The sequence below is a fragment of the Electrona antarctica genome (genome assembly GCF_951216825.1).
Source record: "Electrona antarctica genome assembly, chromosome: 14".
Classification (NCBI taxonomy): Eukaryota; Metazoa; Chordata; class Actinopteri; order Myctophiformes; family Myctophidae; genus Electrona; species Electrona antarctica.
In genome coordinates this window covers 33,515,001-33,626,815 of record NC_136795.1, presented here as the reverse complement: position 1 = coordinate 33,626,815, position 111,815 = coordinate 33,515,001, and the positions used below count along the sequence as shown (strand labels likewise).

Here is a 111,815-nt window from a genome sequence, read left to right as displayed (position 1 = left end):
TTAGAGTGAAGTATTGACCACGAAAGATGTCATTCAATGCAGGGCAATTTTTTCATCTCAGAAATGAAGAGGTCAAATGTAAAAAAAGGGTGGGGTCGTTCAGCACTGCTTTGAAAAGAATAAGGTTGTGTAAGCAGATTGCTGCGCAGGTTGCAAGTGTGTGCCACGTTAACGCGCCCCTTGACCTCTCCATCCCCTGAGAAGGAATGTGTTCCTGCTAGGCTAGGTAACAAAAGCCTGCTACTATACATCCTGCAGCCTGACTCCGCTGTACCATCTGGACTCAGGCTGGAATGAAAGCTTCTCTATGGACTCATCCTGACAAAGCTGATCAATCAATACTCCACTGGAGAACTGGGGTAGTTCTGTGCCCCCTCTAGAGGGCTCTGAACACGACACCGGGGGCTGTAAACCAGCGGCCCACCCGATAATTACAACCTCAACCCTAATTGAACGGCTGCCGGAGTGATGATTCAATGTACACTCAAGTCTCTTCCACAGCAGGGTGGTATGTATGGCTTTGTCCATGCGATTAAAATAAAGCTATTTATAGAGAGGGGTTCACTGTCATTGACATTAGAAGTGCCTATCAAAGCCATGTACAGTAAGTGGGCTTTGTGACACAGAAAATAAATAAATAATAATAAAGAAAACAGTCACCTTGCATAAACAGAGATGAAGAAAACAGGTGAATGAAGACCACCGTGAATGCTTGAAGGAGTCTGTTTTCGTTACACTCACAGAGAGCAATAGGGTCAAACCCCAGCAAGCAATAAGATATGAGAAAATAGTATACAAAGATATGAGTAACTGTAATTTCTTTGAAAATAAAACTACACAGATACATTAGGGCAAACTGTATAACTTGTAAAATCTGCTCTCGAATCAATGTTCAGCTGCTGACAGTCAGGCACAATGGAATCTAATTCAGATACAATTGTTCTTTCGGGCCCATCTGTCGCCAATAACCACATATTCAAGACATTACCAGGGTGTGATTTTCAGAGAGGTTGGTAATCTTAATCCATGCCTTTGGTGATGTATTTTCTTCCCCTAGCAGGGTTTTGGAACGCCATTCTAAAAACATTCACCCTTTTTGAGGGGCGCTAGCCCCATATATACAGGTTTAATGTTTGTGTTTTGTTTGTTTTAAAAACACCATTGACAATGAAGGGGAAATGTACGTCATCTTGTCCCTAATTAAATCCCATTAACAATAAAGAGAATTTAATGTTTGTTTTGACACCGTTTGTTTTACATCATCATTACATCACCCAATCACCTCCTCGATGTTGTAAGATGATAAGAGCGCCCCTCACTTCACATGGGTGTGATTTTCTTGTTCTCAATCCCACCCTGGATGGATATTATAGTGTCATAAATTATATATTTTTTTAATGGCATCTACGACTACGACACAAAACCTCAAATGGGCAATTGTGCAGCCAGGAATTCAACATTTCACACTCAGTGTAACAAGAATATCACATTACAGAAATGTTTTGATGTCTTGGAAAACAATCAAAATCTTATCACATACTGTATGATTTTATCTACATGTATGAGTTGCAAACTAACAAATCTCTAACCTGAGAGATGGGGTCTTAACCAGTATATTATCTAAGTCAAGGTCAGAACCACCAGCTGTGGGGATATGTTTTCTCCCCTGTCTGTCCGTGTGTTTGTCTGACTGTGATCAGCTAATCTTGGGCACCTTGAAACTGTGAAGGCATAAGACCTGGGGCCCGTTTATGACATTCTACCACAACACACAAACTGCATAGTGTGAAATATCCCTTTAAGAGCGGTCGGACCTGATGTTTCTTATATCTGAATTGAATACACTACTGAAGGTTATACTCTTATTTGATTCTCCTGTTAATTTTCCCCATAATTTATGTCTGACTTTACACATTTATGGCTGCCCCTGGGCTTCTGTTTAAAAATGTAAAAAAGATTAAATTTAAAAAAAAAAGACCCTCTATATCACCCCACCATTTCACGGTGATAACAGGACAGTTCAAGTTTTGATCTATATAACTCTTGAAACATATGCACAATCAAAATCACAGCGGGGGGGGGGGGGGGGGGGGGGGGGATACGGATGTTTCTACTCTGCCACAATGTTATGCTGCCCACATGGGCAGATGCAAAAGATACAAAGATGCTAAGCTACACAGAGCCACACACAGACACTGCATTTGTGGTGGTTAAGCAGCAGGAGGACGGGGATACGGATGTTTCTACACACTATTGCTATTACTCAGATTTTGTCCAAAACGCACACACATACTGTATCAGTAGTACACATTTAATCCGTCCTGAAGGAGAACACTTTTCTAGTTCATATAGCAGGACGAAATCATATTTGATAAAAGCTTATTAAAAGATCCCACTGGGACTGATGAAAAGCGATCATATTCAGCCTTTGCATGAATAGTATTGAATGTGAAAAAATGATAATACAGAATACACATTGAAATGTAAAATAATGGAATAATGGCACCATTGTCAGGATAGCCACAACTCTTACTCATCCTTTTTGTTAGTTGCTTTGCTAATACAGCTCATTCCATTTTTATGAAGCAACGAAGTTACTACTAGAATATAGAGAGAGTATCAGTGAAATGCATATTCTTTTCCATTACTTTTTACTTACTATTAAACATTTTAGTCCTTATCCTTGCACATTTACTTAGAGAGGATATATTATACACACTAAGTTTGATAGCCAGGAGAAGGAGATGAAAGGCTAACTTCACACAAATGAGTCATTTAAAAGCCTACCAGGGGTGGCGGTGGCTCAGGGGTAGAGTGGCTGGATGGTAACCGTAAGGTTGCCAGTTCGAACCCGGGCTCCCCCAGGGTTACTGTCGAAGTGTCCTTGAGCAAGACACTGAACCCCTAATTGCTCCCAATGTGGTGGTTGGTGCCTTGCATTGTTTCCGCTGCCATCGGTGTATGAATGTGTGTGTGAATGGGTGAATGTAATGCACAATCTCTGTAAAGCGCCTTGGATAAAGGCGCTATATAAATGCACCATTTACCATTTACCTATAAACTGCACAAACCCAGCACATGGCATTTCAAGGAATTACTTGAAAGCCATGCAGTCTAAATAAACCATATAAATGTCTTACCTGTCGTACAAAGCTATTGGAGGTTGTGTCGGAGGAGGTGCTTCCATCAGAACGCTTGAAGCGACTCTTCCTCTTGGCGTATTTTCCCTGAAAAGAGGAGAATTGTCAAGAGGAGAGGTAAGGTTCTGAACATGTGGCAACATCTAATGAGTTAACAATGGGCTCTATGCACACAGAATAACTCTTCCTACTTCCAGGCCGCTTCCCTACTTCCTACACAGGCCGCATTACCGATGATACTAATAAGGCTCTGTTCCATTTAGTATACAGTGGCAAATTTCAACGACCCGCATAATTCTGAGAGTGTACAAATGGAACCAAATGGACCCTTACAGTGGTAAGTGTCCTTAACAGGACACTTTGAGACCCACAATAGCAGCACCCTGACTCTGTTTGACCAGAATGGAAAAGAGCCTTCATCAGTATCATCGGTATATAACCACTAGGAAGGAAGTAGGGAAGAGTTCTTTCCAAAATGGCGTGTGTGCATAGAGCCCATTGACCAAGATATGGCTACTATGCATGCTAACATAACGTTGAACATACGCTGAGACCCACCCATGGGTGTGCGCCTGTGCGGTAAACGCTTTTGAGATTTTTAAGTGTGCCCTGATCCAGAGAAGGTTAAGACAGATGCCAGGTTCACTTGGTATTCTCTCTGTTTTCTTTCTTTATCGACTAGAAAGAATTCATGCTGATTGCTAACTCTGCTATTCGCTATTGATAAGAGCATCTGCTGAATACCTAAATTGTACATTGTAAATTGCAATGATGAATAGTACAGATACTAGAATACCTTTAGTTAAAACATGAGTGCTTCAAGTGTTTGGGAATAAAATCATAAAAGCCCTTAGAATTTGGTATAATTAAGCAATAACTCATGACAGGCTATGATACATTGCGATTATATCACAGCTAAGGGGCATTTTCCTTCCGGCCTCTTAGCTGTAATATAATCACAATATATCATGGCCTAGAGAGTCAGTGATTTCCTTTATTAAACAATTACCAAATATGGCAATATAAAGATTATAGACATATTACAGTTTGTTTTCATAACTATTACAATAATCAATTCTACAGGAACATGGGCCCTCCCGACTGCCTGCATAAAACGCAGTAATAGATTAAATTGAATCATTCCGCAGGTTTGTCTAGTATCCTTTTTTAGGTAAATATTCTCTCTACTTCCTTTCGCTCTATCCACTCCTCCACAGTTAATCAGATTGACACTGATTATGGTTTCTACTATGTGATGTTTGTGATGTTTGTGCGGTTTATACTGTAGCCTTACTTTTGTTCTTCTGTGGCCATGGAGTGATATAAAACTATAAAAAGGCATTAGGCTTTACAGCTGTGGTATATGGTTATGTTATCGTGGCTGTCAACCAATCAGGTTGCATAATTTGAGCTACTCATTTTTATAATATTTGTTAAAGCTTAAACATGATCAGAAGGATGCAACGATGAATAACACTGAGCTCCAACCAGAGATCATATTGGGTCCAGGACCAGGTCTTATTCTAGCAGTCTCATGCAAAGCCTTCATTACTTGTCATTATTCATGTCCTGATGTAGGTTGGGATCCTATAATCTGATTGGCAGACCCCTGGCAATTGGCCTATCCGGGTTGAGCAGGGGCCGACATTACATTATGAGCCCACCCTATCCACATCACCATGGCTACGCAATGCAGACTAATCACATTTGTTGGCAATCAAGAGCCCCAGTGGTAAAGGATGGCTGTGTCCCTGTATAGGAAAGGGATGGCGGCTTAAGATAATGGTACTGTAAGAAGTAAAATACACAGAAGCATAGCAAATATGTGACCACATTTTACACTGTAAAATCCCAGGTGTCAATTGAATTGAAACTGACACTAGATATTGCAGTGTTCATAGAGAGTAGCAAAGTGTACAGTTTCCCACGCGTGGGGGTGGCCCGGGTGGGTGTTCTGGATACTCAACCTTCTCCACTTAAGCCCAATATATACTTTGCCGAATGACAAAGATTGAAAATAGATCTGCTATTTTCTGTATTCAAAAATAAAAATAAATAAAAAAGGAAAATTGGGTACTGGTACGGTTTGGAGAATATGTACCAATAACGACATGCCCAAAATAAGAACGCATACGTAAATAATGAATGGCTTGATTGGGCCTCAAATCCAGGTGACATCAACTTTTTTTTAAGATTCATGATGGAAGAGATTTATTTGACAGAGATGCCTGGAGATCGCTTGTTGACGGCCTATGCCCCAGAAGGGGTAGTAGGCGTAACTATACAGTAAGTAAGTAACATTAAAATGGGGTAAGATTTTGTTCTGCTACGAAAGTTAGCTCACTAATATTTTTTGAGGGGCGCATTCAGCTATTAGTGTAGATTTTCGTCTACACAAACATTAAATTCCCATTGACAATGAATGGAGAATTTTACGTCATAGTGTCTGAGCAATCATTAAATTCTCATTGACAATGAATAGAGAATTGTATGTCATAGTGTCTGAGCAAATAGGCATAGTGTGTATTTTACGTCATGATGATGTACGATGATAAGACCGCCCCTCACTTCACACAGGTGTGATTTTTGAGGGGCTCCTATATACCGCTTTTTGTCCTCGTGTCCTCGTGTCACATTTGCCATTGACAATGAAAGGAGAATTTATGTCATATGTGTCTGAGCAAATCGGCTTTTTGTGCTAACACAAACATTAAACGCCATTGACAATGAAAGGAGATACGTCATGTGTCTGAGCAAATCGACATGTTACGTCATGATGATGTACGATGATACATGCCCCTCACTTCACACGGGTGTGTATTACTTTGATAGGTACAGTAGAGAGCGACAGGAAACAGAGTATGGGAGGAGTGAGAAGATGCAGCAAATGGTCCGGTCGGCCGGAAATCTAGCCCTGGACTCGCTGTCAGGCATTTGCTCCCATTCGTACCCAGCTATCAAAAGATATTATATTTGTTATTTCCTTCACACCAAGGAGAACTGGTGTGGAACCATTCACAAGGGTATTAAAGTAAGTGATGTAAAACCAAAAGTGTTAAAAGATTAAAGGTGAGAGAATGACGCAGGTAAGGTTCTACTCATGAGGGGCACGGCAAAAAGCAAAAGCTCACAATCCAGGTCTAGTCACCCTCGGGCGCGTGCACGAAACAAGCACTCACGCGACAATTTTGCGGGACCGCGCCCGTGAAAATACGCTTGTGTAATCGCCCCACAACTTCTCTGTGTGTCCAAAATAAATGCACACCTATCATTGAAAATGAATTACTAGACGTGTCAGTCGCTCATCTGAAAAGGCCTTAAAGCTGTATATTCCGATAAGCATTGAGTGTTTGTTCACTAACAGGGGTCTCCCCATATCTCCAGTTCTTTAGTAAACAGAATATTTTGTCAGGCAGGGATACGATAACCAAACAAAGCTTAAATGTTGGTGTTCCAGTTGCAGTTGTGTCTGCTCGTTTTTTCATGTTCATGTTATCACTTCCAATTTCACTTATTTATTCTGTATTCTGTCCATACCTCAGCACATGTGCTATAGATGGGGGTATAGCTCAGTGGTAGTAGAGCATTTGACTGCAGATCAAGAGGTCTCTGGTTCAAATCCAGATGCCCCCTGTTATGTTAATGTATACTGTACAGTCAAATCTATGTGCATGTCATCATCTCACCAAATGACACTATGCACTTCGTCGTTTTTCCTCCTGTGCTCATATAGTTCAGATTTGGAACAGGTGTACAAATGTTCTCCCACAGTGACACAACTGCTTTCAGCAACTGATGGATTAGCAACCCCCTAATTTACATGCATGCACAACTATTCAGACATACTGTGAATGTACACCTTTGTCAATAATTAATTTGATCAGTCAGCTTCATATTACTAACTCTTGAAAAACATCACACATGTATAAACATCTGTGAGTCTGTACTTAATGTTTTGAGCTTTGCTCAGTGGAGGAAATCCAGATGGTATATATACCGGTATATTGAGAGGACAGGAGCTTTAGTTTGATTAGCTTCTACACAGCAAAATCCAGAGTGTTGATTTGGAAGCTGCATGCTTGCTGCATGCTAACTTTCATGATGTCCTACACGAGATTTGCGTCCGGCAAGAGCTTAAGTTTCAACCAGTGAGCTACAATATAGCTAGACTAGACTAGAACATGCCTGCTAACTCATTGGAGAAATTGAAATTTGAAATTCACGCAGAACCACTTGTCAACCTGGTCCTACCCGACCAGGCGACCACAGGATCTAAATGTCTCAATAGAAGAGTAGACACAAATACAACTACCACAGCTGTGTTAGTTATAGTACTCTACAATATAGATTTCAGCCTAGAGGGCCACTTTGCCCCTTTTGCAACCAGATCTTATTTTAATTATGTTTAAGACACAAGAAACACTTTTCTGGGGGTTTTAACTTTGAAAATGTGCAATATGTGTTTTAGATTTTAGTCGTGGTGCCATGTTCATGAACAAAATTTGTCATGAAAATGTGGTCTCACACCTTCCTGGACTACAAGTCACACCTCCACGCACCCTCCCCCCTCTCCACAAGCAGGACCAAATGCACCAAAGCATTATTGTCATTGTAGGAATTCAACAATCCGGTCAAACCCTAGTCAACACTGACCTCATTATTTTTCTGGCCATAGGGTGCACATTTCAAATTTTGCTACTGATATCTACTACAAATACTACTAATATTGAGTGACTGCAGTTTCTTCCAGCTGTGAAATGTGTCAAATGTCCCTTTAACCTTGAGAGTGTGAAAATGTACCTGTAAGGGATAACATTTAGGATTTGACAGTGTGCTCACCCTGAAGAGTATCTTATATCACAGCCATTAACAAGTGACATAGGGGGGCAGAGGAAATAAGATGTATGACTCTGCGCTGCCAATTTTGCAACAAATGTGACATATAACAGTGACAAATGGAGCAACCCATGGACTCAGTTCCCACGGCTAGAATATAGCTTTGAGCGTTAACAGAGAACACACACATATAGATCACACTTTTTCCTACAGTATGTTCGAATTAAATTGTCCTTCATAACCAGAAGCAATCTGACTTCAGTTAATGAATGGAGGTCTAAAATAAAATAATGTTCTGTATAAGAAGTGTGGCACCCTCGATTTAATGTTCATGTTATGATAAGAGAGCATCTGCCAAAAGAAAGGTCCAATAAAATCAAACTGACAAATCTTTTTATCGTTTTATTTTATGGCCATACTAGTATACAGCAGGTTGCAAACCCAATGTTCATGGTAAATATGGATTAACGGGGACAAATTGTTTTTATGATGCTGGTTTCTAGTATAAAAGATTAACAAAAGGTTGTGGAATCCAATGGAAGCAATTTCCGTGGCAGCTGGGATAAAATAAAACTAATTCTAAAGCTCAGATGGGGAATCAACATGTATTGTATGACCATTGACCACTGATCAAACCAAACAAACAAAACAAAAAACTACAAGGACAACAACAAAAACTCAAGTGCTCAACAGTGGCCTGTTAGCCGAGAAACCAGGCAAACCTCCCAGAGCTAAATCACTGTGCTTTAGGGCCTGTCTAGACGATGACGTATTTTGCGTTATCCGCACAAGTATTTAGCCGATCTGCCCTTTCTGCCACACGGAGACAGCGTTTTGGAGAACCGGGCGGTTATACTAGTATGACCAGGCCACAGCAGTGGCCTGTATGGAATAAAGGTGCAATCAAAAACACTGTTGGTAGAATACAAAATGTCTACCATCTAACAAGGATTTTGTGTGTAATAATGCTACCTTCTGATAAGTTCCTGCCTCAGAAAATAGCAAATTACTCCCAGTCCCAGCAGCTGACTGCAAAGGTGATTCTGCAGACATGCCAATGAAGAGGAGAGAGGAATTACAATATTGCACCAAATTTCCCAGCATTTCACTTTTACTTCATGAGTCTTGAAAACATCACCATCACCATCTGTAAAACGTTGTTTTCATCTTGTTTGGATGTGTTTGCTTGCACAGATAGCTATGTTCAGGGGGTCTCTTATTATCTCAGAGCACTGGAAGGAACATGCCACAGGATGTGGGGCTGGGGAGGGCTTCCTATTGGTAAACAACCTTGTTGACTAAGTGGATAATTAAAGAGGCGCTACGTGAGCATGACTTATCAATGCTATGTAAGTACGTATAAAATTCAACTCGGTAGTGAGCAAACACAATCTTTAAATCTGACTTGACGGCCTGGACTGGACTGCACACGATTCTGATCAGTTCAGCATTCTGTGCACCACAATTCATTTATTATGCTCTGTGTAGCCTGGGATTGTTTTGGCTGGGGTCTCTCGTCCAGGATATTAGAAATGCTACTTCGCAGCTTGTCTCCCGACAGCAGAGTTATAAATACATACTGTATGCCAGTGTGACCTGCTGCAAGTCTGCATGAACTTTATATCTAATTGATCAGAGCACCGTACAAACCCAATCCCTGCTGCATAGCACACGGAGGGGGTCCATCTGTCTCTAAACACAGAACACAAGAGGGATAAAGATCTATTCACAAAAGAACTGAGAAGAGATGTAAGATGCAGAGAGGATGATCACAGAGGAGACAGACAGACAGACAGACAGACAGACAGACAGACAGACAGACAGACAGACAGACAGACAGACAGACAGACAGACAGACAGACAGACAGACAGACAGACAGACAGACAGACAGACAGACAGACAGACAGACAGACAGACGAGAAGAGAAGAGAAGAGAAGAGAAGAGAAGAGAAGAGAAGAGAAGAGACACACAGTCAAATCCTGTGTTAATGTATCATTTGTAATTACATTTTGGTTACATGTCTTGTGTACACTCAGAGTTAAATAAACACTGAGGATTTTACAGTGCAGAAAGAGGAAAGAAGAGACAGATTCATAGGAATATGATGGAGTTGGCAGGGCCAAATAACAGAGAAAGAGAGAGATAAGTAGAGTGGGAGTATAAAAGCAGGATGCATACTTGGCATGGCTTTGGGCATTGGTTTTCATGTGTTGTTTTCTGCAGAGACATTGATGGTGCACTGCGTGGGTGTGTTTCTTCTGGACATTCTCTTATTACCCCATTTAAATTATTATGACTAATCTTGCCCACACAACTAAATGACATCATATAGCTTCCTATAGGCTATTTGTGACCATGAAAAGTTACGGTGTCCTAAGTTTCATGATAGCATTTTGAGTAAGCATCCATCATCCATCCATTTTCAAAATCCACTTGGTCCAATTTCAGGGTTAGAGTGCACAGTGGCCACTGGGTTGGGTTATACAGTATACCAGAATTATAAGCAAGCAACACCACAGTAGCCTAAAATCCATAGAAGTGTAAAAATCCCATGTTTTACACTCTGACTTAAATTAACACAAAGGATTTTACTGTATAGAAATAAGGAATAGGCCTGTACCGGTAATACAATTGAGAATGTGAGGTGTAAACTAAAATGTCAATAAAACTATTGATCAAAATGAATAATACATTTGAAACATTGCCTATAGTCAATGAGTGAGACTGACTGAAGTGTGTCCATTTTGAAAATGTGTCAGGAAGAAAATTGTGTCTGTGTATATTTCTAAACTAACAGAAAAGAAACGAATGTAATGACTATTTTGTTGTCTGTATTATTAGACTGATTATAATAAATAAACATGACAAATGAATTACTTAATCAGCTATAGGTGTTCCTCAGTACCTACCTAGTAACAAGCACTATATCTATGTCAGCTGTGAAAACTTGAGAGAAAATCTCACGTTATTTCAAGGTAGGAAATTATGTTAAATGCTCCAGATGGTCAACAAGACACAATTCAATAAGAACTCATCCAATTTGGTTACCTATTAGAGTCTAATAATTAGACCAAGGCGTGGTTTTTCCATGGAAATGCATCTATCAGTACTAGACTACTATATATTAGCTCTACCTACGGATTCTATCTCAACGATGTTGACGCACCGTGTAAAGAAACCTAATTTTGATTTAATGCAAAGAAAATATTGACTTAATTTAGTCGCAACCAAATTAAAGGAACAGGGAAGAAAACGCAAAAAGGCAACCAACCCAAATCAGACATGAGCGCGCACAGTAGCCTATACATAGCCACTCTGAAGAAATTATTAAATACATGCTCAATTCTCTCTGAATTGTTATATTAAATGAAGTCCATCGCTGCTCGCACGTAGCCTACCGAGGACGGCGAATCACAGTAATTGTTGAACAACCTGTTAGCTTTGGGAAGTCAACTAGCGCTATTATCAAAATGAATTGGCAGAATAAAGTCAGTCGGCTATTTTACTGTCAAGTGGGTTTTTTTCTCCCCTCAATTCGTCGTATGCAGTTGCGTTACCTGTGGATGTGGATGATGGTCGAACATGTCCATTTGGATCTCCTGGGTTGAGGTCGAAGGCGTCCTGGACATACTACTTTTCTGTACCATTGAATTTACTTTTTAAATGCTCTTTTTCTATGTCGTATATTTATGATATCAACATAGTCATTTTGAACGAAGACAAAGTGACCGTTTCCTCGATGTAGGCTCCTAGGACCTAGAATACCAACCGTCCACCGCAACAGATGCGTCCCTTCTTCAGCGCCAGTGTCTTCCTATGGACAATACGCGCCGCTTGCTGCGCTCCACAGGATTCCAGCTGCGAGTCGAGGTGTCCGCCCCACTGAACAGGCAGCACCACCCTCTCTTATCGATTGATAGAAGAGCAGGGATGGGCCTTATCTGGTTGGTAGGATAGTATTGGGGAATAAGATGTATTTTACTATCAAAGTTAAAAACAAGATTATCCCTAATATAGAATTGATTATCTCGTCGTGACGTGCACTCTGGATCAATTAAATTAGACCAAATGCAAAAACAAGATTTAGCAGTTAGATATCAATGAATAGCATCCGCAGTTCGATTCCGCTTTAGTTCAAATTTCTGAACGATTCTGCATTGATCTTATCGATATGGCATCCGGTAATCACGCCGGTTTTGCGTTCCTGGAGATGACTTTTTGATGAATTGAACATGGTGGACCCTCTTGTAAACAAGTGTAATGCTTAATTGGGTCGTCCACACAGTTAAGTCTTTGTATCGAGTTTGCGCTTGAAATCTACTGTAATTCTGCAAACTATTAATAAATATTTCAATCAATCAAAACGGGAACATAGTTGGGGCAATGACGAGGTACCTACTATGCATAGCAGATAGTTCTAAACAGCTGTTTGACGTATGTAGCCTACCCAACTTGATGTAAAATGTCCCACATGCCAACAAATGCATTGATCAAGTTGGGCAACTTTTGTTTTAAGACGCTCCACCACAAGCTGTACACAAAAAGCTGTAGGCCAAAAGTCCCGTTTACCAAACCAGATTGATGAAATGCACCTGACATCACTGATATGTGAAAAGTACCTTTTAATCGGAGGACTGATAGCAAAGGCAATCAATGATTTGTGGGCAGGTTCAAGATACTTTGGGAGTGCCCATAGGATATCTGTCAAAATAGTGAGAAACCCATATGAATTCCACTGATCTCATTCCCCAGCTTTGGCACATAATGGGCAAATCTAGTACCATTATACCAAATCAAAAAAGTGCAACTCACTGGCCACTAATAGCCAAATGATAATTAGTGTCCAGTCTCAATTATATCTAACATCTAATGTTTGCAGATTTCAACAATTGCACATCACATCGATTAGGTTTAAATCTAAAGGATGCATTATTCAGTTCAGAGTTAAGAGGAGGAGACTGTCTTTAAACACTTTTATTAACGCAATTGAAGCAACACTGTAAATTGTAAAGTGTAAATTAAATTTAACAGGTGCAATGGCGTGCTCATTTCTTGGTCTCCTCCTCCTTTGAGAGAGTCTTGATGATCTCCTCTTTCTTGGCTTGGAGACGCTCCTCTCTGCGCTTGCGGGCCTCCTTAGTCTTGGTACGGCGAGCCTCGGCCTGGTCACTATAAGAAAGGGAGATGAGATTGCTCAGATTTAAATACATTATGTATACCAGCACAAATTACACAGGTTTCATTCATTAAATCCTTACGCATAGATAGTATAAAATGTATCTTGACTGTAAAATAGTCTCTCTGCTAGGGCCAAATCTAACCGAATAGAAGTTGCAATTCAAATGATAGTTCTACAAGTTTTAGTCAAAGAGCAAAATACCATAGGGTGGTCCTAAGTGCAACCCATTACATTTTAAACAATGCAATTCAATTAAGAAATGTAGCCTTAACTTCCATTCTGACAAGCAAATACTCCATAATGTGCAAGTTCTAATCTGAACTTCAGATTTCAAGATGTGGGGATGTTTTACAAACATTTTGAGCATACAACTTCAGGGGCATTTGGTTTGGTAAAGCATTAAATATGGTTTAGACTTACGACAGGAGCTTCTTGCGAGCCTTGTCGGCCTTCAGCTTATGAATATGCTCCATCAGGATACGCTTGTTCTTGAAGACGTTACCCTTGGCCTTCAGGTACAGGCTATGGTACCTGTAAGAGCAAAGAATTATTGGCAACCCCATCAAGACACACTGAACAGTTAACACCTTCAAGAGTCTTAACATGAAGCAGTAAAAGAGTAAACGTAATTCTGTCCATAACCGTGTCAAGAACTTACATGTGCCTGTCAATCTTCTTGGACTCCCTGTAGCGACGCAGAAGGCGACGGAGGATCCTCATGCGGCGCATCCAGCACAACTTCTCTGGCATACGGGCATTGGCCGTACCCTTTCGCTTACCTAGGAAACAAGTATTCATAGCCATACATCATACAATAACTTGAACAGTGCCACTAGTTGAAGACTTCTTTGCAAAAACAGCAAATAGTCTAAAAATGCTGTTTTTTCAGCTTGAATACAGGAATATCACATTAAGTTCTTGTTATGTTTATGCCATTGAGACATCAGATTTAACCTACCGACACCCATGTGCCTTCCCTTGCGACGTGCCAGTGTATTTTTGCGGCATCGAGCACGGGAGTGAACCGTGACTGGCTTGCGGATGATGAGGCCATCCTTCACCAGCTTGCGGATCTGCTGGCCTAAAGATCGAGAGATATTTGTTTTGTCACTTACTGATTGAAATATTTATTAACAGTTTGCAGAATTACAGTACATTTCAAGCACAAACTCAATACAAAGACTGTTAACTGTGAGTGGACAACCCAATTAAGCATTACACTTGTTTACAAGAGGGTCCACCTTGTTCAATTCATCAAAACATTTAGAGACGTACAAATAGACACTTCTATATATATAGTCAAAGAACAGAACAGGAATTCATCATAAATTCATTCATACAGAAAACCTGCTAAATGTTGGGACATGTTCCCCAGAGACTGCTAACATAGCAAGATTAAAAATACAAACATCTTTAAATAATGAATAAAGTTTAAGTACAGGAAGAACAGAATATATATACATTTTAACAGTATAAGCTTTTAGCAGCAGTGTCAAATGGTGAAAAGCATAATGCAAACGCTTCAATTCCACATGTGGAGGCAATCATGTCCTGGTCAGGCGGAGGTGGATAAGCGGAAGACTGCTCTTCATTTTGTAATAATGATCATTGTATCTCTGCATCTTATGTTGCGAATGATAGCTAACTGTAATCACATTTGAACCTGAGAATGATAGCAAAATGATAGCAACATTTGAAGCTGGTTTATGTACAATTCCAAATTAGAAAAGAGATTCTCTAAACAGGCATATTCTTCAAAAACACTATTGACGCTACTACAGTAGCGTACACATTAACATTAACAAACTAACAAGACCGCTAACTCTTAACTTACGGGAATTGGCATTGGCGATTTCGTTGGTCTCGTTGGGGTCCAACCATACCTTCTTCTTACCGCAGCGCAGAACGCTAGAGGCGAGCCTCTTCTGGAGCCTGAGCATGCTGGGCGAGAGACAGCACACAGATCGGTTAGCCTGGCCTGACAGTCACTATACTTACATTGCACTCTACTTTAAACGATATCTTGCATCAAATCGCAGATATCTGCATATGTTCTGAAATGTTGTGTAGCTGACTTCAATCCGTCTAACGTTAGAATGGCTAAAACCACTGCGCTAGCATAGCAGCTAACATGCTAGTACCGACTGACAACATGGCCTCTTTAGTTTGTTCCATCGTGTCAGCTGGGACCGGGTGTCTGATAAATAAAATGCGTTTTTCTGCATTTTTCTGATATAAAACTTATCACAGAGCTTGGATGCGAATACATAACTAGCCTAAAACATGGAAGTAGCCACTTCAACGACAAAAAACACTTTTATTTTATTAGAAATATACAACTTTGAATCTCACAACGCCAACTCTCCTACCTCATGGCTGCGACTTCTATAGGAAAAGGAAGTATTCGGCCACAGAACGGAAATTATAAAGGCCAGACCATTACAAAGGAGAATCCACTTCGAATCGTGAAATGGCTCAACGTTAGCTACATTTTGAGTTGAAAGATAACTTTTATATTCAATTTGTATAATCAATCTACATTAAAGTTATGGGTCATTAAAATTGAGATTTATTGGAAATGTCTGCATTTGTGTTTAAACGTTCGGATCAAGAATAACCTCATTTGAAAGGTAATGGTAGAGGCCAAACATGTAGCGTTGCATTGTGGGTGGATGAGTTAAACTGCACTTTACTATTGTACCACACGGCGGCAGTAAATGATAAGACAACACATTGATTGATTCATGCATTAGGCAAGCTAGAGCTAGAAGACTTGTATAGGTTCAATTGCAACAACAGGTGCTTTTTTATGGCGGTTTTAAGACTAATTGAAATGAAAGAAATGTATATTTGAAGTGAGAAAATGCATTATACTTTGTTTGAAAGCTTAAAAAGCTTCCATATTTAAGTTTGTAATTGTGGATGTTATACATAGTCATGTCAAATTTCAAGAATGTCTTACTAATTACTGCATGTAATTAAGAATTAGACTAGAGAAATAGGAAGCTAGCTTTTTTTTCCCAGAGGAAGGCAGATTCTGTCATAGAAAATAATTTATATTTCAACTTTTATATTGCACCTTTCATAGAAAGTGCTAAATAATGATCTATGCTTGTTCACCTTTCCAAGTCCTTGTAGCTCGAACCAGTGCTGGTTGTCTCGTTAGAGTCCGCTGCAGTGGTGCCCGATCCGAACTTAACCGAGATGCCGAAACTTCTAATACAATGCTATCTGGTGCACAGCCAAATATTCTGCCTCGTGAATCGTGATCAGTACTCGTGTCAAGAGTAGGAGTTGCTTTAAGTGCTCCATAAAAACCTTCTGAGTTCTGATCCTTCTTTTATATGATTCACTAGATGCGTGTCATGATGTCGTCATATGCCAGCCATCTGACTGATCTGAGTACAGGCGTGTATACCCATGAGGTTTCTACTAGGTCTGGTCCAGACTCCATAGCTCTAATGCCTTCATTATATGCAACGGCAGCAAAGAGAATTAGGGCTATGGACCAGCAGAGCTAGGTTTCTACATTAGTCTGATAGCAGCACTGAATATCGCTGTTGTTGTCTCCTCCATACCAATCCCCATATATGGAGGAGCTCTAGGTGAAAGCCTTCGTTACACCTTGGTTGAAATGTCTACTCTTCAGTGTGCTGTTTGAAAATGTAGGTTTGCTGCCACCTAGTGTTAGAATGTTTCTCCAACAGTCTATGACTGGTTACTACACCATTTTACTACTGATAGTATTCTGACAATATATATATATATAATATATATATAATACAATCATATTGCAGTCCATCTCTGCATTAGGGCACAGCCATCAATCCCATTGGCTAATGTTACGGTCATTGTGATTTTATTTTACAGTATATATAACAGTTGCAATTCTGCTCACTCAAGTGAGAACACTCAAGTGGTGTCTTTGCATCCCAAAATATTAAACTTTTGTCTATGCAAACAATATCGAATACTCTCAGATATATCATACTTTGTGAAGGGGTGTGTCTGGTGCTCATAGTGGTCACAACCATAGATATGGTCACAACAGGGTGCTTGCATTATACATGAGTGTTAAGTGTGTCCAAGTGTGATTGAATGTGTCTACATGTGTGCATTTATCTCTGTGTGGTCTACCTTCCCTGTTGTGTGCATGATGTGTGCTTGTCTGTTGATGTCATGCATCATTGATGTTCATGTGGTTGTGTGAGTGCTTATGCAAAAGATAGAGTAGTAGTAGTTCAATTGGACACAGGGGCGCCAGGCCCCATGCTAAGCACCCTTGGAATGCACCACAGGGTCAGCTGTTCCAAGGGCCACGTGATGACAGTGCTGCATGCACTCCCAACCAGGTGACACGTGTAGTACTGCAATACCTCTCGATCTCCGTAGACTAGAGGTTTTAATCCAGTCAGTCAGTATACCTGTAGATGTTTCACTTCCAGCATCAGCCTGGTGTGAAAATGAGAGTCCATGTCAATGTTCTGAGGAACTTTTTCACTCTGCAGCCTACTTCCAGATGCAGAACAGACAGAATCACATCTCCCAACACACTTGAGTTTGTTTTAGTCCATTTACTTATTCAGGCACACAAAATCTCACGTGCTGAGAGAGAGAGAGACAGAGACAGAGAGAGAGAGCGTTGGAGGGGTAAATCAAACAAACAACACTGCCTCAAACAATAAGTTGATCATGCTGACTTGGCTGACACACTGCATCTGTCAGTGGGAGAGATAAGATCTCTGGTGGGTTCAACATAGTGTGTGGTGGTTGACAGGTTGGCTTCTTTCAGCTCAAGTGAGATCACTCAAGTGGTGTCTGCATCCCAAAATATGGTACATCAAAATATGATCCATCAGACTGCACAACCTGCAGACAGACATACATCTTCTTATCAGGTGCCGCAGCCAAGCATGGGTCTCATATCTGCAAATAAGCATTATCGTTTGTTTTAACTGGCAGGAAGTGTTACGTATACTAAACAAGACAAAACAATGAATTAATTTATTTAAAGTTTTGGGCATGTCATTATAGGAGCAGACTTTCCAGTATTATGCAATGTACAAGCTCATAATGTATTGCACGGAAATGTGATGTGTTGTGAGTTTGTAGATGGCTTGATTGCTTGAATTCTTAATTAACATGATTGTTAAAAGTACAGGTAAATTAGTACAGTCAAAGGTTGTGCTAAAAGGATAACACAAAAAGCCCCAGGGCTTGTTTCCATTGTGGTCCATTGTACTCAAATCATCAGTAATACAATACAACAATTTTCGCTATTTGTCTTAGGACAAAGTACAGTATATAGGTCTTCACCCGTCACAAATACTTATTTGAAAACCTGCATTTCATGTCAGTCAGTCACGCCTTGTGTCAGTCAGTCCGTCATGCCTTGTGACACACTCCATATATGGCCGTCTTCATACATGAAGATCACGACACTGACCTCATCAAACCCTGGATAGTGGATACCCAGACTGGATCATCACCTAGATCTGCATATATGGAGCCGGCCAGCAAGTCTACACCTGACCTCATGGACACCATGTTGATCTGACCTCATCAAACCCTTAGATCTCCATATATGGAGCTGACCTGTTCTGAAATTGTTGATCCTACCCCACCCGTCCTTCCGCTTCGATGTCTCCCTTTTTGTTGATACCTGTCCATTCAAACTCTAGACAAGCCCACCCCAAAGTCATTAGCGCAGCTGCGCCCGGCAGCCGGCGAAAACTAGAGTTCTCAACAGGCCCGAAAATTAAGGCCTGGCCCTACCTGGGCCCTAACTGGGCTGGCCAGAGGCCCTGTCTGGCCTTACTAATTAGCACACATTTTACGCCCCACCCGGCCCAAAAACTTTTTAAAAAGTCCATATATGGTTTGCGTTGTTTCAACGCGAATCATGCCCTTTTAGGGCCCTTAGGGGTGAGGTCGCTTCTCGCCCTCAGGGCGTCTTACTGGTTTACAATGCACAGTAATTGAGATGTGATTGCAAGACTGGGTCAAATTGTGCATCTTACATGATGCTCCCCAGTTCAAGACGAGGTCAAGCAGCAGCAGGTCAGTCATAAAGAAGGGATGGATGAAGGGGGAAGCAGGGGAGTAGAACGGTTTATGGGGTGGTGTTGTGGGACAATGAGTGCTTTTGTTTCCATCTATTTGCCCTGTGTGTCCAGGGGCTGCCTTGCCCTGCCTTGTGATGATGTCACATGGGCTCTGTAAGGAAATGGCCCTCCCCCTTGTCACCCCCACTCCCCTTTCCTCCCCTAGTCTCTCCTCCACAAGGCTAAAAGCCCCACTGCGAGGCATATTCTGACTCCGGACTACCCGCCAAGTGCATCTGGGCTGGGTCAGCCTATTCAAACAAGTTTGGCAACACTTACTCACACCTACACAAATATGCAAATCAAAATAGTCTGACCCCTTTACACAACACTCTCTAGGACCACTTTACAATGGGACACATAGGTCCAAAACTGCTGATTTGTTTTTTTCTGGCAGAATACCAGATAAATTATACAATGTTTGTCTAATAATTCCATGTGTCATGTAAGCTCAGTAGGCTACAGATGGTTGGTGGCTTGCTAGTGGACAATACAATACCAAAACCCAATTTTATTTTTATATGATATGATTGAGAATGTACTCTTGAAAAATGACTTCTTGGCTTTAACATTGTTACACAGCTTATGAGCTCTTCAGAACATGCCATCTTTGTAATAAGCTAATGATCTTGTTGTTGTGTTGTTGGGCTGTAGAGTAGCATAATAACAAGAGGAAATTATGAGATGTCTCTGGATTCTCCGTTTAGCAGACTGCGTCTGAGGTCTCTGTGCACTTGTGTCTCTTCATTGATACACTACTATTGTTGTGGTGGTGTTGATTGCGTTGCCAACGCCCCATTGATTGTTGCTGTGACTCCAAGCTGCTGTAGAGGTCTTTCCACATTCCTTCTGGTATCTCATGATTCCTTGCAGGTCATGCATGAGTGTATTCCCACCCCAGCCTCAGAGCTAATGTTCGAGGGGTGAGTTCTTATGTGTCCTCTCACCAAAATGCACATACACAGCATAATACTATGCCTTCTCTACCCCCCTCTCCACTCATAAAGGACTATCCAAGATCAGAGATAAAGCTTGATAGACCGTTAAATATCCTTTACTCACAGAAAACACGGGATTGACATGGGATAAGTGCAGGTACGGTAGTACCAGTTCATCGCCACTCACACCAGTGTGCATGTTTACTTCTGTGTATAAGTCATAGCTGAATGGAATTGTCATGATTCAATGTCATTTAAAGTGGGTGTATCAAAGTTTGTTTACATTGCAGAAGTGCACAAAGTTTATTACACAGACAGGAAATAAATATAGTGCTTGAAATAAATTGAGTTGTATGTTCATAAACCAATGTTCAAACCATGCCAGATAACATGCTGATAATAACGTCTCCCTTATCCTCTCCGCTCTTAGGTATATTATACCTAAGAACGCCTCAGTGATGGCTGCGACCGGGCCGAGGCGCCCCTCCGTGGACTTGTCTATAGCTGGAAGCCTGGAGGAGAGGGGCAGTGACATGGCCAATCACTGCTGACCCGCCAACTGGAGAGTGTAGTGGTTGAGGGTTGAAACACTCTAAGAAGGTTGGAGACCACCTGATGACCTCTCTTCCAGGCCAAGGCATCCATTAGAAATGGATTATATTCGCATCTTTGATGTATTTACAAACATACCCTGCCATGTCTGCCAGCCAGCGTGCTCTGTATCTCATAGCTCCGCACCATTCCATTCTGCCCCTTTCTTCAGTGTCCTTCACTGGAATCCCACACACATCCATTAAGCCTTTGGGTCCTAAACTCGTGCCCTCGGAGTGGACTCACATTCCCCCTTCATCCCATCACCTCATCCCTTAATTCTTCCCCTCATCCATTTTTCCTATCATCCCTTCATATATATATATTTTTCCAACTATATATATTCGCATCTGATGTATTTATAAACTGAACTCTCTGGGCAACCAGTGACCTCCAGGAAAGTCTGGATGGCAACCGAGGAAGGTCTGTGACACTGGAGAGACAGCTGACCTCCAGGAAAGACTGGCAGGGCAACAGGGGTTAGCAACCTCTGTTGCAGCACTCGCAAGAGGGCACCAAGCAAGCTACAGAACGTACACATGAGCAACACCCCCAGAGTCTCCCGAGAGGAGGGGAAGAGAGACTCGATAGGACAGATTCAATGACAACAACTATGACAGTGACACAGACGCAGAGAAGGCTCCCTTGACTCACATATACCAGAGTAATTAGGCCAAGTGTGGACAAGGACGGACACATGCACACCGCACAGATGAACAGTCTGGTGAGACGTAGGCAGACACTAGGCAGGAGGCAAACCATAGTCCTAGAGACCTCTCAGTGCCTGCTATCCCCCAAGAACACACAAGGCAGAGAGAGCTTCCTGTTAGTTCTGGCAGGAGAGAAAGGACAGTGGGCGGGTCCGCGGGTGATGGCTGCGCCCGGGGCGCCCCTTCGTGGACTTGTCTATAGCTGGAAGCCTGGAGGAGAGGGGCAGTGACTTGGCCAATCACTGCTGACCCGCCAACTGGAGAGTGTAGTGGTTGAGGGTTGAAACACTCTAAGAAGGTTGGAGACCACCTGATGACCTCTCTTCCAGGCCAAGGCATCCATTAGAAATGGATTATATTCGCATCTTTGATGTATTTACAAACATACCCTGCCATGTCTGCCAGCCAGTGTGCTCTGTATCTCATAGCTCTGCACCATTCCATTCTGCCCCTTTCTTCAGTGTCCTTCACTGGAATCCCACACACATCCATTAAGCCTTTGGGTCCTAAACCCGTGCCCCTGGAGTGGACTCACATTCCCCCTTCATCCCACCTCATCCCACCATCCCACCTCGTCCCTTCTTCCCCTCATCCATTCCTATCATCCCTTCATCTCTTCATCCATTCTCCACTATTCATTCTCCTCCAATGCATAGCAATGTGTGTCCACCTATATGTGTCTGTCTGTTTAGGGTACCAACAGGTGACCAAGTGGCACTGTTGAGCTTTTTCAGATGGTATACCATAATTATTCCCTGCGTGACATGTGCACGTATAGGCTATACGCTCGCGCGTGGTCAATGGATGAATGATTAGCAGACCGTATACGTTTTTGAGCGGTGAGTGGTGACTAACCTTAGCCTTTACTTTGTATGACTAGTTGTCTTCCATCATTTGTTGATTGTATGTGAGGTTATGATTTTTAAGGTGTGAAACCTGGAAGTAGGCAAAACCCTAGATGGTACAGTACCCTTGGTCAACAAAACCACACATTAGAGTAGCATACATTCCACATGAGAAGTCCGGCTACGACACTGCAGTCGCCAGAACCATGGACACATCAATCAGGGAACCATTACCTAACTCACCAATTCAAGTAAATAATCTGAGGCGTCCGAATGCTTTTTCATTTCCTTAATAAACTGTCTCTAGCAGCGCTATTAGCTTAATGTTATTAGCAGCATGCCCACCATTATTATCTGTCCTACACAAAGATTAAATTAAATTCCCATTGACAATGAATGGAGAATTTACGTCATACAGTATGTGTCTGAGCAAATAGACATGTTACGTCATGATGGTGTACGATGATAAGAGCGCCCCTCACTTCACACGGTGTGATTTTTCATAAAATAGAGGGGGGATGGAGATGGCCATGCACAAACCTGAATGGCAGAAAGGTATACTTGAGTGCGGAGTTAGGAATAAGTTGGTTGATGATAGTGACTCACAAACCTTTCAGCATGCAAACCATCATATAATTGTTTGTTACCCAATTGTATATGGTCATAATAACTAACTTTGATACATGCCATTCCAAGGGGTTTCATTATTTCGAGGTTAGGGTTGGGTTGGGTGTTTAACACAGTTGGTGGTCAAATCATCGGTAAACATAGCTCCAGTCATATTATGTTGGGACTTTCCATTAAAAACAGAACACGTCAAACCATGCTTTATATTTGTAGTGCAGCAGAGAGAAACCAAAATTGGGTGTGGCATCCATCGTTTACTGTATATCAGCTGAATTCCAGGGTATGTTTTATGTTCCATGTTCAAACATGATTGAAACATGTTTGAACATAACCTCAAAGACATTAGTACTCCTCTCATCACATAGTCAGTAGAACTAGGACTAGGGCATAAAAGCAACCAAACCAAAGCCTTATGTCTCCCCTGGCTTTATATTTGTAGTGCAGCACAGACAAATACAATTTGGGTGTGGGCGTGTGGCATCAATTAGTGAGCATTCAGAGCTCCAGTCATATTAATTTGGGACTTTCCATTCAAAACAGAACACGGCAAATCATGCTTTATATTTGTAGTGCAGCAAAGAGATACCGAAATTGGGTGTGGCCGATATATTAGTGGGCATTTATCGTTCACTGTGAACTCCAAGATATCTTTTTTTTTCATGTTCAAACATTATTAACTCTCTCATCAGTCATCACACAGTCAGTAGGGGATAAAAGCAACCAAACAAAAGCTATTCCATAGATGACTTATGTCTCCCCTGGGTATCACTTCTCCTCTCATGTCTGACTCTCTCTCTCTCTCTCTCTCTCTCTCTCTCTCTCTCTCTCTCTTCCTCACATTTCCACTAAGTGTTGGCTTTGTTTCCCTGGTGATCTGGACGACAGAGCTGCCATGACATGAACATGTCTCTATCTCAGTGGAGCCCAGACTTCCCCTCCTGGGGCCCCACTTGGTCAGCTTTAAGCCTGAAAGAAACAACTCCTTTATTATTAGCTGATACTGCTGGCACAGGTTTGTTTGAAAGCCTCATTCCAAGAAACATTGTAAAACTCTGTGCATAGTGTGTGTGTGTGTGTGTGTGTGTGTGAGTGTGTGAGTGTGTGTGTGTGTGTGTGTGTGTGTGTGTGTGTGTGTGTGTAGGTGAGCACTGAGCAGGTTGGGGAGACACATAGGAAGCTGCCTTGGTGGATAGTCCACGCCCCTCCCCTTCTCTCACACAGGCCTACGCACGCACGCACGCACACGCACACACACACACGCACGCACACACGCACGCACGCACGCACGCACGCACAAACACACGCACACACACACACACACACACACACACACACACACACACACACACACACACACACACACACACACACACACACACGCACGCACACACACACACACTAAAGTCAAGAGACAGACCATGGGCTAATTTAGTACTGGCCACCACTCATGTTACTGGCTCCTTTTTGTGTAAAGGGGAGAGGGGCTTGGGCTGTGGGCGGAGGATAGATGAAAGAGGGTGGGGTGAGTGGGTAGAGGCTGAGCTAGGGGGAGGAGAATGAAGAAGGGAGCAACAGCTTTAGCTTTGGGACAACGGGGCAAAGTAGGACTGTACTTAGTCTGACTCTGAATGAACAACTGAGAGAGAGACAGAGCGAGAGGGAAAGGATATAGAGAGACAGAGCAAAGAAGATGGGAGGACAGGAGACACATCGATTGGATTAAATGAAGATGTAAGAGAAAGAAGGACAGACTCCAAACTCTGCTGGCCGGGACGGACAAACATACATAGGGGAGGAAAAAGAAAACTAGTGGTCTACAGTGCAGAAGAAAAAGGACTTGCTTGCTTAAGCAACACCAACGATATGATAGCCTGATAACAGAGAGGAGGCTGTTCTTATTTGTGCAAGAGAGATTGAGAAAGAGAGAGCCAGTGAGAGGAAGAGAAAATCAAAACAAAGGGAGCGTGTTGAGGCAAAAAAAGATTAACACACTGTGAAAGTGTGAAGTCTGACCCAGGAGAAAGCCACAGAGGGGAGGCGGTGAAAGCTACAAAGGAAGGAAAGAACAGTAGGGAACAGTATAGCAGAGACATAAACAAAGGTAAAACACCAAGTGCTGAGGAGCCTTAGGTAGGTATAAAGTGCTGAAAAGGGAGAGGGGGCAGAGGAAGTAGACTGAGAGGTATGAGGGCACTGCTCTTGAAGCTGCTGTTCTCCTTGATGCTTACCCTCCTCATCTTGGGGACCGTGTTGACCGCTCTCGTCTGGTACGTGTTCAACGACAGGTGAGTTACACTGTACTAGTAGCCACCCCCTACTGCTCTCCAATTTCCAAGTAACCTGGTGTTGCAGGTATGGCAGGATTCTATATCCCTGGGGCAACAGGGTGGGAAAACTCCTGGTAAAGGGGAAGGGACATCACATGCATGCAGGGACTTCTTGGACTTGTCTCAGACAGCATAGAGGTTTTCTAACTTCAAGTTGTTCTTCCATATTACAAACTCCCAAAGTCTAATAAATGATGTTGTCGATGACCTAGTTTACAGTTTGTAGCATACTGTCTGGAGGGGCCAAGCTGTGTGTGTGTGTGTGTGTGTGTGTGTGTGTGTGTGTGTGTGTGCGCGCGTCAGTGTGTGTGTGTGTGCGTGCGGCAGTGTGTGTGTGTGTGTGTGCGTAGGCCCAGGAAATCCCTAAAAACATTGTACATGTTTTATATATTTTAGGCTATTTTGATGTGATGCCTCAACGTGAAATCCACGTGGAAGCCATGACTGTAACATCCTGTTTACAACTTTAACTCACGCCTAGATCTTAGATTCATAGAAGCAGTGATATGATTAGTTTACCTCATGTTGGTCTGTTATCTAGGTAAAAAAAAGGAGACAAAAGTGTTCATCCACATCAGTAACGACCCACGAAGAATAAAAGTGACATTTAATCTATTGTGTAGTACACAATAGTTAATTGACCACGAAATTATACTGGTTTGCAAAAGTGAATTTAACTATACAATATATTTTAGGATATACGGTTTAGGCCTATAGTTAACAGCGAAATTCGTCAGAGACATTCGGTTATAGGTCAGGCTATTCAAATTATTCAAATTGGGTTAAAGCAACAACGGTTAATTATAAATTGGAATTTGAGCGGTCACTTAAACTCGCGCCCAGGCTATGACACTCCACCTCACACTTGATATCCGTCTTCACCTGTCTCACAGTCTTCTTGTCGTCATCTTCGTCGACATCTTTGCGTGCAATCTATCAATCTGATAATATCCTGTTGACGGCAACAACGGGGACGGCATGTATCTCAAGAGGAACAGGATGTTAGTTGAAAAAGGGCGATACTACTGTTGGGTGTAGGCTGCGACTCCTCCTAACCACTGTCTGCTCTGCACAGTCTGCAGGCTGCAGCAGAGAATTGTAGACCGTTTTGGACAATCATGTGTGTATATTAACTTATATGTTGCTTGCTGTGTTTCCTGTCTGTCAACTAGAACACGCCGGTTTAAATGTCTTTGGACAGATCTTTAGACTCTGGTTACCATTATGCTAGTAGTACATTCACAAACTCTTAAACATTCACAAATCTCTAGGCTTACATAGGACTGTCACTATATGGTTGTATGCTTTATTTTGACTTAGGCAATAGGCAATATAGGCCTACGGCTACATAATAAATCATAGGTAGGCCTACAAGAAAGGCCAATTAATGGTTTCATGGGTTGGTTTTCATTAAAATAAAGTAAAATGATTACCAGTAAAAATTGACCATGGTAGGATATACTGTTCTGTTGGAATATGGCATCCATGTGAGGTGAGGTATCACCCTAAAACTGTAGATTAAGGATGTGAAACTCCAACATGGATGGGGAAAAGGTCTCTGTCAAATCCAATGTAAACAGATGCAGCCTGAGAAAATATGGGAAATGAAAACTGAGAATCTGCCTGGGCTGAGTCAGAGCCAATTAGGTTATAGCTAATCGTTTGCCTTTCCTTTCTGTTTTCCATATTTTGCTCAGAGAATTGCCCCTTTCATATTTTCTGTTTCCCTTCACAGCAATGTGGGACCTCATGGCCCTTTTAATCATGCCCAGAGACACAACGGGGTCAAACCCTCTGAACCATGTAAAGACTGCAAGTGAGAGCAAACATTATCATTGGAATTCTCTTAAAGAAAAAAGTTATCCTTTCAATATAATTTGATATATGATACCAATTTAAAGCACTGACTGTGAATTTGTATGGGTGTGTGTGTGTGTGTGTGTGTGTGTGTGTGTGTGTGTGTGTGTGTGTGTGTGTGTGTGTGTGTGTGTGTGTGTGTGTGTGTGTGTGTGTGTGTGTGTGTGCGTGTGCGCTCGTGTGTGTGTCACAGGGGAGACATCATTGAAAAAGTACTAGAGCGTTACTCTCAGATCTGGAGGAAGCAGGAGGACAATGTCCAAAAGTTCAGGTGACAAATAACAACATTTAAACTGTTTGTTGAGCATAAAGAAATGTTTCAGAGCATAAAGAAATAGCATCTTAGGTTTGTAAAAAAGAAAAAGAAAAAAGAGGAACATCTACAGACAGAGTAGGAAGTAAGAACTGAAAACACACACACACACACACACACACACACACACACACACACACACACACACACACACACACACACACACACACACACACACACACACACACACACTTGCAAGTAGCTCATGCAGTAAATCACCCAGCCTCAAATTCCATCTGGCATGTTCCGTTTCTTGACACTGTGTACACACTCACGCACGCTCACCACACACACACACACACACACACACACACACACACACACACACACACACACACACACACACACACACACACACACACACACACACACACAACCGATTCATGCATGTTAACTGTCTCACAGTTCTTCTTGTTTGGTTCCTCTATTTAATGGTTTTAAATACCCAATAGCGCCCTATTCTGGGCATGTCAGAATAGGTGAACATTCTGTGAAAGTAGGCAAACATTCAGGAACACATGCTCACAATGTGCCTTGTTGCCGCCCTGTTGAAGACCCTTGACAATGATATAGGTTTTAAGTTAACCAAGGGGTTGTCTCTCTCTAGATCTCTGCTGAACAGCAGGTGCCACGGACTCACCAAGGCCATCGTCACCAAGTCCAACACTCCGTTGGGATCAAAGCTTGTGTATGATGGTGAGAAGAGAAGATCCCTCCAGGTGACTCCAGAGATCTTCAACACATTCACAAAGGTGGGTGCAGCTGTGGGTTCGTTTTTCACTTGACTGCACAGCTGAAATCTGGAGGGTTCTTTTAGCTCAAAGTAAAAATAAAATAATTAATGGACCTGTAAGGGTACAATCTTATATTCTCAGAGTTAAGAGGTGAACACTCTTAGCATTGTTTCAAGTTATAAACATTTTCAGTGCAGTGTAGTGTCCTATTGTAGTGTGAACAGGCCAGATAGGAACCTTTTACGATGGAGCGTAATCTTTTCCCATGCACTATACACGCCTACTGTTTAGCCCCTGCTTTGTATAAAAGAGTAACCACTTTAAAGTTTGACTTAAATACTTAATACATAATATCTAAACAAGTTTTGTGTGTAATAAACCACCGATGACATGTGGGAAGCCTACGAAGTACGAATGAGCTATGCTTGATGTGGAGGACAGTGCATACATGTTACTTGTAGTTTTTGCATTAACTATACAACATACAGTGGAACAGGATATCTAAAAAATGTTATGTGTAAACACAGGATTTAAAGTAGGGACTACTTCATCTGCAGTCAAGTGCTCTACCACTGAGCTATTCTCCCTCTCACTGGGACACATGCAGAGTTATTTTTGCTTTACTTTTTCCTGAAAGGCAGCCATGGGGACCTCAGCTGTTTACCAAAGACATTATTCCCAGGTTGACGTGCTGTGTGTGTGTGTGTGTGTGTGTGTGTTAGTGTGTGTGTGTGTGTGTGTGTGTGTGTGTGTGTGTGTGTGTGTGTGTGTGTGTGTGTGTGTGCGCGCGTGTGTCCTTGAACTTTGAAGTCCTTGTTGAACATGTCTAGTCCCTAATATCTGTGCACATTACATTTGTAACAAATCTATAAGCTTACTTTTACAATGAATAACACCAGTTTATTCTTCCCGGGAGGCACCAGTTGCTTAGTGAAAGGGTTGAACACGAGACCCTTTGAGCTGCAGTCAGTGCTCTACCACTGAACTTCTCTTGTTTTGTTTTGAGGAAATTGTGACATAAGAAAGCATTAGAACTTAGAGTTAATTTACCACTGCTGTTCTTACTGTATGTGAATTGAATATGGGTGGTGTTAGTTCACTACACAGTACACACATACTGTACCATTAGTTATCTATTGAGAATAACGGATAAGAATCAGAATAATAACAATGAATAAGAATGAATTAAGAAGAAATTATTAGACAATATGAATTTAGCTCTGTAACCCTTACAATAACAAATTATTACAATAACAACAAATAAGCAAATAAAAAGTAACTCTTTTACCTGGGTGTGTGGGCTCTACCTCTTTTCATATTAGTTTCATTGGCCCAGCACCCTTATTTACATGCACATTTACATGTGCATGTAAATAAGTAGGCTTTTGAATAACAAAATACAACATAATATCACAGTATCAGAGCCACAGTGTCAAATACAGTGATTAAGATAGTAGAATATTGTATACTGTGTATTGTTGTACTTTATTTTACTGTTGTAGCCTACTGCATATTGTATACGTATATTGTATACTTTATTTTAAGAACACCTGAGAGTTATAGCAGTACTGTCTCGTGTAACCTGAATCCAAAACTTCCTGACATGGAGACGCAGCTAGGTCACGGATAGATGCCATTTTCAGACCAGGCTCTACGCTCTGATATCACAAACACTCTTAACAACTTCCTCTTAGAATACACTTTACAATAACGTTTGGTATCTATCTAGTAGTAAAGTGTGCATAAATACTTCCAAAGATATACCATCCACTTCCAGTTAGTTTCCTAATAAATAATAATAATAGCCTAATGATAATAATAGGTAATTTAATTTTCATTTAATGAAAAATCCAACAGTATTATAACAAGACCTAAGTTGCAGGAAAAAACACAAATGCTTATCCGAGGTAGAACGGATAAAGCTTTAGAAGTTACTGTATGCTCAGCAATATATTGCTCAACAATCCAAATTGAAATACGGGTAGCTGTTTCTACTATTTATAGTATAGTATAGTTATTATACTACTTGCAAAACAGAATCATAATAAATAATAAAGAAATAACAAAATAATGGCTGCTTCCGTTACACTTGTCAACTCAATATTATATTGAAATATTTTGACTGAAGACTAGAATTATTATAATTGCTTATTAGGTTCATGTTCAAAGCCATGAAGCTGTAAAGACGACACAAAAATAATTTGGTACATACAGTGGTGTAAACTAAAGTATTTCCAACATTCAATACTTCTACTACACACCAGAGGCAAATATTGTACTTTTACTCCACTACAATTATTTGAAAACTTTAGTTACTAGTAACTTTGTAGATTTGAATTATTAATTGTTATTATTGTTATTATTATCATCATTATTATTAACACATTTTGTGCTTTATTCCTGTCTTAGTTGGAAGAAAGCGCTTTTGGCAACACCATTCATTTGTTTGTCAAATTTAATTAAGGGCACAGTCTAGGAACATGTCAGCGGGCCGAGGGAGGTGGTGCCAATAAAATACTAAAAAACAAGAGTTGAAATCAAAGTCAACTCCTGGAAAGGCAATTCTGAACATTTGGGTTCTCAGGGCGGTTTTGAAGGTAGGAAGGTAGGGGGCATCTCTGATATGTTTGGAGAGTGCATTCCAGAGGGAGGGGGCAGATACAGAGAAAGCACTGTCACCCCAGGTTCGGAGCCCGGTCTTGGGGACCTCCAGGAGGTCGGCATCACTGGACCTGAGGGAATGGGACGGAACATGAGGTTTGAGGAGGTCAGAGAGGTAGGGGGGAGCCAGGTTGTGGAGTGCTTTATAGGTAGTGAGCAGCATTTTAAAGTGGATTCTTTGTTTGACAGTTAGCCAGTGGAGGTCATGGAGGACTGTGTGATATGGTCTCTGGAATGGGTACTGGTGAGCAGGCGGGCAGCTGAGTTTTGGTGGTGTTTTGGTGATGTGGTTGACGTGGGGGAGGAATGAAAGCGTAGGGATTTGATTTGGGTGCCAACTGCTCGTTCCAGCTCATCCCTGGCTACAAGTGGTGGGCGGCAGAGCATCAAGGGCAACTACCAGAGGAGACTGCAGTGTACCATTTCGTAAAACAGTCTTTTCTAGAGCCTCCCATCACTGGAATAATAGTCTCTCTACCGAAGTAAGAGAGACCACCAACTATTTGACCCAATTGTTTTTCATGTTTAGCAGCCTTTCCTTGTTACTGGAGCAAACAAAACTGGTCGCGGCGTGAGGAGAGCTGAGAGCAGCACTTTGGGGTGCTACTAGTGGGCATATATATAGTGTTGCATGTTTAGAGGGTGAACGTGGGAGGTCAACGACGCCGATAGTAAAACATGTAAGCGTTAACACTCTAGAAACAGACATGGCTGTTAATCTGCCATTCACTGATAGCAGCCATGTTGTGCACGGGGCAAGAGATTATTGTGTGTGTGTGTGTGTGTGTGTGTGTGTGTGTGTGTGTGTGTGTGTGTGTGTGTGTGTGTGTGTGTGTGTGTGTGTGTGTGTGTGTCCATGCAGTTTGTTTTCTTGACTTTTCCACTGGAAAGATAAGATGAGTAATAGGTGAAAGCACAGTTGGTATCGATAGTGTGGCAACATTAAAACCTGTGTCCAGTGACGTATACAGGAATTACTGGCTAGGCCTGGCACGGTGGGCACACGTACATGCCCCCCCCCCCCCCCCCCCCGCCCCCACCCCCCTGTGCAATTTAGTAAAATTAATTCTTGATTAATTAATACTTATTTATTTTTCTCTTCAATTTCCTCAAAATATGAAGTCAGGTGTCGTTCCCAGAAGTTCTCGCCAGCTCTGGCATACAAACGGGAGGGGCGAGAAACAGCTGCTACAAGACACTTCATCCCAACACATTCCCAAATATAAACTATAATTCAAACGACCATAAAACAACAGTAAGCTAAGTTACAACTCTCCCAGGCAGCCTACTAACACCATAATACTGTATTGAAGACAAGTGAGCACAGCGCGCGCGCACGCACGCGCGCACGCGCGCACGCACGCACACGCACACGCACGCACGCACACACACACACACACACACACACACACACACACACACACACACACACACACACACACACACACACACACACACACACTTCTCACAGTATGTTCATATGTTGCAGAGTGTACAACGACAGCTAGTTTCAACTCGCTTAAGATAGCACCCCGGACGCTGTTGTGGAATTTGCCGGCCCAGTAAAGGTGAAATCCTCAGGATATATAACTGTTGTAGCTCGTCCAGGGACTGCTAACTTCCTCCCGAAACCTTTGCATTGTGAGGCTAAGGCTACTCAGAAAGGCTTCTCGTTTGTTTAATCATAAACAAAGGCGCGAGTTTCTGGGGTGAAGAAAAACAAATCTGCCGCATTCTAGAAACAGCAAATATACAACACAAGCACATGATTGTGTCAGGCATCAGGCATGCCCAATCAATCTACGCAGGCACAGAGGGACTAGTCTCTCGAGATAGGAAAAGAGGGTGCTGTTTTTCCTTTTTTTTGCCGATGGGTTCTCAGATTGCAGAGGGACAAACTAGGCAGTGCCAGTGGCTATGGAAAGGCGAATCATACACACAATACACCCACTGCCAAATGTAATGCAGTGATTGCATCCACATTATGTAATGTGAAGACGCTACTGTTATCAAAATCAGTTAATATGATATAAAATAAAATAAAGTAGCCTATATGGATACGCCCCTGAGCGTGTCTATGTTCCTTCCGCCCTATGTTAACCCGAACCCTAAGGTTGAGGCAACACATATGGAAGACATAGGGCTGAGGCTTCACACCCTAGAAGTGAATATATGCAATGCCCACTGAAACATAAGTGGATATATGGTCCATACCATGGGAGTTTGTTGTCACACAATCTACCCTCCCAGATCCCTACCTTGACCACCACACCAAACCATGCCTAAACTAAAAAATCTCTTACAATGCCTAAACACTACCAATCAATCAACCATGTATAATGTAAACTTAAAGCCTAAACAAATTAACATTATAGCTAAAGTTAGATCTATTCACCACTGGCTAATCGTGCAATGCGTAATGAATGAATAATAGAATAATATTCAAGCCTTTTAAATCGTCAAGGGAGCACCAAGATTTGACCTCTTTGACGTCTGCAGTCTAAATGCTCTAGGTGGAGCTGCACCTTAGAATATCCTATTCTCTCCGTAACCTACTCAACCATTGTTTACACTAGAACACGATATGACTATTGGGACTAGGGTGCTCTGAATTGTTATCATAGACATCATTCCCAGGCCTTCCTCCTCCATCACACATAAGAGGCCATATATCTGTTCTGCTGTGTGTGTGTGTGTGTGTGTGTGTGTGTGTGTGTGTGTGTGTGTGTGTGTGTGTGTGTGTGTGTGTGTGTGTGTGTGTGTGTGTGTGTGTGTGTGTGTGTGTGTGTGTGTGTGTGTGTGTGTGTGTGTGTGCGTGCGTGCGTGCGTGCGTGCGTGCGTGCGTGCGTGCGTGCGTGCGTGCGTGCGTGCGTGCGTGCGTGCGTGCGTGCGTGCGTGCGTGCGTGCGTGCGTGCGTGCGTGCGTGCGTGCGTGCGTGCGTGCGTGCGTGCGTGTACGTGCATATGTGAGTAACATATAACAATGGCTGTTGGCCTTGATTTCAGGATCACCCCTTTACAAATAAAACATGGGACACATGCGCTGTTGTTGGGAATGGAGGAATCCTGGCCAACAGCAGTTGTGGAGAGAGGATCGATTCTGCTCAGTTTGTTATCAGGTGAGGAAATATTTCCATACATGATTTCACAGCTCACTGTCAATACAGCAAAAGAGTAGCAGTCATTTGACCCTAAATGTAAATAATTATGGTGATATTACATTATGGTAATTGTCTTTGCTCCTTTCTCATAGGTGCAACCTTCCTCCTTTGGAAAATGGCTATGAGAAACATGTGGGCAACAAGACTAACCTTGTGACAGCAAACCCAAGCATCCTCCTAGAGAAGTGAGTGTATCAATGTGTGGGACCAGATGCAAACGCAGCAGCCTTGAGCTACGTCTAACATCTCACTTTCCTGCACATTTGTCAGGTTCGGTGGTCTGCTGGAGCGTCGTCGTCCATTTGTGGAGAGTCTGCATAGGTATGGTGACTCGCTGATGGTTCTGCCTGCCTTCTCTTATGGCCATAACACACCTGTGTCGTTACGGGCCTTGTATACAATCCAAGACTTTGAAAGCCCCACCCGCCCCGTCTTCTTCAACCCAGAGTACCTCCAGAACTTGGCACGCTTCTGGCGCTCCCAAGGTCTGAGGACAATACGGCTGAGCACTGGCATAATCGTGGCTAGTTTGGCACTAGAGGTCTGTGCCAATGTACATTTGTATGGATTTTGGCCATTCAATGAGCACCCACATGGACACCATCCCCTCACCAATCACTACTATGATGACAGGCAGAGTAAGAAGACAGTACATGCCATGCCTGCTGAATTTGACCACTTGTTGAGGCTGCACAGCCAGGGCGTGCTCAGGATACACCTGGGAGAATGCCTACCAGCCCCCAGGTAGGCTCTGTTACCTGGAGACAAGCCTGCAGCCATGGCGCACGCAAAGGGAACATAGTGCCTTCTCTCACGTCACCCAGAAGTCTTAATCGGTCACCCACAACGCCTGTCACACATCCAAGTGCTAGATCTGATGCATCTGTGACACAGATGTGGATCTCGGCGGAATGCAGTAATAGTTCCTATTTGGGCTTATTCCTCAGATCATATTAAAGGTTGTGGGGACCTAATGCTGCTGAGCAGGCCTTTCAGCAGCCAACATTATTTGCACTGAGACCGAAATGCTACAATCATTAATGACACAAACTGAAAATACGGTATGACATACTATGCATAGTATCATGATTGTGTATCTGCAGTTGTATTTATTATCATGATCATTCCAGCTGGTATCTGGAGGCAGATTTGTTTTGTTCAAGCTGGAAAGCAATTCGTACATCAGAGACATTTGGTGTGGGCCTTTTTGCAGGGCTGCATTGTAGTGCCTTATGTGAATGATATTAATGACAATAATCAAATGAACCATGAAGGTGATGTTTAGCTCAAAATTATTGTATTTTATGTGGGTGATTCGACACTTGGCACTTCTGTGAATGCATTCCACCACAAATTCTGTACAGTATACTCTGTCTGAACAACGTGTTGCAGAATGTTGAAGAGAAAAGTGTTTTTGAATGTTGTTGCCTAGGCAGGGTAGGCTGTGCTGGCTCACACGTTAATGTTACGCAAGCAGGCTGGTTTTGAGAGATCACGTGTGTTCTCTCTCGCCCCTTGTCATTTGCCAGTGGATATAATAGCACAGAGATGAAGTGGACCTCATCCCCTGGTCTCAGTCTCTCTCAAGGGGCTGTGTTCTCCACGCTGCACAACAGAACCTCAAAGGGGTCTCTGGCCGCACTGGGCTGTTCAGTCTCACTGGGCTGTTCAGTCGCACTAGTGCTGTGGGCTACTTAGGACCCTAAGCTTTGGCTCTGAGCCAAATCTAAACAGAGAGGCCGCAGAAAAGAAACACAAGTGGTGACACTCGTAACCATTTCCTGGAAGTGCCTCATCGTGAATGTTGCCATGGTGAGCGGTTTACACACAGGAACATACTGTAACTGTGACGTGCACAAATGCTATTGCAATACGATAGATCAGCGACTCCCAACCTGTGGGCCGCGGGGTCCATTGCTGGGCCGTGAGGATATTGCAAGTAGGCCCCCAAATAATAGGCAAAACACTGAGATTTTATTGATAATAAATATAACATTAATATAAGTGCGTTAATGTAAAAATAATGTCATGGCATTTTTCAGATGATACAGATAAATAGGGACTTAAAACATACAAGCCAGAACACAATCGATTTGATTGAGCATTCAAATAAACGTGCTCTGGAAATGCACCTGGCCCACCCACCTGACCACTTCAAGTGGTAAGAGCTGCTGCTGACCGTACTGCCTTTTGAACGAGTTCCCTCTGGTAATGTGGGGACAGAGAGGATCTCAAATCAATGCAACTGACAATATTGCAATAAACTGTCTTACAAACGTTTTTGCAAATGTTTTGCCATATTGTAATAATGTAGGTATGGATTTCTTGGTCATGGATTTCCATAAAAGCTTTGTTGAGCCAACATGTGAATGTCTGTAAATTATATGTCAATAAAATGGTGCCAATAATAATGGGAATTAAGTGAATACATATTTATCATCACTCTGATAATTGTTTCTTGAGACTGGTCATGCGAGAATAAAAGCATCTAACTAGCCAATGGTAAGTGTGATATTTCTTACCAATATTTTCAGTGCCTGTTTGCCTGTTTCTGGCCTGACAGTGTTTTATCTTAATATCGTCACATAGCAGACTGTTACAATTTATGAGTACTACAGTATAAATCCCTTCATAGGCTGGGGTGAACACCATATGGTATGATGTAGTAATTTAAGTGAGACATGATGTCATTATGTTTTATTGCTTTTCTCTTTCTTCTGGGTTACAAGGCAGTCTCTACGGCATCTGATCGACTACATTCATACGTTGGTCTGATGCTTAAAGCATGGCCAGTCACCTTGAGATATCTATAGTGCATCTTCCACTCAAGAAGTCTTGTTCAAATTCTTGTGTCCTACACTTTTTGGATTCTCCAGGCCAACAATGTTAGTGTGTTAGCACAATAAGCACATCACGTAAATATCACCTGTAGACGTCCGAACACATGCTTGCTGCAGCTACTGTATGAGTGAGTGAATTATCCTGGTAATTAGTGCATTAGCGTCCCTATTCTGGGGACTTTTAGTGGCAGATCTACAAGCTCACAACAACGCATTGCAATGCGAAGCGTTTTGAGATCTGCAATTTTTGGAGAAGACATATTTGGAGGATCTAGTATAGACCCTTGTGAGACTGGTCAATTAAGTATAACAGGGTTTAGGTAGTTACAAGGGTGGAATGTTTAGTTTCTTTTCACAGAGGATCAAAGGTTGCTATTTAACAAGTACTTGAGATTCCACTTGATACAGCTGCATAACCCAGTTTTACCCCCACTAGAAATCTCCAGGGAGCTTTTTTTCCCTTCTTATTTCAGGGTCAGGGAATCACAAAAGCACACTGAAATCTTTCCATTTTCATTTTTACACTCTAGTCTAGTCTCTCTGGGCAGTTCAGCTGTTCAAACTCTAATGAAGTGGGAAAACCCACTGAGAGAATATCAGAAGATTATTTTCTATTTCCACACATTTTTAAAATGCTTTAAAATTCCTTACTTCTAACTTCTGGGAAGAAAAAGATAAAACATTTAAGTAATTTAGTTCATTTAAAAGTGAACAAACTCAGTAGGGGTCATTGTCCAGGGAGCATGAAGGTGCACAGCAAATGCTGTGGCAATCCAGCCAGTAGTTTTCAAGATATGTTGTTTGTTTTGGGACCAAAGTGATGGAAAGACAGATGGACCAACATATTGCTGTCGCTAGATTCCTGCAACTTCCGGGGCTAAAAATAAAAGTAATTTCTTGTCATGGAGAGTGGGCACTGCGCTCACGCCTCAGAGGCTCACATGTTCTCTCATCACAATCTGAAGTTCAGCTGTCACCAAATGAACTGCCAAAGTGCCAACCAAGATGACATGAGCAGGAGTGACATGTCTCTCCGGTCTGCTGTATTGTTCCTGCTGGTGGCACAACATCAACTTATGTGAGTCTAATTTCCCTGAAAGGACTCCAAACATTCCTGCTCCCCACCAATCAAAATCAAAGAGAAGTTTCTCCCTCACATGCAAACATGCACACACGCACGCAAGCATATAATGCCATGGCAGGACATCAATACCACAACATTTCAGGATACAGAAGTGTTTTTGTTCCTTTTCTTTGTGCCATGGATGCCCACATAGAAATTACAGACACAAATAAGACTTTTCTTTTGGAATATGTATTTCCAATTTATTTTATAGGAAAATAGGTCTTTTAACATGCATCTCAATGTATTCAACTTGGAAAAAAAGAAAAATGTTTCCAAAAAATGGAAACACAATTGTACATTGCTGGAGATACCAGAATGGCACTCAAAGAATCACCCCCTTTTTTTTCTTTACAAAAGGCATAGAAAAACACAAATACAGTACATGGAACAGAGTAGCCACTAGCCACACGGCAGAGTAGCCACACGGCAGCCAACTTTGCTCTAAAAAAATGGCCGCTGTGTGGATATGGTCTATAGAACCACTATGTGTATTATTCAATGCCCAACTGGGTGACTTTAAGAAACATGTACAGTAGGGGAAAACAACACCCAAAGTATCTTTTTTTAAACAGTTACAGACTTTTACATTTCAACAGACACATGCTGAGGGTGGACATTGTGGGATTCCTGATGAACAGACCCAATTAATAAGACTTCATCTGATAAAAGTCTGAATTGAGAAAAGTGTTCTTTTCATAGTGTTACCAGTAGTCATTCTCTGACTGCTATCTGTAATGAAATACTAACGATTATGTCTCATTTTTGAAGAATTGCTTCCACACTGAAGGTTAATAGAGCCTATGAGACCATATTGCCATTAAAGCTGTAATCTGGATTTTTTTTCTTACTGAATAAAACATAGTTTTGACCAAATTGAATGGTAGGTTATGTAACTTGAATAATATCCCGAAATCCAATACTTCTCCCAAAACACGCAAATCTAAACCACACCACGTAATTGAGACGCAGAGGTAGGCTAAGGTAAGGACCATGGTAAGGACCATGCTGCCAGGCAGTCAGATGTTGAACAGATGGTGTTTTTGACTTCCCTAAGTTCCCTTCCTCCTCCACATTCTCCTCTTCCTCATCCACCAAATACTCCTTCAACTCGAAGGTCATCTCTGTATGGTTTGGCTAGAGATCCACATAACCAGCTGTCCAGCCAGGGGTGGACCTCGCTTTCTGTAGGGCTCCATCAGGGAACCCACGCGGATGTCTCGACCCCATGACAACATGACATACTGGGACCCAAGACTAGTTGAACAAAAACACCCAGAAACCATGCTATTGTTGAGGAAACCTAGCTGCCCCAAAGCCCTTCAAATCTTATTCACTTTTCACACCAATTTGGCACCAGAGGGCAATGCAGTCAGTTGTAAGTACTGCCCCATACTTTATGGCTCAAAATAGTAGTAATTCATCAAAAAAAAAGAGAGCGAGAGACTGACACTGGCAAGCTTTAAGTATAAATCACCTGTGGCATCTGGGATATGAGTCAATGTCGGTCATGGCTTGGGGAGAAGCAGACAGGAGTACGTCTGGAGATTTATGTCTGACTGCTATTGACTGTCCTATCCTGCTGGCACGTGGTGCCGGGTCAGTAGATAAAACCCTGAGAAAGACTCTGTCTAATTTATACTCCATCATACTTCATTCTTCAATCAGTAGATGAGTATTTTGTACTATTAGATGAGACAGAAAGTTCAGACCTGTCTGATTCTCTTTGCCCTAATCACTTGACTTAAAATCGATGGGTAATCAGAATTTGATTAGAAGGCTGTGTTGGGTACAGTTGGGAAAAGTTTGAATAATGTGCTGAAATTGTATATCTTTCCAATTCAAGGCAAATTTATACTTAATTACGCATTGGTGACCCACAATGAAAATAGCAGCTATTCTACAAGCTCACATCTCGTAAATAATGCGATGTGTGGGCTTGTAGATCGGCTATCTTTGCACAACCAAATCAGGCATGATTACGCTAATAGCCAGTTATTCTGTCCACACAGATGTTCAGCACATCTCAGAATATAATGTTGGAAATGGATTCACACAGTTTATTAGAAACTCAGGCCAGACATATGTTACATTAAATACATTAAATACCAACATACATGTAGTGTCTGGCAACTTTTTTCATTCCATGATGAATTCAAAGTAGTCGACTACTCTACATTTAATAAAAAAATAGACTTTATATTTAGCATTTTTACAATTGGAAGGCAAATAAAAAACATTTATAAATCATCATCCAACTATATAAACAAATGTTATTATTATTTTTTCTTTTTTGTACAAAAAACATATTAGGGAAAACATGAATAAAAAATGGTTTTGGTTTAAACATAAAGATTTAACCTAATTCAAAGGCTTCACTCCCCCAAAAATCAAAATACATAATAAAAAAAAAACATGTCTCTTACAAAAAGGATTGGTCTCACTATAGGCATTTCCTTTTTCTTCTTCACAACAGGACTAGTATGGCCACAGTATTCCAAAGCTACAAAACACCAGGCTTCATAATAGCCTAGCAAAATACCTTGGCACTGACCTTATATCACAACAAACAGTGTTTGGTCTCACTACACTGTAAAGTCATGCGTGTTAACTCTGAGAGTGTACAAAAGTAACCAAATAGACCTGTATGTACAGTTGTACACTCTCAACATTACAAATGGATAAAGTAATCCAGCATAGTATTAAGTAATGTTATTAATGGCTTTAAAAAATCCCATTACAGCATTTGACACAGGTTTAGAAATGAGAGTGTGCCACTTCCATTACGGCCTTGTGCAATATTAGGTTTTGTTGGGAAGACTTAAAGACACAAGGCCTATCACCGGAAAAGTAATACTATAGCTAGTAGATGTTTCTGAATGCCATTAGTAGCATTGGCTTCTGATCACTACTCCTCAACAAGCCTCATAATGAAGTTGCCACCAGGGGGCAGTCAACTACAAGGTAGATGTAACACAGTTGAACGGTGAGGAGAGAGTGAGTTGGAGTGGAAAAAGTTCTGTAAAACAACCAATGCACCCGATTAACTGGTAAGAGTGAGTGCTTCTATAAGGAAAAACTGGTTTTGATTGCCAACCGGTTCTTTGATGCATCTGCCCTACTCATTAGTTCCTTCCTGAGTAGCAGCATATTGACATAATCCACAATAAACATGAACAGACACAAAAAACAGCATTGACCTTGGAGAGTAAAGAGACATAGAGCAAGGGGATTAGATAGATAGTAGATAGGAACCTTCAGGGAAGGTAATAGAAGTTGCCATTGCATTACATAAAGTCATTGCTTTAGGAGCTGTCATAGCATTATTTACGATGTGGCAATTTTATTGCCTTTGCATGGTTGAAGTCATATGAAGTCATTGTTTTAGCCTGCCGGACAATTGTGATGTCAGCATTGCATTTTGAGTGAGTGTGTGTGTGTGTGTGTGTGTGTGTGTGTGAGAGAGAGAGAGTGTGTGTGTGTGTGTGTGTGTGTGTGTGTTTGTGTGTGTGTGTGTGTGTGTGTGTGTGTGTGTGTGTGTGTGTGTGTGTGTGTGTGTGTGTGCACGCGCCTACACGTGTGCGCATTGTTACAACATGCCATTGTGATTTTGTTGCATTATGATAATCCTGTAACTATGATTCCAATGGATCTTTAATTCAGCATCATTGCAGAGAGACAGGAGGGAGAATTCGCTAAGTCACAGCTGGGAACCTTCTGATGCTCTGAGCAGAACTCATTTATCATTCTTTCTTTTTTTTCCCCCAACAAGATCTACAACCTAAGTGTAGATCTATGGGAAGACAACAGAGGTGACTAGTCTACTTCAGGACTCAAGGGACACCAGGCAAAATACAGACTCTTCCCTAATATAGTTTGTTGCTGACTGTGGTGTTTCAAGTTAGAAAGTGATAGCCGACAAAACCAATTGTCAACTGCTGTATCACAAAGTTTAGCCAGCGACGCATTTTGAGCTTGTAGAGCTGCTATTTTCAGTGTGCAACACCTGCGTGCAACTAAGTAAAACTCAGGCATTACACACCGTAGTGCACAAACATCTTCTCCAGCTTGCAGGATTCTTAAGGCACTGTCGTGTTTAAAATAGCCACAATAGAAAAGACTGCTCTCCTGTAATGTTCAGGGGTTGTCCCGATATCAGCGATAGCCTACAAGTTATGAAGTAGGGTTTAAATCCATACAGAGAGCTTGCCCTCGCCTGACCTGCTGCTGCTGTTGCTACTGCTGCCCCCACCACTGCTGCCTCCTTTCCCGTGTTTGTGGCGATGCTTGCGCTCCTTGTGAGTCTGGTTCTCTGTGTGAGTCTGGTTCTCCTTGTGAGTCTGGTTCTCTGTGTGAGGCTGGTTCTCTGTGTGAGGCTGTTCCTCCATGTGCTGCGACTCCGGTTGGGCCTGAATGATGTTGCTCTGGGGCTTGTCGTCCTGGTTGTCCCCTAGCTGCTCTTCCTCGCAGTGCTGTTGACTGTAGGCCTGGATGGCAGCTTCCAGTTGTTCGTGAGCTTGTTGGATCATGTCTTTGTTCAGGGCCACGCGGGCCTCCCCTCCGGTGGGGAAATTATCTTCATTGCTGCCGAACTGCTGCTGCTCTTCTTGGGCAATGTTCGCTCGGTTCTGCTTGCATGCCATCTTCGCGTTGCTTAGATCTGTGTAGGGGATCTGCTCCGGCTTCACTGCGATGTTGTAGCCGGGCGGGGCTGACGGGGTGTTCCAGAACGGGTAGCCAACATAATCGGCACCACCATCTCCCACCACCCCTCCTCCTGGACTCACCTCGGTGCCCGGCACCCCAACAGACCCCTCTACACCACCGTTGGTGCCCAGCAAGCCTAACTGATACTCTTCCTCCTGTGGTGGACATCGGCGGCGACGCAGTATGTCGCAGATGGAGCCGATCCCCAGGTGGAGCATCTCCCACACGTTGAGGGTGAGGCAGAGGATAGTGACACCGTACATGATGCGCAGGAAGATGGTCTTCTCTGTGGGGCGTGACACAAAGCAGTCCACGCTATGTGGGCAGGGATTCCTCGAGCATACGAATATGGGTGCGACGCTGAACCCGTAAAGCAAGTATTGGCCTGCCAGGAACCCGGCCTCCAGCACCGTACGCGTCACTAGCTGCAGAACATAGATACGCATCAGTCCCTCGTCTCGAATTCGCTTGCGCCCATCATGGCGGATTCTGGGCCGGGTTGCGGGTTGCAGTGGATCTCGTGGCCTTCGCGGAGGTTCTATCTCAGGCACCTCGTAGATCATGGGGTCGTCCTCCTGGTCGCCCTCCGTTTCCTCGATGCCCCTGTGCTGGCTTGCTCCAAAGCACATCTTCCTGGGTTTCCTGTGCGTGTAGCCACCTCCTCCTGTTCGGACCGGAGCAGTGTTGCCTCCCCCTGCTTTGGTCTCGTCCAGCCGAGCGATCTTGTTGATAGCGTACCCCATGTACATGAGAGAAGGCATGGCCACCAAGATGATCTGGAAGACCCAGAAGCGGACGTGGGAGAGAGGGGCGAAGCCGTCGTAGCACACATTCTCGCAGCCCGGCTGGCCAGAGTTACAAACGAACTTGCTCTGCTCATCGTAGTAGATGGACTCCCCCCCAACGGCAGTGAGGACGATACGGAAGACGATGAGCACAGTGAGCCACAGCTTCCCCACGAAGGTGGAGTGGTTGTGGATCTCCTCCAGCAGCCGCGTGAGGAAGCTCCAGCTCATGGTGTCGCTGGACAGTGGGGCAGACAGGGTCCCTCTCTCGCCTGTTCACAGACTCTACACACAGAGAGAGAAAGAGGGACAGAGATAGAGAGAGTAGGAAAGAGAGAGTTGGAGAGGGGAGAAATATATTGGATGAGTAAGGTCACAATAATAAAGATAATAATAATAATAGAACAACCTTTTTATATTCGTTATCAAAACAACGTTGCAAAGTGGAGGAAAGAAATAACATTAAAAAACATAAACATGATGAAAAACAAGGTCTGGCAGCAGCGTTCTGTAACTTCTGTACTGTACAATTCGTTTTTCTGAAGACTAAAACTGAGAAGAAGGGGTTACTAAAACTATTACAATCGTCAAGGCACAAAGAAATAAAACCATGGATAACTATTTTGGTATCTTTAAACAATGAATGCTTTTTTCCTGTGAAAATCTTTTTGGTGTTGAAAGAGATCAAAGCAAACTGGCATGAACTCCCAACTTTCTCTTATCAGAAACCTGATGAGCAAGGGACTTTCACCCCCGAAGTTGGAAACATTAGATAAGAGTCTTAACTTTTTAAACTGCAGTCACAAATGAATTTAATTTGAATATGTTAAGTATTCATTCTGAATATTTTGGCATATATTTGCCTGAGGAAGGTCTCAAGACCAAAACGTTTTATTTTTTATTTTTTATCCCACGATTTTGTAACCCATGTTTCACCCCTGTGTCAATCATCTAATGTGATCCTGGGCTCTATACACACCCTCCGCCAACCTAGTCCCCATATATGGGGGACATGGGGAGAGCAACGGACTTGAACTCATGCTTCCTTCATGCCTGAGTGTCCAAGTTGCTCCTTTACACCTGACAGGGGGGAGTTTCCTTGGTTGGACGTAGCGCATGGGAGGAACACGTTATTCCAACCAGTTCCTTTCCCCTCCATCAGGCGCCCCCGGCTGGCCAGGGGGAGGCAGTTTAGAGACGTACCTACCCTAGGGGACACGGGGAGAACATGCAAACTCCACACAGAAAGGCCCTTTCGCCAACCCCACCTCAGGTATGGGCACTGATGACGCGGAGGAGGAAACACGCTGCCAGCACCCACAGCGTCCCGGGCGGGAATCGAACCCAGGACCTTCTAGCTGTGAGGCGACAGCACTACCAACTGTGCCACCGTGCCCCTGAAACCTTGCTTCTTAATAATAAATGCTCTAAACCTAGCAAGTGGCGGTGTGCGGGTGTCCCTCCTTTCTACATGGCATATATTTGCTTGAAACGTTGATTTCAGTCAGAAAGATCACGGAAAAATCTATTTGTATACATTCAGCATTAAATGAACTCTGTTGAGGCACAGAGTTGAGGCAGCATTGAGGAGATGAATTGATCCCAATAGGGACAGCGCTATCACCAAAAACACATTACATTTAACCATTTATTTTAAACCCTCTATACTTAGTAAACCTCACCAGGGATGACTCTGTACTTGGACTACTATTTTTTCCCTCTAGTCTACACCAAATCACCGAAAATAGCTGATCCACAAGCGTTTTTTGAGCTTGTTCATCTGCTATTTTTGGCGAATGTTCACCCAGAATAGGGATGCTATAGGGTTCAAGTGGTTAACACCCTCTCTCGTTTTGAGGAAATAAATCCTCTTATAGTGAGCCTTCCTCTGTGTGAGGTGCAGTTCTATTGTATTAACTTGGCTTGGTTTGTTGTTCTGAGTGGGAGAAATGTTTGTTTACTTGTATGTGTGTGCATATAAGGACACTTTAGGAGAGGGACATGTTGCCTCAACTATGTAGGTTATCTCTAGGCTCCAGGCGGTCCAAGCTCAACCAGCAAAACCAGCAGGTGGCCTAGGCACAAACCATTTGACCAGGGACACAAGACGTGTCGAGACCCAAATTAGCCCGGGCAGTGTAGCAGAACCCAAGCATTATAGAGCCTCGGGCAGGCTTTTGGGGGTATGAACCTGGCACCTCCACCCCCTGGCAGAAAGGGTACATGGCTTATTGTAAACTGAAAGGAGAGGACAATCCAGTCATAAACACAGGCTTAGGATTTGAGATTTATAGGAACGCAAGGCACTGTACCCTTCCCAAGCAGGTTGAGAGAATATTCTCGAGCGAGTTGGAACTTCTAGGGGCAGAAGGGGAGTGAGAGACTGCCGCTGAAGGTGGGGGGTGGGGGTGGACTGCATGGGGGGAGAGGAGCAGGAACAGAGATCCTCAGCCTCCTGGTTTGTGTCTCCAGTAGGACGAGAGCAGGAAGAAACGGCTGGGAATGTTTGGAACTGGGTTTGCTATAAAACATTGTGTAGTATTGATAACTCTGACCATATAAGGACAAGCCTGTGGCAGAGGAGGTATGGAGTCCCAAGTGTGTGTGTGTGTGTGTGTGTGTGTGTGTGTGTGTGTGTGTGTGTGTGTGTGTGTGTGTGTGTGTGTGTGTGTGTGTGTGTGCGTGCGTGCGTGCGTGCATGTGTGCGTGCGTGCGTGCATGTGTGAATACGCGCGTGCGTGTGTGTGTGGCGTACACTTGTGTATACAACGGTATGTTTCTCATAGACAAATGAGAGCATGAATACCTAAACTGTGTGTGCAGAACTGAAGTCTCACTAAACAGTGAAGGTCTTCGTGAGCTCTCTCTCTCTCTGTCTGTGTCCGACATGTATGAGTAAGCAGCAACCACATGGCCAAAGCGAATCGAGTCGCCGCCACAAGCGCATGAAGTCATACCACAGTGTCCTTCAGTCGCCTGAGTTCCATCCGACTGACTTCTTCTGCATTACATCATTACATAACAGTCACTGCTTGCGCTCCACACATTGATTATTTATTATTTATCAGCAAACACCGTGAAAGCAATCAACAACTGCATAGATTTTTATGTTACAACCATAGCATAAATAGTCAAAACAAATTAAAGGCACATGGTGATGTAATAGAGTGTTGAGTTTCAGGGCTTGATGTCAAACAGAGACCCTGCAGTGAGTCCTCTGGGTACGTCACTGGCTACACTCAACCCTGGCCAAAATGCTCCCCAGACAGATAGCTGCACACTGCGCCTAATAGTTTAAGTCCCAAAATAGTTTAAGTTTAAGTGGTTATGGTTTCAATCCTTGAAAAATCATCTCTGTCCAATAAATGTACAAGCATTTTCAAGTTGTGTAGCCTGTGTCAAACTTGGATTCGGCAGAACACTATAGAACGTATAGACGTGCAGATCACAAGAATCCTGTGCAGAGCACAACATACAAATTATACTAAGATCTCCAGACCAGGAAAAATGTATTTTCATGGGTAAGCTTCAGAAAGACATTAAGCACATTTTGGAGGAGAGCAGGTCATTAGGGTGGCTTAAATGCAGCACACAAAAAACAGGTATGTGCAGATGTACTTGGTGAATAAAACTTTTCCAAAGAGAGAGGATGACTAGAAAGAGTGCTACTGTAGCACGCTAGCATGCTGTCACTCACACCACAACTTCAAGTGCACCTGAATAGGTGTGACTTTGAGAGAGAGGCTTTGAGAGTGAGTGATGTTTCTTGTTATTGTCGAGAGTGCTATGCATGCAAGTGAAGCAGTTTTTCTACCCTATATTTCAGTGTTTTGATATCTACAGTTCTTCTACTCCTTTATCTAGTCCAGGGGTGCCCACAGTTTTTTGACTTGAGAGCTACTTTCAAAATGACTGGCTCAACAAGATCTACCTACCGAAAAGAATAATATTATACCATTGCTGAAAATAGTTTAAATATGGAATAGCAGTGTTACATATAAGACAAATGCACTTGGAGTTGGAATGGAGAAATGGAATAGGTAGGTAGTTTTTTGTATTTAATCTGTAATGTGAGGTTTGTGCACAGCAACACTCTTGAAAACAAAATATTGCATTGTGTGTTTGAGCTGACAGGCCCTTTTTTATATCAATCAATGAATCAAGTCACATTAATTCAAGTGGCAGATGCCAAAAATATGTTTTTTATACTTTATTTAGGGGCATGTCATGTGATCTACCTGTACAGCCCTTGTGATCTACTGGTAGATCACAATCTACCTTTTAGGCACCCCTGATCTAGTCCCACTAGTGGATCGAGCTACAAAGTAGATTCCAAGGGATGTCAGGCTGGGACAGAACCTCACCAAACCTCACCACAAAAATATAACTTTTTTTGTCATTTGTTTCTGTTGGAGCTGGGGAGGCATGTTGATGATACAATGCTGATATTTGGCTGAGTCAGCCTCCCAAAAAAAACACCACACAGCAGATGTCAAATCAGTGGAATCAAGTATAAACAAGACATTTGCACCCAAAGTCTGACCTGGGGCTGCTTGTTTGTTTGTTGTTCGTTGGCCTGTATTGTACTGTTGGCCTCATGGTTTTTGCAATATCAGACTCCGCAGAGCTTTGAACTGGAGTCACTTTCAGCGTTGATGGTTCCATAGCCATAAGCCTTGGAGGTCATGACCCCATCATGCCATCTGATACATGTGTCCCATAATGCAGCTTACAGTCCAACCAGAGAGGAAGACCCAGGGACAAAGGATAAAGTTCAACATAGCCAGGTCCCAAGGCGCAGAATCTCCACATCACTATCATACACGCTGACATAAACTGACACTTCCAATAACATTCAGCATCACCGGAGGAATCACCTCACAGTCACTGGCATTCATCCTTAATTCTGGACATGGCATGCACGCTCACACATGTTGTGCATGCACAAACACACAAGATAGCCACACACACATGCATTCTCCAAAAACATGCCCTGCAACCTTACAAGAATCCATTGCACAAGTAGAGTGGATTGTGACAGTAAGGAACGGCCATTGCATTAGTGTTAACTGGTTATTCGTTGTGAGGACTCACAGTCAGCAGACTCAGCACCATTAAGCCTGATTAATGCATAGTCGTATAGGACGTGTGCAGCCGCCGTACAGTGGCAAAAATAGCCAATCTACACATCTTGCGATGTGTTTAGTGATCTGCTATTTCCGTTGTGGGACACTGCTGTACAACAGAAAACAATTTGACATTGTTTGGGGACAGTGAGGGCCAGCTGGAGGCCCACAGCTTGGAAGGGACACCAGGGGAAGAATCCTTCAAGGAAAACCTGTAGTCAAGACTCAAGACGTGTTCTGTCTTCTGTGGAACAGCAGCAGACATACATCAGTTTGTTTTGTTATGATGGAGTGATTTTGGTCTGCAACTGTCCTCTCCTTTGTCTTTGTGCACACACAGTAAAATTCTGTTAATAGAACTTGAGTGTACAAATGTAACCATAATAGTTACTTTTTAGTTAATTTTACAGTGCACGTTTGTCTAAGCAGCAAGAAGGTCGAGGTGATTTAGGACTGAGGCCGACCTATTACAGTTTTCTGAAAGGGGTTCCTGTCTTGAAGGGTAAAAACACCAAAAGGGGTTCCTGTCTTGAAGGGTAAAAACACCAAAAGGGGTTCCTGTCTTGAAGGGTAAAAACACCAAAAGGGGTTCCTGTCTTGAAGGGTAAAAACACCAAAAGGGGTTCCTGTCTTGAAGGGTAAAAACACCAAAAGGGGTTCCTGTCTTGAAGGGTAAAAACACCAAAAGGGGTTCCCGCCCTAGAAAATCTCCTCTCTTTCCCTCTTTCCGGTGTCCTCTTTTCGATGATAGCTGGTTCTTTCTCTTTTATCTGATTCAAAGTCTCTCTGCCCCCCCGCCGCCCCCTTTGCCTTGTTAAAGCCAGAAGGGCTGAAACTCAATTGTTTTTGTGCAGATTTTTCTGCTTCTGCTTGCAGTTTTTTTGAGATGGTATAAATGGTATGACATGCCATTTTCTCCAGTGATTGGAAGTTGTGTGCAGTACTTGCACAGCAAATCATCCTGATGGGGCACAATAAAAGGTCAAAATTGTGAAATAGCCAACATGCAGCCACATATCTGATTAGCAATAAATGGGCGAGGCATAACACAAGCCAGAAATAAGAATGTTTACTTGTGTGTAAAATTATTTTGAAATTGCCCAATAGGGGGCACCATGAGTTAGAAACATGTGCATGGCCTGGTGCAAATTTGGCCATAAATCAATTACTAATTTAGATTAATATGTTTAATTAAGATATTTTTTTAATTGAACAGTAGGGCATGCCGACGTTGACGAAAAAGTCCATGGCTCAGCTAATCTGGCCTTAAATGAATGAGTGGCCGTCCAATCCTAATAAAACCTGTTATCTTTCAGGTGTCGGAAACTGGCAAAGGTCTAGACCCCTAAGCTCTCAGCTTTAATCAGTTTGAGACAACAGTCTGTGTTGGCTAAAACCCCTGAATCGCCACTTTACAGTTATATTTTTATTTGTTTCTCTCTCAAGGTTGAAATGACACAAACGCCCAAAGGGAACAAAAGACTTCAAAACCATTTGTCTACATTTCCCTGCTGGGCCAGAATACATCCCTCCTATGCATAAACATGCACTTTCATCAGCACACACATCACACATGTGAGCAGATACTGTACGTATGCGGCACGCACGCACGCACACACGCTCACACGCTCGCTCACACTCACACACGCTCACTCACTCACACACGCTCACACTCACACAAACACGGTCGGGCACACACATCCACACAGGCCAAGGGCTGTTTGGATTAATGAACATACTGTAAATGGAAGGGGAAAGTCTCTACTGAGTGTGCATAACGGTAATAGATGTGCCCCCCCCACCGCTCCCACCTCAACATTAACCAAATTAAATTAACATGCACAGCAAGGAACAGTAAAACCTGCTCTTTTATTTTTCTGTGTATACGGTTAGAGCAATTAATGTTCATTAGTTACATAAATACTGTGCTGTAAAAGGCGGTGTGTAAAAATAGAATAGGTCACACAGTATCAACAGGAGCCAGGCGTGCAGGGTTGGACCAAAAGTGGGGGGAACACGAAGGGGAACACAAGAGAAAGGAGCCTTTTTGCAAAGTGGAACTGCAGCACAAAGCATTGGTGTTTTGACATATCGGGTCTTCCTCATTAAGAACATGAAGAAGATGCGGTGCATCAAAGCGTTCTATCTACTTCTATTAAGAAGTAGATTTTTATTTTTGTCTGTTAATAACTCCTACCATTTCTATCAACAACTCTTTCTTTCTCTCATTTTGTCTTCCCACTCTAATTAATTAAAACCAAAGTGCAACCGCCCACAAGGACAGCCTTCCTCTCCAAGGCATACAGCTGTAAACATGTATGGTGGGAATTCAAATCACATTTCCTTTACCCTTCATTTGTCCTCCTCACTGGCTCGGCACATGATCTCATGCCCCAAATTCTGCCGAAGGCCCATTGCCATATCTGATCTTTCCTGGTAAATAAGGTCTTGCAGGGAAGCAGCAAACGCTTATCTGGATTGTACATAGCTAACATTTTCTTAGCATACTCAATACTAACAAAATAAAGCTTTTCAGTTATTCATGTCTGTGATGTGTTGATTCCGACCTTACTTTTGATCTCCCTGTTATTATAAGAGCAAATCAAGCCAAGTAAGTCTATTAGCTTAAAGAAAAAAAAGAAAGAAACAGAAGTTGACCCAAAGTGCCTTCCAATCCACAAAACCCAAATATAAAAAAAATCTACAGAGAACACAGTAGCAGAGCAAACAATTAACATGGTAAAGAACCAGTTTTGCCCGGAGGTTTTGCTTGAGCATGGTGGTCCCTGTGTAGGGTCAGTGTTAACCTGCATCCTCACGTGCCAGTGATGCCCAACGCAGTTAAGCCACTACAATCTCCTCAGTACAGAGCCATACCACAGAGATCGTACTAATCGGCTTGATTTACACTAGACAGCCAAACATCTGTCAAAGATAGCCCCCCAAACAGCCATATCTGGGTTAAATCGTGGGAAGGTTATATTTATACCAACAAACACCCTTATGGCTCCATTTCCGTAGTTAAATGAACACTCCAGATTTGACTGTGCACTCCCATTGTAAGAGCATTGTGGAGCATCAAACGTATAGAGCCTGGTGTGATTGCCTGATGAGCACGTCCAGTACAATGTGGTTGGGGATGGAGAGAAGGATTGCTGAAAGCATATGGGGGTTCCAATAATGTTGTTCCTCATCCGTGCTCTGACGGGACGGGATAAGCTCCATTGTGAAGCACTGGCAGATATTCAAACCACCCCAATCCGTAGCTAAAAATGGAAGTCTAATCGACTCTCTTTCATTGCCCGTTATTTTGTCTGAGTAACATTGTTAGAAAGTGATCCCAGGAGTGATTACAGAACAATCTGTAAGTTCCCGCGCCAAAAGTGACTTTGTGCTATTGAAGCTGAGTTCAACTAGTTGGAGGTTATCACTGTTTTTGATCACGTTTGTTTGATGGGCTTCATCCTCACAGTAACTGCCGGACTGGAAAAGTATGAATTTAAAAATACACACGAATGCAAACACAAACGCACGCATGCACGCGCATGCGCGCACACACACACACACACACACACACACACACACACACACACACACACACACACACACACACACACACACACACACACACACACACACACACACACACACACACACACACACACACATAAATAAACGGTAAATTCCAGATTCCACACAGTTGAGGAGACAGTAGAGACCCTGATTTGGGCCTCAACTTCACTTCAACCTCTAGCGGAAGACATAAAGGAATTAAAAACACCAGAAATAACAATCTCACTAAGTTGTAGTTCGGAATGGACAAGCACGGAGCCGACTTGGGGACCCAACGCAGCTCCTCCAAGGAAAACAAACAAATGAACGGAGCTGAACGTGAATCCCCCCCACCGCCCACCCCTTTTTTTCCCTCACTGTATATGTTTCTTTTCCCTTTTTACCTCCATTATGATGAATTCCTGTTCTGTTCTTTGTCTATATAGAAGTGTCTATTTGTACGTCTCTAAATGTTTTTGATGAATTGAACATGGATGGAAGTGTAATGCTTAATTGGGTCGTCCACTCACAGTTAACAGCCTTTGTATTGAGTTTGTGCTTGAAATGTACTGTAATTCTGCAAACTGTTAATAAATCAATCAATCAATCAATCAATCAATCAATCAATCAATCAATCAATCAATCAATCAATGCTGAGGCAATCTGAGGTGATATGAGGAAGAGAATTGTCTTCTGTCTCCTGGTCTCATTGTCTCCTGGTCTCATTGTCTCCTGGTCTCATTGTCTCCTGGTCTCATTGTCTCCTGGTGTCATTGTCTCCTGGTCTCATTGTCTCCTGGTCTCATTGTCTCCTGGTCTCATTGTCTCCTGGTGTCATGTCTTGTGTGTCTCCCGTCTCTTTCTCTGCTCTCCAGCTTCCCGTCTCTCTAAACTCACTACGAATAAAGCAGGAAATGCCAAAATATAATCTTAGAATAAATAAGTAGAGGAGAGTCACTGGGGTCCTTTCTCCCAGCGTTCGTGGGAATCTGAAAATGCACTCATTAACGGTGTCCGAGGGGAAGAAAAGCAAGCGTAAAGCAGTTCCATATGTTACAAGGAGAACCACCGAGGCAGCACGCTCTCCCTGCAGACATCTGGGGATCTTTCTTCAACAACACACAGAGTTAAAAGAAAGAAAGAAAGAAAAAAGCATACACGTAATTTCGTAAACAAACTTTCTAGCTTTACCTTTTGAAAGAGGGCAATGGGAGAGAAATCATTGTGGGAAGGCAATCACTCCTCCTGATGTAATATATGAGAAATCCAATTGTGATCACCCTGGCTCGTCCTGATTTAAGATTGTAAGATTGGATTGTAAGATCCATCCGGTGATGGAGCTTCCCATGTGGGAGAGCTGTGATCTGCTAAAGATGAATGATCTTTATGTTTTTTTCTTATCTTAGAGTAAACTGTACTGCACACCTACAGACAGACAGACAGACAGACAGACAGACAGATGCGCGCGCGACACACACACACACACACACACACACACACACACACACACACACACACACACACACACACAGGCAGCAAGGTGTCAGAGCAGCATGCATACTCACACATCTCCTCTCCCAGACATCCTTTGTCTTATGAGGCTGAGTCAGTCATCCTCATTGCTGTCTTTGATGCCACTGAGCCTCCGTCACATGCTGCCTAACCTCGCCTGACATCACAAAGACATGGCCTCAAACAAACTAGCAACAGTAACATCCACGCAAACACCAAAAACACTTGGCCGTGCACAGACGTTCTCTGTTCAGTGTGCATGCTTCACCAAGTGTGAGGTTGTCCTGACAGGGAGAAGAGTGAGGGAGTGAACAAGGGAGAGAGGGAGGGATGGAGAGAGCATCCTGCCTCATAATGGTCCTTTTTTACCCCTCACCCCCCAATCTGGGTCAGGGCTGGGGGTGGGGATGTGTGTATGTATAATAAGGAAAGGAGGGGTTAATACTCCCTGAAGAGACAAGGTTGTTTGGGGGATGGCAGACATACAGTGACAGTGTGTGTGTGTGTGTGTGTGTGTGTGTGTGTGTGTGTGTGTGTGTGTGTGTGTGTGTGTGTGTGTGTGTGTGTGTGTGCGCGCGCACGTGAATGTGTCGATTTGAAATTGTAAAAATGGACCAGAGTAAGAATTAAATTAATTTTGCATTGTAGTGAGACATGCAACTGCATATTGAACTAGAAACATTTGCTCCTTCTGAAAACGTTGGAGACTAACAGACAGACACATGACACACTGACACACGGACGGGTCTGTAAGTCTCCGCCAGGCAATCAATAAGTTGATACAGAGGGTTGTGGGCCATAGAGCCATAGACCTAATTAGGGAATATATATCTGCCATTCATGTCTTATTTCCACTGTAATAGTCAACGGTAATTTATAAATCTTCATGTCCACTATATGTGATATCAATGTTCATAGTGTATGTTACTAATTGATTGATTGATTGTTCATTTAAGACATTTAAAAACATTTGACAGAAGTACAATAGGCTACAGTACACAGTATTTCTGTGTAATAAATGGTTGCTATGGACTGACAGGGCCAGGGAGTGGGTACTGTATCTCATAATCATCTGTATGACTTTCATCTTCTGCCCATTGCTTCATTCTCTCCCTTTCCTCATGCCCTATCATGGACGTTATTATCATGCAAAGCTAAGAAGAATTCAAGATATTAAAGTCGTTTGATATTGTGCAAATCCACTCACCATGTGGTTATGGTTGAAATTAGGGCTAAGCGGCTATCTCCGCCTCATTTCTTATCTCTATTGAGCGGACAGATTGCTATCGCCAAATTTGACAGGATCCTGCGATGGGAAATCAGTGAATATAAATCCCATTTAAATTAAACCCATATCGTGCGAAGTCCACAACCCCCGTTAACATCTTGAAGGAGGATCTGGGCTGTGCATCATATCATTTGAATGTCAAAAGTCTTTTGATGTCCCAATCTGCACAAATGATATTTAAAATATTTCGACAGAGTGGTTTTGATTTATTGACCATTGACAGTACGGAGAGACATTTGTGTTTATAAAATGAAAACTCTAAGGTTGTAGGATTCCTGCATGATAATGGATTGAGTCTTTAGCCACACATCATTGCTTGGTGAAAAGCTTAAGGCCAATATTCCGGCTTTTTAGATCCTTGTCTGTAATTAGCATGGAGGCAATTAGTGAAGTGAAAGTGAAACTGTGCAAGTTGTCCATACTGTGTGTGTGTGTGTGTGTGTGTGTGTGTGTGTGTGTGTGTGTGTGTGCGTGCGCGTGTGTGTGTCTGTGTGTGCACGAGCGTGAGCGTGTACAGTCAAACATAGGCCGTGTCCTTGGAATGATTATATAGCAGTAATAGCACCCTGCTGTTCTCTTTGCTTGATAACTATCCTGTCTGTTTCAGAAGTGTTCCTAATTGCTGCGATCAGACTCCCTCCAACACCTCTGTCTGCCGAGACCACAACAGCAACAATCCAGGACTAGAGAGAACAAATAAGAACCAATATGAAGAGCTGACCTTAATAATAAAACACCTTTGAACACTTTGGTAAAGCATTCTCTGTATGATACAGATCACGATATTGACATGATACAGATCATGAGACTGACCATCATACTGACATGATACTGACCATGATATAGTTGCTTGGCCAGTCTCCATACAGAGAGCCTTTCTGGCTATATACTGTATACGGAAAACTGAATCACTTGTTCTACGTTGATGACCTCAAGACATTTGCCAATGATGACAACCAGCAGAAGGGTCTACTAACTATCGTCAATACTTTTAGCGATGATATCAAGATGGAATTCGGAGTGTGCCACAACTGACCACGACTGCAGACGTAGACCTTGGCACTAATACAAAAAAATGACACGTACAAATACCTAGGAGTAAATGAAGGAGACGGCATTCAAAACTCAACCATGAAGGAGAAGATTCGCAAAGAGTACTACAGGAGGGTGAGTACTGAAGAGCGAAACTTAATGCAGCCAACAGAATTGAAGCTATCAACACCCCAGCAATACCTGTTGTGACATACAGCTTCAACATCATCAACTGGATACTGAATGACATCAAAAGACTAGACACCAAGACAAGAATTGATCATGGCGAAGATGCACCACCCAAAAGCAGATATCGACAGGTTGTATGATCTACCAAGATCGTCCGGAGGACGAGGCCTAATCCAACTCAAACTGACCCTGAAGACAACCACTATTGGACTGGATGCATACGCATACCTCACAAAAACAGATGGTCTACTCCTCCAAATAGTAAAACATCAGTTCTACTCCATCACTAAAGAAGCTGCAAAATGTAATGCATGCCCCAGAAATCCCACCAACTAAAAATGAACTGACTACCCTATGCCAAACGAGTGAAACAAAAGGTAAAACACCTTGGCCAGCAACAAATGCAAAAGACCTGGAGGGAAAAAGCAATGCATGGGAAGTACCCAAAAAGAATGAAAGGTGCAGATGTTGACCAACAAAAGACACACCAGTGGCTGAGGAGCACCGGACTGAAAGCAGACGGAGAGCCTGATAATTGCTGCACAAGACCAGAGCCTCACAACCAGATCTTATCATCATCGGATCATCAAAGATGAGACAGACAAACAAGAATCTGTGGAAAATATGAAGAAACCATCGACCACATTGTCTCAGGCTGCCCAGAACTGGCAAAGACTGAGTACTTAGAGAGGCACAACAAGGCAGCAGCATACCTGCACTGGAAGATCTGCAGGAGTTACAACATCAAGACGTCTATGAAATGGTATGGACATCAACCGAAAACAGTCACTGGGAATAATGATGTCACCAATGCCATCCTCTGGGACATGCCCATCCACACTGACAGAGATAAAAGCCAACAGGCCTCACATCGTTATCAAAGACAGAAAAGAAAAGAGAAAGTCACAGAGCAGCTGTCCAAATACAAAGACTTGGAGATTGAAAGCAGCAGGATGTGGAATATGAAGACCGATGTAACACCAGTAGTCATCGGAGCCTCATGAAGAAGGGAATAGAGGCCTGGGCCATGGCTCAGTGGTCCAGGCACCTTGGCTGGTAATCCAGTCTGGCAGTGTGCCGCGGGTTCGACTCCCGATCCCGACGGCCTTTACTGCATGTCTTCCCCCCCATCTCTCTCCCCATTTCCTGTCAGCCTACTGTCTGTCCCTCCATAAGAAATATAAAATAAAAAAAAACATTAAAAAAAAGAAGGGAATAGAAAAGTACACCAATCGTATCCCAGGCAACATCAACATCTTCGCAGTCCAGAAGATCGTCCTACTAGGAACAGCCCATATACTACGGAGAGTACTGTCAATCGAGTGACAACTGCCCCATAGCGCCTTAGGTCCATAGTTTGGACGTGGCTCTGTAGGATGTAAAACAGAAAACAGAAACGAAATAATAACAACTTGAATTTATATAGAGCCTTTCAAAAAAGAACCAAGGACGCTTTACAATACAGAAAAACAGGTTAGTGAGGTTTCTATGCATAAACAAATGAATATATGCATAGAATAAAACGTAGAATTAAGTTCACGTAAATATGAAGAGCTATTCAAAACATTTACATATCAGCCTTTGCTCTACATTAAATATTTAAACATGCAGCAGCCCATTTGTCATGCAGAGCCAAACCGCCAACAATGATATGAATAGCGGGCCAACTGCTGACTGGCATGGGTTTATACCTCAGTGGCAAAGCCTTTGACTGCAAATCAGGAGGTCCCAGTTCAGATTTGGGTGCTCGCTTTTGTCTCGTGTATATCTATAGTGTACTCTATAGCAAGCCATAAAGGATGCTGGATGCTCTGCCAGGGTGTGGGCCTGTGGGGTTAGCTCAATGGCAGAGAATTTGACTGCAGATGAAGAAAAGCCCCCCCTTACTGTATTATAATGAAAAACACAATGGTAGCATAATTCCGTAATAAGGCGTCGATAAGGCTGTGATGTTCCTGTGAATGTTGAGCAGTCTTTAAGGCTGTGATGTTCCTGTGAATGTTGAGCAGTCTTAACTGTGATGTTCCTGTGAATGTTGAGCAGTCTTTCACCACCTCATTTCATGGTTGACAACGCAGAGCCTTTTTTAGATTCTGGTCCGTAATTAGAACAGGAAACAACTTAACCTGAGGTGGAAGGATGTTACGCCAGATCTGTCAGCACGGGAGTATTATTACACTTAAGCAAACATACAAACACGCACGCACGCACACCCACACCCACAACCACACACACACACACACACACACACGTAAATATCTACACACAGACAGGCATGCACATGGACACCTCCATCTCCTTGGGGCACTGACTCACCTCCATGCATCAGTAGTAATGTACAGTATAATATCAAAAAATAAATAATCTAAGGGTGGCACAGTCGGTAGTGCTGTCGCATCACAGCTAGAAGGTCCTGGGTTCGATTCCCACTGGGGACACTGTGGGTGCTGAGGGCGTGTTCTCTCCTCCGCATCATCAGTGCCCATACCCGAGGCAGGGTTCTGTGTGGGCCCTTCTGTGTGGAGTTTGCATGTTCTCCCTGTGTCTCCTAGGGTAGGTACCCTCACAAAATACATGCAGTAATCCTGGTCTCTAAACTACCTCCCCCTGGCCAGCCAGGGCGCCTGATGGAGGGGAAAGGAACTGGTCGGAATAACGTGTTCCTTCCACGTGCTACGTCCGGCTGGGGGAAACCCTCCCCTGTCAGGTGAAAAGAAGCAGCTTGGACTCGTCATGCATAGAAGGAAGCATGAGGTCAGTCCGCTGCCCCCCAGGTTGGCAGAGGAAGCATAGCGCCCAGGAGCAGCTGAGACGCCCAGGAGCAGTTGAGACGAATAACATAATAAGTCCATAATTTATTCTGACCCCTTCCCGAAAAGGCCCAGCTGCCCTGAAACATTATCCATAATTTATACATTATGGATAATTAGTATGGATTTAGACTGTTATTCGTCTCAACTGCTCAATTGACACAAAATCGTGGGATAAAAAATTAGATTAAAAAATAATACATAAAATAATAATCTGTACATTGACACTATACAAACTATATCTAGGATGCTAGGTCGACAATGAGCATGGTATCTGTCTACATAACTTGCTATCTAAATGACAGTTTAACCTTTGCATGAGCCTGCAAGGTCGTCAAGGCTAGGGCAAGTGCTATGGGCTAAAGTGGAGTCTTCAGATTATGGCGGAAGATTAGGAGTGAGTCTGCAGTTCTAAATGCAATAGGACTAGCATGGCGTAAAGATGAAGAGGCCCAGTAACCATAGGCAGATTGCCATGGGTAAACCATGCTTCTGGCATGTGTGTGTGTGTGTGTGTGTGTGTGTGTGTGTGTGTGTGTGTGTGTGTGTGCATGCGTGCACGTGTGTGTGTGTGTGTGTGCGTGTGTGTGTGTGTGTGTGTGTGTGTGTGTGTGTGTGTGTGTGTGTGTGTGTGTGTGTGTGCGTGCGCCAGACAGGCTGGTGATGACTCAGGAATAGATGTTTCTTGTGTACTGAGGCATGAAGAGAACGTATTTGACATGCGCACGTGTACAGTATGTGTTCCTGTGCATCTTTGTCGGTCCATCCCTATATACGTAGTTTAACTCAGTGTGCATATGTGTGTGATTATGTGAGTGTCTGCTTGGGTATGCATGTGTGTGTGTGTGTGTGTGTGTGTGTGTGTGTGTGTGTGTGTGCGTGCGTGTGTGAGAGATAGAGAGTGGCTATGTTTGTGCATCCACACATGCACTTTGCACATTTGCCTTTGGTGACAGGTTTGGGGCGTCAGAAAGAAAATGTGTATTGTGTGTGTGCGTGTGTGTGTGCGTGTGTGTGTGCGCGCGCACACGTGTGTGTTGTTATTTATATTCATGTTATTCATATTCTCCAGGGTAGCAGACAGTGTTTCAATGAGTGTGCAGTTCTCCGGCAGATTTCTGCCGAGGGGGACCGCTGTTGTTTGCAGCACACACCTGGATGCACAGGGAGCATCAATTTCCCTGTTTACATAGCTTCTAAAACACCATTACCTTTCTAATAATATCTAACAAATCACAAAGGGCTTTCATCTCATGGAGTCTACAGTACCTATGAGGTTGCTGCCTGGTATAGGGCTGGCTTAGCTCTGCCAGGTCGAAGGCCGTGGCCGGAGACTATTGGCGCCTGTCCGTCCGTCCGTGTGTCTGTCTATGGGCAGCTAATCTCCGGCACTGTTCAACGGATCGTTGTGAAACTGTGCACACACAGACACTCCCGAAGGCCAGAGCAGACCTCTGCCCCAAAATCTTCTCATCGCACTACACAGGGGACCATTTTTGCAACAAACAAAAAACTAAATGTTTTACCTATATATGTTGTCCAAACATTACCCGAATCGGTACACATTTTCATAGTAGTCATGTGATCAAGATGAAGCTGTCCAATCTTTCATATTCCATCCTGATTGACTAAGATTGGCTTCCAAATTGCCTCAAAATCATGAATGCAGTGTCCGATTGCCGTGAAACTTTGCATGCACATTCCCACTAGGTCAAGGAAGAAATGCCTCAATTTAAAAAAAAATCAGCCTCATGGTGGCATCAGACATCAAAGAATAATAAATACAGTATATATATATGTGTGTGTGTGTGTGTGTGTGTGTGTGTGTGTGTGTGTGTGTGTGTGTGTGTGTGTGTGTTTGTGTGTGTGTGTATACTTCCAATCCAAGTAGGGAATGAGACATTACCCCAGGTGAAGGAGTTTAAGTATCTCAGGGTCTTGTTCACGAGTGAGGGGAGGACGGAGAAGGAGATCAGCCGGAGAATCGGAGCGGCAGGGGTGGTATTGCAGTTGCTGTACCCACTGTTGTGACGAAAAGAGAACTTAAACTTAAGTTGTAATCTATCTATAAATTTACCGGTCGCTCGGTCGCTGTCTATTTCGCTCGGTCGCTGTCTTTCAGAATACTTCCTTAGCATACAGCAAGACAGCTGCTCGCTTCGTGCGTCTCCTCACAACGCCACGATGCACGGACAGCCTCACGGCACCTAGCGCCGCGCAGCCCTGTCCTCCAACCTCAATCTGCCCTGCATTTCACATGCCAAACATTCTAACAATCATCTTAATTAAATTAATTTGGGTCAAAAACAACTCATCTCCCCGCAAATCACGTGTCACCAGTGTCACCAGTGTCATGCATGTTGGGCCGGACACAGATTAATACTGGGACACAGTTTTCCGCGCAACATTCCCCTTGCATGCTCCAACGCACCCCCCCGTTTTCACACCGCCCCCAGGCAGGCAAAACAACTCGGACCCATACTACAGCTACTCTTGCGTCACTCAGTCAACATATCTTCTTCTTTGGGGAAGCATCGCGGCCAACGCGGGGGTTGCGTGGCACAGGCACCTGAAAGCCAGCTCTGACAGTTGGACGGGGGCATGTTAACGTGAACACACGTGCTGTTTCGAGACCACACTGTCCGCCCCCTCCTCAGCCACCTCCTTCGCCATGCCATACACATGGGCTACATGCACGCTGAAAGCCTGGACAACGACAGGTTACAGCCCTGCGCGCACCCAGTGTGGCTGCGTGACACACTGAACATCACGATCACAACGGAATGCTTATCTGTCTGGGACTCGGGGTGGCCAAATGGAGACGTTTTCTTAACCGCCTACCGTTAGCACGCAACAACAACAGGGTTTAAGTCCGCCCGGACGGGGAATTGCCTTGGCAACAAAAATACATACAGACAGATGCAATGACCAACGCTGGCTCAATAGCTCAGGAACGACACATTCCTAAATCACACAAAACATCTCATTCTTAAACTGATTAGAACAAACTACAACTTCCTTTGAAGCCCAAAAAGCCAACCTCCGCATTCATCGTTTCATAGCTTATATCTCCATGGGCAGCAGACGGTGAGCGGTTAGGGACCATCTACAAAGTGCAACACCGAACGTGAAAATATTCAATAACTTCCATTTAAGTTCCACATTCATATTTGGTAGACGGGTCCGTTTCGATTTTTTTTGTTTTAAAAAAATGTAACAGAAATCAAACATAAATGTGAATGCAAGAAAACAAAAATACATAACAAAAACAGAGACAATAAAAGAAATCCAAAGAAAAACAGAAAAACAGCTTGACAAACTTCAAAAATACAGCATTTACAACAGTACAAGGCAAGGCAGGGAACAGCAGCCGTTTCGATTTTAGGTTTTACTGTATTGGCTGTTGAGTTCTGTGGCCTTTCCTATGCCCGCTCAGTGCATGACTTGTTAACCCACTTATGCAGCTGTATATTCATTGAATGAACTCAGGCGAGAGATTTAAATGGATCAGACTTGCTATTAAAGCAAAGCAAAACATCAGAAAAATATAGGGAGGCGCACTGTGTGTGTGTGTGTGTGTGTGTGTGCGCGCGTGTGTGCGTGTGAGTGTGTACAGTTGGAGGCCATCGATATTGTCCTTTTCTTTTTGCTGAGGTTTGCGTGATCTGCGCAAAAGGACAGTTAACCCATTTTGGGCGGGAACCCCTTTTGGTGTTTTAAACATTATGTTATAATTTAGCTATTGAAAAATAGCAGATCTACAAGCTCATAGCGCGCCACCGAGTGGCGCGCTACGAGCTTGTAGGTCTGCTATTTTTGAAAAATCGTGAAAATATTTATTTCAGAAAACTGGAGGATTTAGAAGGATTTTTTTTAATTTTGAGGTCAGGCCTAAATGGGTCAAATAATAAGGGACAATATCGGTGGCACCCAACTGTATGTCTGTGTCTGTCTGCATGTGTGTGCGTGCATGCATTTCTGTGTGTTTGTAGAGAGGGGTTGGGCGGTTGATGACCCTTAGCCTCTGCTTGGTCTGTAGCAGCTGCAGCTTTCAGCCTCAGTCTGTACTGTATGGGCCATTCAGTTGTCTGAGTGGCACGCATACAAAAAGTATGGTGATGTGGTGCCCGTTGGGCACTGGCCTGCTTGGAACGATGTAAGTTGGAAATGAATGCCCCACCCAGATATTATGTCTGTGTCCCTTTTATGCCCATATGGAGTTCTTTGTTAGGCGTGCCCAAATATGGAGTCTATGCAGACGTCAGAATGATGTCAGAAAAGGCCAGCTCCATATATGGACACTGGGCAGGGGCCCTGTCCAGAGCCCGGGCAGAGGCCTTTTTGGGGCGGTTCTGGACAACCGTGGGTCCGACCGACTCGACACCGGGCACTGCACCCCCTGTGGTGGGGTGGAACGCGTGTGTCGAATTTGAAGTCCGTGGGGCGAACGGTTCTCAAATTACGTGGATTACACTTGGTGTATTTATAGTTAGATAGATGCAATATTAAGGACAAGATTAAAAACATTTATTCAGTCAGATAACTCCCGAGTAGATTAAAAACATTTAATTATTAAAGATGGAGTGCTGTGCCATTTTGACCAGACCGGTTTTTGTTTCAGCCCGTCACGGTCAGACACATGATAATATTAGAAGATCTATTCTACTTAATGAACTGGTGGGCTTGTGCACATAAAAACGACATTTAACAAATACTGTACACTTTTTTGAAAAACATCTTTCTCCTTATATAATAATAATACCTGATGATCATGTTTTAGGGTGGAGTTTAAAAAAATATATAATAATACCTGATGACGGCACCTCATCTTTAAATGTATACAATGTATAAAATAAGTGTGAACAAATTTTGATCTTGGCGTTCAGACTCTGCTAGATATTACTCCCTGCTCAGCACATTAGAGGACATCCATTTAAAAGCAGGAAAACAGACCTCTGCAGAGAGCCCACTGGTGGTGCTGGGAGCAAATTAGTGCATATACAACCATCCGTGATACAGACAGCAAGTGGAAGAACAATGAGTGACGTGAGCTCAAATAGGCAGCCAAACTGGGCAGCTGCTTGGCGCGTCACACGCCCACATGGTGTGCATGTGTGCAAACCTCTCAAGTATACAGAATTTGCCTGAACTAGCTTGCAGGTTAGGCTTAATCTAGGGATGTCCTGATCACGATTGAGAATCTGCCGAATGCCGATACTGATGTTTCCCGATCCGATATTTATATTATTATAGAACATGTTTATGCCATATCACAATAGTACAATTTCGAAAATGAGTAAATCACAGGTAATATCTGTGATTTAGTAGGGACTACCTACCCTAGCTTAATCTGTAAAATAATGCATTGTACAACTGAGACATTTGTCAGGATTGAAAATGGAAAATATGGGTGTGAACTGTGCAATGCACAAACCACAGAAGCCGCCGGAGAAGTCAGGTGCCGGGGTGCCGGGGGAAGCTGTTAGTGGAGCATTTATCGATTTCACACATGCCTGGAGGTGAAGAGGCTTCAATCTTGGCCTTTTCAATTCATGGAGAGCGATTTCCAATGCATGGTCCAATCCCCTCCCCACCGCCTTGCATTGCCTCTTGTCAGCTTACACAAAGGAAACGGCACAGATACGGTTTCTGCCCAGTGCACACAGACGTTAACAGAGAAAGCTCTGCTAACAAGCTGAGCAATCAATTCTTGCACATAGCAACTGTACAGAGATGAAGTGACATGTCTGCGCGCGCACGCACACACATGCACGCACACACACACACGCGCGCGTACACACGCACACACGCGCACACACACACACACACACACACACACACACACACACACACACACACACACACACACACACACACACACACACACACACACACACACACAAAGGCAGCCCAGCACGCGTTGCGCCCACACAATCTAATCACAGAAAATTAGAGAGTGGTACATGAATGAAGTTCCTTGTTTTAGCCCATGACACTATATGCTCTTAGCAAACACAACTGCTTCATGCACCACCATGTTTAGACTATGGCACTATATATGGCACTGAGCGGGAGAAAATCGGATCACAGGGGGATTCCTCTGAATCTGGCTCAAAAGAATACAGAGCCATATTATAATATCTGTAATGGCAAATCGGCTGGTAGGCTACTATGCATCCGTCTTCCATACCATCCCCCCACCGTCATCCCTAGGTCTCCACTAAGCACCTCCACAAATCCCACTCACCCTTCCTCTAGTCTAAAGAGTCCTTCCTCCTTGCCTTTCCTTCTTTTTTTCTTCTTTAATTTCCATTCTTGCTTTTCCACACCCAATCCCATCCCCCTCTCCAAAACCCTCATACAGCACAGCAGAGACCCTGAGGACACAGACACAGTCCTTACACATCCCATGCACGGTAGCACACTGGATGTGAATGTAGTGTTTATCCATGGACGTGCACGTCTCCAGTGTGTCAATACTCGACGACTGCCTTTCTGCTCTGCAGAAGCAAATTAATCACTATCAGTCTCAGTGATCAGAAACTGATATTTATTGTAGGACTCTAGATCAAACCAATCAATCTATACCATCTATCAGTCTATAAACCTTTCTAACTATCTACCGTATCCTCCTGTCCGTCCGTCCGCCCGTCCATCTATCCATTAATCCATCCATCCATCCATGTAGTTGTCATTTAAACATATGGTCAATTAAAATAAACCACAAGTAGCATATAGGGCAGGCTATATATATTTACAGAGTCTATTTGCCTAAGGCCAAAGTTTAGGTAGTTGCTGTTTTCAAAGGGATATACATTAGTTCAGGTAAAAGGAAGCATGATTTAATATCTGATTATTAACACATGCTGTCCCCCGTTCAAATCTGGGTGACCCCTAGGCAACGTTTTGTCTGTTTATTGTTTAATAATACTAGTCTAAATTGTGTTCTGGGTATGCTGTGATATCCATGTGTAGACGATGTTGCTTTACGTAACATACAATTTGTATTGCAATTCTAATTAGTAGTTCCCATGATGTCAAATCACCTCTCCCCAGTTCATTGGTCTTCATTAAACAATTATACAAATATAATTACAATTATACTAGCCTGATCTACGTTCAGAAACATACTTCTGATGTGAGCTGCAGTTCTAGCTATAGCTAATAAAAACCAGGGATGATTTAAGAGAGTTGGAAGACTTAGTCCAGGGATGAGCATTAAAAAGAGAGAGAGAGAGAGAGAGAGAGAGAGAGAGAGAGAGAGAGAGAGAGAGAGAGAGAGAGAGAGAGCATTAGGATGCTAGCCTTGGGCAAAAACAGACCTGAGATCTGACATGTCGCTCAACCCCCATGCACTGCGTAAACTGTCATAGAGATGTTTTCATAGACCTGACCATGTCAGCTGACACTGTGTCTTCTAGCTCTGCTTGCGAGATAACATCTAGTTTTGACAGAGATTGACAGATTGACAGAGATGGCTAAATGAAACATTTAGAGTTTGCAAGCCAAACAAAGGATATAGGTTCCATGGATATAAAACACTAATGGTGAACTGATCTCATCAGTTCCATTAGGACCAAGCTTTCTTAACACCTGACATTTCACTTCAAACAGGCCATCATCTTCCAACCAACCACTTTGGCTAGCGTGAAATTGGCACTTAAATGATTACGAGTCACGGGCGTCTACTTAGGACATGACAGAAATTAGTCAGTCCGTTAAAAACACGCACGAGTTCCCGCTCAAATTAATTTGCATCGTATAATGAATTATGGCTTTCCCTTTGGCAGAACACTGCGAAGCCAGACATGAATGGAGAGTTGACTTCTGGATCCTGGGTTCTGCTGCTGTTTATACAGAGCACCAAAGTGCGTGCACATAAAATGCGCACGCACGCACACACACACACACACACACACACGCTGCCAGGGGGGGAGCATTGCACAGGCCAAATGCCACAGCCAGCCACGGTTGAGTTTGAATTCTCAAGATGAGTAGAGACATCCTTGCCATCACCGTGACTGAATGCTGATAAGATGGTTTTGGCCGTGCTCGTGTCAGACAGGGAGAAGGGCTTTGCTCTAGATACCTGCGGGTGAACTCACATATCCAGGGCTCAGTTTGCCTTACATGTACCATGTGTTCATGAATATGCACATGCATATGTCATGTGGTTGTAACAGCACATTTAATAAGGGAAAATTAGCTAAAGTTATGGTAAATCTGGAAAAAAAATTGCTTACCACTAGCTTTCTTCACAGATGTGTTCATAAAGGTGTCTACTATCATAGAAAAAATTGTTCCAACCCAACTCCCTTGGGAAACTTTGTGACAGCTGCTGAAAGTTGGGGTACCATTATCAACCAATATAAGGCAAAAACAAAATCCAAATTTCATTATACTTTAAGTAGCATGTAACATGTCAAACTAGGGGGTTTTCATGATGCTGAATCCATTGCAAGCATTAGTTTTGGCAAAGAACTTTGCCTACAAATGCCCATAGCCCTCATCACAAATGTGATGAGGTCAGCACATTTGGGCACATTTGGGCAAGTGGCTATGGCCGAATTTAGCCCAAGGAGTGTTTTTCGTGCAAAACTAATGCTTGGAATGGATTCAGCATCATGAAAACCCCCTAGTTTGACATGTCACATGCTACTTAAAGTATAATGAAATTTGGAATGATTTGCCTTATATTGGTTGATAATGGTACCCCAACTTTCAGCAGCTGTCACAAAGTTTCCCAAGGGAGTTGGGTTGGAACATTATTTTCTATGATAGTAGACACCTTTATGAACACATCTGTGAAGAAAGCTAGTGGTAAGCATTTTTTTTGCAGATTTGCCACAACTTAAGCTAACTTAATACCTAACTAATTGTATACTACTAGAATTTCGCGGGCCTTCGGCCCGCTCATCCTAGCGCCATGCGATGCGTCGCAAATGGGAAGAAGGCAATGGCAACCCATGATGTTTTCATTTATGCATTTGCTTGGAAAGCGCAAAGTTGCCAAGCTGGCTGAGTGGCCCTGTTTGGTTTTGTGTATTTGCGTATGAAAGCGAGCATGGCAAGGCGCAGGAACAGTATACTGTACTGTACTGTACTGTACTGTACTGTAAGTCTTTGTACTGTACTATACTCATGTGTACTGTACTGTTCTCTGTACTGTTGTTATTAGTGTTGTGTTATTATTTTTTATTATTATTATTATTATTACATGGATTAATATTCTGATGTACTGTACTGTACTGTTCTCTGTACTGTTGATATTATAGTTGTTATTAGTGTTGTGTTCTTATTTTTTATTATTATTATTATTATTATTACATGGATTAATATTCTGATGTGAGCTTTCTTTCTGTACTGTACTCATGTGTACTGTACTGTTCTCTGTACTGTTGATATTATTGTTGTTATTAGTGTAGTGTTCTTATTTTTTATTATTATTATTATTGAAAGAGAGCATGGCATGGCAAGGCGCAGGAACAGTATACTGTACTGTACTGTACTGTAAGTCTTTGTACTGTACTGTACTCATGTGTACTGTACTGTTCTCTGTACTGTTATTAGTGTTGTGTTCTTATTTATTATTATTATGATTATTATTATTATGACATGGATTAATATTCTGATGTACTGTACTGTACTCTGTACTGTTGATATTATAGTTGTTATTAGTGTTGTGTTCTTATTTTTTATTATTATTATTATGACATGGATTAATATTCTGATGAGCTTTTTTTCTGTACTGTACTGTACTCATGTGTACTGTACTGTTCTCTGTACTGTTGTTGTTATTATTATTATTAGTGTAGTGTTCTTATTTTGTATTATTATTATCGTTTTGTGGCGTGTGTGTGTGCGTGCCATTTCAGCTACATCGCGAGGCGATCCAAAATCCCCCCCCGCGCACGCACGCACGCACACACCACACACACACACACACACACACTCACGTGTCTGCAGTGACACTGCGTTGTACACAGCTGTTTTGTGTTGCAGCGCGTTGTTGCAGCGCGCGCGTGTGCGTGTAGTGTTGGTGTTGTTGTTCTTATTAGAGTTCTCATCGGGCCTGAAATTTGAAGCCCGGCACGGCCCGGCCCTAACTGGTTCAGCCCGAAGCTCGGCCCGACCCTAAAGATTTCCATAATGTTAGGCCCGAAGCCCGATGAAGCCCGAAAAAGAAAAGAAAAAAAGAACGCCACTTTAATGCATGGCCAGCGCAGCGGCGTGCGCCGTCAGTGGTTCAGTGTGTGTCTGTGTGAGAGTGAGAAAGGAGTTCAATGGACTTATCGCCGAAATAAAGGATTTATGTAGCTCACGTCAGACTGTTAATGTACCATTTCCATATCATTCTAATGGATTCCATTTCCAGTGGTGGTGAGTAGCTCCCCTTAGTTTCCTCTGAAGTGAAGCAGCTATGTCCAAGACCCCAAGTATCGTCCCCGTTGCGTTCGGTGTCCAAAAGAACAAACATAGCCTACAAAGTTTACAAACCATCCACGCACCCGCTCATGGCGTGTCTCGACAGCTTAGAGATGTTATTTTAAATCGGGCACATATAACGAGGAGCGCCGCCGCACTGAGGGACGGCGGTTATAATACTAATCATTTTGTAAATCAAATAGCCTGTAGCCTGCAGTGGACTGTAACATTGCGTGGTCATCATACACTACAGAATTATATGGAACGGTTGGTGACTATATGACGTTGATTAGCTGGCCTAATGATTAGGTTATTCATTTCATCGCAGCCAGCTGGGTTTAACGAGATGGCTCAGTGCAACTGTGCAACTGTTTTCGTCATGTTGCAGTCACACGATAGCTGAATCAGATATCGTGTGATAATCCGATTGATTTATAAAACATTTAGCATATGAACTGAAGCTCATTTGGTGCGCCGCAAACCAGAGGCCAGCCAGCGGTATAAACAACCACCCCACCGTTCACTTCTCTCTGCTCATGCCTGCGCACTGTGCGCAGTCAGTAATCCAAGCCCCCTGCCTCCACTCCTCCGTCTTCCTCCTGTCACAATTAAGTGAAGCCCTCTTTATAATAAATACATACTTGTAGGCAGTATAGCCTACACATTACACAAATAACAGAATTGCTATTTTTATTATAATAACATTCTTGAAAAAAGGAGAAAGAGAAAGAAAAAAGAAAAAATCACGGAAAATCACAGAGCCCGAGGCTCGGCCCGGCCCGACTAATTAGCATAATGTTTTGGGCCCGGCCCGGCCCGAAAATGTCGGGCCGGGCCGGGTTCGGGCAGAAAATTAGAACTCTAGTTCTTATCCATATATGCGCCTCGGTTCGTCCCGATTGTACCACGCCAGGTGTCGACGCGGTCGTGTTTGCATTATTGTAACTGTGTATGTAATCGCGGCACTCTCCATCCAAGTTAGAATCAGTGTAGAACCTGTGTTGTTGTTCTTCTACTTTTGGTTTCCGGCAGGCTGTACACTGTGTGTGTGTGTGTGTGTGTGTGTGTGTGTGTGCGCGCGCGTGTGTGTGTGTGTGTGTACAATGTAACTTCCGGTAGTGTTTCCGGAAGTGTGAAAGGTAACACGAAAAACACGTGGGTGACGTGTTGGGGTTTTGAGCCATTGGGAAGGGGTGATGTAGTGTTGCCAGGTCCACGTATTGTAAGCGAGTGGTAGTGTGTGTAAGTATAGGCTGTAGGCTGTAGGAAGTCAGGGTTTGCGGCCTTGTTTACATAGACGTGGCAACAATGTTGGCGGCGCAGCCAATGAAAAGAGGGGAATCACGGGATGCAGTGTTGCCAGGTCCGCGAATTGTAAGCGAGTTGTAAGTAGCGTGTTGAATGGCATTTTTTCTGGGCTTGTTTTCATAGACATGGCAACATGTGAGTGTGTGCGTGCGGGGGTGTCGGTGCTTGTGGCGTGTTTGTGTTTATTATTGATATTGATGTTGTTTGTGAGTCTGGACGGGAGCCGGCTTTAGTGGCAGTGCAATGACAATTTTTACGCGGGTGGTGTTGAGTGTGGGCGTGCGGCGCGACATGAGGAGATAGCCGTGGATCGACGCGGAGGGTAAGGCGCGATTCATACTCCTATTTTAGAGACGAATAAAAGTCGGTTCGGCTCTGTAGAGCCTACAATGTGACGTCATTTGAGGTTCGGGGGGGCGGGTACCGTCCTAAAGTCGGCTCTTCGGTGCTACTGAAAATTTCTGACGAGCCGAAATCATTTCGGCACTACAGCGCCGAAACAGCGGTAAAATAGGAGTATGAATCGGCCCTAAGTCTGTGACGTCTTTAGTGTGTTGTTGCAGTGTGTGTTGCAGCGTGTTGCAGCGTGTCAGTGACGTAGTAGCTGGTGACTTTGGCTCCCTTTTCCTGGTTTGGGTACACCTTTTCAAATGTATAATAGATAGGCGCTTAGTGTAATCTCACTCACAATCTCACTCACAATCAGTTAAAGTAACAAACCCACTTCACCGCTAAACTTTTCAAGTTGCTGGAATGGATAGATGGTGCAAATCCATGTTGGCTGTGTGTACTGCCTACTGAATTTGCTTGTCTTCAGTTGCAGTCATGCCATGGGGCAAAGTGCAGAATATGAAATGCCTGCTATTGGCTACCAATAGCAAAGTGACTGTACTGTATACACACACACACACACACACACACACACACACACACACACACACACACACACACACACACACACACACACACACTCATTTCCATTTCATATCTATTTACTCTACCCTAAATATAAAAAAATTGAAAATATTTTCTAAGTTTTTATCCCACGATTTTTGTAACCCATTTTTCCCACCCAGTGTCAATTGTCTAATGTTATCCTGGGCGCTACACTCCCTCTGCCAACCTGGGGAGAGCAACGGACTGACCTCATGCTTCCTTCAATGCATGAGGAATCCAAGCCGCTTCTTTTCACCTGACGGGGGAGTTTCCCCGGTTGGACTTGCTGGGTGGAAGGAAGTTAAGGAACACGCTATTCCAACCAACCAGTTCCTTTTCCCTCCATTCCTGCCTTCTTTAAAATGTCCAGTGTCTTGAGCAAGACACTGAACCGGTGAACCCCAAATTTCTCCCAGTGGTTGCCACCATTGGTGTGTGAATGTGGGAAGTAAGGACGCTGCCGTTGACTGTTCGACGCTTCACCTCCCAATGTATGAATGAAAGGACCATTTTAAAGCGCTTTGAGTAAGCACTTTGCATAGAAAAGGGCTAATAAAACTGCAATCCATTATTATCATGCCTTTCTTGCCTTTGCCTTAGAAAGCTCCCACATTATGATGATTTGACAAGGACTTGACCGTGAGCCTATTTATATCATCAGATATATGAATCATACTATATGTCTGGCTATGACTGGTCCATAAGTGCCAGAAGGACATGGATCTATCAAACCATTCTATTCTAATACCCGTCTCAATGGCCATCATTCATCACCCATCAGACTGCACCATGCACACTATCACTAGTCATTACTATCCGTTAAGGCACAAGAGAGGCTAGGGTCCTTGACGAGGGAAGGGCAAGGTTTCTAAAAAAAATAGAACCCAGAGCCTGAGTTGAGCCGGAGTTCAGGCTGAATCCATTACAGTGACAGTGAAAAACAGCAACATACAGTTGGAGGCCATCGATATTGTCCTTTTCTTTTTGCTGAGGTTTGCGTGATCTGCGCAAAAGGACAGTTAACCCATTTTGGGCGGGAACCCCTTTTGGTGTTTTAAACATTACAATTACATTACATTACAACAATTTAGCTATTGAAAAATAGCAGATCTACAAGCTCATAGCGCGCCACCGAGTGGCGCGCTACGAGCTTGTAGGTCTGCTATTTTTTGAAAAATCGTGAAAATATTTATTTCAGAAAACTGGAGGATTTAGAAGGATTTTTTTTTAATTTTGAGGTCAGGCCTAAATGGGTCAAATGATAAGGGACAATATCGGTGGCACCCAACTGTATAGTGACAGTTAGGTCAAAATAACAGATGGGTACTGGTAGTAGTATTGGGAACGAGGAGGTACGGTACATGAGGAGAGATACTGTATATATTTAGATCTACAGTGTATTAGCACTTGGTGTGGCTGTTTAACCCAGTGGTTATCAAACCTTTCAGTTCGAGACCCAAAAGAGAGAAGACATTTTCTCTTTTGGGTGTCGCTTCATGCCATGTTGCGAGCTTGTAGATCAGCTATTTTCACTACTTTTTTTATTTAAAAACAAATCAAAAACAAAAAAGAGTCATGAACTTATCAAGTATGTTCATATGTAAAGACGTTCACTATCACTACTCTCAAAACACAGAAGAATTAAGAACATAACAAACATATACAATATATGACAAAAGGGGTAAAAATAGAAATATAATATATAATATAAAGAGTATAGGGTCGAAAGGTGAGCAGTAGTGTGAATCATTTTGGATGTGCATATGTTTTTAATACACAGCATAATCTTATATTGCTCAGACCAGTTAGAAATATACTGTAGCAGTAATATTGCATAGGTTACTGCGGGTTGTAGTCATTTCCTTGGCTCTATCTGTGGTTCAAGGCAATTCCTGTAAACACCATGGAAACAGCAGGTCTTATAGAAATCCCCTTTGAATCCATTCCAGTGTTCAGTGAACTTGCCATGGGGAAGATGATTGTATGGGTTTCTCGTTATGTGTGCCACAATTCTGTGTCTCTGTGAATAGCATCATCTGTATTCTACATGTTGATATTGTCTGTGTGTGCGTGCGTGCGTGCGTGCGTGTGTGTGTGTGTGCGCGCGCTTGAGAAAAAGTAGTAGATGATGACAAGCAACCCAACTGCAGAAACACTGACATAAAAAAAACTACAAAACCTGTAGGCTAACTCATTTGTTGCTACAGTATTCAATATGTCACTGATTCTAATTTGATATTTTCAACACTGTCATTCCCCTTTTCTATTGTTGATTGATTAAATGCCCCTTCTGTCAGTTCTCTTGTGCCGTTCGAGTTGCGACCCGATACAGAATAGTACATCCTCGTCCCCCAGAGTCCCGCAAGTATGGAAAATCGCGGGGCATCACCGTTTACACGATTCGGCAATGCTCGCGAATGTGACACATGACTAGAGGCGAAGCAGTTCCGTGTGCATCACAGAAGGGGAGGTTCGGTAGGCCAATCAGAGGCAGGTTGGAAAAAGTCTGTTGCTGTATGTATACATGCATATGTGCTTGGTTTGTTGTTCAGAGGATTATAACATGTTAGTTAAATGGAAAAACATAAGATGGACATATCATGTAATGGCGAGGCAGGATAATTCATATCTACCAAAATCAAAATTGTATTCACTTTGGTTGAAACCAAATTCAGCAGATGGTGTGTGTTATGATGAGTAGCACAGAGCAATCAAATTACCTAGAAAATACTGAAAGCATACTGTACAGTGTACACAAAGGAACGGGGGAGGGGTCATAAGAGAAGAGGGAGAACGCATGAGCGACAGAGTGAATGAATGTGGAGTAAAAAGGGCCCTTATGGATTTAACCCATTGTGTTTTTCCCGTGCCGTTGTCCCACGCTACAAGAAAAATGCACTATTTAGTTTTCACCTTGAGACATAAATCAGTCTAAGCGGTCACTATATGGAATCTAGAAATGTGTTGCTGCCTGGCTGAAGAAAAGTGCTCAGGCCAGCCGAGATGTCTCATGCATAGATGTCTCATGCATAGATGTCTCATGCATAGATGTCTCATGCATAGCGCCTGACGATCCTCACGTCAGAGACAGATGTCTCATGCATAGCGCCTGACGATCCTCACGTCAGAGACCACACAGTGATACACTGCCAAATCCAGAGTGCTATTTTTACACTCAATAGAGGGTATGCGTGTGACATCATCATCAAACCCGGAAGTTATGCAGGAATGTCTACTGACTGGCAAAAAACTACTTTCTGGCCTTGACAACCCATGCATCCAAACAGAAAAGTCCTATCTGATTGCATTAAACAACGTTAAACAATGTTAAACTCACTTTGCATGTTGCTTTGCCACTCGATGTGCCATTCACTTTAAGAATGCGCATACCCTCTATTGTGCAAAACGAATATACTATACTCAGAATGTTACTATTTATGCTCGTGTTTGCCTAACATGAGAGACAGAGTAATAACTCAAGCTTGATTTTGGCTTTATTATGTGAAACGTATGTCTCAAAGAGGATTAAATGCGTTCAGGATGGATGATATTTGCTTGGATTCACCTTGTGTTCCTGTCCCCTTTGTTTTGCTTTGTTTTCCCCTAATGGCAAAGTATATAAAACTAAAACTGTGCAAACAAACAAATGTTAATTATCCACACACACACACAGCACATGTTCGCTGACCTGCAGTGTTTCTGTGTCTTTAGAGACAAAAGTACACTGAGAGGCAGCTGATGAAGCTGAGGGCCTCTGACGGTTCCTGAACCACCATGCCAAGATTGAGATGTGAGCGGCGATGCGGGTCAGACACACTCATATTGCACCTACACAGCCTTCACGTGCACACACAGAATCATTATCATCCCCAAAACAAACATTTGTCTTTAAACGTACGTACTTTAACAAGCTGTCTTTAAGATATTTTTGTAAGAAGTAAACTCTCTCTCTCTCTCACACACACACACACACACACACACACACACACACACTGCATGTGTATGCACACACATGCGCGTGCGTAGTGTGCATACACATGCAGTATGTACACAAATGCACTGTGCTAAGGCCACAATCAAAGCAGCAGATGATGCCATACAGAAGGAGCCCAGGCCAGATCATTAATAAACATTGAGAAACACAAAACAAAATAAAGCAAAACGAAACTAATCAAAGAGCTATTTAAAGATGCAGGCCATAAGGACATCTGCCAACTGAATCTATTTTGGCTTTTCCTTTTGTTCACAGAGTCTGAAAGTGTTAGCCGATGAGGCTATCACCAGGGCTAGACTAGCAGCAGAGGAGCATCTGTGCACGCCTTTGGGCTCTTTCCTACCCATCACACCATGGTGGGCCATGGCTCCGTTAATGCTGAGGCCTTGTGGCCATGGAAACTCACTCATGTATGAATGTTGCTTTGCTTAAACATGAGTCCGGCGAGTGCCTGAGAGGACAGGACAGGACAAGGCAGGATAGGACAGGACAGGACAGGACAGGACAGGACAGGACAGGACAGGACAGGACAGGACAAGGCAGGACAGGACAGGACAGGACAGGACAGGACAGGACAAGGCAGGACAGGACAGGACAGGACAGGACAGGGCAGGACAGGACAGGGCAGGACAGGACAGGACAAGGCAGGACAGGACAGGACAGGACAGGACAGGACAGGACAGGGCAGGACAGGGCAGGACAAGGCAGGACAGGACAGGACAGGACAGGACAGGACAGGACAGGACAGGACAGGACAGGACAGGACAGGACAGGACAGGACAGGACAAGGCAGGATAGGACAGGACAGGACAGGACAGGACAAGGCAGGACAGGACAGGACAGGACAGGACAGGACAAGGCAGGACAGGACAGGACAAGGCAGGACAGGACAGGACAGGACAGGACAAGGCAGGACAGGACAGGACAGGACAGGACAGGACAGGACAGGACAGGACAGGACAGGACAGGACAGGACAGGACAGGACAGGACAGGGTAGGGCAGGGCAGGGTTAGGGCAGGGCAGCCATGTCGGTCGTGTCTGTCAAAGGAGTGACTGATGTGCCACCTTCATTAGTGTCTTTTATGCCCAATAACGACGCCAACTTGAGGGAGAAAGCTGCTCTTGTCTCCTTCAGCTGTTCATTGCATCCAGCATCTCAGCTATGGAGGCCAAGGATGTCGGAGAAGGGTCATGTCTGAGTATCTTAATCTGATCGAACGTGTCAGTGACTGACTGGACTGTACGAGACGCTTTCCTCCTATTCTTTTTTGTTCGATTTGAACGCCATTTCAAGTCACATAAACAGAGTGAAATAAAACAGAAAAGATAAGTAATACAAAAGAAAAGTTTAAGCTACTTAGCTTTACTGCACAGAAAAAGAGGCTTTTATGTTTTTTCTTTTACATTAAATACATTATCTAATTACAACACATGTGGTTTATTGGCAAGATTGCTAGAGTAGTTTCACAAGTTATATCCAAAGTTGGTCTTTTGATTCAAAAATGTAATCATCATACACTAGTGGTGTATTCAGAGATGTATTGTAGAGATGCCATTCCTACAACCAAAGTTGGATATAACTTGGTTGCTGTTGAACACCAAGTTGTGCCATGTTAACCACTTGACCCTACAGCATGCCTAATCTGGGAGGAACATTTGCAGAAAATAGCAAATCTACAAACTCAAAACGCATTCGCAACCGTTGTGAACAATTTGACTTTCTCACCCAACAAGTGCCCAACCTCAGAGCTGTCAGACAGAGGAGACCTTACGTGCTTATCTCTGGCAGCTTATATATGTTAGGTGATAAATATACCATACAGTTGCTTGATTCATTTTACATCTACTAGTTTAAAACACACACACACACACACACACACACACACACACACACACACACACACACACACACACACACACACACACACACACACACACACACACACATATATATATATGGTAGGTTCCAGAGTTATATCGACAGTATAATAATTTAAGTGCTTTTAGCTTTTACTAGCTGTGTATGATGAAAGTCACATGCTGAAATGCATTTATTTTAAACTAAGTAACTCATTAAGTCTTCCTGATTATTCCATGCACCTTGTTAGTAGATGATGTTGTGCTGGATCATCAGTTGCACATTAACCACATAAATCTTGTATAGTACTGTAATTAATTTGGCCGCGGTCCTCAGGGGTCTATACCCCGGCCCTAAATGTTGCCAAAAATAGCAGATCTACAAGCTCATGTCACAACTCACAACTATTGTAAGCTTGTTGGTCTGATATTTTCATTGAATTTTCTCAGAATGTTCACCTATTATGATATGCCCAGAATAGATGCTAGGATTCGTGTGGCTAACAATAAATCAACACCCTACTTTATTCACAGGGCTGCTGCTGTTCACTCTCACCAAGTCCACCCCTCGGCTCCTGTCTCCATCATGGTCCATCTTTTGTCACGTTCCTGCCTGTGGTTGTGTGTATGCATGTGTATAGTGTATCTTGCTTCAGTGTGGTGGAGTGTGGCTGCAAGGCAGTGACAGGGAGTCCTGTTGTAGACGCTAAACCTGGCTATTCCGTTCAGCTTCCCAAGTGACATAGAGTGAGTGGGACGTAGCGTGGCCGCCCTTTTACTCAGCTTGACCAGTCAGGCGTGAGTGCACATCAGCGTTGCCTTCTGCCAGGTTGAGAGTCTCGGCACAGCTAGATCCCTTATGGATTTTATTACATTCACTATAGTGTTATCAGCTCCCCTGAGATAACGTGTGAGTGAGACTGTGACTGTGTGTGTGTCCTCATAAGTGTCTAACTATGGAACACACCTTTCACAACGTGTCTTTTCACAATGCTGACAACATTGTGATGCTCACTTGCTTGCCTTACTTACAGTCACAAACAATGCTGATAGCAACTTACCAGCATGCGTGTTGTTGAATGGTGGAATCTTTCACTTTACTGGTAGTTTTTGAGGACATAGTGTAGGATGAGTTACATGTACACAGTTGTAGCTTATCGTATGTGGGATTTGGGGAATTTACGTCTAATGTCTTTTTTGTGAGAAAGTATAGTATAATAGTCCCTGAGACATACTGTCTGGGGGGTGTACTTGTACGTTATGGCTGGGGGATGTACTTGTACAACAAGCCGCCAACAAGGATAATTATATTATGCTTCTGTTCTGACCTATGGGCCACATGGTTCTCAAAGGCTACTTACTAATATGCAGATGAAATGCTATCCGTGGCTCAGTGGTAAATCATTCCAGGGAAGTTTTAAAAGCTCTTGGAGAAAACGTATAAGGTGTTGCAGCATCTCAGTTGCTCAGTATAATCTTGTCTGATGACACTGAGTTCAAGCTCTGTGACTTAAATGTGACCTTCTTTCACACAGAACCAATTCATCCAGCAAAACTTTATGTAAAATGTAATGCAATGAAAGAAAACCCCAAAAAACATGACAAACAAACAAACAAACAAACAAATAAAAGCCATAGAATTATAACCTACTTTATCATCAATTTAAAAATGAATGAGACCATAATTCACAAAAACACATATAAATGAAAGAAGACTTTAAACTGAGCGACTGAAAGCTCAATATTTATGAAAATGATTACTTAGGTAATAAAAGTGTAAGGTCTGGTCATGATTGCCAATCAATGGTGTGGTAATTGTTCTGCAGCTAGCGGGGGGGGGGGGGGGGGGGTAGACACCTAGGCCATTAACAGGTTCCGTCCATCCGACGTGTCCACACGTCCTAGGGAATCCACTTGGCGGATCCATAGGACGTCCTAGCGCATCTTCAATGATATCAGGCGAGAATTTTTTACTTTTTTTATTTTTGAGTGGGACTCTAAGGCCACCGTACGCTTCGCTCTTTGTTCATATTAGCGTCCCGGTCACTTCCCTGTTAGCGCGGCAGAAAGAATGCCTCGTCTCTGCTAATCTAGGGCGCTCTCCGTGGTTTTGATCTGATGGATATACTAAGCGCTTCATTTCTGACTTCTCATCCGCCTCTCATTCAAAATATGAACGCTTTGGACTATTTAGCGCGGGGGGGGGGGGGGGGGGGGGGTTCAGAGTAAAAGCGGCCATGTCTTCCCTGGCACCCCAGAGCTCCTATTTTGAAGGAATCCCAGGAATGATTGTGTTAATGAGAACTGCAGGGAATTTGTCACTTTGTTATTGGCTCCATTTAAAGAAACGGGCGGTTGCCGCCTGCTTTGAGCAAGGCGAAGTCAACTCTTCAGTATTAGAAATATTTGGTAGGTTAAACATTTTGTCGTGACCCAAGCCATACAGCCTGCGTCAGAGCATCCATGCTTGTATATAATTAATATGTCAACATATACTAATACAGAGAGATGATCAGTTTGGACGTAGATGTTCACTAGTGAATGGTACATATAAGCATATCTGCGTATGGGTTCAGTAAATGTGCGTGTGTGTGTGTATTATCAGGCACGTGTGTCTGATCCCGGTATTCAACAGTGACATTCCCTGTGGGAAGGAGCCTGATGACTGTTTGCATTTGCTACAATGCCCTCATGTCTTCATGACATGAGCACAGACAAGGTGAAAGTGACATCTGATTTATACACATTTACAAGGAATCTGTCTGTTTCACTCTCTGGAGTATAGCCTATACTGTACATGTACGCAATATACAGTAAACAGTACAGTTTCTGTTTGTGCCACATACATACACGTGCACATACACACATTAAAAAACACAGTCAGACATTAACATCTAAATTTGTCAGGAATGTCACAGCTAATCCACAGGGATGTTGCTTGCCGAAAATAGCATGTTCAGTCATTTATTTCTATGAGCGACACAGTGACATACAAAGTGCCTTCATTCTATTTAGACCTATGTACTGTAGTATACACTATGCACTATTCCAGAAATGAAGGCATTTAGAAATAATATTCAACTAAGTACTGACACACATGCAACAAATGGCATGTTTACAGATCCATGACTGTATATTATAATTGTCAAGTAAAATATATTATGTGCTGCAACTTGAACCAAGGGATTAGAGTTCCCCTTGTAGTCTGCACTATGAACCTGTATGCTGTGCACTGCCACTGTTTGTTTGCTGCACATTTGGGTGACATGAATCATGGTTGCAAGGATTCCCTTTGTTTATGTACATTTTCTCTTTTTTGGAGGGAAAAAAAAGTCATCTATAATTTCATCAGTGCTGCACGTGGATGGCCAAACGGGGACATCCCTGTTGTAAAAAGGGGTCAGGGGAGACTGCAGGGCTACATTTCATTAGACTGACATTGTAGTCATCCTGAGTCAGAGTCAAGAACACAATCCTCTGCTCCTCATCGGCTCCTCGTTCCATCCCACATCAGACATCAGGACATTTTGGTGACATAAAGCATCCATAACTGAATTATACTCTGTTGGATGACGGTGTCACACAGCGAAAATAGACGATCAGGATTTATTTTCACTGAATTTTCACTTATTTAGCCTAAATGACATGCCCAAAATAAGGACCACAGGGTTAATGTGGTTAAAGGAACTCTACACACTGCATCTAGTATTAATTAGGTTTTCCATAATATAATAATTATTATATTATATATTATAAGACATCAGGGAAAGATGTGAAGGACAGTTGAGGTAACATGAATAGCATAGTTTTTAGCTGAGACCAAGCAGGGTTGCTTTAGTGTAAGTAAATATTTATTTACTTACACTGAAAAAGATGACTGATACTTTTTAATATCATCATTATGTATTTTCATTAATGTTTTAATTTTATTATAACTAGCTTAAGCTCCCTTGGCAGCTTTAAGGAAGGCCATTCGATAAGCCCTTCTGGGTTTTTTTGGTCCTTCCGGCACATTTTCTTTTCTGATGTTTTTATTTTTTATTTTCATACAAATGTATTTCATTCCATTTGAAATTTCCTTTGTTTTTCTTTTAATGTACATCACGTGCAAATACAACTAAACTAAACTAAACTAGGGTTCTTCTGTCAATTGTTCTGCTGTTCAAAAACCTAGTGCTGCCACAAAACAATACCACTGATGTAAATTCCTGTGTCCTGACTCCTGATTGGCTGTACGTCCAACATTCTAACTCAAACATGCACAACCTCTAACAAAACCTATAGTAGCCTATCACAAATGATATGCTTGTTCTCATCATAAGACCCATGCTAAATAAATAAATGTACTGCTAGTAAACATGGATATTATAGTCCTAAATACAACCTCACCACCACATAATTCTTTACATTATAATTACATCACTTTAGGAGACATAATAGCTGTTTTCTAAGAAAACTGCAATTTCTTCAATTCAGACTTGGTTGTATGGCCAGCTAAATCCATACTGCATATTGGCCATATCAGTATAGTTTCATTTATATGTTTATAACACAGACAATACAAAAAAAAACAGTGTATCAGGTTATAAAACATGACACAGTTGCATTTCAAGTAGGATTTCTAGCCAAGGCTAATTTGTGACCCCTGTCCCTGTTTAGGCCTTTCTACAACGACCAGATCGCTTTCATATAAAAAAAAATATATACTACAGTTAAGATAAACACACGAGAAAAGCTATGATTAGGGCAAAAGCAATAACATTCCCAAAATGATCAAAAGAAGGGCATAAAAGCAATGACATTCTTAACATAAAATAATTCCATTTACACACTCACGAGTCACGAACACAGGCATATGGCCGAGCATGTGCGCAAAGTGCACAATAAATCAGTGTTGGCACGGCAGCTTTGGTTTCGTTTCAACCTGAATTTTACTTTTGCATTTGAATATTTTGCGTTTTATTTCAGTTGGTGGGGCATATTCTCCTTACACTGAAAAAGATGATCAAAGGACAAAGTTCAGTCATCAACTGACTATACAATCTGCAAAAATGACAAATTATTTTCTTTAAGAACTGGGTGCATGCATTTCTCTAAAGACCACAACAACTTGGCACTTACATACATAGAACAAGCTGAACAATTACAGCCACCCTGTAATTATTAGCAACAGCAAACATCCAGCTCAGAGTACACAGTCAGGATGAGATAATCCAAGGTAGTTTGGCAGTTTTCCCTTTCTGTACTGTGCTCTAAGGATTAAGCCTTATATATGCTCGTGTTGATGAATACAAAATAGCCATATTGTCACATAAAGACAACTACGAAGTAGGGATGTGTGAGAATAACCGATTCAATATTCATGGGGAAAAAAAGGAAAATGTATACTTTTAAAAAAAAATCCTTTTGAACAGCTATACTGCCATCCATTTTAACTTATGTCTAGTATGGGTGTAATTGTTTTTTTTGTTCTGCATTAGAATTGTTTCTTTTTTTAACTGTTAGCTTCCCTAATGGTTTAGTTACAAATTATTATTTTTTGGTTTATTTATGAAATTGAAAATCCAATCCATGGTTGTCTGGAAAAAAGAAAAGAAAGGCCAAGCCATCATATCATATCTGACATATTATATCATTTTCTAAAAGATCATTCCACACAGATAAGTCATATGGTTTTAGTTTTAGTCAGCTACGACCATACTATATGTTGAAGATCCTGGCACAAAATATTATTGAGGAATATTGTTTTATTTGTTGTATAAAAGCACACCAATTATTGCACATCATGCTTATGAACTGAACAGGCATTTTCAATGACAGATTATTATTATTTAAATTATTAAATGATTGAAATTGGTTAAATAAAGGAAATATGTTATTATCTTCTAGAATAATAGCTGTTAAGCCTGGGAATAGAAACCACAGCATAATATTCTGATGTGTTGACACAAGTACAAGAATTTTCAGTTTACACTTTAGGATTGTCTTGACAATGTAAAAGATCCCTGGAATATAATGTATATTGCACCTATAATTTCAATGGTAATTTAAAATTATAGGTGCATAATACATTTTTTTTAATGAGTTATTAATTATTGTTAAATGAAACACTTTTGATTTTGTGTAACAATCATTCGTGGACTTTTGGACAACTATATGGAAATGACATGCAATACTGCATGCGTCATATATATACACGTTAAAAAAATCCTGTGTTCATTTTACTCTGCATTGTATTGTGTACTTTTATGACACTTGGTGGATATAGCTGCTGTTGAATGTAAAGCACGTCGCAATGCAACAGGTTTTGAGCTTGTAGATCTGCGGGTATGATCAAGCAGGGCATTGATTTAGAAAAAAACTGCCCAACAGCGACGATATATCAGTGGGCTGAACAGAGTGGCAGATGTGAAGGTGGTGGTGCATGGCGGCAGACTGGCAGCATCATCACAAACTAAATTACTTCTGTAGTTGGAAGAAGTCACCTCTAGATAACATTATGTTGCAATATTTTCATGTCTGTATTTTTTTTTTACATGAAAATCATAATTCCTAAATACCCTGGTATACCCTAATACCTTGATAGCCTATAGGGCCTAAATGGAAACAAGACCACAAGGACTATTTTTTGTGCTATGAACATTTATGTTCAATAAAATATTCAATCAATCAATCAATCAAAGCCTCTGAACACAGTGTGTCCTTTAAATAAGGATAGCAGCACATTGGTCATGGCCATTACTGAAGTGAAGGGACATTTCTATGCTGCCACACAAAATCTGCTCCTCATCTCTCTCTCTCTCTCAGCTCTGGGAGGAACAGGGGTTGACTGACTCCCCTGCTCCTCATCTCTCTCTCTCTCAGCTCTGGGAGGAACAGGGGGTTGACTGACTCCCCCGCCTCCTCTCCCCTGTAGATGTGCTCTCCCTATAGTCCCAAGACAATGGTATAATTAGATGGGAGGTGTGCTGGGTGACAAAGATGGACAGCCAACTAAGCAGAGATATAATATCATATTCATATTTAACCACTAGTAAAATTGACCTGAGTTACAACTGTACTTAGACCACTGTTTTTCCATCTACTGTACATTCTACACCAAATCTCTTCACAAAAAATAGCCGATCTACAAGCTCACAACGGCTATGTTTGGCTAATGTTTGCCCCACAATATAGATGCTGGGGTTCAAGTGGTTAAAAAGCTGAAATGATCTGCCTATCTGTGTAGGGCAGAGAAATACCCCAATACCCGAAATGATGATGAGCATAAAGAGGTAGATGTGGTTCACTATACCACACATACCAATTCATTAGAGAAACTTTACACCACACCAGCTTGTGAAGCGTGGCATGAAGCCCATTACTGTAGCACATGTTTGACTCAAACCTAGTGTGACATTGCCAAATGTTCAACACACACACACACACACACACACACACACACACACACACACAGAGAGAGAGAGAGAGAGAGAGAGAGAGAGAGCACTAGCCTATGGATAGTTTAAACACAGAGGTTTTTCCATTATTGTAGAAAATGGGGGAAAACGCCCAAAGGTAACTCATTCAATCTCAGCTCTAATGTTCAGCTGTCAGAGACCACCAATAATGGCAAAGGTGGTGACCGACATGACCACACAGAGAAAGATGTTATAGCCTGGTAGCCTAAATATAGTAATGCACGCGCGCGCACACACACACACACACACACACACACACGCACACACACACACACACACACACACACACACACACACACACACACACACACACACACACTGTTGTTATTGTTAACATTTGAGTCGTGAGTGTCTCACTCACACACACACACACACACACACACACACACACACACACACACTCTCTCTCTCTCTCTCTCTCTCTCTCTCACACGCACACACACACATGCACACGCAGAACAAAGGATCATGCTGCTACTATACTGTGATTTATAGTGGAAAATATGGAAATACGCGTCAATTGTAGCTTTTTGGGTCAGTGTAGAGTAGACTCAAATATTTACAACTGACGTTCAAGCGAATGCACACTACAAATTGATCATGATGCCAATTAGGCGCACCACGCAGTCGGCGTCGACGTAGTGGCGGGCGTGCTTCCTAATGTTCCTATGCGTGCTCACATTCAATTAATTTCATGTTTGACATACTAGTGAGCAGCATGCGTTGGAAGTTACTTTGATACAACCTAGATTCAGCTAACGTATAAAGATGAGAAAGCAACAGACTATTTAGACTATTTCAAAATTCCACAAAGGAGGAATGAACACGAGGATGCAACCTTCATGTGTGCGTTATTGTACCAATTACCGATCACCACGGCACGAGGGCGTTCACTGTCTGCTTATAAATCAGCCACACAGAGAAGAGATACAAATAAACAGACATTATATTGTTTTGAATTAGAAAACAAACCCGCCTTACCGCTATGCGAGCCTGTGAAGATACTTCAATACACAAGATGATCCTGTTGAAATGGTTCCTCTGGACTTATTGATGTCCAAACTTGAATTGCGCCGTTGAATCCGCTCCAGTTCCAGCAGGAATCGGTGTTACCGGCTTGTTAGTTATTTTCTATCTCATAGCATCACAAGTGCTACGCATTATTTGTCAATTTCATCCACGCTGTTCTTTAATTAAACGAAGGCGTCGACAATTAAACTATGTTGTTTGCTGCGTAAAACCCGTGCCAAAATTCCTATGGGCCCGTTCCGTAACAGCGATGCTAGACAAAGGTCTGGTCATTTTGGCATGCTCTGTTAAGCCTTTTCACTACAGGAACCGTGGCATCGGCTTAAAACCAAATCTTCAAAGCTAGATCATATCTCAGACTCTCGTTGACCGTATTAGGCGTTCACAAATGACAATTATCTTCTGCGTTGCCTCTTGGATCCCTCATCTTCGGACGAGTAGATAGTTGAGCGTCTGCTATAATCTGTTGATTACATCACTTGTTCTAACTAAATCCAGCTGCGTCTTCTCTTCCACTTGTATTTATCGCGACAAGCGATCGTTTCACCATGTGATGATGATGATGTGACATTGTCAGTCACCAGGCAGGTAGACTAGACTCACACAGACTCGTGGAAGGTATCTCTGGACCCCGGTGAGTGACAGCAGAATTGTCTGACTGTACGCCTGGCGGCCGCGGCAGCGTAACTAGAGCAGCGGGTAGGATGCTGTGCGTAAGCGTAAGCATGTTTGACAGTGCGCGTGTGCGAGAGGCAATACACATAGCTTGAATTATCCTATCCGGGAAACATGCTTTTTCCCCTCAGAGCTACACTGACTTAAACTAAACCATATATAATATAACAGTGTAGGGCGGTCTGGGCGGAGAATGTATAACATTTGACTGTAGGCGTTGTTAACACTTATGAGGAGGAATATGATCCCCATTCCCCACCCCAAGTATCATCATTGACATAATTGCTTATTTGCTTCTATTAATGGTTTACCCTTATTTTTGTTGGGTTCCTTGTAGGATGAGCGGAGTGGATGTGTGGCATCGATGCCCTTCTTACTTACAGAATAAGTTTCACCTGAATTAATTCTGATAATAAACCTAGGTGGTTGAAATCAGAGCTGGCCCCCCCATATAGGCATTCAGTAGTCACAATCTATGATTGCAGCAGCTTTCAAATCAAGACAAGAGTTGACAGCATTTGTGTACTAGGGTCTCTCGCTTGTCTGGTTTGTTAGGACGCCCAAAGAAGAGTCGAGACAGATTGTTTTTCACTCGCCCCCGGGAAAGATTGGATAGGCTATGCAACTTTGATGAGCTCAATCTGCTAGATGGAAAGTGAAGTGACACAACAATAGTGTCAAAATAAAGGAAAATTAAATCAGGTTTTTAAGCTCTGCTCAACACTTAGTATCCCCACGATGGCAGGCTCCCCATCAAAGTGTCACATATGACGACCCATAACACAGGATGACAGATTTCACCAGGCTGCAAACTATAGGGTAAAGATTAGGAAAGGACCACATTGTCCTTTCAATAGTGCTGTCTACCAAGTACCAAAATATAATTGAGCCTTCTGTCTGGAACATACTGTACTGGAAAGATGCTATCCACTTCCCAGGTGCTTAGCATTTGCAACCCAGCTCAGTCAGACCACTGTGTGTGAGGGCCTGTGTATGCTCTCAATCTGCTTTTAAGCTTGGAGGCGTGAGGGAACACATGGATCATTGGCAAATTGAAAAAGCTGGTCTTCTCAGTTTGAAGGTTGTTCTAACAGGATTGCTCACAAATTCCTCACTACCCTTCCCTCAAACGTAGTCTGCATTCTGCAAGCGCCCGTGCCACACGACCTCCGATGGTGAACCTCCAGTTCATTCTCTGGAATGGATTGACCTCTGAAACCTCTGATCTCATAGAATAAAGCAAAAATAAAACTGAACCATGACTGAACCACTTTTGTCCCATAATCTGTGATTTGTGAGACAGTGTGAAAGCAGCCCCTCCTCCACCCCACCCCACACAATTGTGCTCCGTTTCCTGAAAAAAAAAACAGTATGTGTAAGATGATGTTTAGATGTCATCATTCTAGAGGGTTCTCCTCAGAGGCACATGCATACTGTGGGGTGCATACTTGGTTTAGACTAGTCATTGGTTAGACATGGGTTAAGGTTAGGTTTAGGTGTGCTGTCCCGTGGGAGGTTAGGTTTAGGATGAGGGTTTGAGATAGGTTGTAGTTGTAGGACTAATGACTGGTCTAACCAATGACTAGTCTAAACCAAAAACTGTCTAAACTAAGTACTGCACCCGCATACTGTAGTAGATGCACACGTCGCATGCTGCTGTTACATGATACAGCCGACCAGTTGAAGAAATAACAGATAGAGGCTTGGAACTTGGTTTTATGAAATATCTAGACCTAGGCCATTCACATTTCATGGAAGTTGCTTCTGAGCGTGTATTCTATTATTAGTTTGACAACTTCAAACACTCATGTCATCGACGTGTTCAGTGCGCGACTGGCTTCTATGGAATCCAATGAAATCAGTTGTGAGGACTGAGAATTTTAATCCATGTGATCTCTGTGATTAAGAGCTCAGGGCTGTGTCTCTCAGGTGCCGTAAGAGGGTACAGTCACCCAGTCATGGTGTTTCGCTCACTGTACTGACCTTGCCAGACCCAAACTTGTCACTGACCTGGCAGACGGTGCTGGCATCTGTCTGAAGGACAGGCAACATATCACTGTTAAAAGAGTGGTAATGGTTGACTTAACACTTAAACCCTTAGTTGGAGGAGTCCCCCAGGACTCTATACTAGGTCACCCTACTCTTTTCACTCTACACAAGCCCATAACATCGGCACATATACATTGGCAAATATTTGTCCCAGAATAGGGACTCTAGGGTTCAAGTTGTTGAATTCCTACAATTCAATTGGTTCAATTGGGATTTTGCAGTACTAGTTTGTATGCATCAGTACTCATAGAATAAGGAGAGGTCTCATTATTGATCTCATCATTCAAGCTCAGGTCATGTACAACCTACCAGTACAAACATTGCCAGCTTCATTTCCTTCATTATTCCTACAAGATGGTTTCATGGCCACTGTTGAAGTATGACCATATATGCATCAACCCCTTTTTGGGGTTGCATATAAATCAGAAAACATGCGAGAGTTACAGATCCAGAGAGGCGTGCAGGTACATATTGACAGGCTGATACAAAAGAAGGAAGGAGGGACCATCTTAAGATGAAAAGGCAGAAAGATGGGGGGAACAAAGGTGGCAGAGGCCAGAGCACTTGATGAAGGACAAAACCTGGGTGGCAGGAGGGTGGTCCTAACATGCCTTAACTACGGCAGAGTGGCATCCTTCTCTATATTTAGCACAGGCTCCACAGATTGCCGTGACTGCTCTGGGGGACTTGTGTTCAGACTGGCGAGAACCGCTGCCAACCGCCTTGCAGCCACGCATGATCACAGCTCACCTCGCAGTGGAGGAGGGGTGACCGGGGGACCATGCTGTCTGATATTACTGAACACACAGGGGAGAATTAATCCATTGAGACCTGGAACGCATCCATGTCACGTTAGCGTTTAACCACATTAACCATTAACCCATTTTGGGGCGGGAACCCCTTTTGGTGTTTTAAACATTGTTATAATTTAGCTATTGAAAAATAGCAGATCTACAAGCTCATAGCGCGCCACCGAGTGGCGCGCTATGAACTTGTAGGTCTGCTATTTTTGAAAAATTGTTAAAATGTGCCTCAAATCTTTCCGAAAATTGTCATGATTTAGAAAACTTTTTTTTTTAAATTTCGACGTCAGGCCTGAATGGGTTAATCACAACGGGTCAGGACAGATGCCTTCATAAGGTACACAATCTACACATGGGAGACCTGAAAACAATCTCCTCGCCTCACTGTTCAGTTCATTCAGTGTTGTAAAGCTGAATGAATTCAATCAATGGTGTTGCTTGCCGGAAATAACCAATTTCCAACATAAAACATGGACTCTGTCAGAGGATAAAGTATACATTAGGCTTAAATTTCACAATCCAGTTCCCTAATTCGACATTTTATTTTATTCTAAACAGCCACCCCTCCTTTCTCTTTTAAGCGGGCTATTGTGAGTGTGACCCCAGACTTAGCTTCCTAGCTGTTGCCTCTACCCATCTCACAGGCCGTCCATCAGTCACAACCCACAGTGTACCAAGCAGATATGCCAATCACTCACACTGACAGCCAAAGCTCCAACATGGCAGCGTGCCCCACCCATGTAAATAGAATTACCTTCCAGACAGTGAATGCCGTATCCACAACTCTCTGCTGTCCATCTCCACAAGCACACCAACATCCATCTCTCAACTGTATAATGGCTTCCAATGTCATTGTCCTCGTAAAAAAGGACTAAAAACAACTTGACAAAGATGACCTTTTTTTATTCAGACACACCAGATGAGTGACATGTTCCGTTTAAAAAACAGCATTCCACATTCTCATTCTACAAAAACATTGTTTATCCTTTTATACATGTATATTAAAAAAAATGAGACGCAACCAATGATGAGACATAATAGAGAAAAGATGAGACGCTATGGACTTCAATCAAAGCTGGTAACTTTGACGGTGTGCATTCATTCTTAGCCATTAAAGTAGAGCGACCGCTCTCAATAAACTGGACTCAAGGACAGGTCAAAAATAATTGTACTGAAACAAAGGGGGATGTATACTTTTTTTTCTTCCCCTTTTTTGTATTTTCTTTTTTTTTTTACCACTGGTAGGTTTTCTAATTATCATACAAAGAGATAACAGAATATTAATTAAGTCCAAATCTGGTTCAGAATGAGAACTGTTGCAAGTAGGAAACCCAGAGGAAAGAAGACCTTCCACTATGCTATTCTGATTCTGCCAACTCTCCACAAAATAAAAAGGGATAAAATAACAGAGACATTGCTGCTCTGGAACCAAGGGGACGCCGGCACGTTTTCATCGTGGTATTAATGGGCTGTGATGAACGCTGCACCAGCGGGCGTCAGATTCAGTCTCCAAGGTGTCTTACATGGGGTAGTTGAGCACCACGTCTTGTTTGGCCAGCTCCAACAACATAGGATCATCGAAGAACTTGCTGATACTCACATCTTCGCTCAGACCCTGTGGGGTGGCAAAAAGAGGTATTCAGCCATATAAAAATCATCACATTAAAAACATTTAACTCTAAAAGAAAAATGTATGGTGCAGAGATAAAAGCCAAAAGCTAGAAGGATCACCTTGCGCCTTCGGGTTTTGATCATGAACTCTCTAGCCAGGTGGGGGGCCGGCTGGGGCTCCAGCGGCCTGATCACAATGCTTTTATCCAGGGGGTCACCAGGGACAATCTACAAGGAAAGAGGAGGAACAAGGGATTGACATATTAGAAGAAATCAATCATCCTACTCACATCTAGCCAGCAACCACTTAACCAAAAAAAGTCTGAATTATTCACGTGTTGTGCTGCGTCAAGAGCTTAAATTCGAGCCATTTCTGAACAATTATCGAATTGTTCGAAGTGTACTGTACTGTACTGTTCAATTGTTGAAATTGCTAGAATTTATTATTTTCGTCTATAATCACTATGCCAAGTTTGTAAATACATCAAAGATGCGAATATAATCTATTTCTAATGGAAGCCTTGGCCTGGAAGAGAGGTCATCAGGTGGTCTCCAACCTTCTTAGAGTGTTTCAACCCTCAACCACTACTCTCCAGTTGGTGGGTCAGCAGTGATTGGCCAAGTCACTGCCCCTCTCCTCCAGGCTTCCAGCTATAGACAAGTCCACACCCAAACCAGCGCTGGCCACACCCCAGCGACCGCCGCGCCCAGGGCACCCCCCTGCGGACCCTCCCACTGTCCTTTCTCTCCTGCCAGAACTAACAGGAAGCTCTCTCTGCCTTGTGTGTTCTTGGGGGATAGCAGGCACTGAGAGATCTCTAGGACTATGGTTTGCCTCCTGCCTAGTGTCCTCCTACGTTTCACCAGACTGTTCATCTGTGCGGTGTGCATTTGTCCGTCCTTGTCCACACTTGGCCTTACTCTGGTGTATTTGAGTCAAGGGAGCCATCTCTGTGTCTGTGCCAAACTAAGGATGCCAAGGTTGGAGTGGTTAAGGAAAATGCTGACAATACAACATCAAACCTGATTCTCAAAATGACCAAGAGGACACTTCCCGGCTTCAGATCAGATGTGTGATTCATTCGCAAGTCTGTAGTGTTGTTACCGAGTCAGGAGCATGGCCATCATCATGATGGGAAAGCAACGCAAGAAATGACCCACTCATTCAGCCATGTGACTAACACTATTTATTAATACGTCACCATATGGAGATTTAACAATGGGCTTTTTAAATCATTACTTAAATCCATCATCTTTATGACTAGTTCACACCCTGGCATCCCAACCTGTCATCCCTCATTTGTCACAGATCCAGGAAGGGAGTCAAGGGACGATTGGTTGAAATGTTGGATCTCTAACAGTGTCCTCTGAAAAGAGCATAGGGCAGGGTTCCCAATAGGCGGCCTGCGGGCCCTGCGGAGCGCCCCATTGTGGCCCCTGGAAGAATTTCAAAAATAAAGGGGGTCCCAGATATAAATGGCATTACATGGGGGTCAGTAGCCTATGCATGTCAAACTGGGCATCCTTTTCAAATGGGGTCTTGCCCTGAAAATTCATTTTCAGGGCAAGACCTCGACCTCGTGCGTGCGGACCCTTGAGGAAAATTAATTGGGGAACCCTGGCATAGGGCTTCATACACTTCCTATGGGCGACCCTCTGAGTGGCACTGGAGGACCTCAGGGAAAGATTAAATAGAGACAGATGGATCATGGCCACAAAACACTTTGAACAAAAACAGCAGTTTCACAGCAACTTCACAGCTTTTATGCCAATGCAGTATGAAACATGAAAGAGGTCCTAGATGCAGAGTTGTGACATCTTCAATAAAGACACTGAATCTGGCCAGATCCAGTATCCAAGAAGGTTTTTATGATTGGGGGTCAGAGCTTCCGTTTGCAAAACAGACAACACACTCTAGTAATCTCAGTTGAGCATAAACATCTGACTAAAAGGCTTCGTCTGCTAGGTGTCACAGTATTTTATTGTTAATGGATCTAGAGGGCTTGCAACTCAGCAATACTCCTCAATGTCACTTTTCATATACTGGCCAACTATAGTAGATGAGGTGGGAGTTTTAGGCTGGTTGACGTCATATTGCTTACAACAGCAAAAAAAGAAAAATGGAACTCAGTGCCACAAACTTGTTTTATCCGATGTCTCTGAATTCTTGTCCAGTGCTTTTTTGCTCAAGAAAGACATCTAGTGGTCACATGGCCCAATACAATACTCTGTGCCCTGTCGCTTATATGTAGAGTGGTTCCTCTGAGCACAGCTAATTCATTTCCACATACAAAGCAGATACAACCACAAAGGACATGAAACCTGCTGAGTTAACCCATTCAGGCCTGACGTCGAAATTAAAAAAAAAAGTTTTCTAAATCATGACAATTTTCGGAAAGATTTGAGGCACATTTTAACGATTTTTCAAAAATAGCAGACCTACAAGTTCATAGCGCGCCACTCGGTGGCGCGCTATGAGCTTGTAGATCTGCTATTTTTCAATAGCTAAATTATAACAATGTTTAAAACACCAAAAGGGGTTCCCGCCCCAAAATGGGTTAATGGTTAATGTGGTTAAACGCTAACGTGACATGGATGCGTTCCAGGTCTCAATGGATTAACAACAAACTCCTGTTCAGCATCTAATGGAATTGAGCCGGAGTGGCAGGCATGAGCACTTGATAGGTCACTCTGCTGCCACCACCAATTCTCCGCAAATGACAGAACAATAGGAGTATGATCGACACAAAGAGGACACACATGGCATGCCGTGTGTGTATCGTTGCTGTTGCATAAAAAGCAATATTTCCCATTCATATGTATAAATTAATCTGAACAGCGGAAGTAGCCGATCTACGGCTATTTTTTAAAGTTAAAATGATTAAACACATGGGGCTCTATTTTGCGTGTCTTACGTACCAGGTCTTAACTTTTGTTCTTTTGTTCTTGCCTAATGTAAGTCGCTCTGGGAGTCTGGATTAAGAGCGTCTGCTAAATGCCTAAATTGTAAATTGTAACTTAAGACCTGGAGGCGTGGCCAATGCTATTTGGCTGTTTTGACTGGCCAAACAGCATTGGCCACACCTCCAGGTCTTAAGTTAAGTGATAAGACCTGGTACTTAAAACACACATGGCCTCTTTTGACCATAGTACAACATATGACAACAAGTATGTCATATCTGCCCAGTTAAATGTTTAAGCCTAAAAGTCAAACAGAAATGAAATTCCTACTCGTATGCTCCAAGATTCAATGCCAAAAACACAATTACAGTACATCATAACTGTTTCGTAAATCGCAATTATTTCTGTCAATTAATCGTACAGTAAAATGTCATGATCATGACAGCCCCTTATCTTACCTGCCAGTGGTGGAAGACTGACAGGGCAAAGGCCTGTCCTTGTGTGTGTGTGCGGAGGTCAGTCTCGAAGCCAAAGGAGTCGATAGCTGGGATGAAGGCCTTGATGGTGTACAGAGGTGAGCCAGGGATGGGTGCATCCTGGGTCACATGACCTCTGTTACACAACAGAGAAATACAACATGTCAAAGTCAGGACTACAAAGACATCAGGTTTAACTTGAACATTAAGCTTCTTGCCTTAATACTTAGCCGATCTACAAGCTCACACCTTGTCACAGAACAACACGTTGGGAGCTTGTAGATCTACTCCTGGGTATTGTGGGTATCAGTGTTGACACCGGCACGCAACCAAGTATAAATCTGGCTTTACATTGTGTTGTAATCTCAATTTATAAAGAGGTTTGTCTGAGGTGGCACGTCAAATTAAGAAAATAAACGACCCTAGACGAACCTTCTTCGGGCCAGCACTGTGTAGACAGCTGACACACAATCAGCGGGAGCCTGCACCTCCACAAAGTAATAAGGCTCCATTAGTCTTGGTGTCGCCTGGAACACAAAAGGAGCACACATTAGGGAGAGTGGAGCGAAGCTGGCGCGACAGTGTAGCTACTCCACATCAACTGAAAGCAAAAGATCTTTTGACAACGGCAGGTGTGGATTCTGAAGCAGCAAAGTGAGAGAAGGAAAGGAGCCAAAAATCGCTGCAATTAATCCATTGAGACCTGGAACGCATCCATGTCACGTTAGTGTTTAACCACATTAACCATTAACCCATTTTGGGGCGGGAACCCCTTTTGGTGTTTTAAACATTGTTATAATTTAGCTATTGAAAAATAGCAGATCTACAAGCTCATAGCGCGCCACCGAGTGGCGCGCTATGAACTTGTAGGTCTGCTATTTTTGAAAAATCGTTAAAATGTGCCTCAAATCTTTCCGAAAATTGTCATGATTTAGAAAACTTTTTTTTTTTTAATTTCGACGTCAGACCTGAATGGTTTAAGATAAAGGCACGTCCCTGCTGCCAGTATCCAGCAGTGTAATCAAGGTAATGGGACATTAGAGAAAGTAGTGATGAAAGGGGGAGTCAGAGAACGGAGAGAGAGAGCGAGAGGGCCGAGATGAGGAGAGATGAAGAATTAGAGCTGTGGGGAATGAGCTCACCATGAGGAAAGCAGAGTACACCACTCTCCTGGCTGTAGGGATGACTTGACCTCCTCCCCTGTGGAGGGGCTCCTGAGCAATGACGGCATCTAGGATCTTAAACTTGACATTCCTGATGGCTAAGGAAAGCATGAAGAGTTAGAGCTGTGTGGTATTGAAAGGAACCCCCCCCCCCCCATATATTCTTATAGCACACAATCATGCACAAACCATGAATTGCTTTTTCTCATGAGAACTACTGGTTTTTATTGTTTTCAAATATCAATGGAACTGTATTATACTGTATTGTAATTTGTTATGCGTTTATTACCCCCTGCCCAGGGACGGCAGATGCTTTTAGATAACTTGGATGCGATCTTTCTTAAGGCTCATACATAGTCTGGATTTTCGGTGGTGGGGTGACCACCGAACTACAACATGACGTCACGAGCCGCGGTGAAGAGCAAACCACCGCCAACGCTCCAGCCCTTCTATCTGTTTTTACTCACCACCGACCGCTTAACGTTATTTCAGCTCCGGTGGTCAGCTCACCACCGGAACGGTGGTCACCTCACCACCGAAAATCCAGACTATGAATAGGCCTTTATTTGTGCATGGTTCCTGATAAACAGTGAAACAAAAATGTAATATTGTCACTGTGATATAAAATGACCGAAGGAACTTCCTGCATCATTTCTTTCCAACCATCAGAACAGATTTGGCCTCCCACTCTTTGAAATGAATAACAATAAAATATCCTGGAAGTTTAATTTCCACTACATTTCCGGGCCATTTTATACGACCCATCAATATATTATAGTGGATTTAATGCTAATGTTATACCAAATAGGAAATTGGGGTAGCAGCAGAAACATCCAATACACACAAATACCAGTTGGCCTCTAGATTGAGGGCAGTAAAATGTTGCACATGGCCAATAACTACACTCAATGGATATCTCATATTTCTCTCTCACAGCCCGTGCCACAGTTGACTCTGTCTCTCCAATATGACATTCTTGTTTGAAGGTTGGCAATTATACCCCTAGATTTTGCTTCTACAGTCAAGAGATTTATTTCCCCATCACGTGAAACTTAACTTGTACTAGGTCAGGATTCAACACAGCACAAAAAAGTAATTTCCCTGTATTAAAACTGTAGACGTTTGTACGAGCTAGCATCGCTGTGTGTGTGTCATTTAGTGGAAGATGTGAAAACTTACGCTCATCACACAGAGGCCCTTCTCTTGTTCCCCATTGGAAGCCCTGAACGATGCTGTCTTTGACTGAGCCCAGCAGTGCTTTGTCCACCTACAGAGGATAAACGTACATAGAGGATTTATAGAACCGTGGTTTCAGCTGCCGAACAGAGGATTGTTCTATTGGTGTTCTGTTAGTCCAGGTTTACATGCCAGTTATACATTTCACTCAATTTCATACACAAAATATTGAGTGATTCATTTCACATAATTATTTTCACAGTTACTATTATTTTAGTGTTACTTTACAGGAAAAGAAAAAAAAAGAACCTGTGTTCCAATTGATCCCGGGCAATTATGTAGTCACACGCTCTAGTTAATACTTTTCATTGGTTCAATATTTATTTATAAAACGTACCCATGCACTTCCACTGTCCAAATGTTTCAAAAATAGCAAAAGAATACCAGATCTACAAGCTCAAGCATCGCTTGGCTATAGCGAGGCTATCTTTGCTACTTTGTGACACTGTAGTATGATAAAGTAGGGCATTAATTTACCAAAAGAAAAAACAAAACAAAACATTGTTTAATTATGGAGATATAAGGTTTCTGACTGACAGCGACGATATTATAGTGACCTCAGAGATGATGTACAGTTTTTCCCAATGTCAGTATAAGATATACAGTATCTTTGGGCATCATGTTTGCTTTAAATGCATGCGGTACACTTTAGAGCGACATTTCGTCAATTAAATAATCAAATGTGGCTCCTATATTTGGCTCCATGCCATTTCTTTCTCTTTCTGTAGCATGGCCTTCATACAGTAGTGTTAACAGTTGCAAATATATACCTCCCACGCGTATATATATTCTACGTCCGAGCATAGACATGGTAACGCCCCGCCTGCCTCCGATTGGCCTACCGACACTGCCCGTCTTGCCTGTCCTCCGAGTTGCACTCCGTGGTGGGAAATAATACGAGTACAAGAGAATGGCAACACGTGACAGTAACTTGTAACTTTAATTTTTGTAGAAGAGGCAAACTAATATTGTTTGTGCCGTTTGCTTTGATTAAATAAAGTGTTGATTATCGTGTATTAATCTAATTATAGTAAACTAATACTATTATACTAAAAAAAATAAAGATCAAGGTATTAATCTAATTATAGTAAACTAATACTGTACTAATACTTTTTAGACCTTTTTACAGTACAATAATGTTTCAAGTTTACACATGTATACAAATAAACAGGCCAACGGCATAAACAATATTAGTTTGCCTCTTCTACAAAAATAAAAGTTACTGTCGCGCGTGCCAAGCTGTCATTCTCTTATATATCGTACTTGTATTATTTATTTATTTCCACAGAATAACCTCACGGCAGACTATCCAGCATGTATCTTCCACCTCGGAGGAAACTCTGGTAAGGCCGGCAGTGTCGGCAGGCCAATCAGAGGCAGGGGGGGCGTTACCATGTCTATGCTCGGACGTAGAAAAGATATACACACACCACCTACTGTAGGTACAAACTGGTCTAGAGTGGAGACAAGAGGGCACAGTTTAATCACATGAAGACTAGTGGCTCTATTCTGGGGCAAACGTTCGGTGGAAATAGCAGATCTACCACATGGTGTGAGCTTGTGAATCAGTTATTTCGCAAAAGATTATGTAATGTAGAGACTCGGTTTAACTAAGGCCCAGTTTTAATGTCCCCCTTAAAGCCTTAAAGCCTGAATAGACAAGTGACATCACCTGGTAAGTGCTTGAGTGTGAGAGGCTGCAAGGGTTCCAAATGGTATAAAAGGATTAGGACAGCACTTTGAAGAGTAGTCCTTCATTCATGACTTTTAAAAATATTACCATCCTTATTTACAGTAACTGTTTAAAAGGCTGTGATTATTCGATTTGTATATTATTATTCAATTAACATTTTATTTCCATATTCTTTGCTCATTTCGTATCTTTTATCCATCATTTTGACTAAATATATCTCCCACATTCCCTCTCTATGAGAAGGAGTTTGAAGAAGTTTGTTGACATTCTAAACGAGCTGCATGACCAAATTTCACACTTAATGACTGACATTTTAAGGATTCCCCTAGTAGCCCCGTAATGCTGTGAATTGTGGGTAATTTCCTTGGACAAATGGCAAAGTCTGCATCGATGCAGACTTATGGGAAGGGTTCATAAACCCTCTGCCAGAACCCTCAGACTTAACGATTTGACACAGACTTCATGTGAAGGCGTGTCTAAATCAGTGAGTCTGTAAGGGGGGGACATTGAAACAGTATAGTCTACAGTGTGATGTCTCTCGCATCAATCCACCACTGATGTAGCCAGTCCTTCAGACAGAGGGCCAGTGAGGAACAAGTATTGTGAGCTTGTAGATCTCCTAATTCCGGTGAAGATATTTAGCATAGAGGGAAATGTTTTATATAAAGGGACGCCTAGTACAGACCCTTGGCGGAGTCCGGTCAACCAAGTATATAGCCTGTAAGCCGTTATCACTAGTCCACCTAGCCCATCCATTGTCTCACCTCAGAAGGCAGGGTGTCGTCGACAAGGATGTTGGGCCCCGTGGTGTCTGGTCCAAAGGCCCAGATGGACCTGGCGGCCAGCAGATCCCAGTCATACTTGGTCTGGAAAAACTCTCCCAGCTTCTTCCTGCCATGAGGGGACAAAAAGAAAAAGAGTGTGACTGACTGGTTGCATAATGAGGTTAGAACGTTGCGGGAGATGAAACGTTGTGGAGTTTTACTAAAAGAGGGGCAGGGGGGTTAATGGGAAAAAGGAAGGAAGGAGCAAGTTTAATGATGTGTTAAGGTTGTCGGTGGTTCTGGCTGGCACCACCCCACCATGTTGGCAAGGCCAGGTCCAGATGGCATCACAGATGAAGGCCACCGTCCTGGAGACATATGCATTCACACACATATTCCTACACGAAATAGGGCATTTTAAAGGCTAGTATTAATTGCATGATTTAATACCACCCGTCTATTATAGTTTGTATTTATAGAACATGTACTGAATGCAATGACAGTAATAATTTAAATGATCAAAATGATGGTTTGCTTTAAGTTTCGTTGCAAACAAATTAAATAAAGGTGACAAAAAGACAATCCAGTAGCAGTCATATTTCAATGCCGTAATGCTGCTGTTAAGTGATATATAGTGCAAACAAGTGTGTGTATGTGTGTGTCTGACTAGTTCAGTCTAGGCTCACCACAGAGACTGAATTGGTCAGCAGCACCAAGTCTTAAATGTTAAAAATAAGATAAAGAACATACATTTTCACTGTTCCTACACTTAAAATACACAGTAAAACCTAGGCGTTTTTGTTTCCGTGCAAACCTACCTGTTCCATGTTATCTGCACCACTTCATTCTCTATGTCCTCTGCAAGACCTTTCTCCAAGGGCTCTGCAATCATTGTAATCTTATTCCTGTCAATCAAATGAAAGGCATGTTCAATCACTGTGGGATGGTGAGAGACGACACCAGAGGGAAGCAATGACTGTGACAAATACATGTCTACCACAAAGTATTACGTCTGAAATGTGAAATTCAATCTCAAAAAGAGACCAACGCTGTAGTAAATGACTGTTTTTCTCTCATGTTTGACCCTCACTTCTTGTTCGGCGTTTCGGCGAAGCACTTTAGTGATGACGTTTCCACTACCGTCTCACAGAAAGTCACAACAGGGTCGGCGACCTGCGGGGGCAAAGATTGACATTACAGTATTTAAAATATATCTGACAAATATATTCCACAATTTTACCTGAAAAGGTTTGATTGCCGATACGCTTACAGGGATGTACAAAATAATGTGTGTACTAAATTACAAGTACAAAGTTATTAAATGATGCCAGTTATTTGTCATATCCGCCCTGTGCTCCTTATTGACAGAGCCTAAAAGCCAGGTAGAAAGGTAATTCATTTGTAATGTTCCAATATTCAACGACGCAATTAAATCGTTAATCTCAATTATTTGAGCACCAATTAATCTTCAAGTCAAATGTTATAATCATGACAGCACTACAGGTGAGCTGTCTGTTATTGCCTTCTTGGCTGTGAGTGCTCAGCTACATAAAAAACACCACATGAGTGGAACTAGTGGCATATATTTTATTGTGCTACTGTAGCACAAATGTCTTGCATTTTTATAATTGTTTGAGTATTTTTCATGTGTTTTGATGGTACATTTTGTACCTGCATGTATGCTTTTCCATTAGTTAAACGTTAAAAGACCTACTGTAAAGTACTACCAAAAGGACTAGAATGTACTGTAAGTCAGATTGCAGTTAGAAAACAGACCTTGATGTCGATCTCAGAGTACATCTTACGCAGGTCATGCATGACACAGTCCAGGTACAGTTCTCCTGTACCTAAGATCACGTGTTCTCCCGATTCCTCCACCTGAAAAACACACACACATTTTTACATAGTCAATACAACATTACAGAACTTACTTGAATAACAACGGTGGCTGTCGGGTTAAAAAGTCAGGGATGTTTGAATCAATATTTTATCCAGGGAGGGACTATTCAGCTTTTCAAGTCAATCTGCACTTTAAAATGTATCATTTTAATGTAGTACACTTTTCTCTTTTTTTCACCCAATTTAACCGTTTTTGTGGAGCCCCAGCTGGGAGGACATAGCGCCTCTGTCTTGCTCCTTCTGTTGAGCTCAGAGTCCCTCCTCTATCCAACTGTGTTATCATAAAACCTCAGCCAAGTTGGATTCACCACAGTGGATTCAAACCCCTAGACTCCGCAACGGAGGACAGGTAGGTACTCTACCCATGTGCCACTGCCACCCGACTGCCGGAAAACACAGCGAGTCCGTTTTTACCTTGGTGGTGAGAGAAGGGTAGCTCTTGTTGACCTTTCTCAATCCATCCAACATCTTGGGTAATTCTGATGGGTTAACAGGCTCCACAGCAATCTTGATGACCGACGCTGTGTTGAACTTGAGCGGCCTGAAGATCTGGGCCTATAACAACGACAAAAAAAAGAAAAAACATTTTCACACACTGAGACATAGCTCTACTAGTGGGATGGGTTGAAGGCATGTTAAAAGAACATAACGGTAACTTTGTCTTACATCGTCATTCCCTCTGGGTTCTGTGATGGTGGCCGTCTTTACAATGGGCTGGTCACAGCCCTCAATGAGAACCCAGTTACCAGCAGGCACTCTGTTTACTTCAATTTGGTATCTGAAGAGTGAATAAAGAACATATAGATAGATAAACAACATATTAGGTCGGTAGATACAGTGTTATATATATCCACCATGATGTACAGTATCTCAAATAAAGCACAGAAAGAGAATAGCAAAACAAGCATCACTTGGCCATTGCGAACATCAACTTTAAAGGTATATTCAGTGATTTGACTTAATTCAAATATCATTATTTCTGGATAATCCTCCCTACTATAGAGTGTGCTGACCATATAAGGAAATCCTCCCTGTCCCCAGTGAGCCCCTGGGGTCAAAAAACCCTAGTTTCAGTTTTGGTGGCGGGTGGCAAAACCTTCATCCAATCAGGATGAGAGGGGACTTCCTCCAATCATGATCGAGTGGGGGCGGGCCTTGGTGCACATGCTGTTGGCCTGTTGCACTTCCCCCCACTGTAGAGCGTGCATGTGCACATTTTGTTACCGGGGCGGACTGGGTGGTTTTCCAAATCACCCAAATCACTGAATGATCCTTTAAAGACGCACGACTTGATGGATGTACTGTACCTGGCCACGTTGATCCAGAGGCGCCCCAACGTGCAGATCTGGGAATCCTCCTCATCTTCCAGGGTGTAGTTCTCTCCCAGCACCTTGACAGGTTGACCTGCCTGGATGGTCCCACTCAGAACCCGGCCAAAGGCATGAAACTGGACCCCGTCCTCCGTGCTATACATCTTAGTGGTGTGACACATCAGAGGGCCCTGGTGGGGAGGCGGTGACGCACATGAAGAGCAGAGGAGGAAAAAGAAAAAAACATTTGGTACAGGGAGATCTAAGTCACAGGAAACCTGTGACACTCAGGAGTAACAGACAGAGGAATTAAATGGAGCTCAGGACACTGCAATCAATGTTGTTCATTGCCGCATATTTGCCTTTTCAGCTGTTCGTTCATAAAAAAACAATTAAAGTCGCCTGCTGGCTTAAAATTTCTGGATTAAGCTATCGAATTCCACTAGGAACTGATTCTACCCATTAGCATCTAGCTGGTGTATCAGACTTATAAACCGGAGGCTCTTGTCTCCACTCCATCACACTCACATCAGGGTCACATTCTGCCATGGCCTCCCCCAGGTCTGAATCCAAGCCTCCTGCGTAGCTGTGCTCTATCTTGGTCTTGGCACCCTCTTGAGGTGAAGGAATGTGCTGAATACACATGTCCACGAAGCCTGCGGGGCAGAGTTTCAAGCTCTGGTTCACATTTGGTTCACGTTTTGTCACATTTACAAAACCACAAGATTACAAAACCACAAATCTGGGATGTGTTGAGTAAGTCATTATGATTGTATGGTAGAGCAGTGGTTCTCAACCTTTGTAGGCCGTAAGCCCCCAAAATAATCACATTTGAACTGGGGACCCCAATCCTGACAAGCACTTTGTATTGTAGGCATTACAATTGGTTTGACTCGGTTCCACAGATAGTTAAAAAAAACTGATCTGCAAGCTCACAACGCCTTGCAACACAAGGCATTGTGAGCTTGTAGATCAGCTATCATTGCCTCATTATTTGACAATTTGGCCAATGTTAGAACAGATTTATAGTATAGTTTGATTACTTTTGAAGCAGTAATGATATTTTTTCATTTTAGGTATTAGAAAGGTTAATTGTCACTATACTGTCATCTGGAGAGGCCCCTAAAATCATGTGGAGACCCCCCAGGAGGTCCCGACCCACAGGTTGAGAACCACGGTGACAGCGTATCTAGCACATCTACATGATTGCAGATTGTCTCTGTACTCTTCGATTAATACATTTTTCAACCTGGGTGTTGGGTATGACCTTCTACATCCGGTAGAACGTCCGGATGGGAAAACCGTGAGGTTCCCAGTTCCATCCTGGGCCGCCCCAGAGTTAGTGTTGAAGTGTCCTTGAGCAAGACGCTGAACCCCTAATTGCTCCTGATGTGCAGGTTGGTGCCTTGCATGGTTTCCTCTGCCATTGGTGTGTGCATGTGAATGTGTGTGTGTCAATGGGTGAATATATATGCACAATCTATGAAAAGCCTTATATAAATGCACCATTAATGTTTTATTTACCTACTGGTTGACAATAGCAATTAAGTATAAATGTCAGTAGTGGCGATAGCTAGGTGCTAGCTAAAAATCCGACCCATCTGAACTGAGCGGTGCTGTGTGTGTGTGTGTGTGCACTGCAGTGGTCAATGGGTCTGTGTGTGTTAGGCTGCTCAACATGACACTTGATGGTCAACTAACACTATTGCCGTACTAATTTGGACATACATACATGGGGACAGACGGACATAGTTTGAGGCACAGCTCAAAAACAAGCCAGAAACTTTGGCCAGAGATGTGCTTTACTTTAGCTCTTCCTACAACTAATTGAGATTGCTAAATAGCTACATACTGACAAGATGATAGTTTTTTCCTTTCTGATAGCATCCCGGTGCGATGCTTCAGGGAGAATAAGCAGAGGGAATAGAACAGACAAATAAAGGTCAAGATCAATGTTAATTGATAAGACATTACCGGTGAACTCTCCAAAGAAGCGTTTACATACGAGCCGCAGTAGGGGTCTAATGTTGAGCTTCAGCTCCTCTTTGGTTAGGTGAATGCCCAGTTCATCCAGAACCCTGGGGAGAGATGTGTCCACATCGCCCACCACCTGCACGCAAAACAGGACAAAGGAAGGTTGAGTCATTGAGGTTGTGAATTCTAACCTACTTCTAGGTGTCATAGAAATCTGTGACACCTGAGCATATTAGCATGCATGCAATGATATTATGCAACCTGGGAGAGGATCTTGTAGAGGGGTTCCAGAACAAATTCCACAAAGCTGCGCTGGGAGTTACTGTTTGGGGCTTTCTTAGTGAACTTGCGCCTAAACAGGGATGTAGAAAGTATTAATGATGACAAAAGAAAACGTGGATTGATGAAGAGACGATGACTTTAATGCCAGGCAGTCAGATCAGAAAATTCTGTTGGTAAACTCAGAACCAGCAACTCACGTCTTGGGGTTAAAGTAAATGTCTCCCCAGAGTCTCTTGGCAAACTCGTTGTACATTATGTCACCTACAAAACCAGAGAATTTTATTTTAGACCATACTCATTTTCATTGATTAAAACTGCTGCAAATGTCCATAACACTAAGTTCCTAATGCAGAAGATGGGGTGGACTGTACCAAGTTTATGCGAGTTTGTATGTGTGGAGGAAATTAGTTCTCTCACCATAGGTGTCAGAGTAAATCTTTGCGAAGGAGCCCAGAGTGAAGCAAATGCTGTACTGGGAGCTGGCGAAGCAAACATTCCCCAGAAGAGGAGACACCACCAAGTTCTCATCTGTAGAGTAAGTACTGAGAGGAAACCAAATAGGAATCACAATTTTGTAGCTGAGCAGGTTTGCACAAGGACCTGGATTTGATGGTTACTCACTTGTCTTGTCATAACACACAAACAATACAATTAAAAATGTACATTAGCCATAACCCACAAACAATACAATACAGAATTTACAGTATTAAAGTAGTCTTATTAGGATGGTGGACTGAAATGTCTAGAAATAAATGTACATAAATATACAGGTTACGGTCTCATAGTTGCATTAATCTGTGCAGTCGAGGCATGCCGCTCAAATAGAATTACAGTACATGGCTTGCCATTCAAAAATATGGCCCAAAGATAACTCGAGTAATTCAGTTAAAAGCAATTCAAATACATTTGTTTAATTATCAAAGTTTCGACCACACAGGCTTTTGTCAATCTTCCTTCAGCATTTGAACAAGTGCCATTCATTTGCAACTTGACTTTTACGCAGGGGTTTGTTTGCAGTCATTACCTGAGCAGGCCATTGACCTCATCCACAATGTGCCGTAGTTTATAATATGCATCTGTGGGGGGCAGTTTCAGTTCCACAATGAGCCGGTCGACCTTGTTGATGCAGATGGTGATGGCCAACCGCTCCTGAACCGCATGTTTGATCAACCGCTCTGTGTTCAGCATCACCTTGACAAAACAGAAATACACATGGGTTATTTGCGAATGCAGTTATGGCAAAAACAGCAGAAGGCAGAAACACGGAAATGTAAGCATGTAAGAAAGGTGGAAAAACAGGACTCACCCCTTCTGCTGCGTCAATGAAGAGAACGATGCCATCTGAGATTCGGATTCCAGACGTGACCTCATCTGAAAAGTTCACATGGCCTGCAAATGCAAGTTTAAAATTAGATGAATGCGCACAACATGCCTTATAAATCCTAACAGTTTTCTGAAAAACATATGTTGCTATACATTGGTGTGCAAACTTTTTCATGTCAAGGACACCCAAAATTCAACATTCACATAATCCAACTAAAGCTCAGACCAGCATACAGCACCTGGTGTATCCATGATGTTGAACAGGTAAGATTTCCCTCTAGAGTCAGGCAGCACCATTGTAACGGGGGTACTTTTGATACCAACCCCCCTCTATGGAAAGACATCATGTAAGAATCAATATAATGGGTCTGTTAAGAATCGAATCCTCCAAAAGAACAACACTAAAGCTGTTTTAAGTTGTATAGTCAATAGTCATATCTATGCAGTGGACCAAAATGGAAATAAGCTCTCAAGCTGTATCATGTTATTTTTCTTTTGACAGTATGTACAAATATATTTAGCATTTATATGCATTTTTGTCAATAAAGATGTCAACCAATCAAGCAACAACAGTACTTTTCCATCAAAATAAATGACTTGGTTTACATGGGTGTGCTGGGAGTCAGACAATTGCTTCACAGTAATTATCAGTGGGAAAGCTACTAACCTCTTGTTCTGTGAAGAGAATATCTGTATACCGGAGCTGAAAAATTAGACAAAAATCAGTCAAAACAACATCTACACTTCTACAGTGATTAAGAAAAGCGTTGAACAACCATTGTCCCACATGCTTAAATGTCAGTGGGACATAACAGGAAATCAATGTGAAATAAACTGAAGCAGGGGATGGAGATGTGGTTGAGTCAGTACTCACATCCACATCATCTCTCTTCCGAATTTCTGGGTGGGTTTGCTCAATCAGGCAGTCCACGAAACATGTCTGAATGGAAGAAATACATGAATTAGGCATATATTCCTAAAATAGAAAGATTATTTATTAGTCACCGCGGCGATTACACAAAAAAAACCTAAATTGCACCCATATGGAGCACTACAGCAGTGTAACTTACAGCAGTGTTAAACAATTCAGTTCAAATGGCCATTACATTATGTTTATCAAACTGTCCTAAACATTAAAAAAGGGTAGTGAATCACTGGACTCTAACCTTCCCATGATGGAGGTGTCCACACAGAGTGATGTTACGTATCAGCTCTGGACTGTCCATCAGATCTGCCAGGAATCTAAAAGAGGGAGCAGAAGAGAAGGAAGCAGACTATGAACAGATAATCATGCAACATATAAGCAATGCTGTAATTGTAAAATTACTGAATGCCATTCTGCATGATCTCATGGGTCTTTGGACATATTGCATTACTTACTCCATGTCATAAACAGTGGCAGGGAGTTCCTGTTCCATCAAGGTGAACTGCTTATTCTTCACAGGTTTGATAATGGGCTCTAAAACAAAGAAACGTGTCAGCGTCTACACCACAATACAATACAATACCTCTGTCATTAGGGTTGGGATCCGGAACCGGATCCAACATTGCAGAACCGGAATGCGGAATCGGTTCCATCACATTTGGAGCCGTTTACGGAACCTTCTATCACAGCTGGTATGTGGACTTCACGTCTGCTATACAATTACAATATCAGTGGTTTTCAAACTGTCATTTCAAGGACCACCATACCTCTATGAGCGTATTATAAATGGAACCAAATGGACCCGTAACTCTTAGAGTTACAGACCTTTATGACTCGGCGTTACAGACCTCTAAAGGTCTATTTGGAACATAATAATCGAACCATTAGTAGTACTAATGAACCGGAATGGTTAAAATCCTAAAGGATGTGCAATTAAATTCAGGGCTAACCAATAAAACTAACAGGAAACAGACATGGTGGTAAGTCTCATTGATCAACATGCACCGACTATGAGATATTACTATTTATGTGTCTGTATTAATCTGTATGAATGTAATGTGTTATTACCACCATGTTACGATTGAATGATCGGTGTGTAAGAAAACAAAGCAAAGAATCTATTTCCTTCGCCGTTTAAGTAGAAGGATTCTTTTGTTTTTCACTTCTGTTATTATGAGTGTTCTTCAGTACTGTAGCACCACCTGGTATGGATGCAGCCTTAAAGACCACAACTGCTGCAACAACTAAACATTTGTTCAAAGATTGTTGGACAACCACTTCAGAGGCTCTATACATCCACGTATGATAACAGCATCCTAAGGTTAGCAAGGAATATCACCTCTAATATTAGCCATGTTTTGTATGGAGAGTATAGGAAGGACAGGAAGGAGATATGGTGTTCCAGCATACAATAAGGTCAGACTGAAGGTCATTTGTCCATCAGTTGACTTTGAGGCTTAAAGGAGCATTCAGTGATTTGGGTGATTTGGGAAAAAACCCGGTCCACCCGGTAACAAGATGTGCACATGCACACGCTCTACAGTGGGGGAAGTACAACAGACCAACAGCACGCGCACCAATGCCAGCCACACTCGATCATGATTGGAGGAAGGCACCTCTCATCCTGATTGGATGAAAGCTTTGCCACCCAAAGCCCAAACGGAAACTAGGGTTTTTTGACCCCAGGGGCTCACTGGGGACAGGGAGGAACTCCTTATATGGTCAGCACACTTTATAGTAGGGAGGATTATCCAAAAAATAAGAAAAAATAAGTGATAGTTGAATTAAGTGAAATCACTGAATGTACCTTTAATCAGGATTTTGGCCAGGACTAGACTGAGCTGTGGACATTGCCCTTATGTTTCTATGTATGTAATTGTATTTTCTTTTTTGTCCTGTGTTACTGTTATGTCAAATGTGTGTATATGTGTTGCATACAAGGCTGCTGGGTCGCAAGACAAATTTCAGTGCAAACTGACAATAAAGTACTATATCACTATCATATCACTGTTCCGTGCTTCACTTTGCTAGACTTGGTTTTAGTGGTTCACCTGTGAGGGGTTGGGTATCTTCCTCTTGAACGATTGTTTCCACCTCCGGCCCATACACTTCTTCTGCCGTGGGATAATATTTCTTATCCTCGTGCAGGACCACCTCCATTCCTGGCACATCATCATCAGCATCGGCAGGTTCGTCGTCATCATCGTCATCAGCCTCAACACGGAGAACGAAAGACACAAATGTCAGACAGTGTAACAATTATTTGCGTAAACTGAGAGTGAGAGAAACAGCACGTCGAGGAGCATGAGAGAGAGAGCGCGAGAGAGAGACGGCATGTCGAGGTGCATGACGTAGAGGCGACCCAGCCCTTGTCTTTAACTCTGTTCAACAGACAATATGGACTTTAGAATGTAATAATCACAACTGCATGCCGATCAGATCAACATATCCACCTGGGTGACAGCAGACTGCTGGGCGAGTGCTGGTGCTTTGCCATGGGGGGGTAAGATCTTAATTTTCGGGCCTGTTGAGAACTCTAGTTTTCACTAATAACTTTGGGGCAGGCCTGTCTAGAGTTTGAATGGACACGTATCAGTCAAAAGGGAGACATCGAAGAGGAAGGATGGATGGGGAAGGATCAACATATGGAATGTCAGAAGAGGTCAGCGGGTTTGAGGTTTAAGGTCAGATGTAGAGTTGCTGGCCAATATTGATGACTTCAGGGATCTCCATATATGGGCTTAATATTGATCTTCATCCCTGATGATGTCACGTGCTCCAGCCCTGATGGAGCACCGCTAGGTGTGCCGTCATGCCCATTTCAGCATGGCTGGCTAGCCTATTTCAACCAATTGCTTGGTCAGAAGAACCTGTAGTAATATAAATATTTCATTCCACTTTTGTCTTTTGTCCTCCTTTTTTTGGGCGACTCCTCTGCGCACCACCAGAGGGGCTCAAGCACCACTAGTGGTACTAGTACCAGTGGTTGGGAACCTCTGGTCTAGGACTTTGCAAAAGTAAATTTAGTAGGACAACGCATATCGGGATACATACATATAGTATCGTGGCCTCTATCGTGATGCGTATCGATCGTGAGGTTGTTGGCAATACCCAGTCCTACGATGTACACAGTATTATTATTTGAAGAATACCTCGTCAACATCTCTGTCTTCAGCCTCAAGATCGTCGTCATCATCAGAGTCCAACTCTGGACCAATGTAGTTTCCAAACTCATCATACAGATCAGTCTCCATCTTGTAGAGAGCTGAAAGGATGGGGGGAAAGTTACATCATGGTCTATTATTGTGGGAATTAATGTTGGGCGGACTGTCTGGTAAGTGTGCAACAAAGCAGTGCACACACACACACACACACACACACACACACACACACACACACACACACACACACACACACACACACACACACACACACACACACACAACTAGCCCTCAGGGCTTTTTGTGTTACCCTTTTAGCACCATTTTTATAATCGTAACACTGTACCTTTTTGCAAACTGTTAATAAAGTATTCACACACACACACACACACACAGGATTGAAAATGGAAGCCCCTGATGTAAACAAGTCTTAGTGCTTGTTCTGGTTTTATCCTCGTAGCAGATTTTGTATTTACCTGCACTTTCGTTGAACTGTACCAATTCCACAAACTATAACTACTGTATACTAATACAATTTCCAATCAATCAATCACACACACACACACACACACACACACACACACACACACACACACAATGCTATGCTATATGCTATGTAAGTCTTATAGCATTTTAAGAGATTAATTAGCGCAGCCAACATTTAATTTGACACTTTACAGTTTTCCGGCGATTGCGGTTCAAATGGACCACGTGTGTTGCGTGAACTATATCAACTGTGTACAAAATAAACACATTGGTTCCTCCTCAAGCTGCTTCTCAAATGAATGAGCCTTCACGGCGACGTTCAGGTTGCGTTGTTGTTAACTCAACATGAACATTACAGTCAGATCAGAATATTTGATCACAAGACAATTAATGTGAAAAATACACTCACCTCCTGTACTTTTGCAAAAATAGTTAGCCAAATGTGGAGATAGAAGTAAGTTAGTTAGGTATTTATTTGTTTAAATAACACTGAACAATTTCCCCGCCGCCATGCGTGTGAACAACACTTCCGGTGTTTTCTTCTTGATTTAAATTTTATTTCGCAACGGTTAACGTCGGATGTCATAGTCCATTATCGCCCCCTACTGCGTTGGCATGTGCACTATGCTAGAGATCACTGACGAAACGTCTGGGTTTCCGAGGCTATTCTGACATAAAATCAAACACAAAATCGTTCAAGGTTGAAGAAAGCACATAACTATATATATATATATTTTTATGTGTAAATACTTTATCCAGGCAGCTTAATTTCACCCTTTCCTATAGCTCAGCTCAGGCCAGAGGTAGGCAACCTTAGGTATGGTATGGGTGCCAACATTGACACATGGGGATGGTGATCACTGCACTGACACCCACATCATGGCATAAGTGTGAGAGAAATATTTTTTCTTAGTATGTAGTATGTAGTCAATTCAATTAAGTCTCCTCACATCTGTACCTAAATGACGTCCTGCATATAATTCTACAAACATTCAAACTCTGAACACTGACTGGGGAGGGAGACTGCGAGATAGGTGGGTTATTGCTATGAGTAATGACCAGCACATATTTCAAAAGAAGAAGAAT

At 42.6% G+C, this 111,815-nt stretch overlaps 4 protein-coding genes across 5 annotated transcripts; 1 reads left to right on the top strand and 3 right to left on the bottom strand.

The window, feature by feature from the left end:
* Nucleotides 1-12,941: 12,941 nt before the first annotated feature.
* On the bottom strand, nucleotides 12,942-15,576 carry rpl19 (ribosomal protein L19). Of its 2 annotated transcripts, none has more exons than XM_079519832.1 (6): nucleotides 15,527-15,576; nucleotides 14,992-15,098; nucleotides 14,116-14,238; nucleotides 13,816-13,936; nucleotides 13,578-13,688; nucleotides 12,942-13,147 (listed from the first exon to the last, which is right to left on the bottom strand). In XM_079519832.1, exons 1-6 carry the CDS (start codon nucleotides 15,529-15,531, stop codon nucleotides 13,024-13,026), a joined length of 591 nt encoding a protein of 196 aa, XP_079375958.1. In that variant the 5' UTR covers nucleotides 15,532-15,576; the 3' UTR covers nucleotides 12,942-13,023. The 2 variants fall into 2 exon arrangements, with proteins under 2 accessions (XP_079375958.1, XP_079375959.1); XM_079519833.1 differs by having other exon boundaries at nucleotides 14,992-15,089; nucleotides 15,527-15,552.
* A 9,580-nt stretch (nucleotides 15,577-25,156) lies between these two features.
* Nucleotides 25,157-36,424, top strand: st8sia6 (ST8 alpha-N-acetyl-neuraminide alpha-2,8-sialyltransferase 6; the record flags this gene model as incomplete). Its single annotated transcript, XM_079520822.1, has 7 exons — nucleotides 25,157-25,257; nucleotides 27,035-27,115; nucleotides 28,077-28,221; nucleotides 30,788-30,979; nucleotides 33,870-33,982; nucleotides 34,117-34,209; nucleotides 34,295-36,424. The coding sequence occupies 7 exons, from the start codon at nucleotides 25,157-25,159 to the stop codon at nucleotides 34,770-34,772; spliced, it is 1,203 nt and encodes a 400-aa protein (XP_079376948.1). The 3' UTR covers nucleotides 34,773-36,424.
* A 5,750-nt stretch (nucleotides 36,425-42,174) lies between these two features.
* gjc1 (gap junction protein gamma 1) lies at nucleotides 42,175-86,004 on the bottom strand (the record flags this gene model as incomplete). Its single annotated transcript, XM_079519494.1, has 2 exons — nucleotides 85,951-86,004; nucleotides 42,175-43,764 (listed from the first exon to the last, which is right to left on the bottom strand). The coding sequence occupies exon 2, from the start codon at nucleotides 43,708-43,710 to the stop codon at nucleotides 42,175-42,177; it is 1,536 nt and encodes a 511-aa protein (XP_079375620.1). The 5' UTR covers nucleotides 43,711-43,764; nucleotides 85,951-86,004.
* Nucleotides 86,005-90,411: 4,407 nt separating this feature from the next.
* Nucleotides 90,412-111,309, bottom strand: eftud2 (elongation factor Tu GTP binding domain containing 2). Its single transcript, XM_079520544.1, has 28 exons — nucleotides 111,139-111,309; nucleotides 110,235-110,347; nucleotides 109,134-109,296; nucleotides 107,538-107,616; nucleotides 107,324-107,399; nucleotides 107,032-107,097; nucleotides 106,825-106,860; nucleotides 106,397-106,487; nucleotides 106,141-106,223; nucleotides 105,859-106,025; nucleotides 105,252-105,376; nucleotides 105,032-105,095; nucleotides 104,814-104,904; nucleotides 104,553-104,688; nucleotides 103,107-103,234; nucleotides 102,576-102,769; nucleotides 101,935-102,046; nucleotides 101,683-101,823; nucleotides 101,146-101,247; nucleotides 100,460-100,542; nucleotides 100,188-100,274; nucleotides 99,370-99,496; nucleotides 96,856-96,943; nucleotides 95,656-95,774; nucleotides 94,946-95,040; nucleotides 94,496-94,649; nucleotides 91,257-91,364; nucleotides 90,412-91,140 (listed from the first exon to the last, which is right to left on the bottom strand). The coding sequence occupies exons 2-28, from the start codon at nucleotides 110,334-110,336 to the stop codon at nucleotides 91,045-91,047; spliced, it is 2,913 nt and encodes a 970-aa protein (XP_079376670.1). The 5' UTR covers nucleotides 110,337-110,347; nucleotides 111,139-111,309; the 3' UTR covers nucleotides 90,412-91,044.
* Between the last annotated feature and the right edge of the window lie 506 nt (nucleotides 111,310-111,815).

What these genes read in the sequence shown, in the direction of transcription:
- rpl19 (XM_079519832.1), bottom strand. An exon ending in AATCGCCAATGCCAATTCCC is followed by an intron (nt 14,239 to 14,991) that starts GTAAGTTAAGAG and finishes CTCGATCTTTAG; the next exon opens with GCCAGCAGATCCGCAAGCTG. An exon ending in AAGAAGATTGACAGGCACAT is followed by an intron (nt 13,689 to 13,815) that starts GTAAGTTCTTGA and finishes TTGCTCTTACAG; the next exon opens with GTACCATAGCCTGTACCTGA.
- eftud2 (XM_079520544.1), bottom strand. Translation starts at nt 110,336, where the DNA reads ATGGAGACTGATCTGTATGATGAGTTTGGAAACTACATTGGTCCAGAG. An exon ending in GCCACTGTTTATGACATGGA is followed by an intron (nt 107,400 to 107,537) that starts GTAAGTAATGCA and finishes TCCCTCTTTTAG; the next exon opens with ATTCCTGGCAGATCTGATGG. An exon ending in CTTCTTTGGAGAGTTCACCG is followed by an intron (nt 103,235 to 104,552) that starts GTAATGTCTTAT and finishes TCTGCCCCGCAG; the next exon opens with GCTTCGTGGACATGTGTATT.